Below are 144,179 nucleotides of genomic sequence, written 5' to 3'. Positions count from 1 at the left end.
GACATGCAAAATGGAAAAGTGCAGCAAAACAACTATGCGTCCTCTAGCAGAAATAATGAGAATAATGAGAGGTTGTTTGTTGTGCAGCATGTGGTCAATGTTCTGTCTGAAAATGATGTAGCAGCATGTAAGGATGATGTAGCAGCATGTAAGGATGATGTATGGTATGTTGATTCAAGTGCTTCGAACCACATGATAAGTCATGGTGAGTGGTTCAAGGAAATGGCATTCAGAGACAATTTACATGTAGATACATTCTACAACAAAATGGAGTTGCTGAGCAAAAAAACATGAACATTACAGAGATAGCACAGGCATTGATAGCAAAGAAGAATATGCCGCATAGCTATTGGGCTGAGGCTATGTCTAGAGCAGTTTATATCATGAACAAGACTCCTACTACATCCATACATGATGTAATGCCATAGGAGAAGTTTACTGGCAAGAAACCTGATTTGTCTCACTTGAAAGTTTTTGGATGTATTGCATATGTGCATGTGCCAGATGAGTTGTATACTAAGCTAGATCCAAAAGCAAAAAAATGTGTGTTTATTGGGTATTCCCTTGAGTAAAAGGGATATATATGCTATAATTCTGCTACACGTGAATTGAAGATAAGCAGGGATGTTATATTTGATGAGATGAGTAGTTGGTATGCTATTGAAAAATATGTTGTTGGGGCTGATGTAAGTAGAAACGTGGTTGCACAGAATACAAGTCAGCAATCATAGTCATTGAGTGGACCAGGAGAGTCCTCATCTAGTGGTTCTATTGATAGACCATGGAGTGGCAGGTTGCGTCATAATACCAGTCTTGGAAATGTAGTTGGTACATCACATAAAGGCAAAGAGAAAGTGGTTGAGCCCCTTTGTATGCTTGATATTTCTGCAGGGCATTCTCTTGTTGATGATGGAGAGTCTAGTGGCTCAGAGGTGAGCCTTTATGATGATCTTGGGATTCCAGCAATGAGGACACCTGGTGTGAAGAAGGCTATGGAAGCCATGAATGTAAAGTTACGAAGATCTAGAAGAGTCAAAAACCATGTGCAGAGGTTGACTTATGATGCTTATGTGGCACATCACTGTGCTTATATGGCAAAAGTTGTGCAAGTTGTAGAACCCACATGTTTTGATTAAGGCTATTGGAAATGTGTGTTGGGAGAAAGCTATGGATGAGGAGATGGATGCATTGTATGATGAAAATAAGACTTGGGATTTGGTGCCATTTCTTAAAGGCAAGAAAGCTATTGGCTATAAGTGGGTGTATAAGGTGAAACATAACAGTGATGGTAGCATAAGCAGGTACAAGGCTAGATTGGTAGCCGAAGGATATGCACAGACACATGGGATTGATTATGAGGAGACATTTGTCCCAGTTTGCAAAGATGGCAACTCTGAGAGTTGTGATTGCGATGGCTACAACTAAAGGCTGGTTTTTACATCAGATGGATGTAAAAAATGCATTCTTGCATGGCAACTTGCAAGAAGAAGTGTATATGGATCAGCCACTGGTTTTGAGGATATAGGTCACCCAGAGTATGTATGTAAGCTTTGTAATGGGCTGAAGCTCCACAAGCATGGCATGACCAGATTGCTAAGCATCTTGACACTATTAGTTTTCATATGGCAGATGCAAATCACTCTTTGTATGTGCACAAGAGTGATAAGGGTATTGGATCATCACCATATATGTAGATGATCTTATTGTTGGGGGTGACAACTTGGATGAGATTGAGCGTGTGAAAAGTCTTCTCAAAAGGAAGTTTGAGATGAAGGATTTGGGAGATCTGTGCTACTTTTTGGGAATTGAGGTCATTCGCACACTGATGGTATTTGTTTGTCAAAGACAGTATGTATTGGATATGTTGTCCAAGTATGGCTGATTGTAAGTCAATTTCGGTGTCATTAGATCAAAATGGCAAGCTTAGTGTGGATTCAGGTTATGTGTTGGAGGATCCCACTATGTACAGGAAGATTGTGGGGAGTTTGATCTATATCACAATCAGCAGGCCAAATTGGAGTTACATAGTTGGCTTAAAGAGCCATTTTGGCATATTTGTGTCCTATGAACTTGCTTGATGATTCCCCCTCACCTGGATGAGCACTTTTTGTTGCAGTCTCTTCTTCATCCCCCCATTCATTACCTTCGTTCCAACCTACACCCTCATTCTTGTTCTCCTTCATAATCCTCTTCACATTCCTTCCTCCCCTTCTTTTTCTCCATAACATCCTTCCCCTTTTTCATTTCAACAAGAAGCTGCTCTTCAATGTCAATGTATGCTTCTTCTTCCAGCCCGAATAAACCTCAGCAAGCTATAGAAGAACCTTTTGCACACCAACACTCTGACTTACCTACGCAACCATTTTACACCTATAGTTAGATCTAGGAGAAGAGAACTTCTTGTGCAAGGCAGAGCCTCTCACTCGGGGCCTCGCCCATGGATATCCAGACAACAAGAGACTAATCCGTCGGTTCTTCCAAAATCAATCCCAAAAAAACTTCCCTCGCTCAGAAAGCATGGGCGATTCCTCTAGGATATTTTTATTCTAACGTAGTCAAGAGCCTTAACTAACCAAACTGATCCGACCGAACCCGTAAGTCACATGGTCAGATCAAGGAAGAAACTTGCACTTGGATCATAGAGACCAACACTTTTTTCCTCATCGAGAGGCACAGCCGTTGATTCTTTTCCAATCATTCTTTCATCGGTGTACCTATGGCCTCATTGGCAACCAGAACGCTCACCACGTGTTCACTCATGGGCCTTTTCAATAGTTCCTAGCTCATAGTACCCGAAAATATATTCACTTATAAAAATCCAAATGGCAGCAACATCAAAAAACAGATCCATATAAAAGAGCAATGGACTCATCCGTTTTGAGGACCAACAAGGACAATCAACCAGATCCATGCCTGAGTTTAAAAAACAACTCTAACTCCTTGTTCCATTTTCTTCCTCGATGCACGTGTGGGTATCTTCGGTGACCCAGAGCCCGAGTATCGTATGGTCAGCCCCCTCTAGGATCCTTCGCAGGTCACCTAGCACTTCACTCATAGGTCGCTTCCTTGGTCCCTCATCCACCGTATCAGAAGCTCACCATTTAAATCGATGAAACTGAGCTTGTCAAGACCTCGGTCGACCTTGCTATACGAGATGTCCTCTATTGACTCTGTGTCAGCTGTTGCAACTTTATCACTTAGGTCACCCACCCACGACCTCATTCACTCACAAGGTGGTCAAAATGCTTCCCCAACATTCTTGACATAAAACAGTCATTTAAAAACAGGTCATAAATACAGTTTCTAACGAACTCTCATCTTTCCACATTGTTCCACATCATTTCTCGTTATTCCACATTCTTCTACGTTAATTTACATTGCTTAATCCACACCCAATCGTATGTATTCCCATCGTCCTTCATCCATTCTCATCTACTCACATCTCATTCATTCACATCTATCCCGATTCACATCACAGCCATTTCACATCACATCACATCCATTCACATCTATCCATATCTATATCACATCACATCACATCCATTCACATTGCATCTCATCCATTCACATCTATCCCGATTCACATCACATCACATCCATTTCACATGACATCACATCCATTCACATTTCATCTCATCCATTCACATCTATCCATATCCATATCACATCACATCACATCATATTCATTCACATTGCATCTCATCCATTCACATCTATCCCGATTCAGATCACATCATATCACATCTGTTTCACATCACATCACATTCATTCACATCACATCTCATCCATTCATATCTATTTATATCACATCACATTCACATCCATTCACATCTATCTACATCACATGTCATCCATTCACATCTCATGGCTTCGGGGGTGCTAGCAGTGGAAGTAGAACTTCTTGCGCAAGGCAGAGCCTCTCACTTGGGGCCTTGCCCACCACGGATATCCAAACAAGAGACTAATCCCTCGGTTCTTCCAAAACCGAACCCGGAAAAACTTCTCTCGCCCAGAAAGCACGGGTAATTCCTCTAGGATATTTTTATTCTAACGTAGTCAAGAGCCTCAACTAACCAAACTGATCCGACCGAACCCGTAAGTCACATGGTCAGATTAAGGAAGAAACTTGCACTTGGATCATAGAGACCAATACTTTTTTCCTCATCGAGAGGCACAGCCGTTGATTCTTTTCCATAGAACAAGACTATCCGGGATTTACTTCATCTATCATACCATAACAGCATTGAGTCTCATTTTAGGGATCCATCAGTCAAGCCTATAACCCCATCCAGTCCCATGGGTTAGCCAACCGCCCAACCACTGTAGTGATAGGATCCATTTAGGAATTTGATTATGTTATGTTTTTAAAACTTGGGATAAAGAAAGTTTTTTTTAATAAAAAAACCTCAAGAGGAATAACGATTTGAGTGTTTTTGTTCCAAAAAAAAATGTTGATCTTTGTTTTGTTACGCCTGTGTGCGAGCGTTGCTGCTGTTGTGCATTCCAAACTGTTGCTTTAAGCAACAGAGAAGTGACTATGCATACTGTCAAGATGATAAGCGCAATAGAGGTGTCCCATCTCGACGGACAGTGAAACGGCGCTCTAGATGGATGTCAGTGAGACGAGACGGACGTTGCTGTGAGACGGACGTTGTTTGCATTTTGTTTTGTTAGCTGCTTAGCATTTGGTTGAAGCTGTGTTTCTTGTTCCTGTTGTGCTACTTGTGTTGCTGTGTGGTAGCCATCAAGGCTTTTAAGGCACCAAGCACAGACGGAATGCGACGAATTTACAGATGGATGGATGGCGGTAGACGAAAACGTACGGCGGAATGAACATGCTGCGTCTTTGGATGATGACCACCTTCCCGCCTTCTTTTGCAGATAAAAACCGACGGTGGAATGAACGTGCTGCGTTTTTGGATGATGACCACCTTCTCGCCTCCTTTAAAGAGAACACACTTACAAGCTTCACAAGCTAACTTGGGATGCTAAAACAATATATATTTTATTTAAAAATTAAAGAAGAATTTTAGTTAAATTTATCTTTTTGCATAGATAAATTTAAATGTTGAAAGGGGAATTTCCACCATATTGGAATTCAAATATTTAAATGAGGAAAGTGTAATTCCTAGTGTAAAGGAATTAATGAAAATTTTTATTTAAATTTTAAAAGAAAATTTAGGTTAATTTATCTTTTTTTATAGATAAGTTTAAATGATAAAAGAGGAATTTCCACCATATTGAAATTCAAATATTTAAATGAGGAAAGTGTAATTTTTAGCATATTGAAATTATAGGGTATTTTATTTTAGATGAAATGACTTTATGAGAAATATTTGATGATAAAAGAGGAATACCCATGAAATTGGAATGCAATTAATTAAATGCAAAAAGAGGAATTCCCATGGTATTTGAGATCCAAGAAATTAAATGAGAAGAAGAGGAATTTTTAGTATAATTCAATTTATGGTTATTTATCAAAAGTGGAAATATGGGTAGAATTGATTTCTGTAAATCCCATGAATTCTTTTATTCAAAAGAGGAATATTGAATATAATTCATTTGAGAAATTGAGAATGAATATGGAAATAGTTGTCAAGAAAAAGAACCTTTAATTAGGCCAAACAATTAGCAAAAATTTAAAAAAAGTCCATTATCGGGATCAACATAGAAAAGGCTACGAAATGGGATTGAATGAGATAAGGTGAAAATCGGATGCGATAAGATGTGTATGGGATGTGATAGGATGTGATAAGATGTAAATGGGATGCGATAGAATGAAAATGGATGTGATAAGATGTGATAAGATGTGACAAGATGTGATAGGATGTGATAAGATGTAAACAGGATGCGATAAAAATGGATGTGTATGGATGTGATAAGATGTAAACAGGATCAATGGATGTGTATGGGATGTGATGGGATGTGATAGGATGTAAACGGGATGCGATAGAATGAAAATGGATGTGATAAGATGTGTATGGGATGTGATAGAATATGAATGAATGTGATAAGATGTGTATGGGATGTGATAAGATAAAAATAGGATATGATAAGATGTGATGTAATGAGAATGAATGTGGATGTGTATATGGAAGAATGGATGTGGATGTGTATGTGGAAGAATGGATGTGGATGTGTATGAGGAAGAATGGATGTGGATGTGTATGTGGAAGAATGAATGTGGATGTGTATGTGGAAGAGTGGATGTGGATGTGTATGTGAAAGAATGAATGTGGATGTGTATGTGTGGAAGAATGGATGCGGATGTGTATGTGGAAGAATGGATGCGGATGTGTATGTGTATGTGGAAGAATGAATGTGGATGTGTATGTGAAAGAATGGATGTGGATGTGTATGTAAAAGGATGTGATATCGATGTGAGTGAATGAATAAGATGTGATGTGATGTGAATCAGGATGTGAATGAATGAGATGTGGATGTGTATGTAAAAGGATGTGATATCGATGTGAGTGAATGAATAAGATGTGATGTGATGTGAATCAGGATGTGAATGAATGAGATGTGATGTCATGCAAATCGGATGTAAATGTATGATATGGGATGTGAATGGATGAGATGTGATGTGATGTGAATCGGGATAAGAATGAATGAGATGAGATGTGAAATGAATGAGATGAGATGTGATATAAATTGAGACAGATGTGAAATGAATGAGGTGTGATGGGATGTGAATATGGGTTGATACGAGTGGATGAGATGTGATGAGAATAAGTGAGAAAAGATGTGATGAGATGGAAAATGATGTGATTGGATTAAAATGATGTGATTGGATTAAAATGGGTATACATATGAATTGGATATGGATTAAGTAATGTGGACGGATGTGGAACAATGTGAAAGACGAGAGTTCATTATAGGAATTGTATTATGACCTGTTTTATGTCAAAAATGTTGGGGAAGCATTTTTTATTGTCTTGTGAATGAGGTCGTGTGGTGACCTAACTGATAAAGTTGCAACAGCTGACGAAGAGTCAATGGAGGACATCTCGCGTGTAGCAAGGTCGGCCGAGGTTTTGACCAGCCTCAGTTCGATTTAAATAGTGAGCTTCCGATACGGTGGATGAGAGACCAAGGAAGCGGCCTATGAGTGAAGCGCTAGGTCACCTGCGAAGGATCCTAGAGGGTGCTGACCATACGGTGCTCGGGCTCTGGGTCGTCGAAGATACCCACACGTGCGTCGGGGAAGATATTGAAACAAGGAGTAAGAGTTGTTTTCTGAAACCGGGCATGGATCTAGTTGATTGACCTTGTTGATCCTCAATGGATGAGTCCATGGCTCTTTTATATGGAGCCGTTGGTTGATCTTGCTGATCTTCAACGGAGATTCCATCTTGATTTTTATAAGTGATTATATTGTCGGGTACTATGAGCTAGGAACTATCGAAAAGGCCCCTGAGGGACAGGTGGTGAGTGTTCTGGTTGCCAATGATGCCATAGATACACCGATGAAGGAATGATTGGAAATTAGGATTCAACCGGATATTTTGGAGGATTATGATCAGTGACACTATGATTTCATTAAATGATTGTTTTAAAGATAGTCGAATCTGTGAAAAAGGCAATTTCATATTGGGTGTGTAAATGGTGTGATTGGCGTTAAATTTGCATGAGTATCTAGCTAGGGGGCCTGGGAACTCTTTTCCCTGGTACCCGGGACAAAACCTAACCAAATTCCTAATTGGATCTCATCACTACAGTGGTTGGTGGGTAGTTGGCTAACCCATGGAACTGGATGGGGTTAGGCTGGACTGATGGATCCGTAAAATGAGGCTCCATTCTATTATAGTATGATAGATGAAGTAAATCCCGGATAGTAATTGTTCTATGGAAAAAGAATCAACGGCTGTGCCTCTTGATGGGGAAAAAAGTGTTGGTTTCTTTGATCCAAGTGCAAGTTTCTTCCTTGATCTGACCAAGTGACTCACAAGTTTGGTCAGAGCAGTTTGGTCAGTAATGACCCTGACTACATTAGACTACAAATCTCCTGGAGGAATCGCTCGTGCTTTCTGGACGAGGGAAGTTTTTTCGGGTTCGGTTTTTGAAGAACCGAGGGATTAATCTCTTGTCCGGATATCCGTGGTGGGGGCGAGGCCCCGAGTGAGGGATCCTGCCTCCGTGCAACGAGTGCTACTTCCGCTGCTAGCACCCCCAAATCCGTTGCGCGGAGGGGACAGGGATCTTTCAGCTGGTATCAGAGCAAATTGACTAAAATGAATTGACTAAGAAGCCAAAAATGTCAAAAATTTATAAAGTATCAATTAAAGGTTGGAATTGAGTGATGAAATTCATACAAATTGATATTCAGACTGAAATTCATAAATTGGTAATTGGAGACAGGGATCTTTCAGCTGGTATCAGAGCGAATTGACTCAAATGAATCAACTAAGAAGCCAAAAATGTCAAAAAAATTTATAAAGTATCAATTAAAGGTTGGAATTGAGTGATGAAATTCATACAAATTGATATTCAGACTGAAATTCATAAATTGGTAATTGGGTCTTCAGATGGAAGTACCGCAATTGTATGGAATCCCTGACTTGCTTGAGGCCTAGACATGATGGTATTTACCTTATAATTCCAAGGACCGTGACTACCCGTATATACCAAGTGTATAACTGCAGCTCTTTACTAGCAGTATATACGAGTAAAGCTAAGACCTTGAAATTATAAGTAAAAATGCTATCCAGATGATGAATTCGAATGTGGTTGATATGATTTTAAAATTTTGGTTGAGAATTGATGAGTTGATTTGGATTCTGATTGAAAAAAAGATGATTCTTGAATTTTGGTTGAAAAGTGATCAGTTGAACAAAGCCACAATGAGGATGAATGGGGCGAGTCCGTGTGATGATGTTCGTAACTAGAATGGAATTTTCGGTCTGATGGACCATTATTGTGTTAAGAATATGAATGATATGTTCTGAATGAATTGTTATCTAATAATGAGTTCTATATAAGGGATCTTTATCCCATGATTCTGTGGAGAGCTGACCAATCTAAAGAACCCCTGAATCACTTGGATCTAAAGTCGGATTTGAATTGTAAATAAAAGGACTTAACAAGAATTTTCGTATTGATAGGATCATGGATCGAGGTCGTCGTGGTAGGAATGATAACCCCCAACTCGATGAGGAAGAGCTCGACTTGGATGTTCGTAAAACTCTTCATAGATCACAGCCTAGACCTTGCAAGGGTGAAGGGGAATACTTAGGTGAGACTGTGCAGAAGTGGATCGAAGCAATCGAAGAGAACTTTGATGTCATTGGGTACAATGAGAAAAGCAAAGTGGCTCTTGCAAGGCTGATGATAGTAGAAACAGCCAGAGTAGCCTAGAGAAACCACTGTCAAACCGTGTGGATCAAAACACTCAGACATGGAATGATCTCAAAATTTACCTAAGGAAGAGATTCTGTCCTCCCGGCTTTGTGGAAACAAAGATAAACAAATTCTTAGAGTTAACCCAAGGGAGCAAAACTATTGAAGTATATCACCAATCACTCTCCTCCTCAAATACTTGCCACCGCAGGATAAAAAATAGCTGATGGGGCCAGGTTCATTCGGGGAGGACTGAACGAACCTTTGAATATCCTAGTGAAGAATGCCAAGCCAGTTTCCATGGCAGAAGCAGTGCGGATGGCGAAGGATTTCACCAAGGCCTTTGATGTCAAGGTCCCGCCAAAGCCAGCACCATCACCTTTCAAAAGGTTTTTAGCTCTAGAAAGTGATTCCAACCTTCCACCGTCTAAGAGATATGAGGGTGAAGCCTAGGATATGGGAAGTTCCAGAATGGAAGAAATGTCCTTTTCCCAGAACTCAATCGCTTGGAATTCAACTTCAAAAGTTCCACCCTTAAACAAGGGAGTGAAATGCTATAACTGTCAAGGATTTGGACATCGCAGTATGGATTGCCCAACTCCTTTTGGAACAAGGTTTTCATGGTGGAAAAATCAAGGATCAAGATTCCAGACTCCAGCTCCTTCCTTCCAGAGTAATCAGGTTTCTTTCTGCCAAAATCAGAGAAATCCCAGAGGTAGCCCCTCTAACCAACCCGCAGTTTTAATCCAAAGTAATGCAAGACCCCCGCCTCAGAATAGGGGAAGTGAAAGAGAGATGTTCCCAAATCGGCCGTCCACTTCCAAGGCAGTAACGCTAGAAGTGATTGAAGAAGAAGAAGATGAAAGAGATCATACTCCACCTACCACAAGATGAGGACATCTCGCATTTTTTAAGTGGGGTAGGATGTAAGATTCCTCTCTCCAGCTTTTGAGGTGTGCAAGTGTAAGAACCTCTCCTTCTGATCTTGTAATTATTCCCCTCTTTGAAATAAAAGAAAGATTCTATTTTACCCTATTTTAACCTAGAGAGAGAAAATGTCTAGAGAGATAATCCAAAATTGAGATATTTTTGGATATAAAAATCCTCCTATTGTCTAAAATGGTTTCCTCTGAAACAGAAATTCAAAAAGAACTTTCCAATGTGCATTTGGAATTAATTGAAAAGAAGTATAAAAGACCTTAGCCTAAGGGTCTAGATTTTCAGAAATTTTTGGATTATGGTCCAATTAAGGCTCCTATGGGCCAATAGGATCAATCCAAGTGTGGGGAGGAGATAAATCTAATTTATAAAAGAAAAACCTCCCAAAAATGAGTAAATTCTCACATAAGATGAAGAGTTGACTAAGGACAAGGTTTACTAGTAAAAAACTATGAGTATTACTAAAAAAATGAGATATTTTGGGTATAATGATTCAATTTTGACATGTTGGTAAGGAGAAGGGAGCTCTTCAAGGAGGCACCTATTTCACATGTGTGGTGGAGTTTTAAACTCAAAAATATTGTGATATTTTTATCTCTCCTCTCTCCTAGATCAAACCAAATCAAAAGGGAGCCAAACTAGGTCCAAATCTTGTCCAAATTTAGCCAAACTGAACCTGAAAAATTCTAGAAACTAGTTGGACTTGGTTAGAGGCCTCCCTCACCTATAAATAGATCCTTAGCTCTTTGTAAAAAATTATGAGAACTATACCATGCTAATATTATACTGAAATAATGATATTTTCTATTATCCTCTACAAATTCTCTATAAATTAAAGAGATTAGAGCTTCTCTCTCTCTTCAATCTTCCTTGGAGACTTCATCAACATACCAAACCAATTGATTGGTTGGGGGCCTCTACTTTGATCAAAGAATCAAGCAATCCAGGGGGTAAATTGTGGTTTATATTCTTTTTTCTTTAATCTCTAAATGTTTCTCTCTTCTCAACCCCTCTCAAGCTTGAGAAGCATTCAATTGAATGGCTTTTTAATACAATTGAAGTTCTTTAATGAATTGTGGTGATAAAACACATAAATTTCTATTTATGTTTAATTAAATGTTTTTTTTAAGCATGTCTCTCTCTCCCCCAAAGAATGGTCATTCCTATGACCTATTCTATATTCAAATGATGCTTCTCATGAAGCAATTCTCTAATCTGAAGTAATTTCTATGCTTGTCAAATTAGAGGCCAAATAAGTGGCTTTTTAATACTTTTATGCTATTTAATTTATAGAAAAATTAAGAATCAAGTCCATAATTGGATATTGATCCAATTAATGGTTATTCTAATCATAGAGATATTACTAAACTTTATGCTTTCAAATTATTGAGAATTATCAGTAATAGCAGCAGCGAAGCTATGGCAAATTTTTTAAAAAAATTAACACATAAATCATTTTCATTCATGATATGAAAAGAGGACTTCCTACCATATTCTAGGATTAATCATCCTAGACTAATTGAATGATTCTCATTAAAATCATGGAAAATTTGATTTTTATGTTTATGCATAAATAGTTAATTAAGAAAAAGATAAATTTCTAGTAATCCATTTATGTTAAAAGAGTAATCCCCATGACAATGGAAATCCATGTATTCCAATGAAGTAAGAGAAAACTTGGGATGCTAAAATAATGTATATTTTATTTAAAAATTAAAGAAGGATTTTAGTTAAATTTAAATTTTTGCATAGATAAATTTATCTTTTTGCATAGATAAATTTAAATGTTGAAAGAGGAGTTTCCACCATATTGGAATTCAAATATTTAAATGAGGAAAGTGTAATTCCTAGTGTAAAGAAATTAATGGAGATTTTTATTTAAATTTTAAGAGAAAATTTAGTTAAATTTTTCTTTTTGCATAGATAAGTTTAAATGATAAAAGAGGAATTCCCACCATATTGGAATTCAAATATTTAAATGAGGAAAGTGTAATTTTGGCATATTGAAATTAATGGGTATTTTATTTTAGATGAAATGACTTTATGAGAAATATTTGATGATAAAAGAGAAATACCCATGAAATTGGAATGCAATTAATTAAATGCAAAAAGAGGAATTCCCATGGTATTTGAGATCCAAGAAATTAAATGAGAAGAAGAGGAATTTTTAGTATAATTCAATTTATGATTATTTATCAAAAGTAAAAATATGGGTAGAATTGATTTCTGTAAATCCCATGAATTCTTTTATTCAAAAGAGGAATATTGAATATAATTCATTTGAGAAATTGAGAATGAATATGGAAATAGTCGTCGAGAAAAAGAACCTTTAAATAGGCCAAACAATTGGAAGAAATTTAGAAAAAGTCCCATTATTGGGATCAACCTAGAAAAAGCTACTAAATGGGATTAGCATGTGAATGGAAATAGATCCTTGGTCTTTTGTAAAAAAATGTGTGAACTATACCATGCCAGTATTATATTAAAATAATGATATTTTTTATTATCCCTTTAAAATCCTCTACTTTTGGAGAACTTGGAGCTTCTCTCTCTCTTCAACAACTCTTGGAGCTTTCTTTTCAACATACTAAACCAATTGATTGGTTGGGGGCTTCCTTCTAAGATAAAGAAGCAAGCGAAATCTAGAGGTAAGAAGTAATTTCATGGTTTTCATTAATATTCTCAAAAGATTGCACTTCTCAATCCCTCTCAAGCTTGAGAAGTTTTAAATTAAATATTTTTAATGCAAATCAAGCTTTCTCTAAGAGTTTTAATGATTAATCATAAAAAAGTTAATCTTTATGCTTAATTAGAATGCTTTTTATATATCTCTCTCTCCCCAAAAGAATAGTCATTCCTATGACTAATTCTTTAGCAAATGAATGCTTCTCATTGATAAATTCTCAATTTAAAAATCAAACTCTATGCTAGTTAAGCTAGAGGTTAAGAAAATAGCTTTTTATGCTTTTATGCTAATAAAATTATGGTAAACTTATGATTTAATTCCATAAATTAGATTTAAGTCTAAGGATAGTTATTCTATCATAATTGTATTACAAAGTCTTATTCTTTCTAGAAATATTAAAAATTATCAGTAATAGCAGCGAAGCTATGGCAAAAATTTTAAAAATTAGTACATAACTCATTTTTATGCATAATGTGAAAAGAGGACTTCCTACCATATTCTAAGATTAAATATCCTATGCTGAAAGAATGATTCATGGGAACCTAATTTTTAGTATTTATGCATAAATAATTAATTAAAGAAAAGAGAAACTTTTGGTATTTTTATTTTTATGCAAAAAGAGGAATTCCCATGATAATGGAGATCCATGTAATTTAATGAAAAATGAGAAGTTTTGGTATATTAAAATAATAAATTTTTTAATTTAAAGAGAAATTTTAAATAAATTTATTTTATGCATGAGAAAATTTAAATGATAAAAGAGGAATTCCCATGACAATTGGAATTCAATCATTTAAATGGTAAAAGTGGAATTCTTGGCATATTTTAAATAATGGATATTTTTATTAAAGAAAAGAGAAATTTTAGATAAATTTATTTTATGATAAAAGAGGAATTCCCATGAAATTTGGAATTCAAATATTAAAATGCAAGAAGAGGAATTCCCATGATATTTGAGATCCAAGAAATTAAATGGAAAAAGAGGAAATTTTAGCATAATTCAGATTATGAGTATTTATCAAAAGTGGAATTTTGAGCATTATTAGAAAATATGGGTAGAATTGATTTTTGTAAATCCCATGAATCTTCTACTTGAAAGAAGAATATTGAATATATTTCACTTGAGAAATTTGATAAAGAATATGAAAATATCCATCGAGAAAAAGCACCTTTAACTAGGCCAAGCAATTGGCAGAAATTTAGAAAAAGTCCCATCGGTATCGAAAGAAGAAAATGTTACTAAATGTGAATATGATGTGAATAAGATGAGAATACGATGTGATAAGATGTGAATGCAATGTGATAGGATGTGAGTGGATGTGATAACATGTGAATGTGATGTAAATGGATGTGGGTGTGAAGAGATGTGGATGGGATGTGATGTGATGTGATGTAAATGAATGTGAAGAGATATGGATGGGATGTGATGTAATGTAAATGGATGTGGATGTGAAGAGATGTGGATGGGATGTAATGTGCTGTAAATGGATGTGGATGTGATGAGATGTGGATGGGATGTGATGTGATGTAAATGGATGTGGATGTGAAGAGATGTGGATGGGATGTGATGTGACGTAAATGGATGTGGATGTGAATGTGATGAGATGAGATTGAGATGTGATGATATGTGAAAGGAAGTGATGTGATGTAAATGGATGAGAATGAGACGTGGACGTGATGTAATGTGGATGGGATGTATGTGATGTGATGTGGATGTAATGAATGAGATGGATGTGAACGGATGCAATGAGATGTGAATGGATGACATGTGATGTGATGTAAATAGATGTGAATGGATGTGAATGTGATGTGATGTAAATAGATGTGAATGGATGAGATGTGATGTGAATGGATGTGAAATAGATGTGATATGATGTGATGTGAATCCCGGGATAGATGTGAATGGATGAGATGTAATGTGAATGTGATATGATGTGATGTTAATCGGGATAGATGTGAATGGATGTGATGTGATGTGATGTGATATGGATATGGATAGATGTGAATGGATGAGAAGTGATGTGATGTGATGTGAATCGAGATAGATGTGAATGGATGAGATGCAATGTGAATGGATGTGATGTGATGTGATATGGATATAGATAGATGTGAATGGATGAGATGTGATGTGAAATGGATGTGATGTGATGTGAAATGGATGTGATGTGATGTGAATCGGGATAGATGTGAATGAATGAGATGTGATGTGATGTGAGTAGATGAGAATGGATGAAGGACGATGGGAATACATATGGTTGGATGTGGATTAAGCAATGTGAATTGATGTAGAAGAATGTGGAATAACGAGAAATGATGTGGAACAATGTGGAAAGATGAGAGTTCGTTAGAAACTGTATTTTATAACCCGTTTTTAAATGACTGTTTTATGTCAAGAATGCTGGGGAAGCATTTTGACCATCTTGTGAATGAGGTCGTTGGTGACCTAAGTGATAAAGTTGCAACAGCTGACGGAGAGTCAACGGAGGACATCTCGCGTAGCAAGGTCGACCGAGGTCTTGACCAGCCTCGGTTGTTCAATTTAAATGGTGAGCTTCCGATACGGTGGATGAGGGACCAAGGAAGCGGCCTATGAGTGAAGCGCTAGGTGACCTGCGAAGGATCCTAGAGGGTGCTGACCATACGGTGCTCGGGCTCTAGGTCGCCGAAGATACCCACGCATGCATCGAGGAAGAAAATGGAACAAGGAGTTAGAGTTGTTTTTTGAACTCGGGCATGGATCTGGTTGATTATCCTTGCTGGTCCTCAACAGATAAGTCCATGGCTCTTTTATATGGATTTGTTGGTTGATCTTGCTGATCTTCAACAAAGAGTCCATCTGAATTTTTATAAGTGAATATATTTTCAGGTACTATGAGTTAGGAACTATTGAAAAGGCCCCTTGAGTGAACAGGTGATGAGCGTTCTGGTTGCCAATGATGCCATAGGTACACCGATGAAAGAATGATTGGAAATTAGAATTCAACCTGGATATTTTAGAGGATTATGATCAATGATACTATGGTTTCATTAAAAGATTATTTTAAAGACAGCTGAATCTGTGAAACAAGCAATTTTATATTGGGTGTGTAAGTAGTGTGACTATCTTGAAGTTTGCTTGAAGCACCGGCTAGGGGGCCTGGGAACTCTTTTCCTTGGTACCCGAGATAAAACATAACCAAATTCCTAAATGGATCCTATCACTACAGTGGTTGGGCAGTTGGCTAACCCATGGGACTGGATGGGGTTAGACTGGACTGATGGATCCCTAAAATGAGACTCAATTCTGTTATGGTACGATAGATAAAGTAAATCGCAGATAGTCTTGTTCTATGGAAAAGAATCAACGGATGTGCCTCTCGATGAGGAAAAAAGTATTAGTCTCTACTATGATCCAAGTGCAAGTTTCTTCCTTGATCTGACCATGTGACTTACGGGTTCGGTTGGATCAGTTTGGTTACTTAAGGCTCTTGACTACGTTAGAATAAAAATATCCTGGAGGAATTGCCCGTGCTTTCTGGGCGAGGAAAGTTTTGGGATCGGTTTTGGAAGAACCGAGGGATTAGTCTCTTGTCTGGATATCCGTGGGCGAGACCCCAAGTGAGAGGCTCTCCCTTTTGCAAGAAGTTCTACTTCTGCTGCTGCTAGCACCCCTGAATTCGTTGCGCAGAGGGGGCAGGGATCTTTCAGTTGGTATCAGAAGCAAATTGGCTAAAGTGGATCAACCGAGAAGCAAGAAATGTTAAAAATTTGTGAAGTACTAATAAAAGATTGTAATTGTGTGATGAAATTCATACAAATTGATATTCAAAATAAAGATTCATAAATTGGTAATTGGGTCTTCAGATGGAAGTACCGCAATTGTATGGAATCCATGACTTGCTTGAGGCCTAGATATGATGGTATTTACCTTATAACTCCAAGGATCATGACTACCCGTATATACCGTGGGTATAACTTCAGCTCTTTACTGACAATATATACGAGTAAATCTAAGATCTTGAAATTATAAGCAAAAATGCTATCCAAATGATGAATTCGAATGCTGGTTGATATGATTTTAGAATTCTGGTTGAGAATTGATGAGTTGATTTGGATTCTGATTGAAAGATAATGATTCCTGAATTCTGGTTGAAAGAAGATAAGTTGAGCAAAGCCACAATGAGGATGAATGGGACAAATCCCAGTGATGATATTGGTAACTGGAATGGCGATTATGACTTCAGCAAATCACTATGAGATTAGTGGATTGTGCTGACAGATTGCTATTGTTAACCCTTGACCTAGTGGATCTAATTAAGGGATGACAATTTGAAAACCTGCATAACTTAAATTCTCGTGGAGGAATGATCATATGGAATTTTTGGTCTAATGGACCATTATTGTGTGGTAAAGATATGAATGATACGTTCTGAATGAATTGTTATCTGATAATGAGTTCTATATGTTCTTCTTGTAGAAGGGATCTTTATCCCAGGATTCTGTTGGATTGACCAAACTATAATGGACCCCAAAATTCAGTTGGATCTAAAATCGGAATTGAATTATAAATAAAGTGATCTTTTCACCTGAGCGTCTTGGTTAATTTGGGAAAAAGGGACTTAACAAGAATTTTCGTATTGATAGGATCATGGATCGAGGTGGTCTCATGGTAGGAATGTTAATCCCCAACTCGATGAGGAAGAGCTCGACCCGGATGTTCGTAAAACTCTTCATAGATCGTAGCCTGGGCCTTTCAAGGAGGGTGAAGGGAAAAACTTGGGCGAGGCTATTGAGAAGTGGATCGAAGCAATGGAAGAATACTTCGATGTCACCGGCTACAACGAAAAAAGTAAAATGGCTCTTGCAAGGCTCAAGATAGTAGAAACAGCCAGAGTGGCATGGAGAAACCACTGCGAGACAAATCGTCTGGATCGGAACACCTAGACATGGAATGATCTCAAAATTTACCTAAGGAAGAGATTCTATCCTCCCGGCTTTATGAAAACCAAGATGAATGAATTCTTAGAGTTAACCCAGGGGAGCAGAACTATTGAAGTGTATCACCAAGAGTTCGCTCTTCTCCTCAAATACTCACCACTTCTAGATGAAGAACAGCTGTTGGCCAGGTTCATTCGGGGACTGAACGAACCTTTGAATATCCTAGTGAGGAATGCCAAGCCAGTTTCCATGGCTGAAGCAGTGCGGATGGTGAAGGATTTCGTCAAGGCCTTTGATGTCAAGGTCCCGCTGAAGCTAGGACCATCATCTTTCAAAAGATTTCTAGCTCCAGAAGGTGATTCTAACCTTCCACCGCCTAAGAGACAATAGGGTCAAGCTCAACATATGGGAAGTTCCAGAATGGAAGAAAGGTCCTTTTCCCGGAACTCAATCCCATGGGAATTCAACTTCAGAAGTTTCACCCTTGAACAAGGAAGTTAAATGCTATAACTGTCAAGGATTTGGACATCGCAGTATGGATTGCCCAACTCCTTTTGGATCAAGGTTTTCGGGGTGGGAAAATCAAGGACCAAGATTCTAGACTCCAGCTCCTTCCTTCTAGAGTAATCAGGTTCCTTTCTGTCAAAATTAGGGAAATCCCAGAGGTAGACCCTCTAACCAACCCTCAGTTTCAATCCAAAGTATGAAAGACCTCCGCCTCAGAATAATAGGGAAAGTCAAAGATAGATGTTCCCAAATCGGCCGTCCACTTCCAAGGCACTAACGCTGGAAGTGATTGAAGAAGAAGAAGATGAAAGAGATTATACTCCACTCACCTGCGAGATTATACTCCACCTGCGAGATTGAAGAAGAAGATGAAAGAGATTATACTCCACTCACCTGCGAGATTATACTCCACCTGCGAGATGAGGACATCTCATGTTTTTTAAGTGTGGTAGGATGTAAGATTTCTCCCTCCAGCTTTTGAGGTGGTGTAAAGGTGTAAGAACATCCCCATCTATTGTTCTTATAATTATTCCCCTCTCTGAAATAGAAGAAAGATCTTGTTTTACCTTGCTTTGGCCTAGAGAGAGAAAATGTCTAGAGAGAGATAATCCAAAATTGAGATATCTTTGGTTATAAAAAACCTCCTAGTGTCTAAAATGGTTTCCCCTAAAACAGAAGTTCAAAATGAACTTTCCAATGTGTATTAGGAATCAATTAAAAATGATATAAGGGACCATAGCCTAAGGGTCTAGATTTTTAGAAATTTTTGCATATGGTCCAATTAAGGTTCCTATGGGAGGGCCAATAGGATTAATCCAAGTGTTGGGATGAGATAAATCCAAAGAATTAAAAAAAACCCAAAAATGAGTAAATGCTTACATAAGATAAAGAGTTGACTGAGTACAAGGTTTATTAGTTAAAAACTATGAGATATTACTAAAAAAATGAGATATTTTGGAGAAATGATGAATTTTTGACACCTTGGTAAAGGAGGGGGATACCTTTGAGGTAGGAACCTCCTTCACATGTGTGGGAAGGTTTTTTAATTTAAAAAAGTTGTGATATTTTTATCTCTTCTCTCTCCTAGATCAAACAGGATCAAACTGGATCAAAGTGGGAGCTAAACTGGTCCAAATCTTGTCCACATTCAGCCAAACTGAAGCTGGAAAATTCTAGAACTTAGTTGGACTCAGTTAGTGGCCTCCCTCACCTATAAATAAATCCTTAGTCTTTTGTAAAAAAATGTGTGAACTATACCATGCCAGTATTACATTAAAATAATGATATTTTCTATTATCCCTTAAAAATCCTCTACTTTTGGAGAACTTGGAGCTTCTCTCTCTCTCTCTCTTCAACAACTCTTGGAGTTTTCTTCTCAACATACTAAACCAATTGATTGGTTGGGGGCTTCCTTCTAAGATAAAGAAGCAAGCCAAATCTAGAGGTTGTGAAAAGAGAACTTCCTACCATATTCTAGGATTGAATATCCTATGCTAAAAGAATGATTTTCATCATATTCATGGGAAACTAATTTTTAATATTTATGCATAAATAATTAATTAAAGAAAAGAGAAACTTTTGGTATTTTTATTTTTATGGAATTCCCATGATAATGGAGATCCATGTAATTAAATGGAAAAAGAGAAGTTTTGGTATATTAAAATAATAAATTTTTAATTTAAAGAGAAATTTTAGATAAATTTATTTTATGCATGAGAAAATTTAAATGATAAAAGAGGAATTCCCATGACAATTGGAATTCAATCATTTAAATGGTAAAAGTGGAATTCTTGGCATATTTGAAATAATGGATATTTTTATTAAAGAAAAGAGAAATTTTAGATAAATTTATTTTATGATAAAAGAGGAATTCCCATGACATTTGGAATTCAATCATTAAAATGCAAAAAGAGGAATTCTCATGATATTTGAGATCCAAGAAATTAAATGGAAAAAGAGAAATTTTTAGCATAATTCAAATTATGAGTATTTATCAAAAGTGAAATTTTGAGCATTATTGGGAAATATGGGTAGAATTGGTTTTTGTAAATTTCATGAATCTTTTACTCAAAAGAAGAATATTGAATATATATTCACTTGAGAAATTTGATAAAGAATATGAAAATATTCACGAGAAAAAGTACCTTTAACTAGGCCAAGCAATTGGCAAAAATTTAGAAAAAGTCTCGTCGGTATTGAAAGTAGAAAATGTTACTAAATGTGAATAGATTTGAATACTTTGTGTGAATAAGATGAGAATAGGATGTGATAAGATGTGAATGCAATGTGATAAGATGTAAGTGGATGCGATAAGATGTGAATGTGATGTAAATGGATGTGGATGGGATGTGATGTGATGTAAATGGATGTGGATGTGAAGAGATGTGGATGGGATGTGATGTCTTGTAAATGGATGTGGATGTGATAAGATGTGGATGGGATGTGATGTGATGTAAATGGATGTGGATGTGAAGAGATGTGGATGGGATGTGATGTGACGTAAATGGATGTGGATGTGAATGTGATGAGATGAGATTGAGATGTGATGATATGTGAAAGAAAGTGATGTGATGATGATGAGAATGAGACGTGGACGTGATGTAAGGTGGTTGGGATGTATGTGATGTGATGTGGATGTAATGAATGAGATGGATGTGAATGGATGCGATGAGATGTGAATGGATGACATGTGATGTGACGTAAATAGATGTGAATGTGGATGTGAATGTGATGTGATGTAAATAGGTGTGAATGGATGAGATGTGATATGAATGGATGTGATGTGATGTGAAATAGATGTGATATGATGTGATGTGAATCGAGATAGATGTGAATGGATGAGATGCGATGTGAATGGATGTGATGTGATGTGATGTGATGTGATGTGGATAGATGTGAATGGATGAGATGTGATGTGAATGGATGTGATGTGATGTGAAATGGATGTGATGTGATGTGAATCGGGATAGATGTGAATGGATGAGATGCAATGTGAATGGATGTGATGTGATGTGATATGGATATGGATAGATGTGAATAGATGAGATGTGATGTGAATGGATGTGATGTGATGTGATGTGATGTGATGTGAATCGGGATAGATGTGAATGAATGAGATGTGATGTGATGTGAGTAGATGAGAATGGATGAAGGATGATGGGAATACATATGATTGGATGTGGATTAAGCAATGTGAATTGATGTAGAAGAATGTGGAATAACGAGAAATGATGTGGAACAATGTGGAAAGATGAGAGTTCGTTAGAAACTGTATTTATGACCTGCTTTTAAATGACTGTTTTATGTCAAGAATGCTAGGGAAGTATTTTGACCATCTTGTGAATCAGGTCGTGGACCTAAGTAATAAAGTTGCAACAGCTGGACGGAGAGTCAACGGAGGACGTCTCACGTAGCAAGGTCGACCGAGGTCTTGACCAACCTCGGTTTGATTTAAATGGTGAGCTTTCGATACGGTGGATGAGGGACCAAGGAAGTGGCCTATGAGTGAAGCGCTAGGTGACCTGCGAAGGTCCTAGAGGGTGCTTACCATACGGTGCTTAGGCTTTGGGTCGCCGAAGATACCCACAGGTGCATCGAGGAAGAAAATGGAACAAGGAGTTAAAGTTGTTTTCTGAACTCGGGCATGGATCTGGTTGATTGTCCTTGCTGGTCCTCAAAACGGATGAGTCCATGGCTCTTTTATATGGATCTGTTTGTTGATCTTGCTGATCTTCGACGGAGAGTCCATCTAGATTTTTATAAGTCAATATATTTTGGGGTACTATGAGCTAGGAACTATTGAAAAGGCCCGTGAGTGAACAGGTGGTGAGCGTTTTGGTTGCCAATGATGCCATAGGTACGCCGATGAAAGAATGATTGGAAATGAGAATTCAACCAGCATATTTTGGAGGATTATGATCAATGATACTATGGTTTCATTAAAAGATTGTTTTAAATACAGCTGAATCTGTGAAATAGGCCCATGAGTGAACAGGTGGTGAGCGTTCTGGTTGCCAATGATGCCATAGGTACGCCGATGAAAGAATGATTGGAAATTAGAATTCAACCAGCATATTGTGGAGGATTATGATCAATGATACTATGGTTTCATTAAAAGATTGTTTTAAATACAGCTGAATCTGTGAAATAGGCAATTTCATATTGGGTGTGTAAGTAGTGTGACTATCTTGAAGCTGAATCTATGAAATATGCAATTGTTTTCACACAGCTGAATCTGTGAAATAGGAAATTTCATATTGGGTGTGTAAGTAGTGTGACTATCTTGAAGCTTGCTTGAAACGTCGGCTAGGGAGCCTAGAAACTCTTTTCCTTGGTATTTGGGACAAAACATAACGAAATTCCTAAATGGATCCTATCACTAGAGTGATTGGGCGGTTGGCTAATAACCCATGGGACTAGATGGGGTTAGGCTGAACTGATGGATCCCTAAAATGAGACTCAATTCTGTTATGGTATGATAGATGAAGTAAATCCTGGATAGTCTTGTTCTATGGAAAAGAATCAATGGATGTGCCTCTCGATCAGGAAAAAAGTGTTGGTCTCTATGATCCAAGTGTAAGTTTCTTCCTTGATCTGACCATGTGACTTACGGGTTCGGTCGAATCAGTTTGGTTAGTTAAGGCTCTTGACTATGTTAGAAGAATAAAAATATCCTGGAGGAATCGCCCATGCTTTCTAGGCAAGGGAAGTTTTTCTGGGTTCGGTTTTGGAAGAACCGAGGGATTAGTCTCTTGTCTGGATATCCGTGGGTGGGCGAGGCCCCGAGTAAGAGGCTCTGCCTTGCGCAAGAAGTTCTACTTCCGCTGCTAGCACCCCCGAATTCGTTGCGCAAAGGGGGCAGGGATCTTTCAGCTGGTATCAGAAGCAAATTGGCTAAAGTGGATCAACCGAGAAGCAAATTGGCTAAAGTGGATCAACCAAGAAGCAAGAAATGTTAAAAATTTGTGAAGTACTAGTAAAAGATTATAATTGTGTGATGAAATTCATACAAATTGATATTCAAAATAAAGATTCATAAATTGGTAATTGGGTCTTGAAATGGAAGTACCGCAATTGTATGGAATCCATGACTTGCTTGAGGCCTAGATATGATGGTATTTACCTTATAACTCCAAGGACCATGACTACCCGTATATACCGTGGGTATAACTTCAGCTCTTTACTGACAATATATACGAGTAAATCTAAGACCTTGAAATTATAAGCAAAAATGCTATCCAGATGATGAATTCGAATGCTGGTTGATATGATTTTATAATTCTAGTTGAGAATTGATGAGTTGATTTGGATTCTGATTGAAAGATAATGATTCATGAATTCTGGTTGAAAGAAGATAAGTAGAGCAAAGCCACAATGAGGATGAATGGGACAAATCCCAGTGATGATATTGGTAACTGGAATGATGATTATGACTTCAGCAAATCACTATAAGATTAGTGGATTGTGCTAACAGATTGCTGCTGTTAACCCTTGACCCAGTGGATCTAATTAAGGGATGACAAATTGAAAACCTGCATAACTGAAATTCCCGTGGAGGAATGATCAGATGGAATTTTTGGTTTGATGGACCATTATTGTGTGTTAAGGATATGAATGATACGTTCTGAATGAATTGTTATCTGATAATGAGTTCTATATGTTCTTCTTGTAGAAGGGATCTTTATCCCAGGATTCTGTTGGGTTGACCAGACTATAAGGGACCCCAAAATTCAGTTAGATCTAAAATCAGAATTGAATTAAAAATAAAGTGATCTTTTCACCTGAGCATCTTGGCTAATTTGGGAAAGAGGGACTTAACAAGAATTTTCGTATTGATAGGATCATGGATGAAAGTCGTGGTGGTAGGAATGTTAATCCCCAACTCAATGAGGAAGAGCTTGACCTGGGTGTTCGTAAAACTCTTCAAAGATTGCAGCCTGGACCTTTCAAGGGTGAAGGGGAAAACTTGGGCAAGGCTGTGGAGAAGTGGATCGAAGCAATGAAAGAATACTTCGATGTCACCGGCTACAACAAGAAAAGTAAAATGGCTCTTGCAAGGCTGAAGATAGTAGAAACAACCAGAGTGGCATGGAGAAACCACTGCAAGACAAATCGTCTGGATCGGAACACCCAGACATGGAATGATCTCAAAATTTACGCAAGGAAGAGATTCTGTCCTCCCGCTTTATGGAAACCAAGATGAATGAATTCTTAGAGTTAACCCAGGGGAGCAGAACTATTGAAGTGTATCACCAAGCATTCGCTCTCCTCCTCAAATACTCACCACCGCTGGATGAAGAATAGCTGATGGCCAGGTTCATTCGGGGACTGAACAAACCTTTGAATATCCTAGTGAGGAATGCCAAGCCAGTTTCCATGGGGCTGAAGCAGCGCGGATGGTGAAGGATTTTGTCAAGGCCTTAATGTCAAGGTCCCGCCGAAGCCAGGACTGTTGAGATATCGAGCTCGTCTAGTGAGGCGGTGGCCACTGATGACCCGCCTGGGGGATAGGCCCCACACTTACACCACTGGCATGGTTGGTGAGATCTTGGGTGATATGCGGCCAGTGGGATGACAGGCTGTGTGACAGCCATTCTAGAGACTGGCATAGTTATAGCGCCAGCTCATTTTAGTCGGGTTCACACTATAGAGAACCCGTGTATGTATTTGGTTGAGTACCTTTCATATTGTGTGTACTCTTATCTTGTATATGGTGTGTTGAGTGTTGAGTAGAGAATGAGAAGATTTTCAGCCTCTCACCTTGTGTGTTCTCTATTAGGGTTTTGTGAGTGTGTGTGTGTGCTTGCAAGAGCTCAAGCTCTCTTCCCCCCTGCATCTTTTCATGGTATCAGAGCCTGGTTCCTGCTAAGGGCTAAGCTGCAAGCAAGAGAACCACAGGAAGCAGTATGAGGGTAAGAGCTTCAACTACTCTTCCCTATTTGTGTTGGTGACTACACCCTTGTCGGGAGCTCTACGGGAGGCAACGGCAAACGGTCTCTGATTGAGGAGCTTTCTTCGCGGGAGTAAAGCTATAGGGCAACTATACAGTCCTATTGGACTGTCCTGTCGGACTGATATTTTCGGGCCGAAAACGCGTTTCGGGTGCGTCTGGACCTCCGTTTTTCAGAAAGCAGGCGATTTTGAGCACTGCAGGTAAGTCATCGATTCTCTGCAGAACTCTGTTTTAAGAACTGCGGGAAGACACATTGACTGTGCAGACACTGTGGGTGCTGCAAAGAGGTCTACAGTTGCCATTGGGTGTATGTATGCACATTGAAGTCACTGGTTGTGACATTTGAGAGTACTACATTACCGGTGCAGAAAATACAGCATTTGTGCAAAAAAAACCAGAGTGCAGTTTTTGGTAAAATTGTATGTTTGGCAAGATGTCTAATGATGGCATAACACAGATTGTGACTGAGAAGCTGGATAAGAATAACTTCCATGCTTGGAGGTTCAGGTTTACGAATTTCCTGATGGGAAAAGGCTATTAGGACTCCATAGAAGGTGAGCATGAAGAGGCACCGGAGATATCAGATATAAATCCGACTGCTGCAGATGTGAAAGAGTTTAAAGACTGGAACCAAGGAGCCAGGAAGGTTATGTATTGGCTTTCCATTAGTATACAGGACACCATGATTGGGCACATTCAAGATGCCAAGTCCCCCAAGGAGGCGTGGGACACCTTGGTAAAGCTTTATGAAACAAATACCAAGGCACGTAAGATACAGTTGGAACTTCATACTGTGGAGAAAAAGAGCATGTCTGTGAATGACTATGCGCTGAAGATAAAGGGCATTGTGGAATCCCTGGCATCTATTGGTGCGTCAGTAGATGATGATGATAAGGTGGAGGTCTGTCTACGTGGTCTCAGGCCACAATACAAGGCGTTTAAGACGTCTATTCAGACTCGGGAAAATGTTCCCAACTTTACAGATTTGGTGTCTATGCTAATTATCGAAGAGAAGAACTTGGGTGAAGACCAACAGTCTTCACAAAGCAAAAAACAGTTCAGAGCAACAAGCCTTCTACACGAGTTCAGGAAGAGGACGAGGCAAAGGAGGCCGTGGACGCGGTCAAGGAGGTGGCCGAACAGGTAATCAGAATTATGGTCAGCAGTAGCAGCAACAACAACAGTCCCAGAATCAACAACAACAACACGCAGGTGGAAGAGGCAAATTCAGAGGTAAGGGGAGTCAAAGAGGCCGTGGAAATTGGCAAAGGCAATATAATGATGTACGTGAATGCTATTATTGTGGTAAGCCTGGACATGTGCAGTCAGAATGTTATAAGAAGCAGGCTGACATGCAAAATGGAAAAGTGCAGCAAAACAACTATGCATCCTCAAGCAGAAATAATGAGGATAATGAAAGGTTGTTTGTTATGCAGCATGTCGTGAATGCCATGTCTGAAAATGTTGATGCAGCACAAAAAGATAATGTATGGTATGTGGATTCAGGCGCTTCGAACCACATGACGAGTCATGGGGAGTGGTTCAAGGAGATGAAAAACCCGGAAAGACCAGGTTTTGTGGAAACAGGGGATGACACTGCTCATCCAATTGCCCACGTTGGAGATGTGCCATTGTCTATACAGGATGGCAAAGTGAAGTACCTTGCAGATGTACTTCATGTACCGAACATAACAAAGAATTTGGTTTCAGTTGGCCAGATGATTGAGCAGGGTTTGCAGGTTTGGTTTAACCCTGATGGGTGTTATGTTGAAGATTTCAAAGACATGTGTTTCCACGTAACAGATATGTGAGCAGAAATGCACTAGATGTTGTGCATTCAGATGTATGGGGTCCTACGAAGACCATATCTATGGGAGGCTGCAGGTATTATGTGACTTTCACTGATGACCACACAAGGAAAGTGTGGGTATATTTCATGAAAGAGAAGAGTGAGGTGTTCACTCACTTTCAGAATTTCAGAGTTTTGGTTGAAAAGCAAACACGGAAATATGTCAAGTGCCTAAGGTCAGATGGAGGGGGAGAATACTTCTCCAATGAGTTCTCTGAATTTTTGAAGAAGAATGGTATTCGGAGACAGTTCACATGCAGATACACTCCGCAGCAAAATGGAGTTGCTGAGCGGAAAAACAAGAACATTGCAGAGATTGCGTGAGCATTGATGGAAGAGAAGAATATGCCGCATTGCTATTGGGCTGAGGCTGTTTCTACAGCAGTATACATCACGAACAGGACTCAACTGTAGCCATACATGATGTAACTCCAGAGGAGAGGTTTACTGGCAGAAAACTAGATTTGTCTCATTTGAAAGTCTTTGGATGCATTGCATACGTGCATGTGCCAGATGAGCTGAGAACTAAGCTGGATCCGAAAGCTGAAAAATGTGTGTTTATTGGATATTCCCTTGAGCAAAAGGGATACAGGTGTTATAACCCTGCTACACGTGAGTTAAGGGTAAGCAGGGATGTTGTCTTTGATGAGATGAGCAGCTGGTATGCTGCTAAAAAAGAAGCTGTTGGGGCTGATGTGAGTGGAAGTGTGGTTGCACAGAATGCAGGTCAGCAATCACAGTCTTTGAGTGGACCAGGAGAGTCCTCATCTAGTGGGTCTATTGATAGACCATGGAGTGGCAGGCTGCATCATAATACCAGCCCTGCAAATGTGATTAGTACATCACGTAAAGGAAAAGAGAAAGTGGTTGAGCCCCTTGGTATGCCTGACATTTCTGCAGGGCATTCTCATGTTGATGGAGAGTCTAGTGGCTCAGATACCTGGTGTAAAGAAGGCTATGGAGGCTATGGAGAGTCTAGTGGCTCAGATATGAGCCTTGATGAGGAGCTTGGGATCCCAGCTATGAGAACACCTGGTGTAAAGAAGGCTATGGAGGCCATGAATGAAAAGCTGCGAAGATCAAGGACAGTGAAGAACCCTGTGCAGAGATTTACATATGATGGTTATGTGGCACATCACTATGCATATATGGCAAAGGTTGTGCAGGTTGTTGAGCCCACATGCATTGATGAGGCTGTTGGAAATGTGTGTTGGGAGAAAGCTATGGATGAGGAGATGGATGCACTTGGATGCAAGTGGGTGTACAAAGTTAAACATAACAGTGATGGAAGCATAAACAGGTACAAGGCTAGATTGGTAGCCAAAGGATATGCGCAGACATATGGGATTGATTATGAGGAAACTTTCAGCCCAGTTGCCAAGATGGCAACAGTGAGAGTTGTGATAGCAGTGGCTACGTCAAAGCAATGGTCTTTACATCAGATGGATGTAAAGAATGCATTCTTGCATGGGGATTTGCAAGAAGAGGTGTATATGTTGCAGCCACCTGGTTATGAGGATATGGGTCACCCCGAGCATGTTTGCAGGTTGAAGAAAGCTTTGTATGGCTTAAAGCAAGCACCAAGAGCATGGTCTGACAAGATTTCTGAATATCTTGTCACTATTGGCTTTCATGTAGCCAATGCAGATTTCTCATTGTATGTGAGACATGGTGATAGAGGAGTTGTGCTTGTTGTCATCTATGTAGATGACTTGATCATTACGGGGGACCATGATGCAGAGATCTTTGATGTAAAGATCTTGCTTAGACAGAAGTTTGAGATGAAGGATCTGGGGGAGCTCAGATATTTCTTGGGCATTGAGGTGATTAGGTCACCACATGGTATTGGATTACTGCAGAGACAGTATGGCTTGGACATGTTGTCCAAGTATGGTATGACAGGCTGTAAGCCTATTTCTGTGCCATTGGATCAGAATGGCAAGCTGAGTGCAGATTCAGGAGAGATCTTGGAGGATCCTACTATGTACAGGAGCATAGTAGGAAGTTTGATCTACATGACGATCACCAGACCAAATTTGAGCTATGCTGTTGGGTTGGTGAGTCAGTTTATGCAGGTTCCACGGAAATCGCATTTGGATGCAGTGAGACGCATACTGAGGTATGTGAAGTCTACTTTGCATTGTGGACTATTCTATGAGACTGGGACAAAAAGATATGTGTACATGGGTACACAGATGCTAATTGGGCTGGTAGTATCTCAGACAGAAGATCTACCAATGGATTCATGTTTTCTTTGGGGAGTGCTACTGTGACTTGGAGTAGCAAGAAGCAGCCTACGGTTGCTCTATCGAGTACGGAGGCCGAGTACAGAGGAGCTGCTATGGCAGCATGTGAGGTAGCTTGGTTGAGAAAGCTACTTGCAGATTTGGGTCTATCAGTGGATAGACAAGTTGTCATTTTCTGTGACAACATTAGCAGTATACAGTTGGCCAGGAACCCAGTCTTTCATGCTCGTACGAAGCACATAGAGGTCCACTACCACTTCGTCAGAGAGAAGGTCTTGGCAGGAGATCTTGACCTTGTTTATGTCAGCACAGAGGATCAGGTAGCTGACATCTTCACCAAAGCATTGGGTACAGAGAAGCTCCGCAGATTCAGGGCTTCACTTGGTGTACATGAGATGGAGTTGAGCTCGAGGGGGAGTGTTGAGATATCGAGCTCGTCTAGTGAGGCGGTGGCCACTGATGACCCGCCTGGGGGATCGGCCCCACACTTACACCACTGGCATGGTTGGTGAGATCTTGGGTGATATGCGGCCAGTGGGATGACAGGCTGTGTGACAGCCATTCTAGAGACTGGCATAGTTATAGCGCCAGCTCATTTTAGTCGGGTTCACACTATAGAGAACCCGTGTATGTATTTGGTTGAGTACCTTTCATATTGTGTGTACTCTTATCTTGTATATGGTGTGTTGAGTGTTGAGTAGAGAATGAGAAGATTTTCAGCCTCTCACCTTGTGTGTTCTCTATTAGGGTTTTGTGAGTGTGTGTGTGTGCTTGCAAGAGCTCAAGCTCTCTTCCCCCCTGCATCTTTTCAAGGACCATCATCTTTCAAAAGATTTCTAGCTCCGGAAGGTGATTCCAACCTTCCACTGCCTAAGAGACAACAGGGTCAAGCTCAGGATATGGGAAGTTCCAGAATGAAAGAAAGGTCCTTTTCCCGGAACTTAATCCCCTGGAATTCAACTTTAGAACTTCCACCTTTTATACTCCACTTGCGAGATGAGGAAATCTTGCATATTTTAAGTGGGGTAGGATCTGAGATTCCTCCCTCTAGCTTTTGAGGTGTAAAGGTGTAAGAACCTCCCCTTCTATTCTTGTAATTATTCCCCTCTTTGAAATAAAGAAAGATCTTGTTTTACCCTGTTTTGGCCTAGAGAGAGAAAATATCTAGAGAGAGGTAATCCAAAATTGAGATATCTTTGGATATAAAAATCCTCCTAGTGTCTAAAATGGTTTCCCCTGAAATAGAAGTTCAAAATGAACTTTTCAATGTGTACTAGGAATCAATTAAAAATGATATAAGGGATCTTAGCCTAAGGGTCTAGATTTTCAGAAATTTTTGCATATGGTCCAATTAAGGTTCCTATGGGAGGGCCAATAGGATTAATCCAAGTGTTGGGATGAGATAAATCCAAAGAATTAAAAAAAACCCAAAAATGAGTAAATGCTCACATAAGAGAGAGTTGACTAGGTACAAGGTTTAGTAGTTAAAAACTGTGAGATATTACTAAAAAAATGAGATATTTTGGAGAAATGATGAATTTTTGACACCTTGGTAAAGGAGGGCGATACCTTTGAGGTAGGCACCTCCTTCACATGTGTGGGAAGGTTTTTTAATTTAAAAAAATTGTGATATTTTTATCTCTCCTGGATCAAACTGGATCAAAGTGGGAGCTAAACTAGTCCAAATCTTATCCAAATTCAGCCAAACTGAAGCTGAAAAATTTTAGAACTTAGTTGGACTCAGTTAGTGGCCTCCCTCACCTATAAATAGATCCTTAGTCTTTTGTAAAAAAATGTGTGAACTATACCATGCCAGTATTATATTAAAATAATGATGTTTTCTATTATCCCTTAAAAATCCTATACTTTTGGAAAACTTAGAGCTTCTCTCTCTCTTCAACAATTCTTGGAGTTTTCTTCTCAACATACTAAACCAATTGATTGGTTGGGGGCTTCCTTCTAAGATAAAGAAGCAAGCCAACTCTAAAGGTAAGAAGTAATTTCATGGTTTTCAGTAATATTCTCAAAAGATTTCACTTCTCAACCCCTCTCAAGCTTGAGAAGTTTCAAATTAATTATTTTTAATACAAATCAAGCTTTCTCTAAGAGTTTTAATGATTAATCACAAAAACGTTAATCTTTATGCTTAATTAGAATGCTTTTTATATATCTCTCTCTCCCCAAAAGAATAGACATTCCTATGACTAATTCTTTAGCAAATGAATGCTTCTCATTGATAAATTCTAGACATTCCTATGACTAATTCTTTAGCAAATGAATGCTTCTCATTGATAAATTCTCAATTCAAAAATCAAACTCTATGCTAGTTAAGCTAGAGGTTAAGAAAATGGCTTTTTATGCTTTTATGCTAATAAAATTATGGTAAACTTATGATTTAATTCCATAAATTGGATTTAAGTCTAAGGATAGTTATTCTATAAAATTTGTATTACAAAGTCTTATTCTTTCTAGAAATATTAAAAATTATTAGTAATAGCAACAACGAAGCTATGCCAAAAATTTTAGAAATTATTACATAACTCATTTTTATGCATAATGTGAAAAAAGGACTTCCTACCATATTCTAGGATTGAATATCCTATGCTAAAAGAATGATTTTCATCATATTCATGGGAAACTAATTTTTAGTATTTATGCATAAATAATTAATTAAGAAAAAGAAAAACTTTTGGTATTATTTATTTTTATGCAAAAAGAGAAACTCCCATGATAATGGAGACTAAAATGGAAAAAGAGAAGTTTTGGTATATTAAAATAATGAATATTTAATTTAAAGAGAAATTTTAGATAAATTTATTTTATGCAAGAGAAAATTTAAATGATAAAAGAGGAATTCCCATGACAATTGGAATTCAATCATTTAAAAGGTAAAAGTGAAATTCTTGGCATATTTGAAATAATGGATATTTTTATTTTAAAAAAGAGAAATTTTAGATAAATTTATTTTATGATAAAAGAGGAATTCCCATGACATTTGGAATTCAATCATTAAAATGCAAAAAGAGGAATTCCCTTATATTTGAGATCCAAGAAATTAAATAGAAAAAGAGAAATTTTTAGCATAATTCAAATTATGAGTATTTATCAAAAGTGAAATTTTGAGCATTATTGGGAAATATGGGTAGAATTGATTTTTGTAAATCCCATGAATCTTTTACTCAAAAAGAAGAATATTGAATATATTTCACTTGAGAAATTTGATAAAGAATATGAAAATATCCATCGAGAAAAAGTGCCTTTAACTAGGCCAAGCAAATTTAGAAAAAGTCCCATCGGTAATCAAAAGTAGAAAATGTTACTAAATGTGAATAGATGTGAATATGATGTGAATAAGATGAGAATACGATGTGATAAGATGTGAATGCAATGTGATAGGATGTGATAAGATGTGAATGTGAAGTAAATCGATGTGGATGTGAAGAGATAAGGATGGGATGTGATGTGATGTAAATGGATGTGGATGTGAAGAGATGTGGATGGGATGTGATATGCTGTAAATGGATATGGATGTGATGAGATGTGGATGGGATGTGATGTGATGTAAATGGATGTGGATGTGAAGAGATGTGGATGGGATGTGATGTGACGTAAATGGATGTGGATGTGAACGTGATGAGATGAGATTGAGATGTGATGATATGTGAAAGGAAGTGATGTGATGTAAATGGATGAGAATGAGACGTGGACGTGATGTAATGTGGATGGGATGTATGTGATGTGATGTGGATGTAATGAATGAGATGGATGTGAATGGATGCGATGAGATGTGAATGGATGACATGTGATGTGATGTAAATAGATGTGAATGGATATGAATGTGATGTGATATAAATAAATGTGAATGGATGAGATGTGATGTGAATGGATGTGATGTGATGTGAAATAGATGTGATATGATGTGATGTGAATCGGGATAGATGTGAATGGATGAGATGCAATGTGAATGGATGTGATGTGATATGGATATGTATAGATGTGAATGGATGAGATGTGATGTGAATGGATGTGATGTGATGTGAATCGGGATAGATGTGAATGGATGAGATGCAATGTGAATGGATATGATGTGGTGATATGAATATGGATAGATATGAATGGATGAGATGTGATGTGAATGGATGTGATGTGATGTGAAATGAATGTGATGTGATGTGATGTGAGTCGGGATAGATGTGAATGGATGAGATGTGATGTGATGTGAGTAGATGAGAATGGATGAAGGACGATGGGAATACATATGATTGATGTGGATTAGGCAATGTGAATTGATGTAGAAGAGTGTGGAATAACGAGAAATGATGTGGAACAATGTGGAAAGATGAGAGTTCGTTTTAGAAACTGTATTTATGACCTGTTTTTAAATGACTGTTTTATGTCAAGAATGCTGGGGAAGCATTTTGACTATCTTGTGAATGAGGTCGTGGTGACCTAATAAGTGATAAAGTTACAACAGTTGACGGAGAGTCAACGGAGGACGTCTCGCGTAGCAAGGTCGACCGAGGTCTTGACCAGCCTCGATTCAATGTAAATGGTGAGCTTCTGATACGGTGGATGAGGGACCAAGGAAGCGGCCTATGAGTGAAGCGCTAGGTGACCTGCGAAGGATCCTAGAGGGTGTTGACCATACGGTGCTCAGGCTCTGGGTTGCTGAAGATACCCACGCATGCGTCAAGGAGTTAGAGTTGTTTTCTGAACTCGGGCATGGATCTGGCTGATTGTCCTTGCTGGTCCTCAACGCATGAGTCCATGGCTCTTTTATATGGATCTGTTGGTTGATCTTGTTGATCTACAACGGAGAGTCCATCTGGATTTTTATAAGTGAATATATTTTCGAGTACTATGAGGTAGGAACTATTGAAAAGACTCCTGATTGAATAGGTGGTGAGCGTTCTGGTTTTGTCAATGATGCCATAGGTACACCGATGAAAGAATGATTGGAAATTAGAATTCAACCTGGATATTTTGGAGGATTATGATCAATGATACTATGGTTTCATTAAAAGATTGTTTTAAAGACAGCTGAATCTGTGAAACGTTCAATTTCATATTGGGTGTGTAAGTAGTGTGACTATCTTGAAGTTTGCTTGAAGCACCGGCTAGGGGGACTTGGAACTCTTTTCCTTGGTACCCGAGACAAAACATAACCAAGTTCCTAAATGGATCCTATCACTATAGTGGTTGGGCGATTGGCTAACCCATGGGACTGGATGGGGTTAGGCTGGATTGATGGATCCCTTAAATGCTGTTGTGGTACGATAGATGAAGTAAATCCCAGATACTCTTGTTCTATGGAAAAGAATGAACGGCTGTGCCTCTCGATGAGGAAAAAAGTGTTGGTCTCTATGATCCAAGTGCAAGTTTCTTCCTTGATCTGACCATGTGACTTATCGGTTCGGTCGGATCAGTTTGGTTAGTTAAGGCTCTTGACTACGTTAGAATAAAAATATCCTGGAGGAATCGCGAGTGCTTTCTGGGCAAGGGAAGTTTTTCTGGGTTTGATTTTGGAAGAACCGAGGGATTAGTCTCTTATCTGGATATCCGTGGGGGCGAGGCCCCGACGAGTGAGAGGCTCTGCCTTGCGCAAGAAGTTCTACTTCCACTGCTAGCACCCCCGAATTCATTGTGCAGAGGGGGCAGGGATCTTTCAGCTGGTATCAAAAGCAAATTGGCTAAAGTGGATCAACCAAGAAGCAAGAAATGTTAAAAATTTGTGAAGTACCAGTAAAAGATTGTAATTCTGTGATGAAATTCATACAAATTGATATTCAAAATAAAGATTCATAAATTGGTAACTGGGTCTTGAAATGGAAGTACCGTAATTGTATGGAATCCCTGACTTGCTTGAGGCCTAGATATGATGGTATTTACCTTATAACTCCAAGGACCGTGACTACCCATATATACCGTGGGTATAACTTCGGCTCTTTACTGACAATATATACGAGTAAATCTAAGACCTTAAAATTATAAGCAAAAATGCTATCCAGATGATGAATTCGAATGCTGGTTGATATGATTTTAGAATTCTAGTTGAGAATTGATGAGTTGATTTGGATTCTGATTGAAAGATAATGATTCCTGAATTCTAGTTGAAAGAAGATAAGTTGAGCAAAGCCACAATGAGGATGAATGGGACAAATCCCAGTGATGATATTGGTAACTAGAATGACGATTATGACTTCAGCAAATCACTATGAGATTAGTGGATTGTGCTGACAGATTGCTGCTGTTAACCCTTGACCTAGTGGATCTAATTAAAGGATGACAAATTGAAAACCTACATAACTAAAATTCCTATGGAGGAATGATCAGATGGAATTTTCGATCTGATGGACCATTATTGTGTGTTAAGGATATGAATGATACATTCTGAATGAGTTCTATATGTTCTTCTTGTAGAAGGGATCTTTATCCTAGGATTCTGTTGGTTGACCAGACTATAAGGGACCCCAGAATTCAGTTGGATCTAAAATCGGAATTGAACTATAAATAAAGTGATCTTTTCACCTAAGTGTCTTGGTTAATTTGGGAAAAAGGGACTTAACAAGAATTTTCGTATTGAGAGGATCACGGATCGAGGTCGTCTCATGGTAGGAATGTTAATCCCCAACTCGATGAGGAAGAGCTCGACCCGGATGTTCATAAAACTCTTCATAGATCGCAGCCTCGACCTTTCAAGGGTGAAGAAGAAAACTTGGGCGAGGCTGTGGAGGAGAAGTGGATCGAAGCAATGGAAGAATACTTCGATGTCACCGGCTACAATGAGAAAAGTAAAATGGCTCTTGCAAGGCTGAAGATAGTAGAAACAGCCAGAGTGGCATGGAGAAACCACTGCGAGACAAATCGTCTGGATCGAAACACCCAGACATGGATTGATCTCAAAATTTACCTGAGGAAGAGATTTTGTCCTCCCGGCTTTATGGAAACCAAGATGAATGAATTCTTAGAGTTAACCCAGGGGAGCAAAACTATTGAAGTGTATCACCAAGCGTTCGCTCTTCTCCTCAAATACTCACCACCACTGGATGAAGAACAGCTGATGGGCCAGGTTCATTCACGGACTAAACGAACCTTTGAATATCCTAGTGAGGAATGCCAAGCCAGTTTCCATGGCCGAAGCAATGTGGATGGCGAAGGATTTCGTCAAGGCCTTTGATGTCAACATATTTCAAAAGATTTCTAGCTCCGGAAGGTGATTCCAACCTTCCACCGCCCCTGAGTGAATATATTTTTGAGTACTATGAGCTAGGAACTATTGAAAAGGCCCCGAGTGAGAGGCTCTGCCTTGCGCAAGAAGTTCTTCTGCTTCTGCTAGCACCCCCGAATTCATTGCACAGAGGGGGCAGGGATCTTTCAGGTGGTATCAGAAGCAAATTGGCTAAAGTGGATCAACCGAGAAGCAAGAAATGTTAAAAATTTGTGAAGTACCAGTAAAAGATTGTAATTCTGTGATGAAATTCATACAAATTGATATTCAAAATAAAGATTCATAAATTGGTAACTGGGTCTTCAGATGGAATTACCACAATTGTATGGAATCCCCTGACTTGCTTGAGGCCTAGATATAATGGTATTTACCCTATAACTCTAGGGACCGTGACTACCCGTATATACCGTGGGTATAACTTCAGCTCTTTACTAACAATATATACGAGTAAATCTAAGACCTTGAAATTATAAGCAAAAATGCTATCCAAATGATGAATTCAAATGCTGGTTGATATGATTTTAGAATTCTGGTTGAGAATTGATGAGTTGATTTGGATTCTGATTGAAAGATAATGATTCCTGAATTCTGGTTGAAAGAAGATAAGTTAAGCAAAGCCACAATGAGAATGAATGGGACAAATCCCAGTGATGATATTGGTAACTGGAATGACGATTATGACTTCAGCAAATCACTATGAGATTAGTGGATTGTGCTGACAGATTGCTGCTGCTGTTAACCCTTGACCCAGTGGATCTAATTAAGGGATGACAAATTGAAAACCTGCATAAGTGAAATTCCCATGGAGGAATGATCAGGTGGAATTTTTGGTCTGATGGACCATTATTGTGTAGTAAGGATATGAATGATACATTTTGAATGAATTGTTATCTGATAATGAGTTCTACATGTTCTTTTTGTAGAAGGGATCTTTATCCCAGGATTCTGTTGGATTAACCAAACTATAAGAGACCCCAGAATTCAGTTGGATCTAAAATCAGAATTGAATTATAAATAAAGTGATCTTTTGACCTGAGCGTCTTGATTAATTTGGGAAAAAGAGACTTAACAAGACTTTTCATATTGATAGGTTCATGGATCGAGGTCGTCATGGTAGGAATGTTAATCCCCAACTCGATGAGGAAGATCTCGACCCGGATGTTCATAAAACTCTTCATAGATCGCAGCCTGGACCTTTCAAGGGTGAAGGGGAAAACTTGGGCGAGGCTGTGGAGAAGTGGATCGAAGCAATGGAAGAATACTTCAATGTCACCGGCTACAACGAGAAAAGTAAAATGGCTCTTGCAAGGCTGAAGATAGTAGAAACAGCCAGAGTGGCATGGAGAAACCACTGCGAGACAAATCGTCTGGATCGGAACACCCAGACATGGAATGATCTCAAAATTTACCTAAGGAAGAGATTATGTCCTCCCGGCTTTATGAAAACCAAGATGAATGAATTCTTAGAGTTAACCCAGGGGAGCAAAACTATTGAAGTGTATCACCAAGCGTTCGCTCTTCTCCTCAAATACTCACCACCGCTAGATGAAGAACAGCTGATGGCCAGGTTCATTCAGGGACTGAACGAACCTTTGAATATCCTAGTGAGGAATGCCAAGCCAGTTTCCATGGCCGAAGCAGTGCGGATGGCGAAGGATTTCGTCAAGGCCTTTGATGTCATCATCTTTCAAAAGATTTCTATCTCCGGAAGGTGATTCCAACCTTCCACCGCCTAAGAGACAACAGGGTCAAGCTCAGGATATGGGAAGTTCCAGAATGGAAGAAAGGTCCTTTTCCCGGAACTCAATCCCCTGGAATTCAACTTCAGAAGTTCCACCCTTGAACAAGGAAGTGAAATGCTATAACTGTCAAGGATTTGGACATCGCAGTATGGATTGCCCAACTCCTTTTGGATCAAGGTTTTCGGGGTGGGAAAATCAAGGACCAAGATTCCAGACTCCAGCTCCCTCCTTCCAGAGTAATCAGGTTCCTTTCCGTCAAAATCAGGGAAATTCCAGAGATAGACCCTCTAACCAACCCTCACTTTCAATCCAAAGTAATGAAAGACCTCCACCTCAGAATAGGGGAAGTCAAAGAGAGATGTTCCCAAATCGGTCGTCCACTTCCAAGGCACTAATGCTGGAAGTGATTGAAGAAGAAGAAGATGAAAGAGATTATACTCCACCTGCGAGATGAGGACATCTCGCGTTTTTTAAGTGGGGTAGGATGTAAGATTCCTCCCTCCAGTTTAAGGTGTAAAGGTGTAAGAACATCCCCTTCTGTTCTTGTAATTATTCCCCTCTCTGAATAGAAGAAAGATCTTGTTTTACCGTGCTTTGGCCTAGAGAGAGAAAATATTTAGAGAGAGGTAATCCAAAATTGAGATGTCTTTGGTTATAAAAAACCTCCTAGTGTCTAAAATGGTTTCCTCTAAAACAGAAGTTCAAAATAAACTTTCCAATGTGTATTAGGAATCAATTAAAAATGATATGAGGGACCTTAGCCTAAGGGTCTAGATTTTTAAAAAATTTTGCATATGGTCCAATTAAGGTTCCTATGGGCCAATAGGATTAATCCAAGTGTTGGGATGAGATAAATCCAAATAATAAAAGAAAATATCCAAAAATGAGTAAATGCTCACATAAGATAAAGAATTGACTGAGTACAAGGTTTATTAGTTAAAAACTATGAGATATTACTAAAAAAATGAGTTATTTTGAAGAAATGATGAATTTTTGACACCTTGGTAAAGGAGGGGGATACCTTTGAGGGAGGCACCTCCTTCACATGTGTGGGAAGGTTTGTTAATTTAAAAAAGTGGTGATATTTTTATCTCTCCTCTCTCCTGGATCAAACTGGATCAAAGTGGGAGCTAAACTGGCCCAAATCTTGTCCAAATTCAGCCAAACTGAAGCTGGAAAATTCTAGAACTTATTTGGACTCAGTTAGTGGCCTCCCTCACCTATAAATAGATCCTTAGTCTTTTGTAAAAAAAATGTGTGAACTATACCATGCCAGTATTACATTAAAATAATGATATTTTCTATTATCCCTTAAAAATCCTCTACTTTTGGAAAACTTGGAGCTTCTCTCTCTCTCTTCAACAACTCTTGGAGCTTTCTTCTCAACATACTAAAACAATTGATTGGTTGGGGGCTTCCTTCTAAGATAAAGAAGCAAGCCAAATCTAGAGGTAAGAAGTAATTTCATGGTTTTCATTAATATTTACAAAAGATTTCACTTCTCAACTCCTCTCAAGCTTGAGAAGTTTTAAATTAATTATTTTTAATGCAAATCAAGCTTTCTCTAAGAGTTTTAATGATTAATCACAAAAAAGTTAATCTTTATGCTTAATTAGAATACTTTTTATATATCTCTCTCTCTCCAAAAGAATAGTCATTCCTATGACTAAATCTTTAGCAAATGAATGCTTCTCATTGATAAATTCTCAATTCAAAAATCAAACTCTATGCTAGTTAAGCTAGAGGTTAAGAAAATGGCTTTTTATGCTTTTATGCTAATAAAATTATGGTAAACTTATGATTTAATTCCATAAATTGGATTTAAGTCTAAGGATAGTTATTCTATAAAAATTGTATTACAAAGTCTTATTCTTTCTAGAAATATTAAAAATTATCAGTAATAGTAGAAGCGAAGCTATGGCAAAAATTTTAGAAATTAGTACATAACTCATTTTTATGCATAATGTGAAAAGAGGACTTCCTACCATATTCTAGGATTGAATATCCCATGCTAAAAGAATGATTTTCATCATATTCATGGAAAACTAATTTTTAGCATTTATGCATAAATAATTAATTAAATAAAAGAGAAACTTTTGGTATTTTTATTTTTATGCAGAAAGAGGAATTCCCATGATAATGGAGATCCATGTAATTAAATGGAAAAAGAAAAGTTTTGGTATATTAAAATAATAGAATTTTATTTTAAAGAGAAATTTTAGATAAATTTATTTTATGCATGAGAAAATTTAAATGATAAAAGAGGAATTCCCATGATAATTGGAATTCAATCATTTAAATGGTAAAAGTGGAATTCTTGGCATATTTGAAATAATGAATATTTTTATTAAAGAAAAGAGAAATTTTAGATAAATTTATTTTATGATAAAAGAGGAATTCCCATGACATTTGGAATTCAATCATTAAAATGCAAAAAGAGGAATTCTCATGATATTTGAGATCCAAGAAATTAAATGGAAAAAGAGAAATTTTTAGCATAATTCAAATTATGAGTATTTATCAAAAGTGAAATTTTGAGCATTATTGGGAAATATGGGTAGAATTGATTTTTGTAAATCCCATGCATCTTTTACTTAAAAGAAGAATATTGAATATATATTCACTTGAGAAATTTGATAAAGAATATGAAAATATCCATCGAGAAAAAGTATCTTTAACTAGGCCAAGCAATTGGTAGAAATTTAGAAAAAGTCTCGTCAGTATCGAAAGTAAAAAATGTTACTAAATGTGAATAGATGTGAATACGATGTGAATAAGATGAGAATACGATGTGATAAGATGTGAATGCAATGTGATAGGATGTGAGTAGATGTGATAAGATGGGAATTTGATGTAAATGGATGTGGATGTGAAGAGATGTGGATGGGATGTGATGTGATGTAAATGGATGTGGATGTGATGAGATGTGGATGGGATGTGATGTGCTGTAAATGGATGTGGATGTGATGATATGTGGATGGGATGTGATGTGATGTAAATGGATGTGGATGGGATGTGATGTGACGTAAATTGATGTGGATGTGAATGTGATGAGATGAGATTGAGATGTGATGATATGTGAAAGGAAGTGATGTGATGTAAATGGAAGAGAATGAGACGTGGACGTGATGTAATGTGGATGGGATGTATGTGATGTGATGTGGATGTAATGAATGAGATGGATGTGAATGGATGCAATGAGATGTGAATGGATGACATGTGATGTGATGTAAATAGATGTGAATGTGTTGTGATGTAAATAGATGTGAATGTGTTGTGATGTAAATAGATGTGAATGGATGTGATGTGATGTGAAATAGATGTGATGTGATGTGATGTGAATCGGGATAAATGTGAATGGATGAGATGCAATGTGAATGGATGTGATGTGATGTGATATGGATATGGATAGATGTGATGTGAATGGATGTGATGTGATGTGAAATGGATGTGATGTGATGTGAATGGATGTGATGTGATGTGATGTGAAATGGATGTGATGTGATGTGAATCGGGATAGATGTGAATGGATGAGATGCAATGTGAATGGATGTGATGTGATGTGATGTGATATGGATATGGATAGATATGAATGGATTAGATGTGATATGAATGGATGTGATGTGATGTGAAATGGATGTGATGTGATGTGAATCGGGATAGATGTGAATGAATGAGATGTGATTTGATGTGAGTAGATGAGAATGGATGAAGGACGATGGGAATATATATGATTGGATGTGGATTAAATAATGTGAATTGATGCAGAAGAATGTGGAATAACGAGAAATGATGTGGAACAATGTGGAAAGATGAGAGCTCGTTAGAAACTGTATTTATGACCTATTTTTTAATGATTGTTTCATGTCAAGAATGCTGGGGAAGCATTTTGACCATCTTGTGAATGAGGTCGTGGGGGTGACCTAAGTGATAAAGTTGCAACAGCTGACGGAGAGTCAACGGAGGACGTCTCGCGTAGCAAGGTCGACCGAGGTCTTGACCAGTCCCAGTTCGATTTAAATGGTAAGCTTCCGATACGGTGGATGAGGGACCAAGGAAGCGGTCTATGAGTGAAGCGCTAGGTGACCTGCGAAGGATCCTAGAGAGTGCCGACCATACGATGCTCGGGCTCTGGGTCGCCAAAGATACCCACGCGTGCGTCGAGGAAGAAAATGGAACAAGGAGTTAGAGTTGTTTTCTGAACTCGGGCATGGATCTGGTTGATTGTCCTTGCTGGTCCTCAATGGATGAGTCCATGGCTCTTTTATATGGATCTGTTGGTTGATCTTGCTGATCTTGAACGGAGAGTCCATCTGGATTTTTATAAGTGAATATATTTCCGGGTACTATGAGCTAGGAACTATTGAAAAGGCCCCTGAGTGAACAGGTGGTGAGCGTTCTGATGTTGCCAATGATGCCATAAGTACACCGATGAAAGAATGATTGGAAATTAGAATTCAACCTGGATATTTTGGAGGATTATAATCAATGATACTATGGTTTCATTAAAAGATTGTTTTAAAGACAGCTGAATCTGTGAAACATGCAATTTCATATTGGGTGTGTAAGTAGTGTGACTATCTTGAAGTTTACTTGAAGCGCCGGCTAGGGGGCCTGGGAATTCTTTTCCTTGGTACCCAGGACAAAACATAACCAAATTCCTAAATGGATCCTATCACTACAGAACCCATGGGACTGGATGGTGGACTGATGGATCCCTAAAATGAGACTCATGGTACAATAGATGAAGTAAATCCGGATAGTCTTGTTCTATGAAAAAGAATCGACGACTGTGCCTCTCGATGAGGAAAAAAGCATTGGTCTCTATGATCCAAGTACAAGTTTCTTCCTTGATCTGACCATGTGACTTACGGGTACGGTCGGATCAGTTTGGTTAGTTAAGGCTCTTGACTACGTTAGAATAAAAATATCTTGGAGGATTCGCCCATTCTTTCTGGGCGAGGGAAGTTTTTCCGGGTTCGGTTTTGGAAGAACTGAGGGATTAGTCTCTTGTCTCAAGAAAAACCTGCCAATAACCTCTAAAAAGAATGTAATAGACATAATTTGAAAACATGCAAATGCCAATACAATATTGCCCTAAATTGAAAACTTATAGCATTCAACCCAACAAATGACACCACCCATTACTAAGGGGAAGCAATGAAACATTTTACAAAACTAGGAAACATGTTTTTCCCTACATTAAACCCAACAAATGACAACACCCATCATGCATGAGGTCACTCACAAAGACTTTCACTTCCACTTGTATATACCTACATAATTGGCCTCTTTCTTTATCAAGCTTGTGCCCAAGTGTACAGTTTGTAATCTTTCTCTCTCTCTCTCTTCCACACACACTCCCACAATGGTTATAGTTTGTAATCTTTCTCTCTCTCTCTCTTCCACACACACTCCCACAATGGTTATGGGCCCACAACACAAAGGAAAAGAAGTGAAAAAGTTGAAAAACAGAAGCTTGATGGAAGGATATCTTAGTCCTCTCGGGTTTGAGCATGTGAATAAGCTCCTAGTACTAGTTTTTATCCTTAAGCCTAGTCATGTGAATAATTCAAAGGTCAGGTGGCTTTACTTCATGCATGAGGTCACTCACAAATATTCTCACTTCCACTTACATGTACCTAAATGATTGGCCTCTTTATTTATCAAAGATGTGCCCAATTTTACAGTTTGTGGTCTCTCTCTCTTCCACACACACACCCAGGCCCACAACATGAAGGAAAAGAAGCAAAAAAGTTAAAAACAGAAGCTTGATGGAAGGAGATCTTAGTCATCTTGGGTTTAAGCATGTGAATAAGCTCCTAGTATTAGTTCTTGTCCTTAAGCCTAGTCATGTGAATAATTCAAAGTTCAAGTGGTCTTACTTCATACATGAGGTCACAGACTCTCACTTCCACTTGTATGTGTCTACATAATCGGCCTCTTTCTTTATCAAGGATGTTCCCGATTATACAGTTTGTAGTCTCTCTTTCTCTCTCTTCCACACCCACACACCCACAATGGTTATGGGCCCACAATACAAAGTAAAATAAGCGAAAAAGTAAAAAATAGAAGCTTGATGGAAGGAGATCTTAGTCCTCTCAGGTTTGAGCATGTGAATAAGCTCCTAGTACTAGTTCTTATCCTTAATCCTAGTCATGTGAATAATTCAAAGGTCAAGTGGCCTTACTTCATTGATGAGGTAACTCACAATGACTCTCTCGTCCACTTGTATGTGCCTATGTAATTAGCCTCTTTCTTAATCAAGGATGTGCTCAACTATACAGTTTGTTCTCTCTCTCTCTCTCTCTCTCTCTCTCTCTCTCTCTCTCTCTCTCTCTCTCTCTCTCTCCACACACACACACCGGTTATGGGCCCACAACATGAAGGAAAAGAAGCAAAAAAGTTTAAAACTAAAGCTTGATGGAAGGATATCTTAGTCCTCTCAGGTTTGAGCATGTAAATAAGCTCCTAGTACTAGTTCTTATCCATAAGCCTAGTCATGTGAATAATTCAAAGATCAAGTGGCCTTACTTCATCCATGAGGTCACTCACAACAAATCTCTCTTCCACTTGTATGTGCATATATAATTTGCCTCTTTCTTTATCAAGGATGTGCTCGATTATAAAGTGTGTAGTCTCTCTCTTTATATAATAGCCCTCTTTCCTCCATAATTTCACATCCCCCTTCCTTTGATAGATTTCTTTAGGCAAGAACATGGGAAAGAGGAAAAAGAGCACCTCTAAAGCAAATACATCAGAAGGGGGGAAATCCAATGAGGAGGAACATTATAACCTACTTTTGATAGCCAAAAAAGAAAGTGAGCAAAAAATAAATACAAAAAAAGCAAGTGAGCAAAAAATATACACAAAAAAGGGTTTGTAAAATATAAGCAAAATGCTATCACTTTCCACATGCACTAACTTTCACATTTACTAACCAACCCTCCCATTCCTTTTGGAGGAATAATGACCATTGAACATTAACTCAATATCATAAGCAACAAAAACCAACTTCTATATTCTACCCACCACAACACATTATTCTACTTGATCATGTGATCGAGATCCAGGAGGAGAGGAATGCTACCATTTTGGGATTAATAAATGTTGCCGCTAATATTCTACATAGAGTAAAGTTGGACACACCAAAAAGATGTACAATCAAGCTATGAAATAATAATGTTAGAATTTACAAGTTGGATGGGCACCCGCAATGGTCTGATGGAATACTTATGGGTATCTCTCTATCCATGAGCATGTGGTATACTTATGGAATACTTATGGGTATCTCTCAATCCATGAGCATGTGGTAGCAAGCTAGAAGGAAATCCCTAATGATGCACTTCATGGATGTATTATGAGGTTGAGCATTGTGTAAGCAATTTGTATAAGTAATAGGCCACTTATAATGGATGCTTGGTCGGCCATAGTTTGTGTGTGAACACTTATGACCTTGTAAATAAGTCCAATTCTTTTGTAATACAACATCCTCTCCATTTGTACACCATTTAATCTTGCTTTTTCTAACCCTCTTATTGAGCTTGTGTGAGGAGTGTGCGAAGTGTGCAAGGACCCATAGTGCAACGTGACGATGTGACAACACTTATAGGAGAAAGCGATGGAACAAGCTATCCAAGGAGGTGTAGAGCTCTTAGATCACTGGTGCTCGAGCTTGGCCAATGAAAAGTGACCCATGATAGTATTTAAGTTAAGTGTAGAGTGGATCCTTATGCTCTAAGCCTTTACAATGGATAAATTGAAGGTACATAATACGTGCATTACTCACCAAAGTTATTTTGTGGTGATATAGAATGGCCACTTTATTTTAAAAAAATATTCCAAAAATGCTATGCCACGACAAAGCTCATTAGTTATAATATGCAAAAGAAACATGTTATAAAAGGAAAGAAAATAATTGTGTGTGTGTGTGTATGTGTGCACACACGTGTGAAAACGTTTAATTGTGTGTGTGTGTTTTTTACATAAATATAATAAATATCTAGAGTCAAACATTAACAATGTTCATAACTCCAACCATATCCGATTAGTTTAGTAACAACAAAATATTTACATTGTATTAGATCGTGTTAGAAATGCTGATAAGTATCTCAAATTATGATACAATGGTTTTATAAAAGGTAAAAGACATTAACAACATTCATTTTGAGAAGGCAACTCCTGTTACCTACATCCATACAAACAAACAAAGATGTTAGTCCAAATGCATATTGCAGGTGTCAAAGGACCCTCCCACATGCTATAGATGTCACTAAAAAATAATGTCTATCATCTTTTGAGAGGTTTAAAAATCATTCAATCCAGAAAAAATCATTGCGAGTATGCAGTTATATTCCAAGCATTGAGCTTAGCCAACCCGCCCTTAAAGAGATTCTTCTATATATAAGCAGATTGTGTTCTATGGTTATAAAACCATGGTTTATAAATATCTGAACAAATAGTTGATCAGGAGGCATCCTTATAGAGCAGTAAAAAGACATATTTATGTCTTCCAAAACTGAGATAGCAAATTAGGGCTAAGGGAATAGCCATAAAAAATGATCACTTTACTGCAGGCTTCGAACTAAAAAACATATAGTAAGTTAGAGTTTAGGTAAAGAATGCTTATAACATAATTGTTTAAGTAGCTGAAAACCAAATTTGTGTAAAAGCTAATGAGAAGCCACAACACATCCCGAGAAAAAACCTAATTTCCAACTACCAAAACGGAGGTATACAAACATCATTATATAACGCAAGTCAAAAAATATGTTATGCCTTCATATTCCAGGTCCAGGCAACAAATTTAAATCTTTAGTATCAGATTGAGGTATAACAAGCCATGCCAAGCTATGTGATAATAGCAAGGTAATGCTTCAAAAAATTATCATAGAGTTGCATATGAGATATAGTAATTTAGAAAACGGTTATGTAACTAGTTGTGACCAGCATATTATATCACCAACGAGAGACAAGTACCAAATATTGAAAGCAAAAAACATGATCTTAGGAGTCCTCATGCAATCCTTATGCAAACCATACAAAAACATATTGAGATGTTTATTTTTTCTACCAAAATTCCAAAGGATGTACATGACCAAATTTTTTAATGGTCAGAATAACCATTTCAAAGCACATCTCTAAAGAGTGTGCCTCGACCATGGTCAAGATAAGATATCCTAAGCCATCATATAAGTAGTATATCACATAGAGAAACATTCAATGTAAAAGCTCAGTCATGTACAAACCTCAACCATAATCATTATTAGGGTGGATTCCACTGCAAAAAGAAATTAATTTATTAAAGTATCAAGAGTAGTGCTATCATAACTGCGAGTACTGCTATCAACAACAATGTAGGTTACAGCCAAACAAACCATGATAATTAGTCCACATCTTATAAACAAATCAAGCAATCAACTGTCAACACCAGATTACACGATTCATGTATTCCATCAATATGTCAGAGCCAAGTACAATAACAAATTAGACATTGCTACACCATAGCATGCAAAAGTCCCCAAAAAAGTTAAAGCATGCCCAAGTTCAGAAACGTACATAGGTTACCCGGTTTACCAAAAAAAAATGTGGTGGGAAAGCCTAGGTACAGTAAACAATAACCTTAGGCAGCATGGAAGTACTTAAAGGAATGCTTTTATATAGTTAAAGACAAAACAGTCAGATATGCAAGAGATGCGATTAGTCACAAATTTATCACATCGTATGGAAACAGAACCCGAGTGCACCTATGTAGAAGGCACCCCAGAAGAAGCAAGGAGTAAAGCCATAAACACCAACAATAAGAATTTGGGCTAAATGAGATGTTACCCTCACCTTAAACACACACCTTTAAATATGAAGTTTTCTCCGAGTATGTGGTGTGAACTTGTTGTATGAAATTGATGTATCCATCCGTGCTACAGACGAGCGTCAGGCAACCACCCAAAACAGCACGTTACAGAAGAAGTTACGATAGGGTTGTTCCATGCCGAACCAGTATGCTCATTTAATGAGTGAGACGAGGTATCAAAGAAATTATTGACACAAGGCTAAGACCTAATATTTCTTTATTATAAAGGCTATTCACACTACAACAATAGACTCACAAAGATTGAGTATTTTTTCTTGTGTGTAACTGCCAATAATGTGGTTAAATGTGTGTGTGTGTGTGTGTGTGTGTGTGAAAGTTTTTGAGTGTGTGTGTGTGTGTGTGTGCTATGTGCATGTATGTGTGAATGTGTGTGTGTGTGTGTGTGTGCGCACACGCATGTGTGTATGCAAGAATATGTGTGAATGTATGGAGTCACACAAATCAAAGGTAACACATGCATGCCCTTTCAACCTAGTATATGAATTGTTTCTTTCAACTCATCCCTTATAGTTTCTCGAAGGTGCTCAACTTTGACACTGCATCATTTATAGCTTCTCGAAGGTGCCCAACTTTGACACTGCATCGCTATAGCTTCTCTTGAAGGTGCTCAATGGCACAGCATCTACATCCATACCATCGCTTAGCTTTGCAATGTGACATTTTAAACACCACCATATATCTACCTTAAAACCTTTACACAATCTTATAATATACCAAAATGAACATTTAGAATCCCCAAGAATTTGCAAGTGTAATGACTAGCACCAATAGGAGGCACACACATATATATGAGCTATGAGAGGGAATGTCATGAATGAAGAGGGATCCATTATGCCTCCCAAGCCCTCTCTACACAACATAATGAGCTTGGGGGTAAGGTGAAGATGTGAGAGGCACCACAAGGCTACTATTTATGCCCCTTCACCTTACACATTTTCACCACGTGATAAATAAGCTCCTCCTTCAAACTATATAAACCCTCCTCCCTTTTAATACTCAAGATTTTTGTGAACGAGCACTGCCATTTGATTGAGCATGGAGGGAAGTGGCCAAAGATTAGATAAACCAAGGATTTCACATCATCTCAAAATTTCCAAGAATTGCGAGTGAACTTATACCGTCAGTAACAACACGGACAAGACCTCGGCTATAAGGGGAGCTAGCATGAACAAGTAGGATCTTATTGTGCTTTATTAGGCCTCCCTACCTTAAAGACTAGACTCTGGAGGAGTGAAGATGTAAGGGACACCACAAAGTGGAATTATCAAAAGTGTTTGTCTCATACATGGGTGCACAATATGGGGTTCTGTTGAGCTTGGAAAAATGACATATACACAATAAGTAAGGGGTTTTTTACATGAAGAAGCCTTGTTTTTGTGGTAAATAAGGGAATTAATCAAAGGGTTCTCACATATAAGAGGGTATAGAAGCCAATTTCTTCTACAAGGTATTTTTCAAGGGGTCATGCATGCCAATTTCTTCTACAAGGTATTTTTCAAGGGGTCATGCATGCCAATGGCATTTCATTAATGTATTCGGTGAGTCCCCCTGAGTGTAATTTTGTCCTTTCACCTTCCTCATATTCACCATGTAGGATAAACTATCACCTGCTTCAAAGTCCAACAATCCCCCTCCATCCATTAGATTTTCACCTTCCCACACAACTTTCTCATTTTGTGCAATGTAAACATTTAAAAATATATATATACTACCATTTTCCTATTTACGATTACTATAAAGGGTATGCACAAATGGCATCTTGATGTTATAGCCTTAAACTTAGGGCTCCAAGTTTTAAAGTGATCACATGTAGGATGGAGATAGTTTAAAAATAGTATTGAAATTAAGGTTTAAAGGAAGGATGTTGAATCGAGTTTGATTTGAGATTTTTCTAAAGCACAACAAAATAAGACATACTTGGCCAATGTGTATCACAAGCAAGCAAGTAGGTGCACTTAAGAAAGTTGGTTCTAATTTTCAAGGACATTAAAGTTTTCTTTGTGCTAAAAAAGGAAAAGGCTTCTTGTTGCTCTAGAAAGTTGTAGCCTTTGTGTATCGTAAATGACATTTCTCATACATAACAAAAGCTTAAATTAAAAGTTTTCTCTGTGTTAAAAAAGGAAAAGGCTTCTTGTTGCCTCCATAAAGTTGTACCCTTTGTGTATGGTAAATGACATATCACTACATTACAAAACCTTAAATTAAAAGATCATTAAACGCACAATTGAAAGTGGTGGATGTATCTCTATTTGATAAGAAGCAAAGTAATTTTTGAATCATGTAACTTTCTTTAAAAGAAACAATTTAAAATGGAAAAAGGGGATGACTATGATTTCCATTAAGAAATTGTGAACATCATTGATGCATAAAAAATGGAAGGTGTTGTGTAGTCATTCGACGCATTAAAGGGAGGCTAACATCAAGTACAACTAGAGAGAGCATTCTCATCACATTAATAGATGCTCTTCAAAGCAATCAAAGTTTATAAAATAAAAAGTATTTCTTGGTGAAACAATGTATGCTTGTTTGAAGGGAAAGAAAGCTCTTAAAGTAAGCAAGAAGATGAATACAACTCATATCTATAATATAAGAGAAATTGTTAAACACGTAGTTGAGATGTTTTTCTTTGCTTTAGGTCAACGCCTTGTTGTATTAGCATTGTGGCAACTAAGCTTGCATATTTTCTTCCAGAACCCAATAAATTTACCCTTATGTAGAAGGTAAAACCAAATTCTAGGTTTTTACATGTTTTATCTCTTGTTAATTTTTATTCTATCATTAACATTAATTACTTCATGCAGAAGCCATAAATAAAATCACATTCAATTAGCATCCTCTTTCTTTTTTATTTTCCTTTTTACACTATAAAAAAAAATTAAAACAAGGCAATCACAAAAGATTCAAAGAATACAAAGAAAAAGGAAGCTATTACCAATAAGCACAAGGTAAGCCTTTAGTTTGCTCTTGCAAACCAGAGGGGTCTTATTAAGAATGATGGAAGTGCACAAATAAGGATAGAACATGCATGAGGTCACCTATTCTTGGTGAGAATAGGGAGACCTAGGTTAGCACACATCATTTCTTCCTTTTTTAGGGTGTTGCTAAAGATTTTCCAAAGGGACACGACAACATGGTGTCAAACTAGGCAAAATGACAACTTGTTGTCAGACTAGGCAAATTGATAACATCATTAGTTTGAGTGAGCTAGAACACAAGTATTGGATGTGGCCAAGCATTGTGCATGCACATGGACCAATATGAATTTAATTAATGGACATGCATCAAAATAATTAATGTTGAGTGAGGGTTTTTTTGGACTACAATTATCTTGTTTGGGTGAGCCTTAAGGCCCAGTCTATTGTCCCTAGCAAGGATGCCAGTAAGTTCACGAGTAGGTTTAAAATTGGATGATGTAGTCCTCAAATACATGGAGGTTACCCAATGCCACGAGATCTCAAGCATGATAGATTGGGCATAGACACATGGCATTACATACTAACACTAGGTTTGTTTGTGCTCTCCAATCCACTGGGTGGCTTGAAAGAGGTCACACACATCACGCACTGGTGGTTGTTCATCCACTAGGTTTATTTGTGCTCGCCAATCCATTGGGTGGCTTGAAAGAGGTCACACACATCACAGACTGGTGCTTGTTCATCACAATATGTAAGAGAAAGGGAAAAAAACTTGGCTCGTAGGTTTGCTTTAGCAACACAACCCCCTCCTTCCCCTTTCTTCTTCCCTTAAAGACATGGAGGTTGTCCAATGCCATTTGATCTCAAACATGATAGATTGGGCATAGACACATGGGTATTACATACTAAAGTATAGGTTTGTTTGCACATGATGCGAGTCCACCATTGCGTGGCTTAAAAGATGTCACCCATTGTAGGGATTGGTGGTGGTTCTTCACATTGCATGAGAGACAGGGAAGAGGTCACCCGTGGTAGGGATTTGTGGTTGTTCTTCACATTGTGTGAGAGAAAGGGAAGAGCATTTGGCACGCAAGTTTGCTTTAGCAAAATACTAAAACCCCCCTTGCCCTTCCCCTCTTGCTCCCCAAACACCTCTTCTCTTCGGATTTCTTTTCCAAAATCAAGCACTAGCACATTGAGTGGCCAATTAGGGGAATCGTTCATGAAGAATCGTTTTACAAACTTCTGATGTTAAGAAAGCGATATTTGATTTTGGCCTTCCTTTGTGAAATGCAAGCCTAAGCAATCGCAAACAATTAGCTAAAGATTAAAACGATTGTATTTAGTAGCTTTCCTCTCTCTCTCTCTCTCTCTCTCTCTCTCTCTCTCCTCACCTCTCTCCCTTCAGTCAACAAAGTAGAGCCTAGGCCCCTTACAAAGAACAAATTCTTCCCTCATGATAATTGGGGCCAATACTACGTGTGAACTTATGTGTGAGATGACAAAGCTAAAGACTCGTGATAGTGACCGGTGTGAGGAAAAAAACCGTCTTTTAGTGTAATTTTCAGAGCTCAAAGTGAGAAAGGCCACTTGTAATTTTGCATAGGCTTGACTTTGAAGATTCAAAATTTTGAAATTTAAGTTATCCAAACAAACCGCATTGTGATTGTTTCAATAATAAAAACCGGTCGAGTTTAAGTTTGAGAGAAAAGGCTATCAAGCTCGTGTTTTTTTGGGGCAATAAAGAAAGGGAGTAAAGGCATCCTTAGCACCGAGCTTATCCAGATTTGCGACAAAGATTAACTAAGCTTTGCGTTGATCTTGTCAGCTTCAATTTGTTGATTTGAAGCCACATTGCTTGATTATGGAGGGCTCTGTGGAGGTTGCCTACCCTCATCTCAGAACACTGTTTGGCGATGAAGACGTTGCTCGTGCCACTCCAACAGCAGCAACAGCAGCCATGAGGTCTCCCATCCTGGTGTTTCTCTTCTTCCACAAGGCTATCAGAGCAGAGCTGGAACGCCTGTTCATGGATGCCCTGGCTGTGGAAAAAGGGGGCGAAAAGGAGTTCCGAGCACTTCATGATCGTTATGAGTTCCTCAGAGTTGTATACACTCAGCACAGTAATGCTGAAGATGAGGTATTTCTCTCCCAAAATGGCCAAATTTGCCCATTTATGTCTTCATCTACATCTAGTTTGAATGGAAATCTCAGGATTGATTTTTGCTGTTGTACATCATATAAAATGAACTTTGCCTTGAATCAGATATTCTGTGTGTTAGGTTGTTCTTCGTTTCCTTTTATCACCTGTGGCCTCTGTCTTGAATCAGATATGGCTTGGCTTCTGCCATGTGTTAGATATTGCCTTATGACACGACATATATGGCATGTGATACGTAACATATAGCTTCTAAATTTGTGTTAGATATGTCACATGCTGCCGTCCTGTGGCCTCTGCCTTGTATGGTGTGTGTTTTTTGTTGCCCCATGACATGACATATGTGGCATCTGATAGGTCACATGTGGCTTTTGTTTTGTGTTAGATATGGCACGTGTTGCCTTTTTTGTATGTAAAACAAGTCATATGTGACCTCTGCCGTGTGTTAGATTTTTCATAATTTCTTTGCTTCCTTGTGACCATGATATATGTGACATCTGCCTTGTGTTTGATAGCTGCTTTGTGTTAAATATGCCACTTTTCACATTTGTCTGCATTTTTTTGTTGCCTTGCAACATGACATGTGTGGCATCTGTGTTCTGTTGGATAGGTCACATGTGGCCTCTGCCTTATGTTAGGTATCACCTGGAATGGTCATGTTACATGTGGCGCAGCGGAAGCTTCTTAATCGTGGTTCGGTGTGCATTAAGAGCAAATAGGAGATAGAGATAGGAAGAGAGATGGAGCATACACAGCACAGGTGATGGGGTCCCAATCACCCACTTAAGCCCCCCCTTTCCTGCACATCATGTGCACACATGGACATGGCGGATCATCCAAGGCTAAACACCCTGATTTGCAGCCGATGAACAGAGTGTTCAAGGCATAAGCAGGGCACAAGAGGATCCCAAAAGCCATCTCATGACCAGGTTGGCAGGGTAAGAACAGTGCTACAGGGCTGGTCGGCAGCATGATAACATTTATTTGTCCTCTTTGCTGGCTGACAGCAGGTTGGCCGCTTCTCAAGGGCCTATATAAGGCTTATGCATGATTCATTCTGGGAGCTCACTCCCACTTGGGGGTCAAGTCATGGATAGGACCCTTGAGGTCTAGAGTAGGTCAATATTCACCTTTTGGAATGCCAAAGGCCACATACTTTTGTACAAGACTATTACAGCTTGTTTGTAACATATAATACACTCCCACTTGGTGTTGGCTATTTCGGAGTCTCTTGTGCCCTGAAAGTCCACCATGTATACCGGCCAGTATGAGTGTAACCATCTATATGTGTTTGTATAGGTGTGAACACCATAGTAGCAATGGAACGGGAACGGGAACGGCTTCCCCCCTTTGCCATCGGGAACTATCTCTATCGTGCCCTCACTGTGAACTGGGATAGTGGATGTATCCCCAGTAAAGAATGTGACCAGAATACTTGCAGAGATCCTGTAAATCTGAACGGGAAGGAGTCATGTGCCTGGACGCACCACTGTCTAGAATCCACTCTCGAGTATCCGTTGCGGAGATCCTCCAACCTCCTCCCTGCGTGAAGAAAATGAAACATCGGTGTCCATCACCTCCACGTGCACAAAAGCCGAAGTCTTCATGATTGCTGCTGAGGAATCTTCACCCTTCTCGGTCTTCGGCTTGGAACACTGCCTCCAATAGTGGCCTTTCTCGCCACAATCATTACAGGTCCTCTCTGCCTTTAGTTTCTTGCGGTCAGTAACGGACTTTTTCTTAGAAGACTTCTCTGATGAAGCCTTCCCTTTGCCCGTGTTACGGCCTTTCGACTGCTGGCCAGTTAAGGCCTCCGAACCTCCACCCTGAGGAGGGTTCGTGAATCGTTCCTCCTGGTCCAAGACCATGGGCACAAGCTCCTCCCATGTGATGGTGCTGAGCCTGCCACTGGTAATCAAAGCATAGTTGTCATATGGTACGCGTACGGTACGGTGCGATACGGTGTACTTATGGTACGATGATATAATTAATATCGTACGATACGATAAATACGGTGTGTGTTTTTTAAAATGCTAAAAACACACCTAAAAACTTGAAAACCACTTGCATTGTCATTTGAAACATCATCCACATGCATTTAAATCTTGAAACAAGGCACAAGACTCAAGTCTTGACTCTCAAGTTAGAGCAATACAAGTCGAGAGTTTAAAGTTGTGACTCGGAAGTGTGAAGACTCAAGAGTAGGCAAGTCACAAAACTTAAAAACTTAGAAGTGCCAGCTTTCAAGTCTCATTGAATTTAGAACAAAAAAAAGTACAATGAGAGGCTACAGCATAGAGGTCCAATTTCCAAAATACATATCTAGAGAGTCGAGACTAGAACAAAAAAGAAGTGACTAGTGACAGGACCCACGTACTAGGTGGGCTAAGGGGAGATATCCTCATCAGAGGAATGATCTGATGCAAGGAAATCCTCTAAGGCATACTCCTCCTCTGTCTCTAAATCAAAAATGAAGTCACCCTCACTAAGCAGGTTACCCTCATCATCATACTCCGGCTCTCTAAGCCCCTCAATGACAAGGTCATCCTCGTCCATGGTAGTTGCGGAAGCGCTACTAGATCCACGCCACATGGAAGCTCCTTTTCCCTTGCTCTTGTCCTTCCCCTTGCTTTTCTCCTTGCCTTTGTCCTTTCCTTTGCCGCTATCCTTGGTTGTAGTAGGTCGCCCACGACGACGAGTACGAGATATGCGTCGATCCGTCTCCTCTAGCTCTCTATAGAGGTCGGCATATATTCTCTCCTCCTCCTCGTCCACCTCTTTGTTGACACTCTTGAGAGTGTTTCCTGTTAGCTTGAACTCATCTACATTGACCTACATGTAACATAATACATTACAATGTACATATGTCAGAAACACATGTTATACATGCATGATGCAACATGTTTAAACTTTACATAATGACATTATACTTTACACTTTAGTGATGAACATTGAAGACTTACTTGTCTTGCTTCATCCATTGTTTGCATTGCCTGCAACATACGCATATTAGAGCGACAATAGACTAGTCGCTCTAATTGTCTCGAGCTCAATTTGTTGCGTATCTTGGTATGGGTGAGTGAGAAGGAACTCCAATTTCTCTCACATGCGCCGGGAGGAACAATCTTGAGCAAGCAACCTTAGGGCCACCTTTCGAAGATTGGGGTGGCTATATCCATAAGTTTCCCACCAAAAGAGGGGCCTCACAAGGTACTCCCTCTTCCATGCATTTGGATTGGCAAATGCCGGCCCACCCCTCTTATCATTATACAAGATCAATTCTTGTAAAAACTTCATGTGGAGGTTGGATGGCAATTGAAACCGATCCCGTCAAGTGGGAAAGACTCCGTTGGACACCCACACGCTTAATAGCACAACTTTAAAACCACAAATTTGAAATGGACAACTTAAAACAACTTGAAATTTAAATGAAATGAAATCGAAAAATGGACACCAGCACTGGGGCCGGAACGGGCCGACCCCCCCCTCAATATATGATATATTTATTGGGAGTATTTAATAAATACAATGCTCCATGGGTTCCAAGAACCAGATAATGTCCATGTACATATGAAAACAGTACCAAACAAATAGGCTCGAATTTCGATGTAGAAGCTCGAAGCAGAACGACCACTAGCGTGGTCCAATCTCTGCGGTCCTGTGCTTTCACTGGACTCCGCGGAGAGCGCCTCACTGGTGTTCCGAGACCACGCACAAACAGGCGCTCTCGTACTAACGCCTGGCTCTCCCGATCTCAGCACCTTTGGACCGAGGTTCGCCAATATAGCTTGGACAACCCGGCACCGAACGGGTGTTGACCGAGCGGGATGAATCTTTTATCAGATTTAAACATATAATACTTTACTCAAATCTGAAAATCACTTACTTGTAGATGGTTGATAGAAAACCAATACCCATGTGTGCAGTTACTAGTGACGGACACCAAGATGCAACAGCACGTCGAGGGGAGTAGTGGCCTGTAGAAAGATATAGCCTCCTGAGAAGAGAGAGCAACCGCCTATGAAAGAAGACACAACCTCTTGCCAAAAAGAAGTTGGAGTAGCCGCCTTAGGAGAGAAATGCCTTGCTGCAGTGGAGAAAAGGCAGCCTGATGGAGGAGATGGAGGCGCACAGTCACCTGCAGAAGGGAGATGCCGCCTGGCTACAACAAGTGCAGCCACCTTGTGGAAGGCACAGCCTCCTGTATGGAGAAGGGATCGCCTGCTTGGGAGGAGGAGTAGGCGCCTGCAGGAGAAGAGGAGTAGCCCACTGAAGTTGGTCACACAGTCGCCTGCAGAAAGAAGGCAGTGTAGCCTTGTTATGAGGGTGGAGCTGGTGCAGTCGTTTGCTGGAAGTGGGCACACATCCACCTGCAAGGGGCAGCGCAGCCTTGCCAGAGATGAAACACACACAGCCTGTAGAGTAGGCAGCCGTCAGCCTTATGGTGCAGTCGCCTATATGGAGGATGGAGCGCAGCCTAAAGAGAAAGATGGCAGCCGCCTGTAGTGCTGATGCAGCCAGCCGCCTGGGGACAGAATACGTGCAGTAGTAAAGGGAGAGATGGCAGCCGCTTGTATGGATGGTGAAGCAGCCGCTAGGTGCTGTAGACGAAAGAGCCGCCAGCCAAGGTGATCGCCGGTTGATGAATTCAACGCTAGATGGAAGCGATGGATGCCCACGCTTGAAGGAGGGAGTCTTTTTTTAATAAAATTAAAGTGGAGTTGTACTATTGATGATACCCACGTTTGCATGTGGGGACTAGTGGGAGTAGGTGACCATGCCCACCCCCACACTCACTAAAGGGGCTCCCCACCTTGGCCCCTAAGTGGGTGCCCAAAGGGGGTGCCCACTTTTAAATAAGTGTGAACACTTAACCTTATAAAACAAAGGGGTTAGAATAAAATATTAAAACAACATGTGTAACATACTTACCACCTGTTCACATGCACTAAAACTCGTCAGAATACAGAGCATACTTCACGACTCACTGGCAGGCGTCCCCGCTCAGTAAGTAACACGTCAGGCAGGCAAACACACAAATACATGTCATGCGAAAACAGTTTCAAACATGCAAAATATGTGTGCATGTGCAAATAGTAACATGGACATATCTCCCGTTCATGGAACAAGTACAAAAATATCTGTCGGCACAAAACTGGCACGACATAAAAACATAAAAACCTGGTCTTCCTATGGAGTGACAGTCCCATAGGTAAGACACAGTTCCAGGCACGAGTTTCCCTATGGTGTGACAGTCCCATAGGCAAAACACGGCACGAATACTGGCTCTTCCATGGCGTGACAATCCCATGGGTCGAACACAGTCCAGGTCATACACGGGTGGCACTGGTCTGGCTCCCGTCCATACGACACCATCCTGCTAACACACGGGTGGCACCAGTCTGGCTCCCGTCCATGTCAGCAAAATACTGGCCTCTTCACACGAGACACTGGCCTGGCCTCAAGTGAACGAGACGCAAAAACTAGGAATGGACCAAATGGTCGGCCAATTGGTGACATCCCCCCGGGCTTCTAAAGAGTTGACCTCAACTTAAAAGCCTCAAGATATGCCTGCAATAATTGCGGATAATCTGCAAAATAATCTTCATTTACCCATTTGGCATCAATAGGCAAATAATTCTTAAACTTCACAAGGTATCTCCTGGAAAGCTTTCCTGCAGGTAGCTTTCTCTCCTTGTGAAAAACAATCTGTTCTGGCTGGAGGATCTCCTCAAGCTCTTCAATCTCTGGCGGATCTTCTGTGACAGGCTCATTAGGATCTGGCCCCACATATTTCCGAAATAGACTCACATGAAAAGCATTGTGAATCTTCCAATGACTAGGTAAAGCAAGCCTGTAGGACACTTCATTGATCTTGTGAATCACCTTGAAGGGTCCATAATAGCGAGGAGCAAGCTTAAGATATGATCCTTCTCGTCCGGGCCTCTTCCAAAGCCTAGCCTTCTCAAATTTCAGCAATACCCAATCACCTTCTTTGACTTTCATGTCCCTTCTATGCTTGTCAGCAGCCATTTTATGCTTATCCTGAGATCTTGCAATGGCTGTCCGCACCTGACCAAAGACAACATCCAAGTCACGAACATATTCATCAGCTACAAAAATCTCATCCTTTGTACGAAGGATGGGTGGCAAGACCACTCTGCCATAAATAATCTCAAACGGAGCCTTTCTTGTGGAAGCATGGATCGTATTGTTGTAGGCAAACTCAACAAGTGGAAGATACTTCTCCCATGCAGTCTTTTGATCTGCCACATAACATTTCAATAAATCCAACACGGCTGAATTTGCAGCTTCACTTTGGCCATCCGTTTGGGGATGATAAGCTGATGAAAACTCAAGTTTAGTACCCATATTATCAAACAAAGCCCTCCAAAATAGGGTTGTAGTCCTGGGATCTCTATCCCCAACAATGGATTTAGGCATACCATGATGCTTGAAAATATTAGCAAGAAAAAGCTTTACCATATGATCAGCTTTAATGGTTTTCTTGACGGGCAAGAAGTGAGCTTGCTTGCTAAACCTGTCCACAATAGTCCAAATAGCATCATTCCCATGCTAGGATCTAGGCAAATCCATAATAAAATCCATCGTGATACTTTCCCAAGGTTGTGAGGGAATAGGCAATGGCTGAAGCAAACCTGGAGGCTTTTGCCTATCAAATTTGACCTTTTGGCAAGTGATACATGCACGCACATAAGCCTCAATGTCTTTACGCATGCTCGGCCAAAAGAAATACCTCTGAATCATGCGAGTAGTAGGCATAATACCCCTATGACCAGCATAAGGTGGAGCGTGACATTCGTCCATAACCTTTGGACGTAAATCCTTCACCACACATAGGCAATTATCCTTCATAAGATAACCCTCGTTGATAACATAAGAGGCATGTGAATGACCAGCCATCAAATCAGTCCATATATGGCAAAAATCAGCATCCAAATGATACAAATCTCTCATAGCAGATAAATCTCCATGAGAGGCCACTGATATTGCAGCAACATAAGGCCTCCTAGATAGTGCATCGGCCACCACATTTTTCTTTCCTGGAGTATGCACAATCTGAAAATGAAACATGGAAAGAAAATTTGCCATTCTCATCTGCTTCTCTGAAAGCTTGGTTTGAGATAGAAAGTATCTCAAGCTTTGATGATCTGTCTTGACTACAAATTCAGCCCCAAGAAGGTAATGTTTCCAAATCTTTAAGGCGTGAATTACAGCCAAGAGCTCTTTCTCATGGATATCCATATGAAGCTCAGCATCATGCAAACGACGGCTCTCATATGCAACTGCATGCCCTTCTTGATTTAGGACAGCTCCTATGCAATCACCACAAGCATCACATTCAACCACGAATGACTTGTGCAAGTCAGGAACAATCAATACTGGACCACATATGATCGCATGCTTGAGCTGCAAGAAAGCATCCTGTTCCTTTGAAGTCCATTTGAAAGCAGTTTTCTTCTTTGTGAGATCATGTAGAGGAGTGGCAATCATAGCAAAATGCCTTATGAAACGCCTGTAATACGAACATAATCCCAGAAAACTACGTACTTGATGCACGTTTTGCAATTCGGGCCAATTCCGAATGGTCTCTATCTTTGCAGGATCCATTGTAACTCCATCTTTGGATACAATATGTCCCAGATAATGAATCTCTGAAAGGAAAAACTCACTTTTCTTGGCATTGACGAAAAGTTTATGCTTCCGCAACTCTTCGAACACTGTGACCAAATGAGTTCTGTGTTCCTGCTCATTCTTGGAGAAAACCAAGATATCATCAAAGAAGACTCCTGTAAACTTGCGATGGGGTCGGAATATCCTATCCATCATACGATTAAAAGTAGCAGGAGCATTGGTGAGACCAAAAGGCATTACCAAGAATTCATATAATCCGAAGGCTGTCCTGAATGCAGTCTTATGGACATCTTGTGGCACCACGCGTATCTGGTGATAACCACTCTTCAAATCAAGTCTGCTAAAGCAAGCTGAGCCATCAAGCTTATCCAAGATATCATCAATACGTGGAATAGGAAATCTGTTCTTGATGGTAAGCTTGTTCAAAGCTCTATAGTCTACACACATACGGAATGATCCGTCCTTCTTTTGAACAAGAAGCACAGGAGAGCAGTAAGGTGAGGAACTGGGCTGAACCAAACCTTTCTCTAAAAGCTCGTTTACCTACTTCATAATTTCTTCTTGTTGTACAGCACTCACTCGGTATGCGGGTTTGTTAGGTGGAGAACTACCTGGCACAAGATCTATACGGTGATCTTCGGGCCTTTGGGGAGGTAATTCACCTGGCAATGAGTCAGCAAAACAGTCGTTGAATGCATTAAGAAAATTCAACCTATCATTAGACATAGCATCCACATTTTGATGATTTGGCACAAGACTATCACGCACAAAAACCAAGTACGCTGAAAGACTCTTTTTCATTGCTTTATTAATTTGGATGTGTGATACAACTGGAATAGAATCCCCTTCTTTGCCAGCATCAATAAAATGCATGCGGCCTTTATGCATAAAAGAAATCATATTGGACTTGTAATCTTTGCGGGGCTCAAGCCTATGGTGCCACGGCTTGCCCAACAATACATCACATCCATTCAGTGGAGCAACTAGGAAATGCTCATTATCAAGGTAGCCCTGGATATGGATACGCAACTTCCCAATCAAAGGGGTAACCTGCACCTCTTTACCAATAAATGCAGCTTCAGCTTCAATCTGAGGTCCCATATGCTCGACCTCAATACCCAATGCAGCTGCCATTTGCATAGAGATGAAATTGTCAGTTGCACAGTCATCAAACATAAATAATGCGGGCTGATCCTTGATTTGCCCCCAAGCCTTGCAAACCATACGCTCTTTTGCATCATGACCTGTATTTCCTTGCACATCAGGAACTGCATGTACATTAGCTTTGGTGTGCTTGTCCTCGTGCTTTGATTTGCGATCTGGACAGTGCCGAAACATGTGGTCTTTGCTACCACAAGAAAAGCATTTTCCATCCTTGGCATATTGCTCTCTTTGCTCCGGGGTTAAGCCGAATTTGTTCTTTCTTGGGCCCTGTTCTTTAGATGTGTTATTTTCAGCTTTACCACCCTTGTAGGACTCCCGGAAGTTCTTTTTAGGTGGCTGTCCACCCTTTTGCTGATTTGGGACAGCCTTGTCCTTCCCTTTGGAACTTCCTTGATCCTACTTAATCTTGAGCACCAATTGCTCCGTAGCAAGAGCAGAAGCTGTGAGTTGTTGCAACGTATGTTTTGGGTGCAATTCAATACCCGATCTATATGCTGGTTGCAGTCCAGAACGAAACTTCCTCTTTCTTTCATCCTCAGTGATTTGCATGAAGGGAGTCACTTCCAGCAACACTTTCCAAAATTTGTTAACATACTGTTGCACACTCTCATTATCTTTTTGTTCCAGCCTGTCCCACTTTTGAGTGAGAGTTTGCTCTGCATTGGGTGGCAAGAACTGGGCATAAAATCTATCCTTGAATTCCTTCCAAGTAGAAATGGGATCCTTGGTGATCTTTTCAGTGATCCACCAATGGGCAGCAGTCCCTTTCAAAAACATGCTAGCATGGCGCACCTTTGACTTTTCTGTGAAATCCTCATCGCTAAAAGCAATGTCGAACTGTGCCACAAACGCTAACACCTTAGAAGCATCATGTTCACCATGAAAGACATCAAATTTGACAGATTTATCACCTGCTTTGAATTCCTTGAGCTTCTTGGCATGAGGCTCATGGTCTTCTCTTTTTCTTTTCCCCTTATCCAACGGGGCAGCCCTGTCTGCATGGGCTCCATGGGCCGTCATAGAAGCTTCATGGGGCACGGTGGCATGTGCTCCACGAACTCGAAGCTCAGATGCATGAGACTTACCTGCATATGGCATGGTCTCTCCATGAGACAACTCAGAAGGCAAAATTTTTCTGGAAGTAGACGTGTCACCATGAGATACATATCTTGCATGCATGTGACTTTGATGCCCTCCATGAGCACTGGCATACATATATCTATCAGGCTTTGTGCCTTGGAGAGAAGATGCATGACGAGAGGTGACAGTCACCTCTTCCTTTTGCATAAAAGATTTCAGCCTTTGGGATGCGGGATCTCCATGCTTCAAACGAGGTGGATTTCTGAATTTCAGCTCTCCGTCATCCCCCTCTTTGATATCACCTTTGCGAAGGAGATAGGCAAGTGCCAACTCCCTTGGTTTCTTGCCCACTTCACGAGCCATTGATTCAAAGGTTACATCAACCATAGCATCAGCCTTCCTGGCTCCAATAGCACTTTGCAGATGTGGATCTTCATGCAAGAACTTTAACTCTTGCTCTTGAGCCTGCAAAAGTTTTCTCATATGTTCCATTTCAGCCCTCATAGCATCAGGCTCTTGTTCAAGCATAACTGTCTTTCCTGGAGACAGTTGACCCTTGGATTCACTATCCATAACCCTTTCAAGGGGCTTGTGTCTACCACGCAGGGCATCAGACCCACGAGAAGCACTAGATGGACCCCTCGAATTAGGCACTTCCAAAGGGTTGCCTTGGCTGTCCATTGTGTTCAAAGTTTGCTAAAAGCGGGATGTCCAGTACACAGGTTCGTTTCCCCACTAGGAAGAGGGAAACAACCGTGCTCTGATACCAATGAAACATATCCCGTCAAGTGGGAAAGACTCCGTTGGACACCCACACGCTTAATAGCACAACTTTAAAACCACAAATCTGAAATGGACAACTTAAAACAACTTGAAATTTAAATGAAATGAAATCGAAAAATGGACACCAGCACTGGGGCCGGAACGGGCCGACCCCCCCCTCAATATATGATATATTTATTGGGAGTATTTAATAAATACAATGCTCCATGGGTTCCAAGAACCAGATAATGTCCATGTACATATGAAAACAGTACCAAACAAATAGGCTCGAATTTCGATGTAGAAGCTCGAAGCAGAACGACCACTAGCGTGGTCCAATCTCTGCGGTCCTGTGCTTTCACTGGACTCCGCGGAGAGCGCCTCACTGGTGTTCCGAGACCACGCACAAACAGGCGCTCTCGTACTAACGCCTGGCTCTCCCGATCTCAGCACCTTTGGACCGAGGTTCGCCAATATAGCTTGGACAACCCGGCACCGAACGGGTGTTGACCGAGCGGGATGAATCTTTTATCAGATTTAAACATATAATACTTTACTCAAATCTGAAAATCACTTACTCGTAGATGGTTGATAGAAAACCAATACCCATGTGTGCAGTTACTAGTGACGGACACCAAGATGCAACAGCACGTCGAGGGGAGTAGTGGCCTGTAGAAAGATATAGCCTCCTGAGAAGAGAGAGCAACCGCCTATGAAAGAAGACACAACCTCTTGCCAAAAAGAAGTTGGAGTAGCCGCCTTAGGAGAGAAATGCCTTGCTGACTGCAGTGGAGAAAAGGCAGCCTGATGGAGGAGATGGAGGCGCACAGTCACCTGCAGAAGGGAGATGCCGCCTGGCTACAACAAGTGCAGCCACCTTGTGGAAGGCACAGCCTCCTGTATGGAGAAGGGATCGCCTGCTTGGGAGGAGGAGTAGGCGCCTGCAGGAGAAGAGGAGTAGCCCACTGAAGTTGGTCACACAGTCGCCTGCAGAAAGAAGGCGGTGTAGCCTTGTTATGAGGGTGGAGCTGGTGCAGTCGTTTGCTGGAAGTGGGCACACATCCACCTGCAAGGGGCAGCGCAGCCTTGCCAGAGATGAAACACACACAGCCTGTAGAGTAGGCAGCCGTCAGCCTTATGGTGCAGTCGCCTGTATGGAGGATGGAGCGCAGCCTAAAGAGAAAGATGGCAGCCGCCTGTAGTGCTGATGCAGCCAGCCGCCTGGGGACAGAATACGTGCAGTAGTAAAGGGAGAGATGGCAGCCGCTTGTATGGATGGTGAAGCAGCCGCCAGGTGCTGTAGACGAAAGAGCCGCCAGCCAAGGTGATCGCCGGTTGATGAATTCAACGCTAGATGGAAGCGATGGATGCCCACGCTTGAAGGAGGGAGTCTTTTTTTAATAAAATTAAAGTGGAGTTGTACTATTGATGATACCCACGTTTGCATGTGGGGACTAGTGGGAGTAGGTGACCATGCCCACCCCCACACTCACTTAAAAGTGGGGCTCCCCACCTTGGCCCCTAAGTGGGTGCCCAAAGGGGGTGCCCACTTTTAAATAAGTGTGAACACTTAACCTTATAAAACAAAGGGGTTAGAATAAAATATTAAAACAACATGTGTAACATACTTACCACCTGTTCACATGCACTAAAACTCGTCAGAATACAGAGCAGACTTCACGACTCACTGGCAGGCGTCCCCGCTCAGTAAGTAACACGTCAGGCAGGCAAACACACAAATACATGTCATGCGAAAACAGTTTCAAACATGCAAAATATGTGTGCATGTGCAAATAGTAACATGGACATATCTCCCGTTCATGGAACAAGTACAAAAATATCTGTCGGCACAAAACTGGCACGACATAAAAACATAAAAACCTGGTCTTCCTATGGAGTGACAGTCCCATAGGTAAGACACAGTTCCAGGCACGAGTTTCCCTATGGTGTGACAGTCCCATAGGCAAAACACGGCACGAATACTGGCTCTTCCATGGCGTGACAATCCCATGGGTCGAACACAGTCCAGGTCATACACGGGTGGCACTGGTCTGGCTCCCGTCCATACGACACCATCCTGCTAACACACGGGTGGCACTAGTCTGGCTCCCGTCCATGTCAGCAAAATACTGGCCTCTTCACACGAGACACTGGCCTGGCCTCAAGTGAACGAGACGCAAAAACTAGGAATGGACCAAATGGTCGGCCAATTGGTGACAGCAATACCTTTGGCAAGAATGCATCTCTATCGGCAAGCAACTCCGGATCCTCTGCGATAGCGGGTGATTTGTACGCGGGATGCGACAAAGCTGCCAAACCATGAATGGGCCTCCTCATGAACTCATACCTTGTGTCGACAATTTGCAAAAGATTCGCGAGCTCTTCGTGGGAGAGAAGTGTACATGCTTGCAACTCCGTCTTTGCCTCTCTCATGAAGTGGATAAGAAGCCCCAAGGTTCCTCCCTCCATGTTGGTCATGCGGAGAGTGCGGTAGAATGGCGTAATGGCAACAACAGTGGTCCGCACCCGTTTCCAAAACTCCTCATTGAGGCATTGTTGTTGCATATCCTTGGCCGCATCGGTGCTGGACTCATCCCACTCATTCCACATAGTGGAAACTATGATTTGCCGGAGCGCGGACTACACATCATAGAGCCTCTCTAAAAGAAGCCACATGTATGCGAAGCGTGTGGAAGAGGGCTTCTTGAGCTCAAGCGTGGAATGCGCTCGATACATGGTGAGGCAAGCAAAACCTGATTAGCCACCAAAGCTCTGGAGGCTAAATCTAATCAGAGCTCCAATGGAGGAGCTTCTTCCGGATACTCATAAGTACCGGAGCAAATTGCTGTGCAGGAGAAATATCAATCCCAACTTGGCATCCCAAATATCTAGGAGTTCATCCTCTGCTGATCCAAGTAAAACCAAGCTCTGCACCCCAATCAACTCTCGGTGAATCACTAACCCAAAAACCAATAGATTTGTGCCAATTAATGAGTGCCCCTGCTGCCAAACAGAACTCCTCTAGTGCTACCCGGAAGGAACATAAGCATATATGTGAAGCCTCCAAAAACAGGGCTGTGTCATCAGCTAACTCAGAGTCAACCAACTCATGACTACGAAGAGGGTGGAGCGGAGAAAGATGCTCATGGCCTCTGCAACTATGATATATAATAAAGGGGCTAATGGGCAACCCTGTGTCGTACTGAGCGAGATATCTGAAACCGCTCTCCTCTATCACCGCAAGCAAGAACTCTATTGTGGGCATCACGATACATGCATGAAACTCCCTTGATCCATCTTTGAGAGAAGCCCATATGACTAAGAGTACCCTCAAGGAAGTCCCAATCCACTCTATCATAGGCCTTCTCAAAATCCAAGAGCAGAATGGCTAAGGGCTGATTGCTCGCTTTAGCCCATTCGACGGCCTCCCAAAACGAGAAAATGTTATCAAAGATGCTCCTGCTGTGTAAGAATCCATTTTGGGTATCATGAATAACATCCTGCAAAATTGGCTGCAGCCTCATGCTCACTGCCTTAGCAAGAATCTTATAGGCAGTCCCAAGTAAGGTGATAGGTCTCCACTGGCCAATCAATGTCTTATCCCCGCTCTTAGGAATAAGATAAATAAGCCCCTCAGTGAGAGAAGAAGGCATAGAATCTGTGTTCCACATCTCCTGCAAAGCCGATGTTATCTCAGCCCCAATCTCATCCCAAAAAGTATTGAAAAAAACAGGGGAGAGAATGATGAGGCTTGACTCTTGAGTCTTGAGATTACCTCAACAATAGCTCGACGAATGTGGTGGAAGATAAATTCGGCCGAGGTCTTCTTCCCTCCTTGTGCGGCGTCAACGGCCCGCACAAAGTATGTGCGAAGTGGAGAGGAGACAAGAATGTTGATGAGACCTCTTTTCTTCCGATCACTCCACCCATCGGAAAGGATGCTACATCCATATTTCTCCCATCTTGCTCGCACAGGATCAAGTAGTTATTGATGTGCATCTTCTCTTCTTCAAGTCTCTTCCCACGCATGTCATGGTAGGAGAGACCGGTCCACCCCTCTTGGTAGCCCGCCTTTGCAATGGCAACCACCATTTTCTTCCATGGCTTTGCCTTGAGCACATGGAATGAAAGATTGCACTCGATGATCGTACGTGCAATCTCTCCCTCAGCCTCATTTTGCAATTTTTGAATGTGGGACTTCACTTGGATACTCCCACCGGAGGCTTCGGCAAGAGAGGCTTGCCTCATGTGGATGGGCTGCTTAGAATACTCAGAGACGTAAGTGGACGTATCGGGAGCAGAAGTGGAGCCAGAGACCGTTGGAGAAGGTGCATTTGGTGGTGGTGGTGGTGGAGGGGCATGTGAGGAGATGGTCTCCTCAATATCTACAAAACTCCTCTTCCTTCGTGGGTTGCTTTGAATCTTCTTGAAGACCTCATCGGCGATTGCTTGTGGGACACCCGGGCATGGCGCAATGTTACCTCTCACCTTAGCAAGATGTTCTTCAAGTCTTGTTAGCCCACTTGAGGTGGCCTTGCCACAATACTTGCAAACCCAATCATAGGACTTGCTCTTGTTTGTGGATGGGGCATAATGGGAGGTATGAAGCTCCCATGCAGGATTCTTCTCTCACCATGATGAAGTTTAGAAAGAGGGGGAGTAGAAGAGAGAGAGTAGGTTGAGGATGAAAGCTTGAGCCTTGAGGCCCGAGGGAAAGAGAGAGGGAGAGAGAGAGAGAGAGATGGAGTAGCTTCAAGCTTGAGGCCTGATGGTGAAGGCTTGAGGGAGAGGGAAAGGGGGAGAGGGAAGAGAGAGAGAGAGAGAGAGAGGGAGAAAGAGTGGGAGGGAGTAGCTTGAGGGTGAAAGCTTGAGGGAGAGGGAAAGGGAGAGGGAGAGAGAGGGAGGGAATAGCTTGAGGGAGAGGGAGGGAGAGGAAGAAAGGGAAGGAGAGAGAGAGGGGGGCAATGTAGAATGACGTTGGGGGGAAAGCTTGAGCCTTGCAAGGGAGTGAGAGACTATGAAAGCAACCAAGGACTTGAACAAAATTCAAATGAGCGATGAGAAGCCTTTTTTATAAGGCCTTATGGCTGAAAACAGTAAAAAAAAGGTCAAAAACGGCTCGTTTTTCAAACTGGACAAGATGAGCGTTGCCGACCGTACGACACCGCACGATACCGTACGGTATCGTACTGCACAAACCGTACCGTACGAATACGTTCGTACGGCGTACGGAAACAACCCTGAATCAAAGACGAGTAAAATGCTGAGTACTGAGAGGGCAAATGCGACAGCAACGTTATGGCCATGTCCGTTTTGATGATATCTCCTTCCCAGCCTGAAGAACTTCCTGCTGAAGAGTCTGCAGCTCATAACCCGCATCTGTACTTCCAAGGAAATCCTCTTCATGGGTGATACCCTGTTGTAAAGAGAAGCCAAATGCTGCCATATACCTCTGGCCAGCGTCATATGCTTTACATGATTGATTACCTGCGGTGTGCAGTTGAGGAAGATAAACGAACGGACCCTGGCGTTGACACGATACCACATCTGTGCCTGTGTCTCCCGGTCCTTTCGGATCGACGGTAACTCCCCTTCCTCTACTTCCGGCCGTGGAATCCCAACAACGATGAAATCAGCAAGGTCGTAAGACTCCAGAACAGATTCCATCATAACCTTCCATATGCCATAGTTGTTCCCTTCCAACTGACGGTCCACCGGGAACGTGGGGAGTGTAGGGATCTTCACATGCCTCTCGGCCATCTCTAACAGATCTGCCATTGCGGGGATGTACTCTGAAAAATGGTGGGTGGGAGGGAACAAAGAAGAACTCACCCCTGCAAGTGGCTGTCCAGCAAATCAGCCCGCCGTCCTCTTGCTTCTCCTCGTCCCAAATAGTCCCATGCAGCCCACCAATCAGCAACACAACAGTCCCCTCCTTGCTCACACAAATCCCAAGCTCTATCACGAGCCTAGAGCTCTGATACCATGTCAGAATGCGCAGCGGAGATGATGACCTGATCTGGGAACACAAGAGCAAACGCAATGCAGAAAACAACAGCACAAGAGAGAGAGAGATAGAGGCGTGTAACTCTGCTCTATACACACAAGGAAGATCCCGGAATGATACAATATGTGGCAAGGGCTGTGGGGCCATTTTATATGGCCCCCATATAGCAGTCGGCCTGCTGTAGGGCAGCCGACAGGGCCTGAACCTCCATGACCACCCATGAGCACCAGTCGCACAGCGGCAGGGTGTTGGCCAGCTCATCTGGGAGGTCGTGGACCTGAAGGAACATAACCAGCCATCACCAGCATGTCTAAATGCAGTCGGCCAGCTTCAGGTGTCTTCCTTCCACCACGGGGCTGCTACCCAAGCCACAGAAAAATAGGAAAAAAATGGGGAAAAAAATACGGGGAGTGAGGAAAAATGAGAAAACACCTACAAGGGCAGGCACACCCACAACAAAGCCCCTGGTGTCTACAGAAAGACAAGAGATGACTTCTAACAATACCCCCCTCTTGAAAAATGGCAAGCGTCCTCGATTGCACTCAATGGTAGAGTAAGGCATCTTATGAGCAAAGACGCCCCATATGACAAAAGCAATGGCCCTCCAGTGCATCTCGGTGATAAAACAATCATCCTGCACAATATGGCAACACCGTCATGTGAAAAGTGACAAACAACTCTTGCTTGTTCCTTCAGAACTTGCAGCAAAAGTCTAAAACCAAGTGGAAACACGTGACCTATGTTAGCCAAAAACAAAACCATGCATCATTCTACATATGACACACATATACATTCGCAAACAATATGCTTCTCAAGATGCTCTACCTACTCTAAAGTAACAGTCTTAAGGGCTGCTCGCTAGCCTTACGCCCATGGACATCCCGCAGGAGTTGCGATTGGTGGTACAACATGAGCATATGAAAGCACTCAACGCATCCAAAAAATACATCCACTAAGTACTTTCCACATATGTCCCTCTTGATGCTTTACCCACTCTGCTCATGGCCATCCCGCAGGAGCCACACCCAGTGGTGCATCCATGAACATAATAAAGTACTTGATGTATCATACCAACATACATGCCTCACACGACACAATCCAGAGTATTCCCAATGTATTCTCAAGGGTACTAGGATCCAATGGCACCAGAATACAATAATACCTCAAAAAGTGTATGCATACATGCACAAATAGAGTTCGATCCATATATCTATGAACCAAACCAACTCTAGGACTGCTCGCAAGACTTATGCCCTCCATAGAGTCTCGAAGTGTTAGCTCAGGTTGCCGCAGACTTTGAGCTCAACCAAACCATGCCATTTCAAAGGAGACCAACTCCACAAATAGCAGCATCTCAATATCCAATTGACCGATCCTGTGGTCAAGAACAGCCAGAACCATATGACAAAGATCAATGTCCGAATCTTCCTCAATCATACCTTAGTTCCAAAGGCAAAAACCATCTCTGTTAACCATAGGTGTAGACAGAGTTATCCATAGTTGCAGTTATAGTTCATGGTGCAATCGACTTGGAACCATACCCAACGGTACCATCTCATGTGACTAGTACACGATATCATAGAAGTCCCATAAGCAGATGTACTGTCAGCTATCAATACCTTCCGGTGAATACAAAGATGTCACCAAGCAACTCCTAGATGACAACTGAGCCTGTTTGTAACAAGGGAGCGGAGGTGCTCCCCCCCTCTTGAGCATCAGGCAATGCTCCAGACCCCAGCTTTGCTGAACGTGAATGAGCCATAGCAAGAGTCGGCTCCAACTCAAAGGCATCAAGATAAAGCTGCAATACCTGAGGTGAATCTGCTAAATCACCCTCCTCCATCCACTTCGCATCCATCGGTGAATAGTTCTTGAACTTCACAAGATAGCGACGGGAAACTTTACCTCGTACCTATCTTTCCTTGTGTGCTAGTATCTGCTCGGGAATAAGAACCTCATCGAGTTCCTCCACTTTTGTCTGAGCCTCATCTGATACATCTTCAGGCACCCAAAACCTACTTGCACTCCACCCAAGCGGTAAGCACAAGTCCCCGATGAAGCATAGTAGATCATCACTGCTCAACATAGAAAGAAGCTGCCTTTCGAACCCATGAAGCCTCCGTAAAGATACCACCGGTGACAAAGTGTCGAAAGCCATAGCCTTCAACCCATCTTTTGCACCATAACACTTCAATTGCTTCTTGTTCTTGGCTTACTACTTGTCCTTGGTGTCTTTTCTCGTGAGCTTCATCCTTAGCTCTTGCTCTTCACCTCATATAGGCAAAGACACACAATCCTGCACTACCTCCTGCACTTCCTTTTCACTTTCCACATGTTGAAGCTCTTTCTTGATGTGACTCTCATGATGTAGATCGGTAACTTCAATGCTCAGAAATCAGCACACTTGTTGCGACAAAATTAACGCACAAAACGAAATGTAGATGTGCAGAAAAATAGAGAGAAAGAAGAAAGAAAGAAAGAAAGCTGTATTAACGTCTACTAGAGGCCGTCGACCTATGAGACAAATCAATGTACAACTGTCAATGTTCTCTGGATGTCCAGAAAAAAAGGACAAAATGAACATGAAATATGAAAGTACTGAGCTAGTGGGGGGGGGGGTGATGGACGGAGCACTACTGCTAGAGGCTCAGTATGCAACCTATATGCGTAGGGTATACAAGAATGCGCAATGCAGATCTGTCCAGCTCCAACTAGTACCATAATGGGGGTGTATTAACGTCTACTAGAGGCCGTCGACCTATGAGACAAATCAATGTACAACTGTCAATGTCCTCTGGATGTCCAGAAAAAAAGGACAAAATGAGCATGAAATATGAAAGTACTGAGCTAGTGGGGGGGGGGTGATGGATGGAGCACTACTGCTAGAGGCTCAGTATGCAACCTATATGCGTAGGGTATACAAGAATGCAATGCAGATCTGTCTAGCTCCAACTAGTACCATAATGGGGGTGTAATATGTGATACATAGGTGATGGCGAGGCAAAAATCCCTCGGAGCAACTTTTGTTACTTAATAGAAATTATCATTTCATGACTTTTCAGTACAGAATATAGATGTAATTTGTAACAGTGGTATGCAGGTACACCCAGTTGTAGGACTGCACCTGGGTGTACCATTATTTTTTTAAAATAAAACCTGCATCCGTTCATAAAAGCTTCGATATCATCGTCGAAACACGCGTTGAAATACGTGTCGAAAAGAGTGTTGCTAAGTGCATCGAAATAAGTGTCTGAATATGCACCGCTGCTTTCGTGAAACTCGCGTCGGATTAAGCGTCGATATAGGTGTCAGACAAATAAGATGTTTTCGACGTTTGTTTCAACGCTTTCATCGAATCTCCGGGTGTGAGTGTAAGTGAGCGAGCCGCTCCTGGATATGGTGGTGATGTCGAGCCCGTATCTTTGTGATCTCCCTCTGATGTAGTCTGGGAGTTTGGTAGCCTGGTGCTCTCGGTTTTCGTCTCCATCTGGCTCGGAGGTCCTCGGTGTGCTGAAGTGTAACCCTCTCCTGTGTCAGGGTAGGCACTAGAAAAACTAGCCAAATCTGCGCTGGTCTGCGGACTCCACGATCTGGCAGAGTGAGGGATGTCCACTGAAGATGGTGGTGTATCTCTCTCTAATGACACTATATGCTCTGCATCTGCATACATAATGCTCCTCACTCTCAACCTCCTCCTGGCATAGTTTGCATATCCTCTCTGCTATGGGGATCCGTACTGGCCTACCTGCCTCAATCTCAAGTTGGTGTGATGACACTCTGAGCTGGCCAATTGCCACTTGGGCACTGTGAGGCATGTACACATCCATATATCCGGTTCGCTGAATGAATCCATCCGCTGAGATACGCATAAATTAATCTCTGTGTAGTATAGCATCTTCGGCTGTAGAGGCTGATTGGGTGTAATCCAAGTCTCCTGAGTGTATCGCTGCCATAAATCTTGCCGAAGGACTCTGTTCCTCTCACTGTGAGAGAGTTGGATGTGTGGTGCATGTATATCATACTGGAAAGGTGGCAGGTGATCTATTCTGAAACCATGCCGAGTGAGCCACTGTATCATCTCTGAATACCATGATCTCCTATCTCCACTCTCTGTGAGCTGCCTAGACGCTTCAAAAGCTCTATGTGAGAGTCGATCTGATGGCATATCTCTGATCCTCTGTATGAAGCAGATCGTCTGGAAGAGGGCTTCTACTAGCATAGGAGGTGCAACAAACTCCACTCGGACAATGTCATGTGGGACAGAGGTGCAGCAAACTCCGCTCGGACAATGTCATGTGGGACAAAGGGTTTGCTGCGGATCATCCGTGAGAGCATGAGAATGTGAGGCCTCTCTATCTGAGACCATGTGGAGGTGGCGAGCCCAGGTGCCCATACTGTTGCAGGTTGCAACATACATCAAAACAGGGGTGACTAGTGTGTCAAACAACCACCCTTTCGTGCGGGGCTCGTGGAAGTGTGCTTGGTGACATTGTCTCTCTAGCATGGCCAGAGCTGCATACCCTCGTGTGAGTCTATCCCTGGCTGCCTGTGCCATAGTAAATCTTCCTGGTGGAGTTGCGAATGTAATCCCCAAGTACACATATGAGTCTACCACCTCTACCTGTCCTCCTGCTAGTGTGAAGATGGTCTGTTGTCGAACCGGCCCTGAGGTGTGGAAAATCATGACCTTGGTTTTCCCAAGGTTCACTGTAAGCCCCCTATGTGTGCAGAAGTCATCGAGTGCATGGAGATGATGCTATAGTCCCATCTGCGACTCAGAGACCAAAATAATATCATATGCATATAGCATAATGTGGACTGTGGTACCTGAGATGTCTACCCCATCCCCACCACCGTGAACAATGAAGTCAGCCACCTCATCAATGTATAGCCCAAATAGTGTAGGAGAGAGTGGGCATCCTTGCTTCACACCTATGGTGCTAGCAATAACATCAGATAGCCCCCCGGGGCATCGTATGCGCGGCGCTGGAAGAGTCTCTCCCGTGGCACCGTGTCAAATGCTTTGCAGAAATCCACAAAGCAGCAGTATAATCTCCTCTCCCGCGCCCTAGCTTGATCAATCAGACATCTCAGAGTGAATATATGGTCAATAGTGGAGAAAGCTTGTCAGAATCCAGCCTGCCCTGGTGCTCGCAGTCCCTACTTCTCTGCATATGAGCTCAACTCTGCCTCGAGCACTGTGTCATAACATTTGGCCAATGTATGACCAATCATGATAGTCTTGTAGTTGCTGGGTTCTAGCATGTCTCCCGCTTTGGAGAGGCACGATGGTGTGCATAGTCCACTTAGCTGGTAGGCCCTCCACTAGTGCCCTATTAAAGAGGTGAGCAACAAAGGGTGCCAGTGTGTTAGCTGCATAAATAAGATGCTCACTTTGTATACTTGTGTGGTCAACCGATCTCCCATGCTGTAACCGGCAGATAGCTCTCTCTACCATCGAGGCGGTAAAGAAAGTAGAGGTGGTGGTAGGGCGGGGCTCCTGCGGCTGTGGTATGGGCGGTTGCTGAGGGATATGGTAGAGGCTCTTTGCATGTGTGTGCCATGTGTGTGGATCCTCAATCGGGGTACGAGGGCGAGGCTCTCTCATCCGGCGCCATGTAGTGGCTGTATCTTTGCTCATGAGAAGGTGGTACATATCCTAGTACTATGCCACCTCATATGCACGCCTCTTATCGGCGTGTAGGGTCCGTATTTGTGGGCTCGCCTGTCTCTCTGTAATGGTCCCTAGTGCTCTTTGGGCGCGGAGGTGTCTGTATAGCTCTTTGCACTCATCATCATACCACCGATTCTGGGGCATGCTCCCGCTGCGGGTGGTGGCCGTATGTAGTAGAGATGACATCTGAGTGGTGAGTGTGTCTAGGGGTGACAGGGGATCCATCTGGAGTAGCCCGTCATATACATGATGCTCATATATGTCTGCTAGGTGAAGTAGAAAGTGGTATGCGATGCTTGTGTGGGCTGTGTGGGTGCTGGTGTGGAGCTCGCCAGTGACAGCAAGAGGTACGTGTGATCCGCACCGATAGGACAGGGGGGGATGGTGAAAGATGTCATTGCCTGTGTGGTCTCCATGGACCCTATGATGTAGTCCACTGTGCTACCTCCCCCTGACCGTGGAAAGCATGTCAGTGCTCCTGAATCCTGCCACTGTCTCATCCCGTTATAAATAACGAGATGGTGTCGGGCTCCCAACTCAAGTAGGTGATGACCATATCTGGTGTTATCCGACCCCATGTCCTTTGACACCCTGCGAACTCCCATTTCCTCCACCTCTAGTGTGTGCATCACCTCGGGGTGCTCGAAATCATAAATGTCGCACCGTCGGCTCTGTGTCCGTGCGTTGAAGTTCCCCATAAGGAGGACTTTCCCTAGGTTGGAGTAGTGTATGATCTCATCTGAAAGGGCTGCATATGGTGACTCTCCCAATGGCCCTGTGTCCTCCTCCTCCTCTCTACTCTCCTCCTTTGTTGTCATGGCATATCTCGATCCTCTAGGAGAGAAGTAGCATAGAGCAATGTATAACACCCTCTCTGCCGAGAGTTGCAGTCTGATCCACATGTATCTAGCCTCCTGGTCACGTGCCACCACCCGTAGGCGCTCATGTAGTTCTCGCCTAAAGAGTACGGCTATACCTCCAAATCCTCTTGATGTGCTCTGTCGTGTGGTCCCCCTGTGTGTAGACTCCCACTGATAATCCTCTACTTTGGGTAGCCCCCTCTCTAGGCTCTAGTGTGTCTCTGTAAGTAGTATGATGTCCCGTCCCTCCATGACCTCCTCCATCCTCCCAGGATGTGTCCAAAGTGCTCCATTGCAGTTCCAAACTGCTATGTGTATCTGTGAATCTGGATCCTCCATAGCCGATGTCCCATAGGCCGCCTAGCACTAATCGGTGGCCTTGCCATCGATGATGACACGACCATCGCGATAGAATGCTCTCTTGCCCTCTTTCCAGGCCTGTAGGACTCTCGGCATGCATGTTTTCCAGCGTTCTATCTGCATCCTCGTAAGGTTGTCATCTAAATAGATGGGATCTCCTTGTAATCCTCGTAGAATCACCCTCTTCCTCATGAAGGTGGCCCTCTCTGTCTCCTCTGCAAATTGTAGGATGAGGGCTCGCTTGCGTGTTGAGTCTTTCCCGGCTCTCCATGCTTTGGTGAAGGGGAGAGGGTCCTCTTCCTTGTAGCCGAGCTTCCTGCATAGAAGCTGTCCATTTGTCTCGGGAGTGGAGTCGGGTGTCTCAGTTATACCTGTGACTCGAATGTTGAGGCGGCGGGCCTGCCTCATCTTCTCCTCTTCAATGGTGGTGTGAAGGATTTGGTGTTCTTCCCTTTGAGTCTCCTCCCTCACCTCCTTACGGATGTTCTTCTTCACCACTTCAACCCATCCTGATTGCTTGGCTTCGAGTTTCCCCTCCATGTCTTTTGTGATCTCCTTGGAGATCTCTTCTTTGATGGCCGTGAAAGTGTTGCCATTGATCTCCCCTTCTTCCTTCTCGGTGTTCTTGACGGCTACCAGTTCCACTTTCAATGCACTCACCTCATCCTTGAGTGCCATGTTCTCTTGTTCAAGTTCCGTGACCCGTACTTCGAGGGCCATGATGTGCCGGTGTAACTTGTTCTCCACCTCATTGAGTTTGGAATCGGATGTCTTCTTGTTTTCCTTGATTAGTGCCTTCATTGCAGTCTCGAGGGCCTTGAGCTTCTCTTGGAGACTCACAGCCATTCCTTGAGATTATTCTGTAGTGCTTCCCACAAAGAGAGAGAGAGAGAGAGAGAGAGAGAGAGAGAGAGAGAGAGAGAGAATTTCTGGCAGCGCAAGCAGGCTAGCACAGTGTGAGCACAGCAGCCGCAGCCGCAGCAAAGGGGGTGTGCAGCACAAGTAGGGCAGCTTGGGCGGGGATAGGCGTAGCATAGCGCGGACAGGGCAACGCCAGGCGTAGCACAGCCAGGGTGCGCAGTGCGAGCAGGGCAGGACCACCAGTGCTTAGCGCGAGCAGGGAGAGCTTGCGCGACGTCACGCCATGGACCTTGTGAGAGAGAGAGAGCGAGAGCGAGAAAGAAAGAAAGAAAGAAAGATTTTATTAACGTCTTCCAAAAGACCGAACTCGGCCTATGAGACAAATCGGAGTACCTGTATGGGGTATCCTCTGTCATCCCAACAAAATGAAAAAGTACTGAACAAAAAAAGCTGAATCTGGGTGTGCGAGAGAGAGAGAGAGAGAGAGAGAGAGAGAGAGAGAGAGAGAGAGAGAGAGAGAGAGAAAGAAAGATTTTATTAACGTCTTCCAAAAGACCGAACTCGGCCTATGAGACAAATCGGAGTACCTGTATGGGGTATCCTCTGTCATCCCAACAAAATGAAAAAGTACTGAATAAAAAAGCTAATCTGGGTGTGCAGGGGATGGAGCTCTATTACTAGGAGAATGCAAAGCTATATGCATGGAGTATACAATCATGATATGCAACCTAGCTAGCTCCATCCTGTACCATACTGGGGGTATAAAATGGTATACATCAGTGAAGAGGACACAATATTGGGTCCCGAATACCCTCTGTAGGGCCCCCACCACGAATGGTGTATTTGCTTTTATTAGAACGATGTAAAATACTGAAATAAAAAACTGACCGAACCTTCTTGGCTGAGATGGATCTCTGCCCTTGACCTTCAATCCTTCACCCCTTCTGCGTTAGCTTGGTTCTAGGCTGTCTTGGCCCTTGCTTCAGCTTCAGCACTTGGTAAATGATGAGATGAGCAAATGATTTGTGGGCTGGGGTATTTATACCCTCTAGGAAGACTAGGCGGTTGGCTTAGAAGCAGTCGGCTGTCCCATATTTGCTCCACGACTGATAAAATACAGCAAAAAGACTAAATAATGCTGTGCATGACTGAATATTGGACTGGGCACTTAGACGCATGGGAAATGGGCACAGTGCGCACGATGGACTGGATGATGGGCAGCCTGTATGGGCTGCCCCACAATCGCCCTACAGCCCCTTTAGGGCTGGATAACCAGTCGGCTACCCTTGCAAAGGCCCTAGGGCTGTCCTACAGCCCTCCTATGCATGGCTGGTGGGTACAGCCAGGGCCTTCCTAGCCCTTATGGGGGTGGTCTTACACTTTCCCCATGCCCACAAGAGTCCTTGAGGTAGCCCTATGGGCTGGCCCACTTTCCTACATGCAAACCCTAACTATCTACATAGGGCTGTCCTACAGTCCTCCTATGCATGGCTGGTGGGTACAGCCAGGGCCTTCCTAGCCCTTATAGGGGTGGTCGTACACTTTCCCCATGCCCACAAGAGTCCTTGAGGTAGCCCTATGGGCTGGCCCACTTTCCTACATGCAAACCCTAACTATCTACATAGTGCTCTGGCATCCAGTATCATACCAGATACACAGAGTCACTGTCATCATTTTAGAGGGAGACTCACAGCGCGGACAGACACTGTTTCATGTGCAGGACAATGCACACCTGACCTCGAACGACTGGGATAGAACCCTGGCTGACTCGTCCTGGACTAGGCTCACATGGGACCAATTTTCCACCCCAAGTCCTGCACCTTTTGTACAGATATGTCTACGTGGCATCCAAGTGCGGGATGCACGTGACACATGAGACAACCACGAGCTCGCCCCCTTCGGAAAGTTGGTGATTGTCCCGGCCAGAGCAACCACGGACTCGCCTACTTCAGAAAGTCGACGATGTCCCGGCAATGGAACCTTGTAAACCGGCGTCGGTCTTCAGACAAAACGACGAAAGGGTGGTGCAAAAACAAACTTGCACACAAAACACTTCAACACCTTTGAGCACCAAGAAAAGGAAAACAATTAGGGGGAGTGAAACCGATCCCGTCAAGTGGGAATACACTCCTTGGACACCCACACGTGTAATAGCACAACTTAATATCACAATTTGAAATGGACACTTAATAACAAGTGAAAATTGAAATGAAATGAAATGTTGATAGATGGACACTAGCACTGGGGCCGGAACGGGCCGACTCCTCCCTTAATATATGATATATTATTGAGAGTATTTAACAAATACAATGCTCCATGGGTTCAATGAACCAGATGATGTCCATGTACAACTAAGATGAATACAGTACCAAACAAGAGGCTCGAAGTAGATGTTCGAAGGAGAGCAACCACTGTTGCGTGACGAGTGAAGATCAATGCAAGGATGCAACAAAAAGATACTTAGGGCTCTTGTAAGGAGTTCCAAGTTGTAGATGAGTGTGGGAGTGGGCTTGACAATAATCCCACATGGGAACTTTTGGGAGTTTTAGAGTTTTTGTATAAAAGGTGGCTCATTTGAGAGCTTAGGGACACATTGGGCAAACTCATGTTTGAGCTCTCTTGAGACTAGCTCTCCCTCTTCTTCCATAGAGGTGCAAGCTCTTCTCTCTTCCCATCTACATTGTTGTAAGTTCTATTTTTTGTTAATTCAATGCAATAAGTTGATATTTGTCTCTCTTCTCATGTCAATTCTCTAGTGTGCATGTTTCTTGTTGATAGCTTCAAGGTTTGTGTGCATGCTAGGGAAATGAGTATTTGAGAATGAAGAATGCTTTGATCTTGTGTATGCAATAGCTAAGCTTTCTTCTTGTTTTGAATGTATGAATGAGTGGGATGATGAGTGAGTGAGCAATGCCAAGATTGAGCTTGTGTGTGTGTTAAGTCTATGTCAATAGTAGTAGTATTCTTAGCATTCTCTCCATCAAATGGATAAGCTTTTGTGCACCGGTACGGGTTGAATCCCTAGCTCCGAAAGGGATGCAAATCCCATTGGATTGAGCTACATGTGGATCATACTACTCTTGCTACAAGTGAGAGAGTTTTCCGTATCTCCATTGGCGCCGTTGCCGGGGAGAAGACTCAAATCCGGTTGAGAGTGTGTGGAAACCACCACTATTTCCTCTATTGGTTGCAAAACCATTGAGTGATTAGGTTAAGTTCGGGTGTGCAATCCCGGTGTGAGTGGATAAGGTTAGGATAAGAAAAAAAACCATTGAGCGGTTGAGGTTTCTCCCGCATTGTTTTTTATTTATTTTTTACTTTTATTCCTTTTCAAGTACCGTCATTATGTTTACATTCATTGTTTTTTTTGCCATTTCATGCTTTCATGCTTTCATGCTTTTCGCTAACATGGGATTAGTAAAAAAATAAAAATAAAAGAGGTACGTTGCTAAGCTCTTTCATAGCTTATGCAAACTTCATAGGCTCCCAAGTGTGAAGCCCGCTTAAGTAAGAGAGGGAAAGAGAAGAGAGAACGAAAGAAAGAAATAAAAGAGAGAGGTTGCAAATTTTATTTTTTATTTTTGTTTTATATATATATATATATATATATATATATATATATATATATATATAAAAGGCACACAGTAGGAGTCCGCTGCTAGCGAGCGTGAGGAGAGGCCGGTGTAGCTATAGAAGGCGGCGGTTGGCTGCCTGGCTGTAAAAAAAAAAAAAACAAACACACAACCGACGGCGGTTGGCTGCCTGGCTGTGAAAAAACAAAGAGGTGGCCGCCTGGCTGTGAAAAAACAAAAAGGCTGTTGGCTGGCGTGGAGAGTGGCCGCGTGGAAAAAGTAGTAAAAATAATTAAAAAAAAGTGAAGTGGCCGTGTGGAGTGGAGGCGGGGCAGCTAAAGGCCGTTGGAAGGCGTGGAGGCGACTGGCAAGTGGCCGAAAGAGGAGGCTGTGTGCAAAGCAAGGCGTCAGCTGGGCGGCGAGGGATAAGCTAGTTCGAAGGCATCGTCACCTGCAGCTAAGGCTGTGAACGTGGCTGAAGCAAACGAAGGCAGCCGCAAGCAACAAGATGTCGGCTGGTTGAAGCAAGTGGAGGCGACCGGCAGCAGAGGTGAACGCAAGAAAGGTGTAGCAGCTGGCTGTAGGCGGTGGCGGAAGGAGACGAAGAAAAAAATACTAAAGGCCAACCGGTGCGAAGGTGGTGCTGCAGCTGGGAAGAAGGCGAAGCTAACGTGGCTAGAGGTGGCACAAGCACCTCCAACGTAGGCGAAGGAAGCGTTGAAGGTGGTGGCGTGGAGTTGAGTTGGCTGCAGCGTTGAAGGTGGTGGCGTGGAGTTGAGTTGACTGTGCAGTGTTGAAGGCGGTGGCGCAGTGAAGTGGCCTCTGCTGCGGCCAACGCAGGTGTCTGTAGGTGGAGGCGGAAGGCAGGCCGGCAGAGGAGGTGGTGAACGAAGAAGACAAAGGCTTGATTTGGCCGAAAGAGGAGGCTGTGTGGAAAGCAAGGCGTTAGCTGGGCGGCGAGGGATAAGCTAGTCTAAGGCATCGTCACCTGCAGCTAAGGCTGTGAACGTGGCTGAAGCAAACGAAGGCAGCCGCAAGCAACAAGATGTCGGCTGGCTGAAGCAAGTGGAGGCGACCGGCAGTAGAGGCGAATGCAAGAAAGGTGTAGCAGCTGGCTGTAGGCGGTGGCGGAAGGAGACGAAGAAAAAAATACAAAAAGATTATGATTTGAATACACCTGTTGTAGTGCTCGTTGATGTTGTGTGTTTGCATTGATTCATTGCTGATGCTGATTGCTTCTCTTTGCTTCTTGTAGGCATTGCATGTCTCCCCCCTTCCTAATTTGTGTGCACGGTAGGTGGACTATTGGGGCGTGGTTGTATGCTCTTGTTTAGCTGAGATCTCTACAAAATGTTTATTAACAAACACGAAAAGAAAAGAAAGGAATAAATTTGTTATTGGTGCCAATCACCGAATATAGCCGAGGGAAAAAACCCAGTGGGAGAAAAGTGCCCTGGCTTGTTGATCTTATTGTGGAGTCGTTGAGCTTACCCTTGCGCTGGTGGTGGATCCGTGTCCACTTCTGCTGGAAAGTTGGTATCAATTACTTCAGGATACAGGGACAACCCTTCACAAAAACCGGCCTCTGGAGAAGGTGGTAGAGGAAGGAGTGCTTCCTCGCTAAAATATGGCATTGGTTCTATGGGAAGATTCAGCAGACAATTTCGATTTTGGAACTGCGCAATATAGGTACTCATATTGATCCAATATTGACATGTTGAGGCTTGGAGAAGGAGGGCTTGCAAGATAGGTGGTTGCAAGTTATTTAAGCATGTATCCCTCCATTGTTGTGCTTGAATCTCCTCAGGTAATCTACGTTGATTTGGTCCTCTCTCTGGTATTCTCACATTAAGAAGATTATGGCGTTGGGGTGTAATTCCCACAATTTGTTTCATTAAGCCCGTGCCATATCGTCTAAAGTAAGAGCGGCATATCCAACAAATGTGTGAAGCTTCTCCTAATACGAGTCGTGCACACTCTTGACAATGTGGAAATGGGTGATGTTGTTGATAGAATAATGTGACAAAGTGATGCCCACAGCAATTTTCACCTAAAGGAGCATAGAAGTACCTAGAATGAGTTTGAAAAGGAGGAGCACTATAACCCCCGCGATGTTCAGGTCGAGTACTATCGGGGTCAATGCATGGTGGACATGTATCTTGCCAAGTATCCATCAGGAGTTATCTGGACGTAGAACAATGAAATTTAGAAACACTGATATCCATCATTACAATCCCAATCAAAACATTTTAGATAAGATCATCTAAAAAAGAACACCATCCTCTAAAGGCATAAGGAACCACACTATTCAAACATTGATCTACCAAAGAGCTTCAATTGTAGTGTTAATGCCTTATCTTTGGTTTTGGGTATGTCCTTCTTAAGAGGTGGAAAGGTTAGCAATTGTCGAGGAATTTGAGCAAGATAAGTGGATTTAGGCATTGAAGTGCTAGAATCTATGCTCAAAGGAGACTCATTTGGACTTGTCTTAGGTACACAAGTTGATTGTGGAATTGTGTAACAAGGAGAAATTGGGACAGCTGGTGATTCAATACATGTTTTGGGAAGGTCAACACAAGTAGATTTGTAGGTGCTATCAGAGCCACCTATCCTATCTTGAAGAGGTTGTGTTGATTTCTTTTGCACCCACTGATATGGAAAACCGAGGGTGGCTTTTGAAATCTTACTGATACACTCTTTTATCCCTAGCAAACCATGGCATTTGGGAAGCCAAAGTGCTGTTGCACCCTCATAATAGCCTTGTGCTTTAAGAACATGCTTTGGGACCCAACGAGTAACAATCTGAGGTTTAGGCTTGGAAAAGATGTGCTTTTTAGAAGGCTTAGCAACTAGGCTAGATGATACAAGTTTGTAGGCATCTTTGGGTAGCCAAATTGATAATTCCTTCTTGCCTGGCCTTCTTTGAGCAGCGACTAGAGTAGTTGGAACATACCAGGCATGGCCCTCACTTGAGGACTCATCGATTATCCACATCATTTGTGTTAGAGCTTCAAGAGCAGATTTTGAAAGTGGGTTGTGTAAGGTAGAAACACCACCCTTCTGACATGATAACGCTCGTGGACTAGCAGATCCCAGAATGCAATCAGAATCAATTTGCAATTTGTATTGTCTATTCTTCCAATCTAATGAGCAATTGGTAGCACTTAACCATGATCGATCGAGAACAGCTTCTACCACTGCCTTGGACTTACTTGCCACATAAAAGGGCACTGACATCTGGTGATCCTGAATGGACATCATAATGACACATTTTTCCTCTATAGGGTTATCTTCACCTGAGAAGCTTCGTAAGTCAACAGGAATGTGCACAAGTGTTGGTTGACCCAAGGCTATCCATGTGTCAAACGAGAGAACATTATAATCTGCACCAGAGTCAATTAAGGCAGAGACAAAGTAGGTAGTCTCATGAAGATGAAGGCACACTTGAATATTGAAAGGATCGACATATGGTTCATCAGTAGCCAACTGTAGGGCCAACATAGAAGCTTTGCGACGCTCCTTGGCTTTTGCAACTCTAGCTTTAGCCTCTTCTTGAGCCTGACGTTTAAGTAGGTCAAGTGCTTCTTTTCGTGTGTGTGCAGCATGCATTTGTTGAAGCATGGCTTCAGTTAATGGTTCATTGTATTTCTTGAGACGACTTTCATTAATGAAGTTAGGCATTTGCTCACCTTCTAGTGTCTCTAAACGCACTGCACCACTTGGAGTAAGCTCATTAATCACAAACGGTCCTAGGCCACGTTTCTTGAGCTTTCGCTTATGTTTCTTAAGTGTGTACAAGAGCACAAGGTCTCCTTTTTTGAATCGGCCAGTTGTTACATTTCTATCATACCATTGCTTTTGTCTCCTCTTCTCGGCATACATCCCCATCACCGCCAATAAGCGGGTCTCATCAAGCTTTTCCAATTCATCAATGCGTTGTGAAAGCTCATGACCAGTCCAGTCCAATTGTTTAGCTACTCGTAGAGTAGGTACAAGAAATTCAATGGGAAGAATTGCATCTAGCCCAAAAGCAAGCTCAAATGGGGTTGTGCCCATAGATGTTTTATAGACTGTCCTATATGCCCAAAGAACTGAGTGCAACTTTTGCTCCCAATCAGTCCTATGTCCCTCAACAATCTTTGTGAGTGCTGTGCAGAGAATCTTGTTAGTAGGTTGGCCACTAAAGCCCAGACCACCTAATCAACTTAGCTGTGGTATTGCCCGAAAAGTGTCCACCCCCAACACCTGCATGTGTATGAGTCAAGATTTTCAAGTAGTCAGCTTCACATACACACATGCGTAAGTTGCCATCCTTGCCCCTCTTGTAGAGTTGGCCCTCTATCAGCATATAGTTTGCCGCTTCAACTTTAATAGCACGCTTTCGATGTTTAGGAATTTTTTAATCAGTATGACCATGCTGAAGATAGTCCACAATATACTTACTCCAACTTGGTGTAGTTGAAATTTGGAATAATGTGACATTATGAATTGGCTATAGAATTTGACATGAAGCACAGTTGCGAACAAATTTTTCAGCATCCGCATGCATGGTAGGCCACCATTGCCCATCCTGAGATATACGTTGCACACAAGTAGTAGCTGATGCATGGATTCTATCGATACCCGCATGTGCCCATTCCAAGATCTCCTCATATTGGTCAGGGTTGGGTATAAGCCGTAACACTCCATCATTATCCTGACGATATAATCTCCCTGAGATTAACTTGAATGGTCGCCATAGGTCCACATTAGGATCCGCTAGTTGTATCTGCCCACTTGTCAAAATTTCTAAGATGGATTCAGACCATCTAGGAGCTGTCTCTACAAGGAAAAGTGTTGAATCTAACATATCATCATCCACACCCACAGGAGCTTCTCCAGAGGTGATTCGAGACAAATGATTTGCCCTAAGATGAGTTGTTACTTTGCGGACTGCCACTTCAAAATCAAACTCAAGAAGGATGATAAACCACCTCACAATCCTTCCAGTTGTACAAGGCTTATTCACTAAGTATAGCAATGCTTGATGGTCCACAAAAAATATGAATTTGTTTGCCAAAAGGTAATGGCGAAACTTTTTCACTGCATATATCATGGACAAACCTTCTCTTTCTGTTGTGGTATAATTCTTCTCAGCATTGTTCAACTGTCGACTAGCATATGAGATTGGGAAATCCTTATTATGTTCTCGCGATTGAGCCAAAATACATCCAATTGCAAAGTTTGAAGCATCAATAGACATGAAAGATTTGGTTCCAATCTGGTGCCCGTAAGATGGGTGCAGTCACTAATGCTTGCTTCAACTTTTCAAAGGATTCCTCACACTCATCAGTCCAATTAAACTTTACAAGAAGAGCATATAATGGTCTGGCTAGGACAGCGTACATGTAGATGAATCGACGATAATAGCCACAATGTCCCATGAATGTTTGTACCCCTTTAGGGTTGATAGGCCAAGGTAATGAGACAATGACATCAATTTTATCCATATCTGTTGAAATCTCATTGCGAGAAACAATATGGCCCAAAATTTTCCCTTGTCTTACCATGAATTTGCACTTGTCAGGATTCAAGCATATACGATAAAACTGACACTTTTGAAACACAAGTCTGAGGTGTTCTATATGATCATCACGCTCTTGTGAGTGAACACATAAATCATCCATGAAGATCTCAAGAAATTGCCTAAGGTACTCCTTGAATACATGACTCATTAACCGCTGAATAGACCAAATGGCATAACACGATAGGCAAAGATGCCATCTTCAGTAGCAAAGGCTGTCTTGTGTTGATCCTTTGGATCAATTGACACTTGATTGTAATCAGAGAATCCATCCAAGAAACTATATGCCTTTTTTCTTGCAACTCGTTCCAGAACATGATCCGTGATTGGAAGTGGGTAATGATCACGCACAGTAGCTGCATTTACCTTCTTGAGGTTTACACATACTCGAAGTTTTCCATTTTTCTTGGGCACCACTACAATAGGGGAGACCCATTCAGTGTGTTCAATCTCATAGATAAATTCTGCCTCTAAGAGCTTGTCTATTTCTTCCTTTATCTTTCGTGCAAAATTCTCATTGTAGGTATAAGGACGTTGCTTGGAAGGCTTTGCATCCTCTCGCAATGGAATTGTATGCTGACATATGCTTGGATCAACTCCTTTGAGGTCTTTATAACTCCAAGCAAAAACATCGCGATACTCCTTTATTGTTTGAGTTAATAACGTCTCCTCATCTAAGGACAAGTCTGTGGCAATCCACACATAGCGAGGCTCTTCTCTTGGCTTAGCGATATCAATCGTTTTTGTATCTTCTGGCCCATCGTATGAAACCCCTGGCACGCTTGGTTTTTGTCGCATGGGCTGTTGAAGAACAATCTTCCGATCTTGAAGAGTGTACTGTGTGAAGTTAGGGGGAACATTGAGACCCTGTTCTTGTCCACTTGAGTCTTCACTCATTGAAGACCATGTGGTTTTGAACTCTCCTTTGTCATCTTGCATCGGATTTTTTTGTTCAACCGTTATCTTTGCACTTCCGACATTCTCTTTTGAATCGGTTTTAGACTTGAGTTTTGGTTTTTGTTTCTTCGTTTTTTTACGATTTTTGCTAACAGTTTTCAGCTTTTCTCCTGCTTAGAATCCATCTGATCGTTTTACTTGGTCTTTGATACTATCTTGTGCTTGGACATAGTATAGATATCCGTTCTTTCCTGAGAAGTGAGGTGGTGGTCGAGAGAGTTCACTCTTAGACTCCTCCTTTTCTTTTTATAGTCTCTCACGTCGTTCCCTCTCATCTTGTTTACGGATTCTCTTATGGCTTTTACAGCATTTACGTTTAGGTCGGCTTCGAGGGATCTCTACTTGAACCTCCCTTTCTCTCAAGAGCAGGCGTGCCTTTCCTAACTCTTCCTCAGGGATTATCACATCATTATCAAAATCAGAGTCCCATCCATCTTCCTTATCAGCATCATTAGCAGATTCGAGTGTTAAATCCTCCACTGAGACTTCCTCTACATGCAATGCTGTTGTGGATGCATTCCTATAGTACAAATCATCTAGAAGGTCCTTACATGAGGCTCCACACATCCACAGATCTTCTCGCCCATCTGACAATGTAACTCTTGAGCCCTCAGATGAAGCAGAATCAAACTCATCTATTGAAGACCTTGTTACATCACGATAGGAGTGATTCTTTAGGTTGACCCTTGTGATGACAGAATCACGTCGGAGGTACAAATAATTGTATCCCCAATCTTGAATCATTTGAAATTGTCGCATGAATGGTCTACCCAATATCACTTCATAGTTTGGATGTTTTCCAAAATCCACTACTGCAAAGGTGTGCTCATATTCAATCCCACATGTGGTGACCAATATGTTCTCAAGCAGCCCAAGGGGATGTTCTAAGCTTCCATCTGCTAGCTGCAAGCGCATCTTGGTACTCCTAATAGCTGGTTTGCCCCACTTTTCCCAAATGGACCTTGTCACAATGCCCACTCCTGCACCACTATCAAGTATTGCAGTTGAAGCTACTTTTTGCACTTCTAATGGGAGGGTAGCATTTCCTTGATCATCCTCACAAAATTTTCCTACTTTGTTGATAGGAACTGGCATAACATGCTTTGTCTCAGGGTATATAGTACAATGATGGTGACCCTTTTGTAGCAATACCTGTTCTGACAAACATGTGGCAATATCATTCCACAACTCAGGTCGACGCTTTATCAAATCAAGCAAAGGTAAGGTACAAGCCACTGGTGCTGACAAAATAGCTTGCACGATACCCATATCCATCTCCTTTGTCAACCTTCTATGCATGGAGGATATCCTCAAGGTTTGAGAACAGTTCTCCTATTCTCCCAAATATGATGGTAAGGTTTTCATTGTATGCTTACTTCTAGGAGAAACAATTGTTTGAACTTCCTCTTGGATGCTTGGGCGTCTAGAGTTGTTTTTTGTCCCTGGTAAAATCCACCTCAGAGAATGGAGGTGAAATGATAGAGGACATGTTCTCATTAACTTTCTCGTGAACTGCTGCCCACATCTCATTTGCCATGTCCTCATTAGCATCAATAACGTCATTATTGCATGGGAAGACAAGGCTAGGTGGTGGCAGAATACCTTCTTTCAATGGGGTGGCAATTGTTGCAGACTTCTTGCTATGAGCTTGTGAAATGAGCTCACTTTTCATTTCCCGACTTGATGACACTTCTGGTATGGTTTCTAATGTTGGCTTAAGAGAGGTTGGGTCCCGAGGAATAGGTGGAGGTGGTCTCTCAAGTATTGATTGAGCTTCCCTAATGAGTTGCTGATGTACAGCTAGATTGATCTTCTCCTCACGAGAGTTTGGGTATTCTTGAAGCTTCTTGGGTAGCTCAGATAAAGCTGCAATGCGACTTCTATGAGCATCAATGACGGCATCTAGAGTCTCATTCACCTTATCCACAAAAACAGAACCCCCAGAACTATCCTCAGCCGTACTAGCCTCATCTTGTTTAGCACTAGGCCCAGGTTGAGGTTGATGCTCCTCATGCACTTCTTGGGATGTAAAAGTTTTATCCCTCATGTTTTGTTTAGAGATTTCTTGAGAACTAGTGGATGCACTTTTAGTTTGCTTGTTGCGGTTCTTTTTCCTCCTAGTGGTCCTTTTTCTATTGGAATGTAGGGTCTTGTCCACTAGATTTGCCTTTGCATCCCTAGTTCAAGGTGTCTCTTCAGTTTGCATTTCGGCATTTCGTGTCTGTGATCTAGTCATGACTCTAAGTGGCACGACATCCTCATTCTCTGATGAAGGTGGTGATGGAATTGCCCCTACAAGGTTGAGTGAGACCTTTGGTTGAGAGGTGCCTTCCTCATGTGGTTTCAGCAAACAATCCTTTGGGAAGTGTTCTACACAACACCCTAGACAATATCTTTCAATTGGTGGAAACTGTGGTACTGTTGTATTGGATCGAGACGCTTGCCTTGAGCGATGTGGACAATCACGAGCCCAATGGGGTTCTCCGCACTCATAACAGGGGCCCATTAGTTTGCCTTTTACTTTCCTTTGCTGCCTGAGGAGCCTGGAGTCCTAGGTTGGTAGCCACCTAGCAACATCAAAGAATTTTGTTCCCCTGGTTGAGTCTCCAGTGCTTGGCTTGGATATGCGGGACTTTCAAAGAGATTTTCCTTGGATGAATATGATGTATATTCCTCCTCCACATAGCCTGGGTTTACCAAGTCTCTACACATATTTGAATTGTCGTAGTCAACAACCCTCACAGGAGCAGTCCCAGGAGCAGGAGGTTGAGCACCAAGAACAGGTCGTGCTTGCTCTTGTGCCATCGGTGGCTTACGTTCAAAATTAGTATACTGTTGATACATTTGTGGAGCCACTCCACCCCTTTGCTGCTCACGCTCTTGTCTCATTCTTGCAATGCGAGTACATTCCCGTGTGGTGTGGGTAAAGTTCCAAGCACAGGCCTGGCACCACTTCTTTGTGGGTTGGTTTGTGACTAGAGGAGAAAAGGTATTACATTCTTCGGTTTTATGGTTACCGCCACATGCTCCACAAAGATGAGGACCTGTAGGTAGTACACTCCTCATTCGCTGCTGCTGTTGTTGTGGCTGCATGGGTGGACGATAGGTTTGTCCCAATCTCCTTAGTACTAGGTTAGCTATCTGGTCTGGACTTACTAGCACGCTAGACCCTGAACTTTGATCATCACCCCACTGATCTCTAGGTTTCACCTCAGGGCCAGAACCATCTTGGAATTTGAAGTTATCTGTGAAATCCATAACATCATGGCAACACTCATTGAAATTTGTATGCTTCTTTGCATAGAGATGTGTATGCAGTGTTGAATTTTTGAGTCCTTTTAAGAAGAGAGAAATTAATCGACTCTGGGCGGGCTTCTCATCTTCTGGGCAACGATTAATGTACTGCTTCATTCTATTTACACAGTCTCTAACACTCTCAGTCTCGCCTTGCTTGAAAGAGTAGATGTTTGCTACCATGTCATGTTGAATCCCCATCAAGGAAAAAGCAGCAATGAATCTCTCTTCCAGAACTCGTAAAGAAGATTTGTCTGAAGCCTCTAGTGCTTGAAACCAAGCAAGGGCCTTTCTCTCAAGAGTGAGCCCAAATTCTTCAATTTGAGTATGCTTGTCAGTCACTTGCTCAGCTCGAACAGCTTGCCTAAATGCTGCTACATGGTCATATGGATCTCCTGACCCTTCGTACTTCTTTACTAGTTTTTGAAGAGTTGATGGCCTTACTTGTCTTGAATACTCATCGTAGGGCCTACGGCCTCTCACTCTCAGTGGGAATTGTTCCTCTCTTTGGTAAGATGGTCCACATGCATCCCAAATTGGTGTGGGTCTCCTATTACTTGCCTCACCAACCCCCTCCAAAGATCTTGTTACCCGCATTTCAGGAGGTGCATTTATGGGAGGCCGAGTTGGCTCACCTACCCTCCGATTGTCATAGTGAGAAAAATGTTGTTGTGGTGTGATCTGCGGTCGCACTTTTGGTTTAGGATAATATCTTGGTGCTAGAGTTGGGCTACTTGCAGTGGTCCACTTTGATGTTGAGGGTCCCTCTCTAGTGAACTCTTGTAGGGGAGGAGCAACAGTTTCTCCAAGAAAGGCTGTCTCTCCTGGTTTAGCTGTATTTGTTGAGAATACTTCCGTGAATAATGGTTGTCCTTTCCACGTGAGTTCCCGAATCTCCTTCCAATCTAAGGTTCGGTATTCATTGGCCCATTTATCAACGATTCGGTTCATGTGTCCTGCAAGCTTCTCGACTACCACCACAAGTGCTAGAGGAAGATCTAGCTCTGGCAATCTAGTTGTGGCATAATATCCCTCTAAAGAGTCCTTATAGACCTCTTGAAGTGGGTCATCCTGTAAGACCTTTGTCACTGGAATTTGGCGTACAAACTCCCATTGGTTTTCAGCCCCTTGATCCATTTTGCTCTTGCCTTTCCTATCCCTTTCCAAATTTAGATCTACAAGAAGTAAATCATCTATGGATGGCTTTGAGGACTGGGCATTGGAGGGTCCAGGCATGTCCGGCTCAATGAGCCAATCATCTCTAGACTTCCTTGCTGTGGAAAGCTTTGATAAGTCTAAGAACTCGCTTTTAGAGAGCTCCCCTAATTTGTCTACATTCTCTGGGTGGTAGGTGACTTCGTAGCGAACACCATCTCCACCCATGTACATGTTACCCTGGTCATTGACTAGAGGTGCTCTATCAAGTTCTGAGAAAAAGTTTGCGATCTTAACGAGATACCGTTATTGTGGATCCCTAAAGATCTCAGCTCCTTGAGCGTTCGTGTAAATATATTGGAGTCTCACATTGAGTGTTAACCCCATGGTGTCGGCTTCAAATGGATTAAAAGATCTTGTGGGTGTCCTATTTGGGGCTAAGGGATGACTATTTGACGGCCCTAGATTGTCCATGGACAATGAGCTTGTTGTTCTGGAAAGGGTATCGGATTGGGATTCGGAAAAGGTTTCAGCAATATTTGCCAAATTTCCTACCGATTGGGTTCCACTTTCCTGCGTAGGTACTCTAGAAGGTGCCCTAGGCCCTATGGCAGAGTCTATAAGACGTCTCGACCGCAAGTGCATAAGGTCAATTTTTTTTGGTTTTTTTATTTTTTTATTTTTTTGGTTTTTGTTTGTTTTTATTTTATATATATATATATATATATATATATGTATATATATGTGTATATATATGTGTGTGTATGTGTGTGTATGTGTGTGTGTATATGTGTGTGTGTATGTGTGTGTATGTGTGTGTGTATATATGTGTATATATATGTATATATATGTGTATATATATGTATATATGTGTGTATATATATATATGTATATGTATATGTATATATATGTATATGTATATGTATATATATATATATGTGTATGTATATATATATATATATATATTTAACCCTACCTAACCACTAAATGCAACTAAAATAAATATGTGTATAACTATCTATCCTATTTTTTTGATTTTTTTTAAATGATTTTATTTTTTTACCTTATTTAATTCTTTTTTCCTAATTACACAAAAATATGAATTATGCTAAAAAAATACTAATTATGCACAAAATTACAAAAAATTTAAAACAATGCAAGTTATCCTAATTATACAAAAAATTTAAAACAATGTTAGTTACCCTAATTTAAAACAATGTAAGTTACCCTAATTATGCAAAAAATTTAAAACAATGCAAGTTACTCTAATTTAAAACAATGCAAGTTATCCTAATTATGCAAAAAATTATAGAAATTTAAAACAATGCAAGTTACAAAAAATTTAAAACAATGCAAGTTACCCTAATTATGCAAAAAAATTATAGAAATTTAAAAAAAATAAAAAATTACAAAATATGCAAAGAATATGGACTCCTAAAAAGCACATAATTTATAGAATTTTTTTCTATTTCTATTTTTTTTCTTTTCTTTTTTTTTCTTTTATATATATATATATATATAAATAAAAGAAATATATATATATATATATATATATATATATAAAATACTAATTATGCACAAAATTTACAAAAGTTTAAAACAATGCAAGTTACACTAATTATGCAAAATTTTACAGAAATTTAAAAAAATAAAAAATTGTAAAATATGTGGACTCAAAATACAAACACAAAAATTGTTTTTTTCTTTCTTTCTTTCTTTCTTTTCTCTCTTTTTTTTTCTTTTTTTTAAATAAAAATTTATTATTTTATGGTTTTTTTCTTTTCTTTTATTTATTTATTTATTTTTATTAAAAAAACAAAAACAAAATAACAAATTAAAAAAAAGAAAAAATACTAACCTTATCGTTATCTCCTCCGGCGGATCGTGCGGCTCCGGATTCCCTGCTGCACGTTCTTTGCCTTCACGTGCTTCCTTGCGGCGCCTTCAATGCTCTTTCAGATACCTTGCAGCTCGCCTCCTTCAGATGCAGGCACCTTCTCCGCTCTGTGCTTCTCAGCTACAGGCGTGCCTCCTTCTTTCGCTTCCAGTCAGCCGACAGCTGCAGCCTCTCACCGGCTAGTTGTCTCCACGCAGCCACCTTTGCTCTTTCTTCTTGCGGCCACCGCTTCCTTCTTCCGCTAGCTGAGGCTCACCTTCCACACAGCCCTTCACCAGCCGCCTCCTCCTCTTCGACGGCCTGCCTTCCGCCTCCACCTACAGACACCTGCGTTGGCCGGAGCAGAGGCCACTTCACTGCGCCACCGCCTTCAACGCTGCACAGTCAACTCAACTCCACGCCACCACCTTCAACGCTGCAACCAACTCAACTCCACGCCACCACCTTCAACGCTTCCTTCGCCTACGTTGAAGGTGCTTGCGCCACCTCCAGCCACGTTAGCTTTGCCTTCTTCCTAGCTGCAGCACCACCTTCGCACCGGTTGGCCTTTAGTATTTTTTTCTTCGTCTCCTTCGGCCACCGCCTACAGCCAGCTGCTACACCTTTCTTGCGTTCGCCTTTGCTGCCGGTCGCCTCCACTTGCTTCAGCCAGCCGACATCTTGTTGCTTGCCACACAGCCTCCTCTTTCGGCCAAAGTACGGGGGGAGACATGCAATGTCTACAAGAAGCAAAGAGAAGCAATCAGCATGAGCAATGAATCAATGCAAACACACAACATCAACGAGCACTACAACAGGTGTATTGAAATCATAATCTTTTTGTTCTTTATGTGCTTTTATCGTTTGGATACATTGTTTGCATGTTCACACACAGTCGACTGGTTTAAGTTTTAAATTAGTTGTTAAAATGTGGTGAGTAATTTCTAGATTCTTAGAGGACTTAGTAGAAGGTAATTCTATTTGAAGACAGTGTAGGATATATACCAACGGAGTATGCCAAGTTCTTATGCTCTCAAGGTATATTAGATATCCCTAGTGGTAGCTACCTCTTAGGTATGAGCTAGGTGCTAGGATTAATAAAAAATTTACGAAAATATATCCTAAAAAATATATACAAGTGAATCGAGACATGACGTGTCTACAGCCATGTGGAATGCTTGGTAGGACTTGGGGTTGTCTTAGCACCTTGGGGCCGATGCCTTGGTTTCCATGGGGTGAACACTGACGTCTAAAAGCTTCAGAAAAAGACCTTCAAGGACTCTATCACCTTGATAGATGTTGGTAGGACTCCGGGGTACATTATGGGCCCTCGAGACCGATGCCCTCATCTTCATGGGATACTCCTTATGACAAAAAGAAAGAAAAGGGTCTGTCGCCTTTGAGATACTTAGCGGCCTTTAGATTCTCTTGGCGGAGGTCTCTTGGCCATTGCTTGAGTCTCATTGGGATGGAACCTTTCTCTTTATTCATCTTTCACACACACACACACACACACACAAAAGGGAAAAAAAAAAGAAAGAAAGAAAGAAAAAAAAAGAGGTCCAATCACCATTGCTCATATTTAGGAGTAGGTTTGCCACTTAGGAATAACTTAAATACTTGTAGGACATTGAGACTACGGTCATAACCTGTGGTGTGCAAGCACACTTGCCTTTGCATGATAGCACTATCTACCACTTAGTCTCACTTTGACTAGTCTTTACTCACCTATTTTAGTACTCTTTAAAACTCTAATCAGCCTTTCACTTGTATGCTTACGTGTGAGATTGTCATTGCTGGTTTTTTTCTTTCCTTTTCTTTTCTTTTTTTCAATAAAAGGCTTTACTTGTATCCATTGTTTTTTGTAGCTCTTGCTTCTACCGCGCTCGAGGACGTGCGCAAAATAGGAAGGGGGGAGTGTTGCGTGACGAGTGAAGATCAATGCAAGGATGCAACAAAAAGATACTTAGAGCTCTTGGAAGGAGTTCCAAGTTGTAGATGAGTGTGGGAGTGGGCTTGACAATAATCCCACATGGGAACTTTTGGGAGTTTTAGAGTTTTTGTATAAAAGGTGGCTCATTTGAGAGCTTAGGGACACATTGAGCAAACTCATGTTTGAGCTCTCTTGAGACCAGCTCTCCCTCTTCTTCCATAGAGGTGCAAGCTCTTCTCTCTTCCCATCTACATTGTTGTAAGTTCTATTTTTTGTTAATTCAATGCAATGAGTTGATATTTGTCTCTCTTCTCATGTCAATTCTCTAGTGTGCATGTTTCTTGTTGATAGCTTCAAGGTTTGTGTGCATGCTAGGGAAATGAGTATTTGAGAATGAAGAATGCTTTGATCTTGTGTATGCAATAGCTAAGCTTTCTTCTTGTTTTGAATGTATGAATGAGTGGGATGATGAGTGAGTGAGCAATGCCAAGATTGAGCTTGTGTGTGTGTTAAGTCTATGTCAATAGTAGTAGTATTCTTAGCATTCTCTCCATCAAATGGATAAGCTTTTGTGCACCGGTACGGGTTGAATCCCTAGCTCTGAAAGGGATGCAAATCCCATTGGATTGAGCTACATGTGGATCATACTACTCTTGCTACAAGTGAGAGAGTTTTCCGTCTCTCCAACCACTTGAGTGGTCCAGTCTCTACGGTCCTGTTCCTTCACTGGACTCCGCGGAGAGCGCCCCACTGGTGTTCTAGGACCATGCACAAACAGGTGCTCCCGTACTAACACCTGGCTCTCCCAATCTCGGCACCTTTGGACCGTGGTTCTCCAAAAGCTTGGACTATCCGGCACCGAACGTGTGTTAGCCGTAGAGAGAATCTTCTATCAGATTTACAACAAAGTTCTTTACTTAAATCTGAATTCACTTACTTGTAGCTCGCAAATGGAAGACAAATACCCGAGGTGTCTGTGTGCAGCTACTTGAGAGGGGCACCAGGACGCAGTAGCCTGTCGAGAAGGAGGAGGAGCTGCCTGTGTAGAAGGTGTAGCCACCTACGAGGTGGGAGATGCTGCCTCTGGAAGGGAGGCGCAACCGCCTGCAAAGGAGCACAGTCGCCTACTGTGGAGGAGGAGGAGGCGTAGGTGCCTGCAACAAGGGGAGGATGAGGAGAGCAGCCGCCTTGGAGAGGTAACGCCTGGCTGTAGGAACACAGCCGCCAGTCTGAAGAGGAGAAAGTGGCGCAGCCTAAAGAGGCATGGAGGAGCAGCCACTATACAGAGGAGGCAGCTTGAGAAGATGGAGGCGCACAGTCGCCTGCAGTGATGCTGAAACCGCCGGGCTGTAGCCTGTAGAGGAAGAGGCGTGGAGGAGCAGTCGCTATACAGAGGAGGCAGCCTGAGAAGATGGAGGCGCACAGTCGCCCGCAGTAGACAGGCGCAGCCGCCTATGGCTGCGAGTGGGAGAGAGAGGCGCAGTCGCCTGAAGAGATGGTGGAATCGCCTGGCTGTAGCCACCTGGTCGTGCAGCCGCCTGAGAGCCAACGAGGAGCAGCAGCCTGAGAAGATGGAGGCGCACAATCATGTGTCTGCAGCCGCCTGGTGGTGCAGTCGCCTGAGAGCCAACAAGCAGGAGATGATGGTCGGCTCTATCCTTCCACGAGTGGGGTGGTCGCTCTCTTTTGTAGAGATTGGAGGGTTAAACGACCACAGCTGGCCGACTCCCCATGTTTGCATGGGGGCGGCCAGCTTCATGGTGTGGTGTGGGTAGGTGGCCATGCACCCACCCCCCCACACACAAAGGGTTAAGTGTGGCTCACCACCTTGGTCCATATGTGGGTGCCCACATATGGACCCACCCCCCCACACACAAAGGGTTAAGTGTGGCTCACCACCTTGGTCCATATGTGGGTGCCCACTTTTAAGTGAATGTGAACTTACAACCCTATAAAATTAAAGGTTAGAAATAAAACTATTAAACCAACAAGTGCAATACACTTACACCTGTTCACACGCAAGAAAACTCGTCAGAAGACAGAGCAAACTTTACGACTCACTGGCAGGCGTCCCCGCTCAGTAAGTGGCACGTCAAGCAGACAAACACAAGAATACAAGTCATGCGAAAACAGTTTCAAACATACAGAACATGAGTGCATGTGCAAATAGTATCATGGACATATCTCCCGTTCATGGAACAAGTACAAAACATCTGTCGACACAAAAATGGCACGACAGAAAACATGAATCTTGGTTCCTATGGAGTGACAGTCCCATAGGTAAAACACAGTTCCAGGCACGAGCCTCCCTATGGAGTGATAGTCCCATAGGCAAGACACGGCACAAATACTAGCTCTTCCATGGCGTGACAATCCCATGGATAGAACACAGTCCAGGTCATACACGGGTGGCACCAGTCTGGCTCCTATCCATACGACACCATCCTGCTAACACACGGGTGGCACCAGTCTGGCTCCCGTCCATGTTAAGCAAAATTATTGGCCTCTTCACATGAGTCACCGGCCTGGCCTCAAGTGAACGAGACAAAACTGGAGATGGACCAAATGGTCGGCCAATTAGTGACATCCCCCCGGGCTTCTAAAGAGTTGTCCTCAACTGAAAAGCCTCAAGATATGCCTGCAACAACTGTGGGTAGTCAACAAAATAATCCTCATTTACCCACTTTGCATCAATGGGCAAATAATTCTTGAACTTCACAAGGTATCTCTTGGAAAGCTTTCCTGCAGGTAGCTTTCGCTCCTTGTGAAAGACAATCTGTTTTGGCTGGAGGAGCTCCTCAAGCTTATCAATCTCTGGCGGATCTTCTGGACAGGCTCGTGAGGATCTGGTCCCACATATTTCCGAAAAAGACTCACATGAAATGCATTGTGAATCTTCCAATGACTAGGTAAAGCAAGCCTGTGTGACACTTCATTGATGTTTTGAATCACCTTGAAGGGTCCATAATAGCGAGGAGAAAGCTTGGGATATGATCCTTCTCGTCCTGGCCTCTTCCGAAGCCTGGCCTTCTCAAATTTCAGCAAAACCCAATCACCTTCTTTGACTTGTATGTCCCTTCTATGCTTGTCAGCAGCCATTTTGTGCTTATCTTGTGACCTTGCAATGGCTGTCCGCACTTGAGCAAAGGCTACATCCAAGTCACGAACATATTCATCAGCTGCAAAAATCTCATCCTTTGTACGAAGGATGGGTGGCAATACCACTTTGCCATAAATAATCTCAAACGGAGCCTTTGCCATGGAGGCATGGATCGTATTGTTGTAGGCAAACTCAACAAGTGGAAGATACTTCTCCCATGCAGTCTTTTGATCTGCCACATAACACTTCAACAAATCCAACTCGGCTGAATTTGCAGCTTCACTTTGGCCATCCGTTTGGGGATGATAAGCTGATGAAAACTCAAGTTTAGTACCCATGTTATCAAATAATGCCCTCCAAAAGAGGCTAGTAGTCCTGGGATCTCTATCCCCAACAATGGATTTAGGCATACCATGATGCTTGAAAATATTAGCAAGAAAAAGCTTTACCATATGATCAACTTTAATGGTTTTCTTGACGGGCAAGAAATGAGCTTGCTTGCTAAACCTGTCCACAATGGTCCAAATAGCATCATTCCCATGCTGGGATCGAGGCAAGTCCATAATAAAATCCATAGTAATACTTTCCCAAGGTTGCGAGGGAATGGGCAATGGCTGAAGCAAACGTGGAGGTTTTTGCCTGTCAAATTTTGCCTTTTGGCAAGTAATACATGCACGTACATAAGCCTCAATGTCTTTACGCATGCTTGGCCAAAAGAAATATCTCTCAATCATGCGTGTAGTGGGCATGATTCCTCTATGACCAGCATAAGGTGGAGCGTGACATTCCTCCATAACCTTTGGACGCAAATCCTTCACACCACATAGGCAGTTATCCTTCATAAGATAACCCTCGTTGATAACATAAGAGGCATGTGAATGACTAGCCATCAAATCAGTCCATATATGGCAAAAATCAGCATCCAAATGATACAATTCTCGCATAGCAGATAAGTCCCCATGAGAGGCCACTGAGACTGCAGCCACATAAGGCCTCCTGGATAATGCATCTGCCACCACATTTTTCTTTCTCTTCTCATCTACTTCTCTGAAAGCTTTGTTTGAGATAGAAAGTATCTCAAGCTTTGATGATCTGTCTTGACTACAAATTCAGCCCCAAGAAGATAATGTTTCCACATCTTTAAGGCATGAATTACAGCCAAGAGCTCTTTCTCATAGATATCCATATGAAGCTCAGCATCATGCAAACGACGGCTCTCGTATGCAACTGCATGTCCTTCTTGATTTAGGACAGCTCCTATACAATCGCCACAAGCATCACATTCTACTACGAATGATCTTTGCAAGTCGGGAACAATCAATACGGGTCCACATATGATAGCATGCTTGAGCTGCAAGAAAGCATCCTGTTCTTTTGAAGTCCATTTGAAAGTGGTTTTCTTCTTTGTGAGATCATGTAGAGGGGTGGCTATCATAGCAAAATGCCTTATGAAACGTCTGTAATATGAACATAATCCCAGAAAACTACGTACTTGATGTACGTTTTGCAATTCTGGCCAATTCCGAATGGTCTCTATCTTTGCAGTCCATCCTTGGATACAATGTGACCCAGATAATGTATCTCTGAAAGGAAGAACTCACTTTTGTTGGCATTAATGAAAAGTTTATGCTTCCGCAACTCTTCGAACACACTGACCAAATGAGTTCTATGTTCCTGCTCATTCTTGGAGAAAACCAAGATATCATCAAAGAATACTCCTGTGAATTTGCGATGGGGTCTGAATATCCTATCCATCATACGATTAAACGTGGCAGGAGCATTGGTGAGACCAAAAGGCATTACCAAAAATTCATATAATCCAAAGGCTGTCCTGAATGCAATTTTATGGACATCTTGTGGCACCACTCGTATTTGGTGATAACCACTCTTCAAATCAAGTCGGCTGAAACAAGCCGAACCATCAAGCTTATCCAAAATGTCATCAATACGCGGAATTGGGAATCTGTTCTTGATGGTAAGCTTGTTTAAAGCTCTATAGTCCACACACATGCGGAATGACCTGTCTTTCTTTTGGACAAGAAGCACAGGAGAGCAATAAGGTGAGGAACTAGGCTGAACCAAACCTTTCTCTAAAAGCTCATTTACCTGCTTCATGATCTCTTCTTGTTGTGCGGCACTCACACGGTATGCGGGTTTGTTAGGTGGAGAACTACCTGGCACAAGATCTATGCGATGATCTTCGGGCCTTTGGGGAGGTAATTCACCTGGCAATGCATCAGCAAAACAGTCGTTGAATGCATGAGAAAAATTCAGCCTATCATAAGTCATAGGATCCACATTTTGATGACTTGGTATAATGCTATTACGAACAAAAACCAAGTACGCAGAAAGACTCTTTTTCATTGCTTTATTAATTTGGATGTGAGATACAAGTGGGATGGAATCCCCTTTTTTGCCAGCATCAATGAAATGCATGTGGCCTTTATGCATAAAAGAAATCATGTTGGTCTTGTACTCTTTGTGGGGCACAAGGCTATGATGCCATGGCTTGCCCAACAATACATCACATCCATTTAGTGGTGCAACTAAGAAATGCTCATTATCAAGGTAGCCCTGAATATGTATGCGCAACTCCCCTATCAGTGGGGTAACCTGCACCTCTTTACCAACAAAAGCAGCTTCGTCTTCAATCTGAGGTCCCATGTTCTCAACCTCAATATCCAAAGCAGCTGCCGTTTGTATAGAGATGAAGTTATCGGTTGCACAATCATCAAACATGAATAAGGCGGACTGATCCTTGATTTGACCCCAAGCCTTGCATACCATCCGCTCTTTTGCATCATGTTTAGTGTTTCCCTGCACATCGGGAACTGCATATACATTAGCCTTGGTCTGCTTGTCCTCGTGCTTAGGTTTGCGGTCAGGGCATTGTCGAAACATGTACTCTTTGCTGCCACGAGAAACATTTTCCCTCCTTGGCATATTGCTCTCTTTGCTCCGGGGTCAAGCCGAATTTGTTCTTCTTTGGGCCTTGATCTTTAGATGAGGTATTTTCGAGAAAGTGGCGCAGCCTAAAGAGGCATGGAGGAGCAGCCACTATATAGAGGAGACAGCCTGAGAAGATGGAGGCGCACAGTCGCCTGCAGTGATGCTGAAACCGCCGGGCTGCAGCCTGTAGAGGAAGAGGCGTGGAGGAGCAATCGCTATACAGATGAGGTAGCCTGAGAAGATGGAGGCGCACAGTCGCTTGCAGTAGACAGGCACAGCCGCCTGTTGCTGCGAGTGGGAGAGAGAGGCACAGTCGCTTGAAGAGATGCAGCTGCCTGAAGAGATGGTGGAATCGCCTGGCTGCAGCCACTTGGTGATGCAGCCGCCTGAGAGCCAATGAGGAGGAGCAGCCTGAGAAGAAGGAGGCGCACAATCATGTGTCTGCAGCCGCATGGTGGTGCAGTCGCCTAAGAGCCAACGAGTAGGAGATGATCGCCGGCTCTATCCTTCCACGAGTGGGGTGGTCGCTCTCTTTTGTACAGATTGGAGAGGTTAAACGACCACAGCTGGCCGGCTCCCCACGTTTGCATGGGGGCGACCAGCTTCATGGTGTGGTGTGGGTAGGTGGCCATGCACCCACCCCCACACACACAAAGGGTTAAGTGTGGCTCCCCACCTTGGCCCATATGTGGGTGCCCATAATGGGTGCCCACATAATGGGGGTGCCCATAATGGGTGCCCACATATGTGGGTGCCCATAATGGGTGCCCACTTTTAAGTGAATGTGAACTTACAACCTTATAAAATTAAAGGTTAGAAATAAAACTATTAAACCAACAAGTGCAATACACTCACCACCTGTTCACACGCAACCAAACTCGGCAGAAGACATAGCAAACTTCGTGACTCACTGGCAGGCGTCCCCGCTCAGTAAGTGGCACGTCAAGCAGGCAAACACAAGAATACAAGTCATGCGAAAACAGTTTCAAACATACAAAACATGAGTGCATGTGCAAATAGTATCATGGACATATCTCCCGTTCATGGAACAAGTACAAAACATCTGTCGGCACAAAAGTGGCATGACAAAAAACATGAATCTTGGTCTTCCTATGGAGTGATAGTCCCATAGGTAAAACACAGTTCCAAGCACGAGCCTCCCTATGGAGTGACAGTCCCATAGGCAAGACACGGCACAAATACTGACTCTTCCATGGCGTGACAATCCCATGGATAGAACACAGTCCAGGTCATACACGGGTTTCACCAGTCTGGCTCCCGTCCATACGACACCATCCTGCCAACACACCGGTGGCACTAGTCTGGCTCTCGTCCATGTTAAGCAAAATTACTGGCTTCTTCACATGAGACACCGGCCTAGCCTTAAGTGAACGAGACACAAAACTGGAGATGGACCAAATGGTCGGCCAATTGGTGACAGGGAGCTCGAGTGCTCCTGCAAACCGTACACGGACACCGATTGGCCCCAAAACGCAGTGGCGCCCCTTGGGGTATTTCCTTAATTGATTTTAAGAGAGCTTGATTACAATAAGGCTGGAAACCCAGCTGTCACAGTGGAACTCCTGAGGCCTGCAAAGGCCCTGCATCATGGCTTCATATCCACTCGGCATCCACAAACAAGTCTAGCCATTGTTCACATGAGAAGGCTCCCACACATTGAGCCTGCATACAGAAGCTTTCTCCCATGATCAGGGCTGCCACAACCATCCATAGCCTCTCACCCTATGAACAACATCACACCTTCACACATCTAGTGCTCCAACATCACGACGACAACTCCAAATTGTTTCCCAAAAGAGAACTTGCATCACAGCAGAGCATACCATTAAGTTGACACACCTGTACCAACCCTCTCTGCCTTCCAAGGGTACTATCCATCTCAGTCATGGATTCCCGAACCCCTGTCCAATCAGCAGCAAGGCTGTATCAAACATGTGTCCATTCTTGTAGCCTTTGCCTGCATGTGACCCATCTCCGGGCCAAACCAAAAACATGTTTCCTCGAGAAACCTATGACTTGTTTCCACATGAAACCCTTAGGCCTGTTTTGCCTTGAAACCTTTGTCCAGTTTCCATAGAGAACCATTCAAAGCACCATTCAACAACAATGCCAACAACGGCATACATCTACTTAGCTGTTCCCTCATGAAACATCTGGAAACATAGAGATGCCCATAACTGCAGGTCCCTCTGTTCCTTTCCAGTAGGAAGAAAACAATCTGCTCCATGAGCATGCAGCCATGCGAGCTTGCATCACTCCCATGCCAAGAAACACATCCAAGTGACATGTACTTGCAGCCGGAAACCCAAGCACAGAGCTGAATTTGCAGCCATCCAAAAACAATCTATAAACAGTGTCAAAACACCCCTCAAACTGATCTCAAAACAGTCCCGGAATCACTCATGTTCGCAGCCACATGCACTGCCACGAAATATTCCATAAACCCTTTCCAAAACAGTCCTTAACCAAAGCAAAGAGAAGCTGAAAGTTCCATCAGTTGACCGCCATCGACATGATGTCTACGTTCATGTGTTCGGAACCACCAAACACCAAGCTGATGCCGCACAAGTGTGTAGGAGAGAGAGAGAAACCCACACGGCTGTGCACTTCCTGCAGCCGCCTACAGCCCTGCGCTTCCTTCCAAGAGAGGGAGAGAGAGAGAGGAAGAGCGAGCGCAGTCCAGCCCCCAGCTTTTCCACGAGAGAGAGGGAGAGCACCGACTAGCCTGCTCGCGTTCCAAGGAGAGAGAGAAATTCAGTCTGCGCCTCTATGTACTGCAGCGCAGCCCTTCCCAGAGAGAGAAAGCACGCCCGCATCCAAAAAGCACACACCTCTCCAAAAACAACTAGAGGCCCTCGTTTTGTTTTACTCCAAAAGAAGTTGCCCCCTTTATTACATGGAACCTTAGTTCCCATGTAAAGGTTTTTAATAAAACCTTGGTCCCTTCCACACATGGGATTATTTTAGTTAAATTCCATGCCCCTAGGGTCACCTTGACCCCAAGGGTGGACTTTAACACGTCTTGCACTCTGACCACCATGCCCGGTATTCACTAGCTCTGTCCACACCCTCCAGGTCCTCTAGGGTTAGGGTTAGGGTTTCCAGCACAGTACCAGGGATACATCTTACATGACCATCTTGCGAAAAATTTTCAGGGTTGTGACATACCTCCCTCTTGAAAAATGGCAAGCGTCCTCGATTGCACTCAATGGCACAGTAAGGCATCTTATGACCACAGACGCCAATGGCCCTCCAGTGCATCTGGGTGACAAAACAATCATCCTGCACAGTATGGCTACATCGTCACGTGAACGGTGAAAGTGACAAACAACTCTTGCTTGTTCCTTCAGAACCTGCAGCAAAAGTCTAAAACCAAGTGGAAACACGTAACCTGTGTTAGCCAAAAACAATACCATGCATCATTCTACATATGACACACACATGCATTCGCAAACAATATGCTCCTCAAGATGCTCTACCTACTCCAAAGTAACAGTCTAAGGACTGCTCGCAAGCCTTACGCCCATGGACATCCCGCAGGAGTCGTGACTGGTGGTACAACATGAGCGTATGAAAACACTCAATGCATCCAAACAACAGATCCACTAAGTACTTTCCACATATGTCCCTCTTGATGCTTTACCCACTCTGCTCATGGCCATCCCGCGGGAGCCACACCCAGTGGTGCATCCATGAACATAATAAAGTACTTGATGTATCATACCAACATACATGTCTCACACGACACAATCTAGAGTATTCCCAATGTATTCTCAAGGGTACCAGGATCCAATGGCACCAAAATACAATAATACCTCAAAAAGTGTATGCATACATGCACAAATAGAGTTCGATCCATATATCTGTGAACCAAACCAACTCTAGGACTGCTCGCAAGACTTATGCTCTCCATAGAGTCTCGAAGTGTTAGCTCAGGTTGCCGCAAACTTTGAGCTCAACCAAACCATGCCATTCCAAAGGAGACCAACTCCACAAATAGCATCATCTAAATATCCAATTGACCGATCTTGTGGTCAAGAACAGTCAGAACCATATGACAAAGATCAATGTCCCAATGTTCCTCAGTCATACCTTAGTTCCAAAGGCAAAAACCATCTCTGTTAACCATAGGTGTAGACAGAGTTATCCATAGCTGCAGTAGTAGTTCATGGTGCGGCCGACTGTGAACCATACCCAACTGTACCATCTCTTGTGACTAGTACACGATATCATAGAAGTCCCATAAGCAGATGTATTGTCAGCTATCAGTACCTTTCGGTGAATACAAAGATGTCACCAAGCGACTCCTAGATGACAACTGAGCCTGTCTGTAACAAGGGAGCGGAGGTGCTCCTCCTCTCTTGAGCATGCGGCAATGCTCCAGACCCGAGCTCTGCTGAACTTGAATGAGCCGTAGCAAGAGTCGGCTCCAACTGAATGGCATCAAGATAAAGCTGCAATACCTAAGGTGAATCTGCTAAATCACCCTCCTCCATCCACTTCGCATCCATCGGTGAATAGTTCTTGAACTTCACAAGATAGCGACGGGAAACTTTACCTCGTACCTATCTTTCCTTGTGTGCTAGTATCTGCTCGGGAATAAGAACCTCATCAAGTTCCTCCACTTTCGTTTGAGCCTGATCTGATACATCTTCAGGCATCCAAAACCTGCTTGCATTCCACCCAAGTGGTAAGCACAAGTCTCCGATGAAGCATAGTAGATCATCACTGCTAAACATAGAAAGAAGCTGCCTTCCGAACCCATGAAGCCTTCGTGAAGATACCACCGATGACAAAGTGTCGAAAGCCATAGCCTTCGTGAAGATACCACTAGTGACAAAGTGTCAAAAGCCATAGCCTTTTCTCAAATACATCCATCTTGTATAGGCCATGAAACAAAGTACTTGAAGCAATGATAGAACAACCATCATTTCTATCCTGAACTATATATCTGTCATCCACAAATTTCACCGTCAAGCTTGACAAGGCTAAGGTTGAAACTGATAGCAAGTTCTTAATGCCTGGCACATATAAAACTTTAGAAAGAGTACATGCGTCCCTATTTGCAACAGTGAGCACAACTCTACCAACTCCTTTAATAGGATATGAGCAACCATTTGCACGTGTGACGGTTCCTGCACTTGGGACAAATTCCAGAGACGAGAACAATTTTTTTTCTGAAGTAGTGTGCTTACTATCACCACTGTCAAAGTACCAAGCATCCGATTCTACCACTGACATGCATATATCATGAACAGAAGGGTCATAACTGCAATGTACAGTCACATGTCCAATCATCTTGAGCAAAACTTGCAGATTCTTTCTTCTCTGCACTTGGTGCACTTGGTGTAGATGCATTAGCCACAACCATGTCCGATTCTTTCTTTCTCTCCCTCTCTAGCCTTTTCTTGCACTCATTTATGTAGTGTCCTGGTTTCCTACAATAGTGACACTTGCCCTTCTTTTTAGGCTTATCACCTTCTTTCTAGACTTCTGATTTTGGCTTATAGCCACCATGCGAAGAAGCTTTACCTTTGTCTTTCTAATTGGCAACAAAAGCTTGGTCACCAACTTGCATAACAGATCTGTTTTGCTTAGAGTACTCTTCTTATAAGAGTATTGAAACCAGCTCTTCAAATGTAAGGGCATTTGGATTTCCCTTCATCATGAGTCTAAGGGTAGAGGCAAAACTTTGATAAGAATCCGGCCATGCATTGAGAACTGTGGACACCGGTATTCCTTTAGGATATATCTCATCCTCACTATCAAGTTGCTCCTTAAAATCTTTGATCTTGATCAAGAAGCTGTCCATCGAGTCTCCCTCACTATGAGATCAGACTCCAATTGTTTGCGCAGATATGCAACACGTGCTTCATTGTGCACTTGGTATAATGCAGCAAGTGCATCCCATGCATGTTTTGAAGTCTTACATGACCGAATATGAGGAATAATGCTTCGCTTCACAGAAAGTGCAAGCAATGCATATGCCTGTGCTTCTCTTCCATCCCATCTCGTTTGAGCAATAGTGGGAGGTACTGGTGGTGCATGTGGAGGAGCCACATTTGTATCAGATTCTACTTCAGATGTACTGGCAGCACCTGGTTGCACTAGTACTTGTGAAACAGGACGAGTTTCACTATCATTGACCACATTCCAAAGGCCTTTAGCAACCAATACATGCCTCATCATATAGGACCGCAATGGGTAGTTAGACCTCATCATATAGGACCAAAAAATCTTAGCCAATCTAGACCTCTTCTTGCTAGTGCCCTTAGCCCACATGTGAACCCTCCAAGTCCCCATGCCCTTGGCTAAGCCTTAACCCTAATCATGGGTTAAGCTTAACCCTGATCTTGGGCTAGCACACACGTCCCTAGCCTTGAGAGTAAAATTTAAGTACAAGATGTGGCTGAGAATGAAGATGTCAAATCAGAGCCAACACATTGCCTAAGATCTCCTCGACTTGCCTTTACTGCATAGAGATGCTTTGTAGTCACGTGATTTGTTCCAAGTCTTCTGCTATATATTTGTTAATCACTTGCACTTTAGACAGATAGGCCTTATATACAAAGAACCCAATGTTCCCCATTGATCGTGCAAAGAATTAAATGTTTCATGCTTGGATAGGGTTACACTGCTTTGTGCAGCATGGAAACGGGCTATTGTCCGTGGATGGTAAAATAATGTAGGAAAAGTTGGAATCTCATCCAGTCTGGCTAACCATTGGGTCTCATAGGTAGTTGGAATTAAAAAGAGAGAGGGGGGTGGTATTTACGTGTAGAAGATGATCATGATAGTAGAGCCGAGGCTGTGTTTGGGCAGCCTCAGCAAGGGGCAGGCTGCTCATAGTGTTTTTAGGCAGCCTCTGCAAGGGGTGTGCTGCGAATAGGACCTCAGGATTCAGGAAATAGGCAGGGCAGGACTAGATTTGAACTGACGGCAGACAGCCATGATTGGGTGCCGGACAGATCTGGACAGATGGCGGGCAGGTCAGGCAGCCAGTTGAGCAGGTTGGGTAGCAGGTTGGCCCAGCCGACCAGCATTACAAGGGGCTGATGGGCCTAAAAATAGGCCTTCCCTCTCCTTACTTCATTATCAATACTTTATCAGCCAGAGAGCTCTAAAGCATGTGTGTGAAGGTAGGAAACAGCAGATCCTGTTTAGTAAGAGATACCTGTCCTAAATTAATGTTTTGATCACACAGTATGTCTGGTAAGCATTTGTTGTTCTTGTTGGAAGCACAGCTACTAATTGCTTCCCTTTCGGGAGTTTGTTTTGCAGGTCATCTTTCCAGCTCTCGACAGTCGTGTAAAGAATATTGCTCAGACGTACTCACTAGAGCACAAGGAGGAAAGCGACTTGTTTGATAAAATGCTAGTGCTACTTAACTCAGCACTAAATGAGAGATTCAATGCATCAACAAAATTGCGGCGAGATCTAATATGCTGCACAGAAGCTATTCAGACTACTCTCTGTAAGCATATGTCCAAAGAACAAGAGCAGGTAATTTTCAAGTTAAATTAGCCTTGGTTTCATGATAAGTTACTAATTAATTTGTAGTAGGGGAAGGGGAAAGTTAGTAAAAGCATAGTTTCAGACTTCAATATAGACAAAGAGAGTAATGAAGGGGTCCTATTGATAAGCAGGGTCCTATTGATAAGCATTCTTGATTGCCTGGAAATTTTAGGGTTGAGTGCAGTAATTTTTGTCCCATTTTGTAGTCATGTGCTTGGAAAAGCTGCTGTGAGTGCATGCTAGCCTGCCCTCTCTGATATACCATACCACTTGATTGTGGTAATATTACACATAAGACCTCTGTTCTTGGCCCCATGAAGGTTGATGACTATCATGGATGAGGAACTTCGCTATGCTATGGTTCTATATATAGGTTCTAGGGGCAGTTTATGCTCAAGTTTGTGGTAGTTGGCCTCCCATGAGAGTCCAACTTGACATAATCTACGATGCGTCTCAATTGTCGTAATATTAGACTATATATAAGAATTGTGATCATGGAGTACCTTCCAGTCCTGTCTAGACTTGCTTGGATGCTTCTCTAGGCCTTGCAACCCAAGGATGTCTAGTGAAGATCTTCATCAGTCCTTGTGTAGCTAGATATGGAAAGATCAATTTGTACTTGCATGTAGCTTGTTTGGGTCATGCTAGATGTTTAGGCTGCTCAACCCTGGGTACTCCTCATAAAGGGGGCCTTACAAAATAGAGCTAGACTGTACCTGTGTAGTGACAAGTAGAGGGTGTAACATTGGAATTCAACACTCGTGTCAATGTCCACTTGGAGGTGAAGTTTGAACTGCCTGTTTAGTCTGATGCCAAGTTGATGGTAGAAGATCTCTCTTGGGAGCCTTTGTAAAGATGTCCGCACAGTTCTCCATTGTTGGGTTGGGCAGTTCACTGTCTCGGCCTCTCCATCTATGATGAGCTCACACACAAAATGATTCTGGATTTCAATGTGCTTCATCTGAGCATGAAACACACGATTTTTTATGAAAGGCAACATAGAGGCAATAGCGATCCATGCCATTCTCATCTATTTATAGAGTTTAATCTGTCTTGTTTCCAGGGGGCTTGCGATACAGCTTCAATTGTTGCAATGCAACTCTGTTGGTTCCTTTTACGCTGCTCCCATGTCCCTAGTTGCATATAGACACGTTTCTTATTTTAAAATGTTATGAAACATTTTTTTTGTATGAAATTGTTTCTTTCACATTTCTTTTTTATTAAAAAGATACGGCTCAAAAATCCACCCGTGTACTTTTTGGTCCCTTTTTTAATGTGCATTGCTTTAGTAAAGTGCTTTATGTTCTGCCCGCAGTCCTCGGCTTGCACATAGTTATCTTAAATTTGATGTTTACAGTTTGTTGTCAGTTGTTTGAGCTCTCATGAGTCATGAATTATCAACTTCCATTTAATTTTTTTGATTCCACATGTTTTGTGGTTTGCTAACTCAATCTTGGTTTACTATAGCATAATTATATTGGGAAGATACTAAAGACATTTAGCATGACTAAGTGCAAGGTAGTTGCACCTTGATGAAGGTTGATACGAAGCTCTCCATCAAAGACACTTTGTTGTTGTTGGTGAATGAATTGTTGTATAGGAGATTCATGGGAGCCTTATCTTTTTGTCACATGCGGAAGCTCTAGGTGTCTTCTTTCAGCCCTAAACACCATCTTGGAACAACCTGATGCAAAACGCAAGCAAGAGAGATGGAGAGAAGAGAGAGAAATAGCTGAGTTTCAGTATATTCTGTAGTACAAAAAGGTGTACATTCATGGCAAGCCTTTGGCTGCCCCATCAAAAGGTAGCAATACCTAATCTACATCCTACTTTGTGACCCTAAAGGTAGCAATACCTAATCTACATCCTACTTTGTGACACTCACTCCCTAGAGGAGTGAGTGATTCAACAACTATCTTGACATAGCCTTTTATAGGCTTTTCTGGTACAAGATACCTAGCCGACCTGCTGTTGGCCAGCAGAATATTCCACCTGACCTGAATACAGTGTCGGCCAGCTTCGTAGCTGCAACTTACAGGCTCTTGTTCCACTCCAGGGTTCTCCTGCACACGAAAGCACCTGGCTCATGCCCAAAACGTGTGTCTTTTCCTGCTGCCTAACACAGATCAGTTCTTGGAATGAGCATGCATGTCTTGCACATGACATCCCCCTTTGCTAAACTTGATGACAAGATTCCAACTTCTGTTCTTGGATGATTGTCATCGTTCCTTTGTCTGCTACTCTCACTCCACCCCTTGGAGGATCATTCTCCCTTGGAACCGTTGCCTGAAAGTCTTTCCTAGTGTGCCCCAAGTGACACCCGACTCACAGTACTGCCATTCAGCTTTGGGAGACTTCTTTTAGTCCTAAACACCATCTTGGAATAACTTCATGCAATACGCAAGCAAGAGAGATGGAGAGAAGAGAGAGAGAGATAGCTGAGTTTCAGTATATTCTATAGTACAAAAAGGTGTACATCAGTATATGCTATAGTACAAAAAGGTAGCAATACCTAATCTACATCCTATTCTGTGACCCTACTTCGCTGCACAAGCAGTGAAGGTAGATGAGTGAATGATGAATGAGGGGTTGCCCTGCCAGTCTATATATAGGCTCCTAGGGGCGGTCTATGCTAAGGTTAGCCTTGGTTGGCCACTTGTGGTCAGGTCCAACTTGGCCCAACTGTCCATACTACCTAAATGGTAGATATTAGACTACACAAAAGACCTTTGGTTATGGTGCAGCTCCCAGGTCCATCTGGATTCACCTTGATGCCCATTCGGACTTTACAGCCTGAGGAAGAGGTGTCGTGGGAATATCTTTTAGTGCGGCCAAATACGGGAATATCAGTTCTCATTTGCATGTAGATGTACCAAACTTTGTTTAAGCTTTCTCTACCCATTTGGCCTTTGGCCAATCATCCGGTCTCTAAACTGGGTCCTGCCGGTTATCTGGGCTGCTCAGCCATGGAAACTCTTTATAAAGAGAGCCTTACAAAACAGAGCTAGTGGGTACCCGTGCAATTACAAGTAGAGGGTGGAGCATTCTTTTCCAAAAATAAACGATGTTTGTGTTGGTCTTGTGGAACTTGCATGTAAAATGGATGATTTATTTTGTACTTAGTAAACATCTGGAGGGTTTACTAAGCTCTGGTTTTCCACAGTTTTAACTGTGGCAACCCACTTTATTTATGTTTCAATCGAAAGTACATGCCAAGAAATTTATTATTTTTGAGTGCACTTATGAATTCAGTTTGTCTAAGTGCAGGTCTTTCCATTGCTTATACAGCATTTAAGCTTCGAAGAACAAGCGGGACTTGTGTGGCAGTTCATATGTAGTGTTCCGGTGAATCTTATGGAGGAGTTTCTTCCTTGGCTTGCATCTTGTCTTTCACAAGAAGAATGTAAAGAGATGATTGCCTGCATGCATGAAGTTGTTCCGAAGGAAGACCTTCTTCGGCAGGTAGGGTTTCTTATGTTGATATGTGCAAACATTTTTCAGATTTTGTTTGAGGGCCAGATGATGAATTTTTCATGGGTGTCTCTAGGTTGTATTCTCATGGTTGAAAGGAGCAAGCATAACTGCAAAGGGCTGGGAGATGGAAAACACTGCAAATGGAATGAATGCGAGCAAGGCTGATGCTGGCAATGGCTTTCTTATGGAAGCAACTACATCTCAGGCTAGAGGTGGCTTGGTGGAGCAAGCAAGCACATCTCAGGGAGGTAAACCAGTGGGTATGGGAGAGAGGTCTTTTATGCCTTGTAAGAGGATTAACGAATGTCTTTCTGCTGGGCCCTACAATGGAACCATCAAAGCATTTGAAAGAAGATTGTACTCTCCCATTGATGTACTGTTATCTTGGCACAATGCAATTAGGAAAGAGTTGATAATGTTTGCTCAAGAAGCAAAACGAATGCAATCATCAGCTGCTGAGTATATTCCCATTTTCGGTGAGCGCCTGCAGTTCTTAGCAGAAGTGTGCTTCTTCCATAGGTAATTGAAGCTTTCCTCTTGTACTTGGCTGTTTTCAAAGTAATATTTTAAGGTAGTTAAGTGTCCCCCCCCTGCGCCCCCCCCCCCCCCCCCGCCCCCCTTTTTGCTTTCTGCTGTGAAGGGGAAGTAAGGTAATCTAGTGAGACTGTCATATGAAGACTTCAGAATTGTTTCAAAATTCAGAATGACCAAGACAAACGGTGTTTCACAATCTCAGACATGCTGTCTTGGTGGGCTGTTGATGTTTAAATTTATGCTTCTGTATGAGACACTGAAAAAGTGGATGATGTCAACGTCTATCCTTAAGTGGTTTGAAGTTGCAGGAGCTGTACAATCTACATGTTGGGGCTACCCTTGTCAATAAGATCTGGTACACTGCAGGACCTCCATCCAATTCAAATTTGGTTGCATCTCTACAAGGGTCATCGATGCTTGGACACATATTACATTAGTCATCAAAATGCTGGGCACTAGGTTTTCTCTGCCAAACTTGGGTCCTGACAAACCTGTACCTCTGGAGCCTGGGCTTACTGTCGTTCAGAGATGTACTCAAACTCTATTGTAGCTCATGCACCACTTGGGCAAGTGTGAGTCTTTCGTAGTGATGCGTGCCCTTGTACTGCATCCACCGCCTTTGGACCTGGCCTTGTGGGGTCAGAATGATGTGTGAAAATTTAAGGTGCTCATGAAATTTGGTGAGCTCCCATGCTAGATGCTGAAGGTATTTTATATGCACTAATGTTAAGAGGAAGTACAAAACATTCTTTGCATTTTGCTTGGTCTTACTTCCTCTTTGCCCTCAGTTTGGTCATGCTTCTTTGAAGGGCCAGCTTCGTCCGCTATACGGAGTCTTTGACTTCTTGTGGCAAAGGGGCGGCTTCTGTTTCTGCTTTAGGGCCTTCAGGTTTTAAACTTTTTAGGCTTAAGCATTTTGTTTATCATGAGGGTCGAGGTCTCCTCGGGGTATTAAAAGGACATGGCTGGGTGTTAAACCGTGTTTGCGCTCAAAAAGAGATTTTCTCAGATTACTGAAATGTATGGAAGTCCAGCTAAAGGTTGCAAGCTATCTTTTTGTACATAGCTTATTGAAAAGAAAACCCTGTCAGTCTGTCAGCAGGTCCTTACCCAAATTGTGTAACAAGACTGTTCCTACTAACAAGTGTAGCTACTCCTAAGAATAGAAGAACTAACCAGATTAGAGGAAATAATGTGGGTACAACTAATAGAGCAATTAAAAGAAAGAGACGTTTTCAGATCAGCACACAAGTAAGCTTGGCTAGGAGAGCTAGAGTTGTCCTTTATATTATCCGCAGGAAAGTGGAAACATACAAATGAAAAGTCCAGAATGGAAATGATTGATACTAGTGAATGTCATACAGCTGAGGTCCTTTTTATGTACGTATGCTAGTCCTATTGGCTATGGGATAAATGAGCAGTCCAAAGAACAGGTGGCATGTTTTCATTAAATCCCACAGTTATCAACAAAATATAGACGAACATGAATTGTAAATGAAAACTGTCTACAATCGAATTCCCTGACCGATCAAAACAGGACTTTACAGCCTAAACTAGCTGCCATAACATTTTACTAGTCCTCCTGCTCAGAAGATTGTTGTCCTCAAAATTGAAGTAGACATTGTAGCACAGCAATACAAAGATGGGTCCGCAGCTCAGTCTAGGATAAAAATGCTGCTTGCCAAGTGGCCTCGTCACCTGGAAGTCCATTTGATGAGATACTCTCCCATCACTTCGATCCTTACCTTGTCCCTATAGTATATACCCAACGTATATACTCTATTTGACTTGATTCATCGGTGTCCGTGGAGGTGGCAGTTCTGCAGCAACTGGAATTGCACTGTGAGCTGTTGGAGATTGCTGATTTGTTGCTGGGAGACGCGCCCAGGAAATGATGATTTAATGCAAAAGAACCTGCACAGATAATTTGTTATTGAAACCAAGGAGGATGCCGCTTAAAAATTTACTGCATGTTGGGAACAAGCACACGAAAGTTGTTTTGGTTCTGCCGAGCTCCACATTGTAGTTGCTTGTGAAGAAGGAAAACAAAGCAGGTTACAGAGCTGTTGATGAAGCAGCTTTTGATGCTGCTATAGTGCCACTTGTAGCTATTGAATTGTCTGTGCAGCTACTATGGAGTGCACTGAATATAGGTTGGTCATCCTGGGGTCTGCACGCGGAGGATCTGCAAGAGACACTGCATTGCAATGCTTCTCAAATGAATTTCACTTGTCTGCTGCCACAGAAGACGTGAGGTGTTAACCTATGCAGTGAAAAATGACTCACCAAAGAATGCCACCTAAGAGGCGAGCTGTTCCCTCTCTATCATTTTTGCTCTCTCTTCAGATACTCAGAAGCTACCAGGGAGAGTGTCGCTTGGGCACGACCGGGAGCTACTATGCTTACAGCTCTTTGGGAGCCTAACGTTTAGCTTTCTACCACACCTAATGGGGATGACAATGGAGGTAACTGCTGAGCCAAGGGGAAGCACAGAAATGTCAGTTGTGAATGTGACTATCTGTTCACTAATGAGAAATCCTAATCCTTTCTATCTTCTCCAAATCACTTGCAAAGTCCATCCCTAGGGGCTTTGATACCAATTCAAAATTGCAGAGCTAGGGTGATTCATAGCAGATGATCAAATCGATACTTGATTAAGAAAGTGGATCGTCACTAATGAGGGTTAAGATAATGGCAAACTAAGCATAAACAAGGATACGAATTCATTGCAAATTTCACTTCAAAATGAGCTCGAGGACAGATTGATTTATACCACTTTCCTCTCCATGATCATCTCCATCAAATCTCTGCAAAATTACTCCACATCTCTCTTTGATTCTCTCAGTCAAATGATTCCTCCTAGAATATCTCAATCACTTAAATACTCTCTACTTTTTCACCTTTTACAATGTAATAAGGCTCATGACCTTTCTCTCAAACACACATTGTCTGTCACTACAGTTTTCAACAATCCATACAATTTAGTTAGCCTGTACTTCTCTGCATTCTGTACACCTTGCAACAGCTGCCACCCCTATGTTCCTATTTGTGGTACTGTACCTGACCGTGGTGAATGTGTGCTGATCTCTATCATGTTTTGGTGGGGAGGCTAATGTACTCTCCGAACCAATTTTTCAGCATCAGTTGCAGGCACCCAACCTGTAAGTTGGGTGTGTGGTTGACCTGTTGAGGAATGGGGCTGTTGATCTCTTTGTTGAAAGGATAGCTGCCTCCTCAACTGGGCTCATAATTTCACATTAAACCTTTGGGTTTGGGAATGGTTTGGAGGTCTGTAAACCACACGTGTATGTTGAGGATTTGAAGACTTGAACAGTAGAGCTTTGGAGTAATGAAGATTCTGAAGGTATTAGGGAGGATGAAAGTGCTCCATGGTATGCATGTGCAGAGAGAGAGAGAGAGAGAGAGAGAGAGAGAGAGAGAGACAATGCTCAAGGAGAGAGAATATTGCATGACTCAATGATGGTTGATTAGATGCGTTGAAGCTCACCAAGTACAATGCTTTTTGTAGGCTTTAGAGCAGCCTTATCTTTTGACACATACACATAGGACACATGTCAACACAAACACGTCACACACATGACATGTGGCACACTTATCTTATCCACATATAAAGGGGTGTTCACACACATACATACATGTGAATAAGGCTACACACATAGGATGGTTACATACATGAAGCTCTGAAATACCCAACAAACTCCCGTTCGGAGTGCCGGAGGTGAGACCCAACGTGCAAAGGAAGTAACTGCCTTCTAACTCCATCACATGCTGCAAGGAAGCGAACTAGCCATGCGCACCTCCCATGCCATGCTAATCCTCCAATCAGCAAGTGACCGAAGCAGTAAGGCTAACTCGTTGTCACAATCCCCCCCCCCCCCCCCCCCCCCCCCCCCCCCAAAAGCTTCTAACAGGGATAAAGGATAACATGTAGCCTTTTATAAGTGAAGGCACACAAAACACACAAATATTTGTTACAAATCTTTTTCTTGGGACAAGCCGGGTAGAGAACCCTTATTGACTCAACACACAAGAAAAATAGAATACCCAATCATAGTCTTTCTCATTGAGGGAGACCTGGACTGTTGTTGCAATTATGTCTTCTTCTTCAGTCAGCTCCTCCTCATGCTCTTTCTCAAGCTTTTTAAAACATTTTGCTTCTTTGTGGCCCATTTGTTTGTAGTACCTGCATTGGATCTTTTTATTGCTTTTCCATTTCTGTGCTCCGACAGAAGCCTTGTAGGAGATATGCACATTTGTAGTGGAATTGTATGTAGGAGTTAGGAGTTAATAGTCCTAGGCACACTTAGTTTGAGTGGTTTTTAAACCTTAGAGTCACTTAACACTTTTATAGGGACACATGGCACATTATGCTTCGACCCCTTTGGGCCTTTGATTTAGGGGCTTTTACTTTAGCTAATGAAACTCCTCACTCTACACACATACGTGGGGTTTCCAGCACCAACTCTCCATCTTTGTGTACTTGTCAAGTTCTGTTGTACCTGTGTGTGTGGTAGCTACCAACAGCAAGGTCTTCTCAGCCCTACTAAACCTATCATTTGGTAGCAGAGCTGACCTTCAGCAACTCGTTGCTGGCCACATAGAGCCGAGCACAGCCTTTGCTGCGGCTGCCCAGAGCCAACCCCACTCAATTTCTTTGCCTACTTGGGCGGCACTAGTGGGGAGCTATGCACCGCTGCCAGTTTTTGGGGCGGCTCAACCCAACAACCGGGCAGCACTAGTGCTGAGAGGTCCATTGCCTGCCCCTGAGATCACCTCCATCCAGCACTGCTCCACCTGCCTCCAGCCAGCTTTGCTTCGCCCAGCCCTTGAGTTCGCCGCCAACCCCCTGTGGTCCAAGCAGTAGCAGAGTTTCGTGTAGCTACAGGGTGGCCACTTCTTGGAGGGTCTTCCCCACCTAGGAGAAGAGGAAGAGGAGCGGTAGAGTTCGTGTGTGCAGTGAGAAGGTTGACGTGATGCTGCTACAGCTGGTGTCTTTGAGCTACTCCTAGGCACTACACAGAGAGAACATACGGGTCAAGGTGGATTGACAAAAAGGGTGCACTTACAAGTCATGCACTTACAAGTCATCAAGTATATTTTTGATACAGTGCATTTGAGCTTTTGTACTACAGTTTGGTACTCTTCCAGGCACACAAATCCGTGTTGGAGATTCTTGCTCTAGAACTTCTGTTTGCAGTAAAGCAGTGGGCTATGTGCATTGTTTGGCAGTGATGGCACATGCACATGATGTATTTGGGGTGTTAACCAAGAGGATAAGTTGAATGGAACCAACTACTCCTTGTGGATTTTTATGATTCATATTGTGTTGGTAGCCAAAGGGCTTTGGGATATCATGTCACATGCCCACCAGCACTTCAACCAGCTACACTTCAGAGAACAATTGCGCAAAGGGTTGCAGACGTGCTGGTTGCTGATCCTCCTCCCCGTACACAAGATCCTTCTCCCCGAACACAAGAATAGAGAAGGTGGGATTCTCGTGATGATGCTATCACCGATAGGCGACTCCTATAACAATAATAGACCAACACTTCATATATCAGACAGAGCATGGAAACACAGTGGAAGAACAATATACAATACAATAACACTGCACTGAGCCAGAACGGCCGGGCCCCCGTAGGAACTTCTTTATTGAGAGAGAAGCTTTTACAAGATACCAAGGTGCGGGTGCATTCAACATTGGATTTTCTACAAAGCATCAGCACAACTCTTCCCGAGATATCTATCCAGTGCAAAGATATAAGCACAGCACCAAAAGCCATCTGAAAAACTGTCTCAAAACAGTCCAAAAATCAGCCCATGAAACAGCCCGGTATGGAGGCAAAACAGCCTCGAACCTTGTGCCAAATCAGCCCCAAATCAGAGCCTCAAATCAGCCCTAGAAGAGCTCTCAAATCAGCCCCAAAAACAGTCCATAAATCAACTCCAGAAGAGCTTTCAGAACTGTCCCAGATTCCTCCCAAAAGCAGTCCCGGAAAAGAGTCCATCAGCCCTGTTAGGCTCTTCGAGAAAGCGACCAGCCATGTGGCTGCTTTGGAAGAAGTCTACCAGCTCTGTGGGAGGTTTGGAAGAAGTCGATCAGCCCAGTAGAGGGTATGGAGCAATCGGCCAGCCTTGTAGGAGCCATGGAGGAAGTCGATGAGCCATGTGGGAGCTATGAAGGAAGTCGACTAGCTATGTATCAGCTATGGAGGTCGTCGACCAGATCTGTATCACCTATGGAGCAAGACTCAAGTTGGTCTGGTGAAAACAGCCGAGAATCCGCTGTACGGCCAGCGCAAGAGAGAAGAGAAAGAGAACTGTAGTCGGCCAGCAGAGAAGAAGACTCCAGAGGAATGCACATGGTCAAAACAGCCCCAAATCCTTGCTTTTATAAAGTCGAGTTGCTCTATAATTGAAGTGCTTTCCCTTTTTACTCAAAATAGGCAAACTTGGTCAAAAGTATTAACTTAATGCTTTTCTTGGCTTGTACTCCAAGTTTTAGCCCAAAAATATCAACTTTTATGCTTTTCTTGGCTTGATGTCCAAGTTTCATCTAGGCGCCTCCTTCTGTCCACCTTTCCATGCCCAAAATAATAAAATGTCCAGCCAGTCTTTAATGATATGTGAACACACCGTCTTATAAACATTATAAGTCACTTTGATGAATAAAATCCCATGCTGCTCATGCTGTTTGGCCATCTTTTAGGCCAAATCCATACCAGTGAATGTTTCAGCTTTCTTTTGTGGAAAAATCCCCGTTCACACCTTGCCTCTACTTAGTGTGTGAAACACCGGTCAAGACTGGTGAAGGGACCAAATGGTGACAGATGCACGGGCTATGCCATTGATTGCTCTATCATTGAAAAGATCTATTATACCTCATATACGGTCATATGTAGATCAGCAAACAGCATGGGACACACTGGTCAATATGTATCAAACAAGGAATGAGGCACGGGTTGTCTATCTCAAGAGGCATCTTGACATTCTTGAGATGCATGAAAGAGATTCCATGACAAAGCATCTTACCAAGGTCAAAGATTTGAGAGGACAACTGCCGATTGAATATAGATGAAGTTATTCCTAACAGGCAGCTTGCTACAAATACCTTGATTTCTTTGTCTCCTTACCTTGGGTTTTACACCTCTCTTAATCTCTCTATGAGGGGTGGTAGAGATCCAGTCTCTTATGATGAGCTTGTGGGCTTGCTTCTAAAAGAGGAGCAAACTAGGGTTCATCGCTGTCATGGTTGTGAATAAGCTTTTGCATTGAAGAATAAAGGCAAAACAAAGGCAGACACAGGGAAATCGATCACTAAGGGTGATAGTTCTTCTGAGGGTGATGCCTCAAAGAGCAAGAGGAAGAAAGGGAAATTCCATTTCTGCCATAAGCCAGGGCACTATATGAGATAGTGTAGGAAGAGGATTACTCAAGATAAAGAGAAGAAGAAGGACGCAGGCAAGGAGTTAGGCAATGCGGTGGATTCTTCAAATGACAAAAACGAGAATTCAGCCAACCTTGAGGATGATTGGGTGTTTTTGACCATAGAAGAGGTCAATTATGAGTTGTCTCTAAGTGCACATGAGAAAAGTCAACTTGTTTGATACATGGATAGCAGAGCTTTCAGGCATATCATGTCAACCTATTTGGTACATAGACAGGGGAGCTTCTGTTAGAAGTCATCTCTTGTCTAGATTTATACACCAGGGCCTTTGTTGTGGGTGTGCCCGCCCTTATCAGGTGTTTTATCATTTTTCCTCACTCCCCGCATTTTTCCCCTATTTTTTCCCATTTTTCCGTAGTGTGGATGGATGCCAGATGGTTGGCAGGAGCCCATGGGGCTGGCCGACTGCACCCCATGGCTGGCCGACCTGTTTTACACAGTCGTGTAGGTGCTGGTGGCTGGCCGACTTGGTTCTTCAGTCGTGGAGGCTACTACTGCTGGCCGACTGCCTTGTGCAGTCGTGGAGGGCCTCTAGCATAGGCCGACTGCATCTATGGGGCATATAAATATGCCCCATGCTCCCCACTACTCTTTGTATCATTTCTCGGGATCTTCTTGTGTATATTAGAGCAGAGTTACACGCCTACATCTCTCTCTCTCTTGTGCTGTTTTTTTGCCTGCGTTTTTGCTCGTGTTCCCAGATCTGGTCATCATCTCTGCTGCGTATTCTGACAGCTTCCAGGTACATCACGTCCAAACGTGATGTATTCAGCTCCATGCAGGTTGTGGATAATGGAAGGAGTGTCTCATGTGGAGATCACCCTTCGTACCATGGGAGGAGTGTCTCATGTGTAGATCACTCTTCATACCATGTAAAAGGCATAGGCAAGGTGCCTTTGGTGCTTGCTAATGGCAAGCAAAATCAAATGAAAGATGTGTTTTATGTGCCAGGCATAAAGAAGAACTCGGTGTCAGTGTCTACTATCTTAGCTACACTCTCGGAAAGTCTCTGGTGTGAATAGGATCTATCCACGGGCTCTTTTTACCTTGATTGGACAAGGGGTTTTTTCCCGTGGGAACACACTCCAGTGTGTTGGCCTTTTAGGCTTAGGTCTTTTATATTGTACTTTGTACTTTCACATTATCATTATCAAGTACAACTCTCCAACTCTCACTCTCTCACTCCCGTTTTTCTGTTCAAGCTGTGTGTGTGTGTGTGTGGTTGCACAGCTTCCCCCATGGTATCAGAGCAGGCTTAGCTGCTCGCTTGTTGCCCATACACAGATTTGCGCTGACTTGTTGCTGTGCGTACAGTTGCTCATGCTGCTCGTGCACCTATTGCCTTGCGCTGCCCTGCAGCACCTGCCACCTTGCGCAACCATGCACCCGCCGCCCAATGAACAGCCAATGTTGCCAGTTCCGCCGACTTGCTCCATATTTCTGCCTACACCAAAAGACTCGCATAGGTGCCAATTAGCGAAGCCCCAAATCAGTTTTTTTGATTTGGGCAACTCTGCCTCCTCCGCCCTAGCATTGCCCATCCGTTGGTTGAGCTGCCTGTTCCACTTGGCAGCGCCACTGTTGCAAAGCCCATTTTGGAAGTGAAAATATTTTCACTGTTTTTGCATGGGTGTATTCCTCATCATTTTTTGAGTCTCCCAAGCTGAAGAAATCAAGAATCAGAGCATGTTTACGCCATCAAACCCCTTCTGTAAATTTTCAGCTTTTCGAAAAATAGAGTTGAATTGAGCCCTGGGTTGAATCCGGCATTCCTCGTGCTCTCTTTTCGTGCACTCGGCATCGACATATGACATTCTGACACCCATCACCGAGTTCTTTTTTGGTCATCAAGCCGCTATTCAAGTAACTTTGATATCCCTACACTCTGTCATTTCAATACACTTGTAGGTCCTTATCATCAGTGGATCATTGGGCATCTTAGATCTCTGCCGAGGACAAGCTTGATGCGAGCTAGTACGTCAGGGGGGTCCACTGTTGGGACTAGCGATTTTGGTTCCAGTGGGAGTGCACTGCTTGCACCTGTCCCTTCTACACAAGAACAACTCAAATGATGGGGGGTCCACTGTTGGGACTAGCGATTCTGGTTCTAGTGGGAGTGCACTGCTTGCACCTGTCCCTTCTACACAAGAACAACTCAAATGATGGGATGCTAAAGATGCGCATGCTCATGCATTAATCGCTCTCTCACGTAGATGGCAAGTCATTCCTCATATCCGTTCATGTACTTCTACTAAGGGCGCTTGGGATATACTTGCCTCTTTGTATCAGATCTGCAATGAAGCTCGTGTATCTTTGGGAAAAGCTTGACACGAAGCATATGACTGAGGGTGATTCTAAGGATGTATTTCTCACCCGTGTTAAGGATTTGCGAGAGTAGTTAATCGATATTAATGAGGTGATACGTGACAGATCACTTGTTTTTACGGTTGTCAATGGTTTGCCTAAATCATATCAAGGATTTGCTACCACTCTTTGGCTTTTGACGAAGAGAAATTCAGATTTGTTCACATTCGATGATTGGGTAGCTCTCTTGTTATAGGAAGAGCAATGTTGGTCCAACCAGAATAGTATGATTGCTGCAGATCAGACATTTGTAGCGTGTTTTTCGTGGCAAAGGGAAATTTGGGACATCTTCTAGTGGTAAGCCTAAGAAGGCACGTGCCCGTTCAGATCCTGCCTTGTCAAAAGAGGGTGGGGACAAAAAGAAATGGTGTAACTATTGTAGAAAACTTGGACGGGTCATTGAAGAATGCAAAAAGCGTATTTCGAGTGAGCAAAGAAAAACAGCAAGGTTTGGCTACTACCATAGGTGACACTACGGAAGAGGCCAACTTGGCCCATGATGGCTATGCATTGCTTGTCACATGTAGTACTCTGTCTATGACTTCTTCGTGTATGTCAGTTTATGATGCTGATTGGTACTTTGATAATGACATCACTTCATGTCAGATGTTGTTTTCTGTCACTCTGCAGGATGCACCTAAAGGTGGTAGTGATGTGTGCTAATAATGCATCGTATGCCATTAAAGACATTGGGAATGTAGATTTGATAGCATGCAATGGTGACATTTTCACTTTACATGACACATTGTATGTACTTGGAATTCGTAAGAATCTCATCTTTGTATCTTCTCTTCCTAAACTGGGTTTAAAGTTAGTTTTTTGATCATTGTTGCTTAGTTCATGACCGTCGAGATGTAGCTTCTATTGTCATGTCTAGTACATTGTGCAATGGTTTGTACAAGGTGGATATGTATGACGGGATACAAGAGTCTCATGATGCTATGGCTGTTTCTACCTCTACAGTTCTACGTGCCACTGAGTTGTGGCATGCTCTGTTTGGTCACCTTAGTTTCCCATCTCTTATGCGGTTGCAAAAGCATAACATGGTTCATGAGTTGCCTCCCTTGTAGCTCCTTGTTAAGCATGTATGCGAGAGTTGTTTACTTGGGAAGATGCGTCGACATTCTTTTTCCAAGATGGCACTGTGCGAGCTACTCGATCATTGCAGATTGTACATAGTGATGTTTGTGGCCCGATGCGGGCTCCGTCTCTTGGGAGACATCTATATTTTGTCACTTTCATTGATGATTACACTTGGTTCACTTGGGTGTATGGCTTGAAAGCCAAATTAGACGTGTTTGCATCCTTCTGTGCGTTTTTACCCTCGGTTGAAGATGCTTGTGGCCATAAGCTTGTTGATTTGCGTATAGATCGAGGGGGGGGAGGGGAGGGGGGGGGATATTTATCAAATGAGTTCACAGCTTTTGTGTAGTCTTGTGGTATATTTCATCAATGTACTACACCTTATACTCAGCAAAACGGTGTTGCTGAGAGATGTAATCGTACTCTTATGGAGATGGCTAGATGTATGCTTAAAAGCAAGGATTTGCCTGGTAAATTTTTGCTTGAGGCGGTCATGTGTGCCATCTATGTGCTCAATTAGTGTCCGATTAAAGTCTTGAAATCTATGAAAGCTTATGAGGCTTGGAATGGCAAAATCCCAGTGATAACTCATATGTGAGTCTTTGGTTGTTTGGCTTATGTGCATGTACCAGTCCAATAAAGACATAAACTTGATGCAAAGGCCTTTAAATGTATCTTTACCGACTACAACAGTGAAAGCAAAGGGTATCAACTTTATGTGCCTGCTATAGGCAAAATAATTGTCTCACGATGTTATCTTTGATGAATTTGCATCTCACCATTGCTTTCATGTCATAAATAGCTATCAATTGGACCAGAAGAGGCTTTTGATACATTGCTACATGTATTTGGGTCACATGCTGATGATGGAGAGCCCGCTTTGGCTTGTTTACAGCCATCACATGGTGCTGAAATTCCTGCAATTCAGCCACCTAACACTACTCAAATTGGTCCTGATGTTGATCAGGAGACATTGGGTGATGCATTGGACAATGAACATGGAGCTATTTGTGAGACTAGGAATGTACCTCGTTGGTTGATCGACAGTTTGCGTGATAGCAAACAACCTACTCTTATTCTTGGTCGTACTTGTGTTGCATCTCGTCATGCATCTTCACATTTTGTTGACATTGCTCTTGTTGCCACGGCATGTAATGGGGAACCTATTTCTCATGTTGATGCTTTGGAGGATGAGCATTGGGTTGCAACCATGTGCTCCGAGTTGGACTCCATTGAAAAGAACAGTACTTGGGAGTTATGTGACTTGCTTGCTGGCAAGCGTGCTACTGGCACTAAGTGGGTGTATAAGCTTAAACGTAAGCTTGATGGTTCAATCGATCGTCGTAAGCCTCGTTTGGTCGCCAAAGGTTATGTTGAGCGTGAGGGCATTGACTATCAAGAAACTTTTGCTTTTACTTCGCGTATGACTACCATTTGTACTGTTGTTGCTTTGGTTGCACACAAGGGTTGGCATGTATGTCAGTTGGATGTCAAGAATGCCTTTCTTAATGGTGATTTGCAGGAAGAAGTGTATGTATCTCAGCCTCCTGGCTTTGTTCAGAAAGGGGTAGAAAAGAAAGTATGCAGATTACATAAAGCACTTTATGGCCTTAAACAGGCTCCCTGTGTTTGGTACCAGAAAATTCATGCGTACTTGAATGCTAATGGGCTCCGCAATAGTCCAACTGAACTGTTTACAGAGATGGGAACAATTTGCTGACCTTATTCTTCATGCGTACTTGAATGCTAATGGGCTCCGCAATAGTCCAACTGAACTGTTTACAGAGATGGGAACAATTTGCTGACCTTATTCTTCATGTGGATAACATGCTCATTACTGGCCCCGACGAGGACAAACTTTCAGCTTTCAAAGTTAAATTGCAGCGTGCTTTTGATGTCACAGTCATGTGGCATTTGCATTACTATTTGGGCATTTTGTTAAGGGGGGTATCCTGCCATCTTAATGGAGATATATTGAGTTGCTCCTTGAGCGTTTCTAGATGACAAATTGCAAACCTGTTTCTACTCCTATAGAACCAGATTTAAAACTTTTACTTGAGGATGCTGGTGAGCCATTTGATGCCGCCACTTATTAGTAGGCCGTGGGATGCCTTATTTATCTATGCACTACTGGTTTGGATCTTCAGTTTGCTGTTATACAATTGAGCAGATTCATGCATAGTCCTGGCACTTAGCATTGGCAAGCATGTAAGCGTGTCTTTCGTTAACTTAAAGGCACCATTGACTTTGCGTTGTTTTATGGCAGCTCGTCTACATTGTGTTTGATTGCTTTTACAGATAGTGACTAGTCAGGATGCTGTGACATGCGAGTGTCTACCAGTGGAAAGTGTTTTCTTCTTGGTGGTTCATGCATTTCATGGCTCAACAAGAAGGAGCCTAGAGTGGCCACTTCTAGTTGTGAAGCTGAATATAGGGAAGCCTTTACAACTACTGTGGAATGTGTTTGGCTATGACGTCTATTAGCTGACCTTGGTATTATACAGCCGTCTTTCACCACCATGTACACTAACAGTCAGAGTACTTTGGCAATTGCTTGGAATCTTGTCTTTCACACTCGCACAAAGCATATCGAGGTATTATGTCAGGGAGAGGCTCCATCTTGGAGAGGTTGACTTATGTGCCTACACAAGCCAATGTGGCAGATGGATGTACAAAGCCTCTTTCTAGAGAGAAGTTTGAGGCTTTTCGTAAAGCTTTAAACCTATAGCCTTTACCAGGGTAGTCTGCTACAATGTGTTCACGTTCACATCATTCAGTTTAGAGGGTTTTGTTAGCTACACTCTCAGGAAGTCTTTGGTGTGAACATGAATCTATCCACGTGCACTTTTTACCCTGATTGGACATGGTTTTTTTCCTTGTACCTTAGGTATGTTCACATTCAAAGTAAACAACCTGCCATTTCTATTACCCTTTGCAACCAAGCGACATTGTTAGGTATAGAGAGCTTCCCCATACCCAACATTCTATTGCTATGCAAGGTTTGCTTATGGAGTTCAAGGGTGAGAAGTGTCTCATCAAAGACCCTTCCATGACTTTTTGGTTCTCTCTACTGGTACATTATGCAATGGTTTATATAGGTTGGATACCTATGATTTGCAGGCACATAATGTATGTTCAGTTGCAAGTAATACTTCCTCTATTGAGGCAGCTGAATTGTGGCATGCACGCTTGGGCATGTTAACTTTGGAAGTGTAATGCTTCTATAGAAGCATATTTTGGGTGAATGTGTGCCTCATGTTGAGATCTTTGGAGATCATGTATGTGAGGGTTGCATTATGGGCGAAATGCATTGAAAGCCCTTCCCTCGTGATGGTGTGGTGAGAGTTGAAAGTAAATTACAGCTCATATGTAGAGATATTTGTGGTCTGATGAGGACTCCATCCTTGGGGAGGACACTTGTATTTTGTCACTTTCATTGATGACTACTTGAGGTTCACATGGGTGTATCCAATGAAGGAAAAATCCGATGTGTTTATGCATTTTCAGCACTTCAAGGCAATGGTTGAGAATGTTGTGGGTTCTAAAATTCACACTCTTGGTGCAGATAGAGGAGGTGAATATATGTCCGATGCTTTCAAGGCACACTTGTGGGGGAAAGGCATTAACCATCAATGCACGGTGCCATATACACCACAATAGAATGGTGTTAGCAAAAAGGAAGAACAGATCTTTGATGGAAATTGCCAGGTGCATGATAAAAGGTAAAGAGTTGCCACAGGTTTTGGCTTGAGGCCATCTTATGCATAGCTCATGTACTAAAAGTCTAAACAGATACCCCACGAAAGCCTTGAAGACCATCACACCGTTTGAGGCTTGGTATGAGAAGAAGCCCAAAGTTGATTACTTTCGTGTGTTTGGTAGTTTGGCATATGCACATGTACCCCAAGAAAAAAGGACCAAGCTGGATGATAAGGCCATGAAATGCATTTTCGCGGGCTACAGTCATAAGAGTAAGGGTTATAGACTCTATGATCTCTCTACTCTCAAGATTATCATCAGTAGAGATGTTATATTTGCTGAAAACTCGGTTCAGCCTCTTGCCTCTTCACATAAGCAAGTTTTTGGTGACCCGGATGACTTGTTTCGTCATCATGTGACATTCCCATACTCTGAAATTTCTGGACAGCAGGGTTTGGGACAGCAAACACCTCCGGATGAGCTTGGAAATCAGCCCATAAATGAGCCTCATGGACATACAGGTGTTGATGAAGCTGTAAGGGATGAACGGAAAGCCATACAAGAGGCTAGAGCAGTTCCTAGATGGCTGATCCATACCCTTGAAGAAAGCAATTTTGGTGCTCCTTTCGAGAGCAAAGCAAGGGAAGCAAGAAGAGGTGAATCTAGCAAGCATGATGTGGATTATGCTTGCATGGTAACATGTTTGATTCTGAGGAACCGTCTTCTTATGAGTAGGCTCATGGCAATGAGCATTGAGAGGCAGCCATGCACGAAGAGTAAGTTCCATACCGAGAAACACTACATGTGAACTAGTTGACTTGCCTCCAGGCAAGAATGTGATTGGTATGAAGTGGGTGTACAAGATCAAACGCATGTCAAATGGATCCATTGCCAGGTACAAAGCAAGGCTGGTTGCATTAAATGAGCATTTATGGCAGTCGTGAAGGTCTACACATCTGGTCGACAGTAGCATATCTGGCCGACCTGCAGTAGAACAACATATATAAGCAATCGCATCATATTCAGCAGGAGACCTCATCTCTTCTCAGTGTTTCCTATCTAGGGAGCAAGGAGAGTCAGCAAATCAGCATATTCAGCACCATAATCAGCATATAGTCAACATATAGTTCATCTCCTACCTCCTACATAGAGGAAAACCGGCATCTAAGGGTGGACCTCAGCATTGGAGAAAGGATCATTCATCATCATCAGCATTCAGCATCTCTCTCTCATTGTGAGAAGGATATTCAATATAGATCTATTCATAGATCCTCATTGTAACTCATTCATCTAATATAGCTGCATTGCATTGACAACTTTATCTATCTCTTAAGCATCATTAAGTGAAGTTTAGTGTAGCCTAAGGTTGTGTTTTTACTACGCTCAATCCGCTCGCATGTCACATTGGTATCAACACATCCCCTTTGCATATGAGATATGAAAGAGCTCGGATCTAGTAACCCAGGCCTATGCGGTATTGAAGACCATAATCTTAGTCTTCCCAAGGTTCACTGTGAGGTCCTTATGTGCACAAAACGATTGCAAAGCATCCAAATGCTGTTGCAAACCTGCAGGGGAGTCTGCAATAAGTACAATGTTATCGGCATATAGCAGTATGGGTATCCAAACCTCTGCCAGATTGGCCCCTGCCCCCCCATCTTGTCAATGTAGTCGGATATCTCATTAATGTAAAGTCCAAAAAGGGTGGGTGACGGTGGGCATCCCTGTTTCACTCCAATGGTGCTAGTCACTGTATCCGACATGCCTCTGGGAGTCCGTACTCTGCCTACGCCTCATACAATGCATAAATGCCCCACTGCATCTCCTCGAGAACACCAATGTCATGCAATCTCCTCATGAGGCTGGCACATGACACCGTGTCAAAGGCTTTGCGGAAGTCCACAAAGCGGCAATATATCCTCTTCCCCCGTGCTCGTCCTTCCTCAATGAGAGTCCTGAGGGTAAATATGTGATCCAAAGTCGTGAAACCTCGTTTGAAACCTGCTTGCCCAGGTGCTTTGAGTCCGTGTGTCTCAACCCATCAGCTCTCAATCCAAATCAGATCCGAATATCTTGGCCAAGCAATGGCCAATCATGATGGTCCCGTAGTTCCCTGGTATCATGGGGTCACCACTCTTAAATAGAGGTACAATAGTAATGTGACGACCAACTGTTTGGGAAACCTTCGCAAATGGCCCTGTTAAACATGTGTACTAGCAGTGGTGCCAATACATCTCTGGCATGTGAAAAATGTTCTGCCACCAGACCATCCTGGTCTTGGGCTCTTCCATTACATAGTCTGTCAGTAGCATCAAAACCATCCGAATGGTGACAAAAGTACTATGATCAGGGTGAGTCGCTGACGGATGAGGGATGGGGGGCTGCCCTGGTACTTCATATAAAGTTCTTGCATATTCATGCCATGCCTCAGGTGCTGTGATAGGTGTGGGTGGCTGTTGCTCATGGAACATCTTCCACGCCCTCTTGCTGTCCTGCCCCAAAAATAGTTGGTATATCTCCCTCTCAAGCTTGGCCAGGTAATCCCGCGTCTTCTTCCGCACAAGGCGTTTGAAGAGCTTTCTAGCTTGTCTATGTGTGGATTCCAAGGGTGACCTCCCGCTGCAAGTGCTCACGAGTCTTGCGGCATTCATCATCGTACCAACCATTCTGTGGGGCCGTATGGCGAGGAGGGGTAGAAAGAGGGGGGTATACGGGAAAGCATATGCTGCTGAACCATGTAATACATCTGCCAACTCTTTCGTGAGCTCATCAACTGGACTGCTTGGGTCAAGAGCGAACAAACCATCATATACTTCACTGCCATATACCCTAGAGGTCTCCTGAGTGAAGTGATATCTTGGGTATTTGGTAGGACTAGAGGGTGGTGTGCCTCTAACATATCCACAAGTCACAAAAAATGTCAAATATGCATGGTTTGCTGCTATCCCAATGGGTCTGCCCGAAATGGAGAGATCCTGTATATCATGTATCAAGGTAGGTGAGCCTATCAGGTAATCCACTGTACTAGCTCCTCCCTTTTTGTTCGAGCATGTGAGAGCATCTGAACCTGGCCAACAGGATAGGCCATTATAGATAACTAGCCCATGTGCACTCCCCAAAGCTAGGAAGTGTCTCCCATATTCTGTCACCTCTCCTGTGTCCTGGGCAGATCTCTGCATCCCTATCTCATCCGATGCTAGCTCGCGGTGGTACATGGGATCATCCGTAGCATAGAGAGCTGATTGTTCCCAGCCTTTATGTGCATTAAAGTCCCCCGATAGTAGAACATCTTCCAAGCTGGCAAATCTCATGATGTCCTCGTACGGCGGCATATATGGTGATTCTCCCAGCGTAGCGTATTTGGCATGTGCCGGTGGCAAGTAGCATACTGCAATGTAAATGTCCCGAGGTCTATTTGTGCTCACTTTGATCCACATGTAGTGTGCCGCTGCACCTCTATGCATCACATGTATTGCCTCGTAAGTCCTCCCTTAATAGTACTGCTACCCCCCCACTTTCTCTAGCCCCCCCCTGCTATGCGTGGTTGGGGTCGACATATTGATTCCCATCTATACCCAGGAACCTCTGGTAATTTACTCCCTGCACATTGGTGTGTCTCTGTATACATGGCAATATCCCAGTCTTTGAAAGTGTCCTCGAAGTACCTTGCATCTACCCGTAGGGCTCCATTGCAGTTCCACACCGATAGCTTCAAGGTCCCATAGGCCGCGCCGCGTCAAGATGACCGGCGCTCCCGGATGAATACTTGCCCATCTCTATATACAGCCCACTTCCCCTCCTTACGTGCTTCGAACATTCGAGGCATGTTTTCCTTCCGGTGTGCTACCTGGGCCGGCATAAGATCGTAACAGGGGGCGATTGGCGGCGCCCAGAGTAGAGGGCGACGGGGAAACAGGGGGTGTGGGTAGCGGGCTCATAGTGCGAGAGCGAGATGGGGGCGATGGGCGAGAGAGGGTGTGTATGTATGAGCCTTGAGGGAGGGAGAGAGAGAGAGAGACTAGAGTGTGTGTGTGAGCCTTGAGGGAGGGGGAGAGAGAGAGACTAGAGTGTGTGTATGAGCCTTGAGGGAGGGGGAGAGAGGGTGTGTATGAGAGAGGGAGAGAGAGTGTGCGTGTGAAAGAAAGAAAGCTGTATTAAACGTCTGCAAAAGGCCAAAATGACCTATGAGACCAAAATAGTCCATCCTCATCATCTGGATACATCATCAAGATTCAAGGGTACAAAGTAAAATGAAATGAACTGAAGTGAACCGGTAGAGTATAGAGATAGCTCCAAAATTGGGTATAAAAAACATCATCATCCTAGTGTGTTTGAAGTTTGAACTTTGAACTTTGGGTCTTGAGAAAGGCTCAAGGGAGGGAGGGAGAGAATGTATGAGAGAGGGAGAGAGAGTGTGTGTGAGAGGGGCTGCCTTGGGTCCTTAAAGCCCCCGTCTAAAGACGCAAACCAGAAAAAAAAATAAAAAAAATATATATATATATATATATATATCTATTTTTGTGGATGCCTCGATCAGGTAGTCGTACGCCTCGAACTGTTAGAGGCGCGCCTCGTAACAACTATGCCTGAAACACACCTTACAACATCTCATAGCCTCCGCCCTTGCTATGGAGAAATTGGTGCTGAAAATCAAGCAAGAAGGTGGGAGTTATAGGGGCAAAGAAAGGGCTAGTCCAAACCTGTAAAAGGGTGGACAGACACCAAAAAGAGACTTCAAGGGCCAGCCCATGGGCATCAAGCCTAGGTGGCCAGGCATGGGAGAGCCCTAGTTGGCCAGCAGCATTCCCAGTTGGCCAGCAACATACAGTGGTCACATAGTCACATGTGTGAAAGGCGCCTGCATAAGCATAAATTTCAGCATGTCGGGAGCAGTTTGCATGAGGCCGAGTTGCATACATATGGCCGACCAGCATTTGTTTGTCCTTCTAAACAGATCGACATTAGAAGGCATGGCCGACTTGCAGTAGGGCTTCTTTATAAGGCGCCCTTCAGCCCATTCCGTTAATCATCTCACTTTTGCTTAATTCAGCAGTGTACAAAGCAGTGTGTGTCGAAGTCCCAGGACTTGTGCATGCATATTTTCAGCAGAGCACCCTCAGCGTGCTACAATCCAAGGCAGCTAGAAATCATCTTCAGCATTCAGTCATCAGTCCGGCATGCCCTCAGAAGATCTGGGTTTGTATATTGGCTCCCAAAGTGGCTTCTAAAGTGCGCCTTCAGACCGCATAATGGTTCAGCCGACATTTGGTCTTCTTCGTCCTTTTGTTTGGCATTGCACAGTCAACCGTTGTGAGGTAGTTCTTGGTAAAGTCTGCATTGTAAAGTAGTTCTCCAAAGTAATAAAAGCAAATACTCGGCACCCCATCTGGTGTGTCGACCCTTCCTCTTCCATCTCTACAGCTCTATCTCCTTGTTCAAGATTAAAGTGGATTGCTTAAACTCAATCAAACATAAAGGAATAAAGAAGGCCTTGCTGTGTTTTACACAATCTTACCGGTTGCATGCTACAACGGGAAGGTGCCTTAAGCTATCTCCTATTTATTGTCTCCTATTTATTGTGTATATTCACAGTGCTTGGAAAGATAGATGAGGTAAAGCTCCTAGAGGGATGCAGTTTGTACATCCGATGTTTCAAGCAAGTCGCTTAAGTAGAGAGCTAAGCGTTAAAGGTAATATGGTAGAGAATAAAGACCTTATTGAGCTCATAGAGCCAGCTAGACCTTCACATGAAGCAAAAAAGATTTTTGATGCGAGGACTAGAAGTACGCGACATGCTTAGTATTCAGAATACGTGAGGATTGTTTCTGATGATGTAGGGGGGAGGAAGCCTTACACGTTGTGTATTGACATGATTTTCTTCGGGACGGGTATGTATTTAGGGAGTCTAGAGGGCTTAACCAATGTGGGGGGTAGCCAATTTGAAGTAGAAAGGTCTAATGGGATGCCCAAATTGAATGATTAAGGTGAAAGGCTCAGAGAGCCACAAATGAAAGAGTTGTACTGAAGAGAAGCCATACCATGGTTGGGTGGAAAATAGAGAAGGAGCCCTTCGCTATAGATTTAGGATTTACACTTAATTAAGCTAATCCGGTGGCAAATTTTTAGTAGCTGATAATGGTTTCATAGTTGCGCTACTTGTGTTTTTATTGTTTCATTCTCTGTTCCAAGGCAATTTGGCCTTGTGACAAATTGTCCATGCTTAGTTTGGCCTTCTGATAAATGAGTTAGCTATTGTAAGATAACTGCAGTATTCCCTTTGATCTCATCGTTACAAGCCGTATGTGATCTATATGAAGATCTGCTTCTGGCCTTGGGAAAAGGATATGTCACCTTTGACGGTAGTTGGGCCTTCATCATCATGAATAGGGTCAATGCTTAGTAAAGCCCTTCCACCATCACTGATACCAGCTCTGGCCTGTTTTGGATCAATCTTAGCCACGAATTCCCCCTTGTCATTGCCATTGTTATACCAAGGACATATCCAGAAAACTGCTCAAAACTGAATCAATGTTGCTATGATGGCAACAATGCTTAGTACAAAGGTGACGTTAGCCTTTCGGAGATGATGCTTTGACTTTCAAAATGATAAAATTCCAGTATATGGCCCAAAAGGTTGTGCTTTGAACTGGAACAAGACTATTCTACAAACAATTGTTACTACTACTGAAATTAGCAGAAACAGCCAGAATAGCTGGAAAACATGTGGGCACATTTAAATAATAGAACACTAAGTAAGGGTGATAAGAAGGAACACGTTGAGATCAGGAGTAAGCTGGCTAGCAGACCTAGTGTTGTTCTCCTTCGCATTTATCTACAAAGAAGTGGAAACGACAAATGAAGAGTCCAAAATGGAAATGATTGGTATTAATGACTGTCATACAACCATCTTTTTATGTACATACTTTTGTCTATGGGATAAATGAGCAGTCCAAATGACATGTGACATGCTTTCATTAAATCCCACAATCACTAACAAAATATATAAATACATGAATTGTAAATGAAATCTGTCTACAACCTAAACCTTATTAAACAAAATAGGGGCTTACAGCCTAAACTAGCTGGCCTAACAGTTTACTAACATTACGTATCCTACCACACTGCTAAGAGAGAGCATGGGCGACACATGTAATATAATATTTAACTCAACAAAAAAGAAAAAACTTGTCAGCCAGGTTGGAACTGTACTATCTTTATGCGATTGGTAAGTTGGAGGGTTTTACTGTTGTATTAGATCAGTCTCATAAAGAATATCTAAATCTGGACTGTGGACGTTTACTTATCTAATTATATGGCAGTGCTGCTGAAGACAAGGTTATATTTCCAGCAATCGGACAAAAAGCAAAACAGTGTGTCTCTTTCCATTCTGAACATTTACAAGAAGAGCTCCTTTTCAATGATATTCGGTGTTTGCTGGAGAGTGTTGAGAGTGGGAGAGGGTTGTATATTTCAACTGAGGTCTCCAGCCAGCTTTACACACATGCAGAGCTGATCATACAGACCATCCAACAGCACCTTGTGGATGAGGAAACCAAGGTGACTGTGAGGCTTCTGCCCTTCGATTGTGGCTAGTTATGCTAATCAGGAAGTTTTTGATTTAGTGAGTCGGTGGCTTGTCTCAGGTACTTCCTCTTGCACGAACTCATTGCAGCATTGAAGAACAACAGAGGTTGGTGTATCAGAGTCTTCGAGTCATGCCTTTGAAATTGCTCGAAAGAGTACTACCATGGCTTGTGGCCTCACTCAACGAAGAGGAAGCCAAAAACATGCTTGACAACATACACGTGGCAGGTCGCTTGCTTTTTTCCACCTTGTCATTTTAATTATGTTCTTTCTGTCAGAAATGCTAAATATCCTCTTTCTTCTGAACTTCCTCATTAGCAAGTGTGTTTGTTCCAGCACCGGCTTCTGATGCAGCATTGATTACATTGCTTTTGGGATGGGCTTGCAAAGGACAGGCAGAAAAACCTGTGGTGCCAGCAAGTTTCAGCTGCTTTCATTCAAACATGACAGGTGACTGCGTTGCTGAAAGGCCTAGTTGCCTGAGAATTGAATGTCGCTCCAAGTGTGGAGTGCCTTCCATCAGCTCTTCTCTGGAGAGGCGGAGAGAAGCTGAATGTGCAAGTACCGAGGAGAGTTCACAGAAGCGTCCAAGGTATGACAATCCAGGGGATAAACAACAATTGACTTCTGTGGGAGCTTCCCAGTCAGAAGCATATAGGGTAACTAAGTCCTGCTGTGTACCTGGTTTAGGAGTAGGAGGGAGCAGCCTGGGGTTTGGGGCTGGAACTGGGAGGCTATCTCTTCAGTCTTTGCCTTCAAATCCTCTGCAACGTGGTTATTTGGGATCTGGATTGTTTGGTCTTGGTTCCCCTAGTAATGGTACGGTGCCTAAACCAATTGACACAATATTTCAGTTCCACAAAGCTATAAGAAAGGACCTGGAGTATCTTGATGATGAGTCTGCGGGGCTAGCTGATTGTGATGATGGGTTCTTAAGGCAGTTTACTGGGCGGTTCCAGCTTCTATGGGGTTTATATCGTGCCCACAGCAATGCTGAAGATGATATAGTTTTTCCAGCTCTAGAAGCAAAGGAGACTCTTCATAATGTGAGCCACTCGTATACGATTGATCATAAGCATGAAGAAAAACTATTCAAAGAAATAGCAAATGTGCTCTATGAGCTTTCCGTTTTACATGGATGTTTACGTGGACAAGATCATAAGGGGTCATCAGGGGTGCAGGGACCTCAAGAAGGTAGCATTTACCCATGGGAGAACCTTGTGCTATACAAGCAAGGTCTTGCTGCAAAGTTGCAAGGCATGTGCAAGTCTGTGCATGTCACTCTAGATCAGCATGTATCTAGAGAAGAGCTGGAGTTATGGCCTCTGTTCTCTTTGCATTTCACTATAGAGGAGCAAGAAAAATTAGTAGGACATATCATAGGCACTACTGGAGCAGAGGTTTTACAGGCCATGCTTCCTTGGGTGACTACAGCTCTTTCCCAGGAGGAACAGAGCACTATGATGTATACATGGCGGCAAGCTACTCGAAACACCATGTTTGACAAGTGGCTACAGGCGTGGTGGCAAGGGTCTTCTACTGGATCACCTCAATCTTCTGTATTAGATGAAGAGATACCTGAATCTGGAACTCCTGGAAGCTTACAGCTAGTAGCAGATTACCTTTCAAAGGGAAGGTTAGAAAGTGATGAAGGCAAGGATAATTCAGTTGCGATTCCTGTCTGTAGTCCTAAAGAAGGGAATCAGGCTTGCATGGTAAACTTAGTTACCGACTCAAAAAAAGAAGAAGAGCTGAAAGGCCAAGAACTTAAACCTTTGTCATGCGATAGGCTCCCTTCTGTTGTGGAAACACAGAAAGATGCCATCAGTGAGCAAGTTTTCAAAGGAAAGATTGAGGAAAGTACGGCAAAATTCAAGCCAGGTTGGCAGGATATTTTTCGGATGAATGAAAAGGAACTTGAGGCTGCTGTTAGGAAGGTCTCAGGGGACACATCACTTGATCCCCGCCGTAAAGCTTATCTCATGCAGAATCTTCTGACCAGGTTTGATATTGTTTTATTTCCTTGACACCAGTAAAATTGTCCTCAGTAAGGATTTCTTTGAGTACTTCGCTTTGTCATATTGTTGTTGCAGCCGCTGGATTGTGGCTCAACAGCATCCATCTCAGACATTACTGGCATCTGCCAGTGGTGAGCAAGAAAGCATCCCTGGACGCTGCCCATCTTACATGGACTCAAATGAAGATGCTTTTGGCTGTGAGCATTATAAGAGGAACTGCAAAATTAGGGCCGCCTGTTGTGGGATTCTCTTCTCTTGCAGGTTCTGCCATGATAAAGTTAGCGATCATGTCATGGACAGGTGATCTAGCTTGTTGGTTTGTGTCGTTAGGCTGTGTTACAAGGGGTTTTCTTTCACTATTTTTACTACATAGTTGGTGCCTTCATGACAGGCAAGCAATACAGGAGATGATGTGTATGAGATGTCTGGAGGTACAACCAGTTGTGCAATACTGTGCTACTCCTTCTTGTGATGGCTTTTGCATGGCAAAATTTTATTGCAGTATCTGCAAGCTATTTGATGATAAGAGGTATACCATATAATTTCTTGCTCTTCATGTTGTACAGAAGTATGTACTAACCACACATTATCTCCTTCATGGTGTGTGGGTTTTTTTCGGCAGGGACATCTATCATTGTCCATCTTGTAACTTGTGTAGAGTTGGAAAAGGGTTAGGAATCGACTTTTTCCATTGTATGACATGCAATTCATGCATGTCTACGTTGCTAACAAGTCACAAGTGTCGGGAAAGGGGTCTGGAATCAAATTGCCCTGTTTGTCATGATTTTCTTTTCACGTCTCATACTCCAGTGAAGACTCTCTCATGCGGCCACTTCATGCACTCAGCCTGTTATCGGGTAAGCTAATTTTCCCCTCCTCAAAAGGATGTTGGTACAAGTCATTGAGATTCTCTGAAATGTGGCATCAGTTGGTCATATCTGTACAAGTTGGTTTAGTCTGTGAGTACATGCTCCAGAGGTGTCTAATGTGAGGGCCTTCGCATTGTTCAGGCATATACGTACAGTCATTACACTTGTCCCATATGCAGTAAGTCTCTAGGGGATATGGATGTAAGTATCAAATTTTCAGGATTTCCAGATCTTCAACTGTAAAGTAACTTCTCACATAGTGTCCGGTTTTTCTAAGGCTGTATCTTATTGTGGACAGGTATATTTTGGCATGCTTGATGCTTTACTGGCTTCCGAACAGCTTCCTGAGGAGTACAGAGATAGGCAGCAGGTGATGTTGATTACCTTTACTGGTTGCCTCGAAGTTGGGAGTGGTGAACGGATTACTGATTTGTGCTTGTAACACAGGATATTCTTTGCAATGACTGTGAAGAGAAGGGCAGGGCTCCATTTCATTGGTTGTATCATAAGTGTAGCAAATGTGGCTCGTACAACACGCGGGCAATTTAAGGTGCATTGATACAAAACCTGCTACCTCTGCATCCCTTCACATCATACTGGAGTTACATATAAATCAAAACAAACAAAGGGAGAAGGGGCCAGGCTCATCAGTCATGCTTCCCAGCTGTACTCAAAACCTAGGTGTGCGCACAATGCATCAAGTGATGAGAAAGCCACTCTTCATTCCTGCACCAGTGGCACCCAGACCTGCCTGTCTGGTAGTTGCACGCAGAAACCCACCTGTGTGTATTGATGAAACTCTGAACCCAAGTTTTACATGTAGTCCTTCTATGTGCTGAAAGGCCCTTTCCTGAGGTCCATTAAAGGCTGGCTCCTCCTGCACACCAGACTCCTGGCCACCATGTGGTGCCTTAGTGGCCTGCCTCTCCTATACCCAGGACTCCTGGCTCCCCTGAAATGCATGCATAGCATCAGCACTAGCTGAGGAGTACATGTAACTTTCCTTTCAAGTTGTGATCCTACTAAAAAGTCAAAATTGCTGCCACTCTCTGATCTGGACCCCTGTTCTAAGGGCAGTGGAGAGTCCTATGCCCGCATACAACCCTCACCTAAGAAGGTGGCCATTGTCTGACACAAGCTGGGACTGAACCCGAGCAACACAGCCATGTATTATTTCGGCTTGCAAGAGGCTTCATCAAGCCATGTATTATTTCGGCTTGTGGAACACATGTTTGATGTATGCATTCAGTGCATTCTAGAAGATGGGAAATGTGCTGCTTTATAGCAAGCTTTGAACATTATGGCTCTTGTTGTGGGATGGTATAGAGGAGAAAAGATTCTGAGATGTTAAGCTCCCTAGAAATGCAGGAGCTTTCCTGTCTCTAAATACACTTGCATTTCAAGAAAGATTACAAGCATTCACATAACGTAGGGATGGGGATGCAGCTACTGAGCTCCCAAAAGATAGGCCAGGGCACAATCTACAAGAAGGCTTGTGTGTGACCGGTCTTTTGGGCTTCAAAAAATGGCTGACTGCGAGCAAAAGCTACGTGTGTGCTTTTTACAGCTCTCAGGTCTTTGCATCATGGAACAGTCTATCTTTTTTGTTTGACGTTGTGTTTGTGGCCTTTGTTGACAGGGTACAGTACCTAGTTATGTTGGCTTTGAAAAGGCGATGCTGTCAAAGAACCTCCACAACTTCTCCAGTTGTTTGGTGGTACATCGAGAGCTCTTTCAGAAGGTGTGATTGAATCCTTGTGGTGTTACATATGAGAAAGGTGCTTGGCTTCTTATATGCGCTGATGTTACAAAGGTATGGCACCATACTTTCTCACTTTTCAACAAGAACGTCATAATCAATGTGCCACCTTGAAGACGGACATCTCTTCAAAGCAGATATGAAAGCATTTTTGGTTGGACGAATGTGCAAAACCACCCTTCACATCATCTGTGTATAATAGTCTGCTGAGTGCAAGAGCATGTTTTTATGCTTAAGAAAATAACATTTTCAGCTCGAAGCTTGTGGAGTGTCAAAAAGTATGGTAGATCCCACTCTCCCACGCCCCCCCCCCCCCCCCCCTCCCCACCACCACTCCCAAAAAAGAAGTTGAAATTCTGCTGAATGAGGAGTGGAGAGTCCTATGCCTGCCCGTAGGCAGCAGACAACCCTTACCTGAGGAGATGCCCATCGTCTGCGGCAAGCTGGGATTGAAACCGAGACCTCTTGCTGAAGAGGTGGCAGAGCTTTTTGTCTGCCTGTAAAAAGGCTTTATCAAGCAATGTATGTATTATTTTGGCTTGTGTAACATGTGTCAATTAAATGTATGCTAAATGCTCATGTTCACTGCGTTTTAGAGGATGGGAAAAAAGAGTCGTATCAAGTTTTATTGTGTGCTTATTTGAAGTTAAATGGTGAAGATTTGATTTTCCCCCTGAGAGAAGAGAGTCGAGAAGAGCACCTAACCAAGATGAAGGGCTAGCAATGCAACCGAAGTTGGCAAAAGCGGTGATTCACTCAACCACGCTCTGCATCTCCCTCCAGAGCACAACACTTGCCTCCATCCATGCTAGCAAGGTAGAGATGCCCAAAAGGCCACAACAAAGCCGCATGCCCAAGGTCAGCATTGTTTGGCACTCCAAATCCCCAAGCTGAGGAAGCTCGATAATGCTTCCCTTTCTATTTGAAGCATGGCAAGCAAGTGGATCAAATGGCCACCAACATTTCAAAAAGAGGCTCAAGAAGCACCCAGATCCCTTTGGCCATGTCCGGCAAGCCACACATAATTTGTGGCTGACCCATTTACATACCTACCAGATTGGGTGTCCTGATTTCTTCCCTTCTTTCCATTTGTGGCTAACCCATGTACATGCCTACTAGATTGGGTGTCCTGATTTCTTCCATTCTCATGGATAACTCAATCTCATTCCTAGCCACCTTATCGGCCAGCTTGGTTACACATCAACCGCCAATTTCCTATTTCAAACCATGTGTAAGAGTCGAACAAAAAAGTGTCGAAGAATGTATAATGTTGGAGTTTTTAATGGAGAACAAGCTTATACATGCACCCAACTTTTGTGCCCAATGCCCATGCATACATATAATATGTACATAGGCACTATTCTTTCGCCAAACCTACAAGAAGCCTCATTGTTGACAATCCTCTAGGTAGATATCTGGATGGGGTGACGATGGCGCGGACGTAAGCTTGGTCCATGGTACAACCCATAGGCGTAAGCTTGGCCCATGTTATAACCCATCGCTTGGTCCTTTCTACAATCACAAGGAACTTTCCATGGCCTCGTCTTGGACCACACCACCCTTTGATCCACACCATCTCTCAACAGCGCCATATCCCTTAAACCATATTGGCCGCCCAACTCTTGTATAGATGTGGGGTTAACCAATGCATAAATCCACCACCATGTCTCAAACACTATTGATCTTGACTCCCCAAGAAGAAGGATGTCAAGTAAATGTCGAGGAAATCAACAAAAAGAGTCGAGAATGGAGAAGTTCGGGCACTATTTCCCTCTTTAGGAGGATTTTTCCCCGTGCTAGTATACACCCATCTTGGGGTATACTTATATTATTTGCATAGCACACATTCAGTATCTATCTATCATCTTATTGTGTGCTCTCTTGAGCTTCTCCAGTGTGGGTGGGTGTGTGTATGCATTCCTATAACCCTATTTCCAACATTTGTTCCATTCGCAAAGAAGACAAGGCCATATGATATAATTTGAGGTTGTTCAATGTTTTTTGGTACATGTGTCACTCTTCCATTTATTGTAGCCTTGAGTCTTAAGGTATTCGTACCCTTGCAACCAACATTTTCATCATTAGAGACTGAACACGAGGTAGCATTACACTTTGATGAATCCATAACACACAAAGTATTAGGTAATCCATCATCATGACTCACCACGCCATGGAGTCTTGGGGTTTCCTCAAGCCATGGAGGCTTTTGGAGTCATTAGGGACCTAGGCCTATGACTTTTTGGCCAATAAGGGTCTCCTCAAGCCATGGGGTCTTGTAGTCTCCTCCAATCATGGAGTCTTTGGGATCACTAGTGAGTTAGGCCTATGACCATGTAGCCATACGGTCTCTTGAGTTTATGACCTTGTCACCATGTCCTTGCACCATGGAGTCTTGGGGTTTCTTCAAGCCATGGAGGATTTGGGGTCATTAGGAACATAGGTCTATGATTTTTTAGGCCTAGGGGTCTCCATAAGCCATGGAGTTTTCGTGGTCAATATGAGCTCCATCGAGATCAAAAGGAAACTTCCCACTAGGCTCATAATCTTAATTTTCATCATCATGCTTGCGAGCCACAAAATTGTTTACATCATCCTCTAGTACCTCATCATCTTATTCCATGAGAATCATACTCAAGGATAACTTTTTTGCCTTGCATGCTTTGTAGTGATCCTTGCTCCACTTCTCTCCACACTTGAAACATAAGCCTTTTCTCTTAAGCTCGTTTATGTGCTTCCTTGATCACATTGCTCTTTGTCACACAACTTGAAGTATTTCCATCCCCGCTTTGGGCCCTTGGTGGAAGAGGCATTCCCAAATTTGAAATTTGACTTTGTATCTCTCCCATAAACCGTAGGGTATCTTGGAATAGAAGATCCCATTGTAAAACTATTTGGAGCCTTCACATAAGAGCTAGGAGTTGGATCACCCTTTTGAGGAACTTTGTATTGCCAATTGTGAGCATATTTCTCCTCATATATCTCGGCCAACATTATAGCTAATAGAGGACTTTGAGAATTTACATCTGCACCAATGCTAAACTTCAAACCCTTGATGTACTTGATCATTTGGTACTTCTCACTCACCCTTTCTACATGTAAATCAAGCTTTAGAATCCAATGTGAGTACTCCTTTACACTTAACCCTATTTGTTCCAAATCATTCCAAGCATGAATGAGTTTAAACCCTTGATGTACTTGATCATTTGGTACTTCTCCACTCACCCCTTCTACATGTAAAGCAAACTTTAGATTCCAATGTGAGTACTCCTTAACACTCAACCCTCGTTGTTCCAAATCATTCCAAGCACCAATGACCTTGTTGTTGTGAAATTCCGATGTAAATGTATCCCTCAACTCATTTTTAAAAGCTATCCAAGTATAGTAGCCTCATAACCATGAGAAGAAATGTGCCTCCACCAAGTGTGAGCATATCCTTCAAGGTGAAGAGATGCAAAATAGACCTTTGGCCTTTCACTCCGTGGATTAAGTTGAAAGTACCTATCCATCTTGTTGATCCATTCTTCAAACTCTTCATTGGAAGTGCTTTATCCTTTGAACTTGGTGAGAACCACTTTGTCCTTTACTCCTTTGAATTCATCCCTTTCTTCATCATTGTTAT

General features: G+C 42.5%; 2 protein-coding genes across 4 annotated transcripts; one reads left to right on the top strand and one right to left on the bottom strand.

Moving 5' to 3' along the window:
- The first annotated feature begins 52,906 nt into the window (after positions 1-52,906).
- LOC147613569 (zinc finger protein BRUTUS-like) lies at positions 52,907-141,246 on the top strand. 3 transcript variants are annotated; one of them, XR_015263219.1, is made up of 15 exons: positions 52,914-53,331; positions 109,475-109,696; positions 112,976-113,170; positions 113,256-113,701; positions 135,650-135,887; positions 135,974-136,142; positions 136,251-137,916; positions 138,008-138,232; positions 138,324-138,461; positions 138,555-138,789; positions 138,943-139,002; positions 139,100-139,171; positions 139,249-139,351; positions 140,441-141,082; positions 141,207-141,246. XR_015263219.1 is itself a non-coding variant. In XM_086781562.1 (14 exons), the coding sequence occupies exons 1-13, from the start codon at positions 53,056-53,058 to the stop codon at positions 139,348-139,350; spliced, it is 4,044 nt and encodes a 1,347-aa protein (XP_086637688.1). In that variant the 5' UTR covers positions 52,907-53,055; the 3' UTR covers position 139,351; positions 140,441-141,157. The 3 variants fall into 3 exon arrangements, 2 of the variants coding, with proteins under 2 accessions (XP_086637688.1, XP_086637689.1); XM_086781562.1 differs by lacking the exon at positions 141,207-141,246 and having other exon boundaries at positions 52,907-53,331; positions 140,441-141,157; XM_086781563.1 differs by lacking the exon at positions 141,207-141,246 and having other exon boundaries at positions 136,269-137,916; positions 140,441-141,157.
- LOC147613570 (uncharacterized) lies at positions 76,533-77,720 on the bottom strand. Its single transcript, XM_086781191.1, has one exon. The coding sequence runs from the start codon at positions 77,711-77,713 to the stop codon at positions 76,919-76,921; it is 795 nt and encodes a 264-aa protein (XP_086637317.1). The 5' UTR covers positions 77,714-77,720; the 3' UTR covers positions 76,533-76,918.
- Positions 141,247-144,179: the final 2,933 nt, after the last annotated feature.

The sequence above is a fragment of the Cibotium barometz genome, chromosome 43 (genome assembly GCF_041138505.1).
Source record: "Cibotium barometz isolate CiBa-2024 chromosome 43, ASM4113850v1, whole genome shotgun sequence".
Lineage (NCBI taxonomy): Eukaryota > Viridiplantae > Streptophyta > Polypodiopsida > Cyatheales > Cibotiaceae > Cibotium > Cibotium barometz.
Note: the sequence above shows the minus strand (reverse complement) of the source record. Positions and strands in the feature narration are given on the sequence as shown.

Bases quoted from the DNA above. Each gene is read 5' to 3' on its own strand.
- LOC147613569 (XM_086781562.1), top strand. From the start codon at position 53,056: ATGGAGGGCTCTGTGGAGGTTGCCTACCCTCATCTCAGAACACTGTTT. The intron at 135,888-135,973 runs GTGACTGTGAGG...GGCTTGTCTCAG, and splicing joins TTGTGGATGAGGAAACCAAG to GTACTTCCTCTTGCACGAAC. The intron at 138,233-138,323 runs GTGATCTAGCTT...CCTTCATGACAG, and splicing joins AGCGATCATGTCATGGACAG to GCAAGCAATACAGGAGATGA.
- LOC147613570 (XM_086781191.1), bottom strand. From the start codon at position 77,713: ATGAAGGCACTAATCAAGGAAAACAAGAAGACATCCGATTCCAAACTC.